This window comes from Misgurnus anguillicaudatus, chromosome 14, assembly GCF_027580225.2.
Source record: "Misgurnus anguillicaudatus chromosome 14, ASM2758022v2, whole genome shotgun sequence".
NCBI classification, from domain to species: domain Eukaryota; kingdom Metazoa; phylum Chordata; class Actinopteri; order Cypriniformes; family Cobitidae; genus Misgurnus; species Misgurnus anguillicaudatus.
In genome coordinates, this window is record NC_073350.2 from 32,054,463 (window position 1) to 32,159,056 (window position 104,594).

The following is a 104,594-nucleotide window of genomic DNA, read 5'->3' on the forward strand; positions in this document are numbered from 1 at the left end:
CAATATTTGCATTAGAATGTGAACTTCCTTGCTTTAAAAACAAACCACATTTGTGGGGTCCTAAAACTTTTGGTCTTGAAATCAAACTAGAACAGAAATATTATTTTCAATCAAATTAGCAAACATTACATTGTCTCCATTTTTTGCATTAACACAGTGACAACTCCAGGAATTGCATTTTTGGATAACCTGCCAGTTCTGCTGTGTATAAACCCTGGATGGGCTCCAGATTTGTGCTGGCAGGTCGATACACAACCGCAGACCATCCGACCTCTTCCTGTCTGACTTCACGCTGTCCTCACTCCCCATGGACTCTTGTTAACTTGCTAAGGCATGCTCACATCTGCTGAGTATTAACACAATGTGTTATTGCTTCCCCAGCAGAATTATTTTATCAGACAAAGAAAGTGTTTTTAAGCGGTGTGGGTGGATAGGACGTTTTTCTTTAGTAACTTCACAGTTTTTTTATCCGTGAGAAATGAGACATGCACAGAGGTTACAATATTAAGAGTCTAACAGGAGACAAGGCGAATATCTTCATGCTACTGTATATCACTTTTTTTGGCCTATACACCACAGTGGAGTACTTATGTTGATGTTTGTGGACAGATTAAAGAACTTTGAATGTATTGTATAACTATTACATTTTAAACCTTTTAAAACATATTCATATTCAAACCCCCACCCCTTTAATGAGCTTCACAGAAAAAGTTGCCAAACTACTTTGTGTTGTAAACAATTAAATATTCAGTATTTTGCATTACATCCAAAAAAGGAAAAACTGAACGTTTCTAGAAAAAAATATTTACCTGTACAAAACTCACCTTTATGATTCAAGGGTGTGGCTAAGTGATTGACAGGGCATTGGAAGGTGGCCCACATCCAAATAAACAGCATTCACCTGTTTATACAAACCGGTCCAATTTTTAGACAGCAGAGGACTCTGGGCCGGATCCACGCCAAAGTCAGCGGCTCCGGTGCAGATCTGGTCCAGATCCGGCCCGGAGATGTCTGCTGTCTGCGAAGTTGGAAGTATTGTTTATTACAAAAACACAAGTGATACACATGACACAAAATTAATCCTTTGGTTTTTGTTATAAAGCAGCATATTCGTGCTACAACACATCTTACAATATAAAAATAGCAAATTTACTATTGTTTTTAACGTAGCAGCTCCTAACTAATTTTGTAAAAGTGTAAATATGTACCTCAAAGCCTGAAAGCATGTCTACCCATGCAGCCAAAGGGAGACACCTCCTCTCACAGGCTTTAGAGGAGGCGCAGTAGGAGGCCTGCTGGGTTGCAGAGATGAATTTGGATATAGGAGAAGAACCCCACATCTCTGAGGGGCTCCTAAAGGAGAGCATGAATGTGGGGGCCGATCAAGCGTGCGGCGCAGATGTCTTTTGCACTTATTGGTAAACAGCAGTTGAAAAAGAAATTCCTTGGGATTGGCAAAAGCCTTATCACCTACAAGCAGACACGTCACCTGTCTTTGTCATTCAAATATAAAGATATTTGAAATGAATTTTCCTTTCGTATGTAGAAATCTATATGGGATGTCTTTTGAGCATGATTAGAGTGAGCAATGGTGACAGTAAAGTAGCATTTTTTGCAGAAAATTTTCAGCAGAAATCTAATAATAGCATAATATTTCAGAAGTCAAATAACCCTCAAAATATGCAGACAAAAAAAACAGATGTTGAACTAATGCAACAAAACACATCAAAATCAGGTTCCACAATGTCCAAAAAATGTTACTAGCGATACCCTTTCAAAAAGTACCACTTTGCAGCTAAAGAGTTCATATTAGTACAGTAAAAACAAAGATTTTTTTGATGCTGTTCATTTTTATACAATTCATTTTGATTTAACATGATTGATGCTCATCCAGTTTACTTATTTTAAACATGTTAGTTTAACAAATTTAGGCAGGAGATTTCCAGCTCTCAGCGTGCTTTGCATGGGACTAAATAATAAGAGCAAATGTAGAAATTAAGTGCTATATTAAGATAAAATAAGTAGGAGACATATTAATGTTTAGTGTTGTGTTGGTATTTAAACAAGTTTGTGTTTTGTTTGTGTTTTTTAGGTCGTCGCCATTGTGTTGAATAGTAGAGCATTTGTCCAGGAGGCGAACAGACTAACTGAAGATATTTGAATGTTGCTTGATCTGAAGGCATTAAAGTCCATGATCACTTTTGATTCTGACCTTTATGTCAATATGCATTGCTTGAAAAAAGTCAGAAAACTTTAACCACAGAGTGAATTAAACAAATTGTAAACTTTTTATTTGAAAATCTTGTTAGGTTTACATGATTCAGTCAAGTAACTAAGTAAAGCTTAGATTTTAATTTCATGTGGGACAATCATGTACCGTAGAACCACTGTATCCATCATTGAATCATGTTCAGCCAATAAGCAATTTACTGTACTGTTTTAACTAATTAACCATGGTTTTACTGTGGTAAAGTGTAGTAACCATGTTTTTTTGGTGTTTTGATTACTCTCAGCAAAACCATGGTTTACTACACTAACCATGGTTTAACTAAGGTTTTTAAAAACTATAGTTGTCAAAACCATGGGTATTTTGTGGTTACCATAGTTTTACTACAGTAACCATGTTTTTTTAACTGTATGGTTAATTTTCGCGAGGGAAGTTCAGGTGCAAGAAGGAGTCGCGTATTACAAGCACTCTCACACAAAATGCGCATGTTAATGTGATGATAACGCTAACTACATTGATGTGTTTTTCATGTGGTTAATTTTTTTTTTTTTTTTTCATTTTCATATATTCATATTATAAGAAGATTTATATTGAATAATATTTATTTTGATAACCTGAAATTTTCATTTTGTTTCAATATATTCATGTGTTCAATTTAAAACAAAAACAAATATGATATGTGACCCTGGACCACGAAATGAGTCGCACGGATTTGTACACACTGATCTCACGAAAAGTCATTTTATAGTCACGAAAAAGTACTTTAATTTATTCATTTAGTTGTTTCACTTGAGCACGAATGTCTTTTTCGTGTCACTCAAATTTCTGTTGCCTAAATAGTTTTTCGTGTCCGTGGCACAACTTTCTTTCTCGTGTCATTTTGTTTTCTCATTGTTTTTTTTCATATTTTCTTACCATTGTCGCTTGGGGTTAGAATCACTTTCTGTTACATTTTTAGACATCTTGACCCAAACCCCAAATCTAACCCCAACTCCAAGCGACAATGATTTATAAAACAATACATAGACATGAAAAACAAAGTCATGACACGAAAAACTATTTATAGAAATTTGTGCGAGTGACACGAAAAAGACATTCGTGCTCAAGGCACGAAAAGAAGTTGAACTATGACTATAGTCACTATGTGACTATAACACGAATTTCCGTGAGATCATGTTGGATTTGAAGCATTATCTAACAATACACAGAATGCATCAAAGTTTTTATGCCAAAAATCTTTAGGATATTACTTAAAGATCATATTACAGATATTTTGTACATTTCCTACTGTAAATATATCAAAAAATTATTTATAATTAGTAATATGTGGACAACGTTAAAGGTAATTTTCTCAATATTTAGATTTTTTGGCACCCACAGATTCCAGATTTTTAAATAGTTGTCGTATTCTGACAAACCATACATCAATGGAAAGCTTATTTATTCAGCTTATGACTGTGTGGGGGTCACATATGTGTAATATTTTACTACAACTTCACACAATGCATAAAACAAAGCCTCTAAGATTTATGAATCCATTCAAACTTATGGTTTGTGAGTGATATTCTTTCCAAATTGACTGTATGAAGCAATTTCTCTGTAAAGACATTTTGTTTATGCCACAGCATGAAAATTAAACTAATATTAGGATTCATTGACCTAAATTAAGATCCTGCTGGGTTCCCGATCACCAGCTCTGACAACATTGTAATGGTACAAAATTGCAATTTATTTTCCTATCTGGGGATATATATTGGCGATTCTCACGAAAACTTGGTTTTAAACATGTCAAGCATGAAAATGTAAAAATTGCTTAAATTTACTTTTTTTCCCACCAGACATTGAAAAATGGGAACATTAATTTAAAAACTTTTACTTATCATTTAACACTTTTTGTAACATAATTTAAAAAATTAGTCCTAAAAAATCTCATTACCGCAACAGTCAGAAAACATCAACACTGACATATTTTCAGAATGACATGACAAACCTGAAAGAACATAATTTGGAGATTCTGCACATGCATTTAAAATCAAAGTATTATGCTTCTATTAATTAAATTAACATTTAATAAGCATCTGTTGTGGTAATGATAATCAAAATGTCTTGTAAGCATTCTGACAAGACAATATTTCAAATTAACTGTAAAAAAATGATCTTACCTGGTAGCCATCTTGAAGTAACTGGTCCATGTGCTTGGTCACTCAAAATCAAACTTTATTAAAATTCTGTATGTGTGCTTAAACTGTTCTCAAAAAGTGTTGCGGAGGATGAGAACATCAGGCATGGACACGTCATTTTCCTAATTTTTCTTCATTATTATTATACATGAATATTCAGTAAATATTTTTTCTGTCATCTAAAGTAGTCTAGCAAAACATCCATTTATTTTTTTCTTAATATTTTTGTGTTAATTTGATTAAATTACAACACAACGCATGTTCAAACACAGCCGGACACATTGCGGTAATGAGAATTTCAGCAGAAAATGAGATAAAATTTACAATTATAAATTCTTATGTTGAAATCACACATTGTGCGAGGTAGAACACAGTATTGTGTTAATTCTGATGATTTTTAATGTTACTATATTACACATTTAAAGCTAAAATCATTAGTGCCGTGGTGTTTCAATGGTTTCGTGAGAATCACCCATATGCTTCTTGTGGGATACACTAGAAATAAACACATTGTAATATATTCATTAAAAAGTACACTGATAGATGCCCATGTCATAGTAGTTGATGCATTTAAACATTATAAGACACTTTAGATGTAGACCTATATCACTCCAGCAGCCATTTACTAGATTTATGCCTGTTTTTGAAGAGCACAACTTTAGTTCTCTACAAAACTGTCTTTGTGTTATCTCACTGAAAATCTGCCGTGCATCATCAGACGATCAGACGATCAAACAAGCCACGGTCGTATCCCCTTGCATCCCGCAAACAGAGGCGTGACCCCTTGAACCCGTCTGCTCATTCAGGGTCTGGACACTCCAGAGTGTGATTAGGTCACGACCCAGCAGGAAGGTCACAGTGAGTTAAGTGTCCTTCTTAAACGCTCTTATCTTTAATGAAGTGTGACTATCCTCTGCTGCCACTGTCTGGTCTGACCTCCCTCTCAGCTAAAGACATACGAAGAAGAGCGCAGAGCTCATCTAATCTTTACAATCCAAAAAAGAGCTTTTACATTCATAAATCCTTTTAATGATTTGTTTCTGCGCTCCTTCAGGACATATGTATATAAGGCCACTTAAACTCATCTGATCGTGTCTCATCACTATCAATCATTAGGGCCCGAGCACCGAGGAGCAGGCCAGAATGGCCTGCACCGAAAGGTGCGAAGCCCTATTGTTTTTGCTCGGATTTATTCTTTTTTTTTTTTTTTTTTTTTTTATTATTTTTATTTTTTTTAACACTTTTGGGCATTTTGGGTGCCTTAACATACTCGAAAACTCTTGAAATTTGGCACAGACGTCAGAGTCGTCCGTCATTGCGAACGGGCAAAGGCTGGAACACGGGCGTGGCACGGGGGCTCTGTAGCGCCCCCTGTAATGCAAAAACAAACAGGAGTGCGCAGATCGGGCAAACATGTACGCACATTTACGAAAGTTGGTACACATATAGATCTCATCGACACGAACAACTTTCGCCCTCTAACATTTTAGCTCCGCCCAACAGGAAGTCCGCCATTTTGGATTGTTTAAAAAATGCATGCCGTGAACTTTTGAATACTCCTCCTAGGGGATTCATGCAAATGACACCAAACGTGGTGATCATGATGTCAAGACATTGGACTTGCTAAATTGCGAAGGGATTTTTGATATCTCGAACCGTGTTGCCATGGCGAAGCGGCAAAGTCATGGTGAAATCAGAGAAACAGGAAGTGTCTAATATCTATGGCAAAAAATATCTTATTGTGATGACACACGGGGTGTTTGTTCGTCTGAAGATTCCGATCGCATCGATGCGCCTATTGTGACTCCCGGGTATAGCGCCACCACCAGGCGGCAGGAAGTGTGTCATTTACAAAGCTGGATTTTTTTGACAGTTCCAGGCAATGTTCTTTTAAGTACTCCTTCTAGAAAAATCATGCAATTGACACCAAAAGTGGTCAACATGATGCTGAGGCATAGTAGATGATAAATTGCGAAGGGATTTTTGATATCTCGAACGCTGTTCCCATGGCAACCTGTCAAACTTTACTTTCATTTTAAAGGCATATTTAAGCCTTACAGTTTCATGCAGTGAACTTTTAAATACTCCTTCTAGGATATTCATGCGATTGACACCAAAAGTGGTCAACATGATGCTGAGACATTGTAGATGATAAATTGCGAAGGGATTTTTGATATCTCGAATGTTGTTCCTATGGCAACGCGACAAATTTTACTTTCATTTTAAATGCTTATTTAAGCATTACAGTTGCATGCGATGTTTTTTTAAATACTCTTTCTAGGTAAATAATGTTATTGACACCAGAAGTGGTCAACATGATGCTGAGACATTGTAGATGCTAAATTGCGAAGGATTTTTGACATCTCGAACGCTGTTCCCATGGCAACACGTCAAACTTTACTTTTATTTCAGGCATATTTAAGGCTCTTGGCGTGCTTAGATTAAATTTAAATTTGGCACACACATCAGAGTTGTCGGCTGTTAAGTGTTGACAAAAAGGTCAGATAAAGGTGTGTCTATTTAGTGTCTCACTAGCGCCCCTGTTTGTCTAAAATGTGGGGTTTCTTTTACCTACAGTACCTAAATGGATCAGTAGCAACATGAAATAGTCCACTGATATTAACCCACTTGATGCCCTTGCCCACCGTGCATCGTTTTTTCGGAGGCACCGTGTAGCGGTAAAAAAACGTGCGAGGGCCCGCCATCGCTGCTTGCAGCTATATTTTTTATTATAATTGTAACATTTACAGATGTCAAACATGCATGCAAATTATTTCATAAAGACCATTTGTTCATCTCATTTTAAGATAAATGTAAGACTAAGATGGTATTGAGCCAAACAGTGATGCATAAACGTTAAGAAATAGATTGGCTGCTTGGATAACAATGTCGCTCTATACTATGTAGAAAAAGTGACGTGACTTTTAAATAATGCACATGTGATCACGTTATATGAAGAATGCTGTCATTTGATCTATATGTAGTATACATACTGTACTGTACACTGTATGTTATTCTTGCAGTTCTTCTACTGTAGTATTGCTGTAAACACTTGAAACGTCACTTACCATAAGCACACTTGACCAATAAATCTTTTTGATTCTGAAAAACACCTCCTCCTGCATTTTCATCTAGTGAGAAGAGCAGACCGTACTTTAATTCCTGTGAATTAAAAAAAAAGTTACAAACATTAACATACAGTGGGAAGAAAAAGTATGTGAACCCTTAGGAATGAAGCGTTTTTTTTACAGTGATATGCCATAAATTGTGATTATTTATTAGAATAATTATTTTATTGAAGGCTAATTTGTGTTAGAAATTGGCAAACTGGAGTCCAATTAATAAAACGCTGTGTTACAACTAACCCCTCAGCACTAACGATATGAAAACAGTTAACGTTAGTGTAATTCTTGCCATTGTTTTAAATAGGCTACACACGAATGATTACTGGCTGCCACAAAATAAATATGTCTGTCTTATCAAAAAATTGTGTCAAAATTTATTTTTGTTCATATCTTTAATATTGATTGAATAAGGTCACGTCAAAGATTAAAAGCATAATTAATGACTAAAATCAGACTTAGATTTTCATTATCTCAGAATTTAATTTTGAGACTTTAGTATGGTTTTACAGACTGGTGAAATATGAAAATAATTGTCATAATTGTGCTGCTTTTTCTCACATATTTAGACATTTGTATCTTTGGTTAGATGAGAAATGAATAGTGTAGATACCTGTCTATTATAGACAGATATATATACAATATCCACTTCAAGTATATAGACAAAATAGTATTGAAATATTTGCCTGCAAACTTAATAGCAAGCGTTACAATTAACCACACCTATGGAGTAATGTTTGCACTTTTGTCACGTTTGGTATAATTGTCCAAGAATGGTAAGTAATAGAAACAAACTTCAAATGGTCATTTGTAGCAGAGATGTGTGTGTGTGTGTGTGTGTGTGTGTGTGTGTGTGTGTGTGTGTGTGTGTGTGTGTGTGTGTGTGTGTGTGTGTGTGTGTGTGTGTGTGTGTGTGTTGCTTGTGTAAAATTATGTGTATAATTAATCAAACTCCAAAAAAAGTTATGATTGAGCCAAAACCAAAAAGCTTTAGGCTGTGCCTCGCTCTCCCCTATTCATTCGTCTAAGTTGAGGTAAGAACATAGTAAAATATTGACAAAACTGTGGTGTTTCCTTTAAGACTGCTGTCCCTAAGAAGCATCAGCTCTTATGAACAATATCTCACAAAAAAAGGAGCTCTCTTAAGATATACAATCGAGAGTTGTTGCAATCCAAAGGCTGAAAAGGGATACAAAACAATCCCAAAATGTTTAGACATCCACCAGTCAAAAGTTAGACAAATTGTCTATAAATGGAGACTGTTTAATACTGTAGCCACCCTTCTAAGTGGACACCCAGCCAAGATGACTTTTAAGCCACAACACAGAAAAGTAATACGAGTAACAGCTAAAGGCTTAAAGACATCATTTGAACTGGCACACATCTCTGTTCACGAGTCTACCATACGCAAGTCTTTGGACAGGCACACTGTTTATGACAGAACACCACAAAGGAAGGCGCTGCTCTCCCGAAAAATTGCTGTGAGCCTGAAGTTTGCAAAAGACCACCTTGACAAACCCCAGTGCTACTGAATATTTTATGGACTGTTGAAACAAAAGTTGAATTGTTCGGGAAAAATACTATGACACACCAACATCAAAACATCATCCCAACATTGAAGTATGGTGGAATGAACATCATGATTTGGGCAAGCTTAAGGGCCTGGACCACTTGCCATCATCAAGGGGAAAATGATTTTCCAAGTTTAACAAAATATCCTGGGTAATGTCAATGTGGCTGTCCGCCTGTTCAGTAGAAGTTAGTTAATGTAGGAGGACAATGACCTTAAGCACTGAAGTAAATCCACCACAGACTGGATTAAGAAAGACAAAATGTGCCATTTGGAGTGGCCTAGTCAAAGCCCAGACCTGAACATCATAGAAATGACCTCAAGAGAGCGGTTCACACCAGAAATCCTACAAATCTGCCTGAGTTGAAGCAGTTTTGTAAAGGGGAATGAGCACAAATCCATTCTGAATGATGTTCAGGTCTGATTCAGAACTACTGAAAGTGCTTGCTTGAAGTAATTGCTGCCAAATGATGTTCAACAAGCTATTAAATCCAAGTGTTCACTTACATTTTCCTCCAGTACTGTGAATGTTTAATGGATTTATTTCAGCTTATGCCAGTTAAACCATTTAGGGGTTCACATACTTTTTATTGCCACTGTATGCTTCAATATTGCTCCCAAATTTAAAAAAAATCATGAGATTTTTACAAGCCCTAATGACATGTGATAAACATGCTGGTATGTCTTTTAATCAGTTAAGACAATCCTCTTTCAACAGAATGAAGAAAACTCTGTTTACCGTGATAAAAGTTCATTTTGCATGCAGTCCAAATTAGTTTCAGTGAAATCCATCCACAAGCCCATGACAGATAAAACACATCATTTGATCCCTGACATGTGAGGCCACTCTTCATCCTAAATGAGAAGATGTTCAGACATATAACACATACAGGACTACAGATAAATCTTGGAGCATTTTACATATTTATGTATCATTTATGTGCACGTCCCTTGATTAAATAAATACATAAAATAACCAAAAAGTGGACATAGGTGTGCAATATCAACATAAAAATTGAACAACAACATTATTGCCAAGGAATTTATAGATATAAAAAAGTCTTCTATTTGTTAGCTGCTTGCAAAAACCACCAACCGACCATCATGTCCAAATCGTAGCACAGTAGCAAAATTGCAAAATTTGTTTAGGATTTCCTTAAATCAAAAGAATTACCCACAAAAAACAGCAAATCTATATGATATGACTCATATATGAGTTCATCACATCCTTAGCGTGATTAAAGTGGTAGAAAAAGAATATTAAAGGGATAGTTCACCCAAAAATGAAAATAATGTCATTAATGACTAACCCTCATGTCGTTCCAAACTCATAAGACCTCCGCTCATCTTCAGAACACAGTCCAAGATGTTCCAGACTTAGTCCAAGAGCTTGCTAACCCCTCATTGAAAATCTACGTACGGCACACTGTCCACGTCCAGAAAGGCAATAAAAACATCATCAGAGTGGTCCATGTGACATCGGTGGGTCGGTTTGAATGTGTTGAAGCATTGAAAATACATGTTGGTCCAAAAATAACAAAAATTACGACTTTATTCAGCACTGTCTTCTTTTCCGCGTCTGTTGTGAAGCACATACGTAAGACTAAAGTCACATGACTGCAGTGACGCGGATGACGTGTTATCTACTGTAAACAAACCCCGGGCGCACAAAAAAAATAAAACAAAAAACAGCTGGGGCGCACCAGATAACACGTCAGCCGTGTCACTGCAGTCACGTGACTTTAGTCTCACACATGAATAGGCAATGCTAAATAAAGTTGTAAATTTTGATATTTTTGGACCAAAATGTATTCTCGATGCCTCAACACACTCCAACTGACCCACCGATGTCACACGGAGCACCCCGATGATGTTTCTACTACCTTTCTGGACATGGACAGTATACCGTATTTAGATTTTTTAATGAAGGGTCAAACAAGCTCTCGGACTAAATATAAAACATCTTAAACTGTGTTCAGAAGAGGAACGTAGGTCTTACGAGTTTGGAACGACATGAGGGTTAGTCATTAATGACATTATTTTCATTTCCTGGTGAACTATCCCTTTAAATGGATATTTCATCCTCAGTCACCATCCACTCCTATAGTTAGGGTGACCAGATGAGATTGGCTGAAATTCGGGACGGGATGGGGGGGCAGACGTAACAAAGGGGGGGGGGGTTCATCCAATAATTGTTTTATTTATTAGTTTTATTTAATAATAAAAGAAAATGAATTTCAAACGGAATCAATCATATTAATATAAGTACATATGCATATAAATAAATTGATATAATACGTATAGTATTTTATACTTTATACAATAATAGTTCATACAATAATAGTTTTCTTTATTTTATAATACAAATAAGGAATTTCAAACTGAAGTTACTGAACTAATCATATTTATTAATATAAGTACATATGCGTATAAATTTATATAATACGTATAGAAGTATTTTTTTTAACAAAGTGCCTTGCCTGCCATTGACCAATCTGACTCCTTCACGCGACTGACTGTCACTGCCTGCACTTTCAACTGTCCTCGCGGTTGCTGCAAGTTTCGCTCTCTTAATCAACTCTATAAAACAAAAAGGTTCTATTGTCTTTGTGCATATAGATGAATAAGATACATTAATGGAAACAATACAACGTCAGCATATTTCGTGGAGGTTTTAACTGCTGCCAGCACAATGAGAGCCTACAGTATAAAAACAAGATGCTGCAGCCAATGAGCAGCCGGCGGCGGCTGGCTGGAGCCAATGAGCAGCCGGCGGCGGCTGGCTGGAGCCAATGGGCAGCCGGCGGTGGCTGGCTGCAGCCAATGGGCAGCCGGCGGGGGCTGGCTGCAGGATGACTTAACCTTTTCGCTCATGTTTTATCAGACAACTACTACTCAAGATTTTGCTTTAGTATAATTTTCGGGGAAATTAAAGCGGGATTCGGATTAAGATTTAGCTTCAGTATGATTTTCGGGACAATCAGAGCAGGATTCGGGATTCGGGACAGCAGCTTAGATTTCGGGACTGTCCCGAATTTTTCGGGACGTCTGGTCACCCTACCTATAGTAACCAAAAAAACCTTCAAGCCACATAATGAAACTCCACTTGACTTGTGTCATATATTTTAGGTGTCCTGAAGACATTTACTCCTTATACTTGTGGATATTACGGTTGTTTCAGTGACACAAATTATATTCAAGTAGACATCCTTATACAACAGTTCGGACACACTTAAAAAAAAATCTGTATTTGGGTTCTGAAGAATAAAGAAAGACACTGGTGGTTCAAACAACGACATGGGGGAAATCAAGTAAAGTAGTGACAACATTTTCACTTTTGAGTGAACTATGCCTTTAAGGTCCTGCTTGTTTTTTAAACAGGCCTTGTTTATAGGTGGGGAATTTTCTTTCATCTTAAAATGCCGAACAAGAGTGTCACACATGATTACAGCTGTAAAAGCTTGTCTTATAGTCCAGATGAGCATGAGATCTTCACAAGAGTATCAGGCACATGTGAAAATCAATGGGAGTTTTCAGCTTCTGATTTACCATACAAGATGCATTTGGCTTGCTGTGCATTACTAAACTCTTCATTGACTTTCTTAAAAATCTTTTGTTTATTGATTTCAATGTTGCAACATTTAACCCATTCCAAGTACAGTCTGAAATGAAAACTCAGGTAAATTGGGACACAATCATCTCTATGCCAAAATGTGTCTTTAGCTGAAATCACCCTATAGTATTTATAATACTAAAGTTAGTACTAAAGTTTTTTGGTAACACTATGGTATTCTTTGAACCACACCCCTGCTGAAAAGAAAAACAATAAAACCATTAAAATTCTAATGGTTTTATTTGGGAATTTTATTGGTTCTAATGGAATATGGCCCAAAACACACTACAGTGTATTGGTTTTTGTTGGTCTCTAATGGTATGTATTGGTTCTATGTATTGGTTCTAATGGTTCTATGTATTTGTTCTAATGGAATATGGCCCAAAACCCACTACAGTGTAGTGGTTTTAAGCTAATGGTTCCTATTGGTATTTTAATGGAAACCATTAGAATTTTCTGTAATGGTTTTATTGTTTTTTTTTCAACAGGGACATTATACTACCACCCTTGTGAAAAAGAATAACTGTGGTTTTACTAGAGTTACAACAAAAACACTATGTATAGTTAAACCACGTTTACCACACAATAACCATGATTAATTTTCGTAAGGGCACCAAAAATCTAAAGCTACTGTGAAACATCCAGAAAAGTACGCAACGTATTCTCTTTAAAACATTAAAACATTTCTTACAACCATGTCTCTCAATGCAAAACACAAACTAGTTCAAAGCCGCCACCTTGTGGCCAAAATCCATTATTTTAGGAAACGAAGGCTCTCAATCCGAAGGCTGCAGCGGAGGTCGCATATGCAGGCTGCATACGTCATCAAGCCTGGTTTATTTAAGTTAACTGAGCATTACATTCGCAAGTCATGAGCATATTACAACAATTTACGATTAACTAAGAATAATACTTAAACTTTATAATTGTTAATATTCTGAAATAAGACAGTCTTGGTGACGTATGTAGTCTTGAAATGCGCCCTCTGGAGGCTGCAGATTTCGGATGGAGAAATGGCCGATTTGTAGATCTCGTGGCGAACGCCTACCTCATAAATATTAATTACGCCGCTCTGATGGTTGGTTGGCTTCCTGCAACGTAGGCGCACGTTACGTACTTAATATTCATAACCGAATCCTTCAGCGTAGTTTTATTTTCTTTCATTTACTTATTTATTTATTTATATAATTACTTTATAATGTATGTTTATTTGGTTTTCAATTGTTGCGAGTTGTATATTTATCTATAACTCCTTGTAGAATTCTTTAATTTCCTTCAGCGTAGTAGATTTCGTACATGCGCTTCCGGTCGTGTTAGAGAAACATGGCTGCGCCCTTGCGAATGTCATGTTGTTGAATGCTTGTATTTAGTTGCGTCTGTTTGAGCCATATAAACACTTTAAGCGTACATTTTATACGATTATAGACGTGTCTACATGCAGTTTCCGGATTTATAAAGGTAACGTTACGTGCGATGTATTCACATAACGCGGTTCCATGCTCAAAAATGCTGTATTTATTATGTTTATAACGTTGTGTGCATTTTGTATAGCAAGCGAAACATGCTATTACACACTGTGTATTTTGTGGTACTAAACATTTTGTGTTTCATAACTAGCTTTACTTTCCTTGTCTACGGATATCCTGTGAATCATGGTCCACCTGTGTAAGTAGTGTGTTATCTTAATAAGTTAATGTTTAACTAAAGATTAATGTTTCATTTCGTTGTAATTCTTACACATGATTCTTTGTTTCTCTTTATAACAGCATCTTTACTGCTCAAAACATATCACGGTGGGCATGTGGTGATCCGCTTGGCGCTAGGGGGCGCCACCAACAGACCCTTCTACCGCATCGTGGCCGCCTATAATAAACGGGCGAGAGACAGTAAATATATAGAGCAGCTGGGGTCGTACGACCCTCTCCCTAACATATATAATGAAAAGCTTGTTGCCTTTAATTACGACAGAATCAAATACTGGATTGGCTGCGGTGCCCATCCCACCAAACCTGTGGCCAAACTTCTGGGTGAGTAAAGCCAAACTGTAACACAAGACTGCAATCAGATTTTTTTATATCTTTCACAATATTTTATTATTTAGACAACGTAAAGACAATTGCTGCATCCCAATTCACCTACTATACTTTCTATAGAATAGAGTTTGTGGGCGTGTACACCAAAGCGTTTAAACGCGGCTGAAAACGCCAGGCGGACACTGACTGTAGGCGCCTGCCAGCTTTTTCAGCTGAGCGCTTTGGATGCTATGTAGGGCTGTGACGATTAATCGCGTGTCCTGTTAAAAATATCTGTCTGAAATCGATTCTGAATCGCAAGGCTTCGATCCTGTGTTTCATGCGCAGCTTGTGCGTGTACTACGGCGTTGAGGTCAGTAATATCCGTTTCACACGGTGCGCACCAAGCAGACACATCGCCACACGGCTACAGCTATTCTTGTGTTATGGAAGTATTTTGTGCAATATGTTTATTTTTAAAAGCGCCTCCCGTGAAGATCTGTGTCTGTGGAAGGGGCATGATTTTGGTTGCACGAGCAAGGCACCGCTTCACTTCTATAACCTCCCCAGTTTTGTCGCTTTCCGTACGTTTTCTATTGACAATGAAGTAAACACTCGCGGCTGCCACATACCGTGTGAAACGGCCATAAGAAGTCGTTTATAACGTGCATTTAAAAAAGCAACAATTGTTAAACAAAATTACATAAAAAAATCTAATTACTCTTTATTATAATGAAAATACCCAAAACATTTTGAAGAACAGCAATATAAATATTCTTTTAGACATTTCCTGGAATAGAGGGTATGCACGTGACGTCACCTTTGGCAAAAGTGACTGCGGTTACGCCCACTGAGTGGCAAAAGATAGAGCGGCAGCATTTGTGTACAATGTGAAATCAGCGAAAACACCAGGAAATGCGTCTAAATTGCAAAAAGCTGTTGTGTGATAGACTGTACTAACAGGTTAACAAGAATTCAGAGCTATCGTTTTACAGACTGCGTAAATAGATCAAATAGAAAGAAGTAAATAGATCGTTCATGCCAACGTCCACAGACCACAGGTGGGTTGATAAGTTGCTAGGGTCACTATTAAGCAGAGGTTTTACTACTAAGTATTTGTATTTTATCCGTGTTTTTCTTTGTAAAACATACATTCCCAAGCATATTATTATAATTTTTACTCTATTACATACATTGCATAAATACAAGTTTTTGTTTTAAATTTAATATTTAAGTACATTAACATACTTTTACTCAAGTAAAAGTACACAATTTTAATGTAGTTGGGTATTAAATAAATTTTAAAGGCAATATTAAAGAATACACAGTATGATTCTATGGTTTTGAATTCTATAGTTTTTGAATGCCATAGTCACGTGGAAAAGTGACGTCAATGCATACCTTCTATAGTGTTGTTATCGTACTTCTTTTGTGGCACAAATGAGTTTCTGCACGAGAGCGCCCTCTGGCTTTTGGATGTCCTGGGATTTCACCGTAATTCGTTAAAATTCATACATTGAGAAAACACACATTTGCATGACTAATCGTTAAAGCCCTAATGCTATGATACTTTTGCTTTGTTTATTAGTCGTTGAACAATGCACTGATTGGTTGTTGTGATTTGTCCCGCCCCTCGTATACTGTGATAGGGCGGTCAAGTGAGAAGTGATGGTGAAACGCTCCGCTCATCAATAAGTTAAAAAAATTTCAGCGCTAATCTTGGACAAAACCCGCCAGCTCCTGGCGCTTCCATTGAACACATATGACTGCCACCAGCGTAAACGCCTTGATGTGCACTTGGTATGTCTCAAATCGTAGTATGTTGAAACGAGTATCTGTAAAGTACCCGGATGTTCTACTCGTCGTTTACGGTGAAAATACCAAGTGAAGATCCATGAACACTAATGGCAGATATTGCCTACGACCCCCTGTATAGACTTTCCCATAGCAAAAAAAGTACATACTTTTAGGGAATAGTGTAAGTAGATGTATTGGTATGCATCAAATATAGTCCCCTTTTATCCGTCTGTAGGTTATATACCTGAGATGAAATTAAAGCGAGAGTGCATATGAGACTGATTTATGTCTTGCTCTGAATAGGATTGGCTGGATTTTTCCCACTGCATCCAATGACAGTAACGGAAGCGGAGCGGAGACGGAACACAGCTTCTACAGAAGAAATAAAGACGGACATTGAAGATGCAGAAGAAAAGCAGGCAGAGCAGTGAAAACCCAAAGGACCCAAAACTAAAGGAGTTGTACTATAAAAGCAAAATAAAGTGTTTAAAGTTTTCTCACAATATTTCTCTGATTCTTAGTAGTGATGTCGTCACATTTTACTGTTGATGCACTAAGATTTTATTTCACTGAAATGTTTTGTACTATTATTTATAATTTATAAATTATTATAATTTGTTGAAAAGTACATTCAAAACATGTTGAAAAATCACATTTTAAATGTCGGCAGATCTTTTTCTTTATGTAAACTTTGTTACCCAGAGTACAAAACTCACCTTTCATTTAAACTGACTCCTATAATGATTAATCTGTTTAAAACCGCTTATCAGAAATAGTTGGAAACCTATGATAGACTCAGAAATTAATAAATGATCTAACAGGGGAACTTAAGTTGAAATACACTTCCTTATATATTTAATATCAGGCCAAACGGCCAGTCCCCATGAATGTTTGGACACAATTGTGCAACGCTTTATAGCTAGAAACTTTGACGTATCTACATGAGTACACTCATATTCTAGTAAACAATAAAATAAGCTATTTAATAGGTCAAAGGGCACATATTACTTGTTTTATCTTTCAGTAGTTAACACATGGGTAATAAACATGCAATGTAGATTTTAATAGTTGAATTAATATTCTATAAAAATACTGAGGTTGATCCAAAAGATTGTTCCAACATCATAATGATACATTTTGCCATATCTTGTTAGTGTTATTTATCTTATATTATTTTTACATAAGTAACATTAGCCTGGTTGCTTTAAAAGATTTGCGCAAAACTATGGCGGTATTATCTAAATGTCAATAAAAAATATTACGAAATGACAGAGTTTCCATTACCCAATGTTATGCGACTAGAATGTAATTTTGTCTTGCGATAAGTTAAAAACCATGCAGATGGGTGTGTTCAGTGCCGCACAGGCCGACATCAAAATATCTCAAAAGTTGTTCAAAAGCATACAGAGCATTCGACTAACGAAATTGCTGTCGCTGTATTTTAATATCATGCACTTGTCGGTTCTTGTGATGCCGCAAGTCGAACACACCACTGCCGTCTTGTCCTCCAACATCTTTAAAGAGTGACCATGAGTTTTATGCATGTGAGGTGACCTGTAAGCGCAGTTTCCATTGCAGTTTTGCGATATGTTCCTTTTTTTTAATTGCCTGAAAAACCACCTCACTCGTGCATAAAAAGCTTTTCTGGGATATTTTTGACATGTTTCCATTGGGCACATATGGTCAGCCAATCACAGAGGTTATGTTGCAAAAATTGTAAAAAAAAAAAAAATCATTGGTAGGGCACTGTAGTCACCAGTTAATAATTTACTAGTATTTTTATTCAAACAAGTATGCTTTCTTAAGTTAAAATGTCAAAAGTAAAAGTGGAACTGTTTAAATGAAGTTTTAATTTAACAGTTAGTCAAATAGGTGAGGCCAAAATCTTGAATTGATCATAACGTACTCAGACATAGATATTTGATTACACAAATACACCCATTTAAATAGTTCTTTTATGAGAGACAGAAAAGTTATTTATAGTTCAATGAAATGTGTCCATGGTGTATTGGATAGTTTTATTACCAGGGTGAAGCTACATGTTTTCCTTAAGCAGCAGTTAAGGTTTTAAGAGGACTTTATAAATGTAGGATATTTGCAACAGGTCAGTATTTTGACAAAAAATGCCTTTAAATGACTCCAGCTTGAATGAATTATTATGGAAAGCAAAATAAAATGAATTTGAGAATGAAATTTACACACACAAAAAACATCTAGGATTACTGCTGGAGATTGAAAAGCAGAAACGCAAACAGTCTACATGCATTTCTGTACTCTGTACACTGCAAAAAAATGATTTTCAAGAAAAAAATTCTTAGTATTTTTGTCTTGTTTTCAGTAAAAATCCAAAAAAATTCTTAAATTAAGATGCTTTTTCTTGATGAGTAAAACGACCCAAGAAAAAAAGTATTTTGTAGTATTTTGACCAAAAATATCAAATTTAAGTGATTTTGTGCATAAAACAAGCAAAAAAAATCTGCCAATGGGGTAACCAAAAAAATCTTGAACATTTTTCTAAAACACTAAATTCAAGAAATATTCAAAAAAACGTTTTATGCACAAAATCACTTAAATTAGATATTTTTGGTATAAAACTAGACTTATTTTCTTGGGTCATTTTCCTCATCAAGACAACACATCTTAATGTAATAATTTTGAGATATTTTTACTAAAAACAAGACAAAAATACTAAGAATTTAGAGGAACTATATTGTATGGCGTAATAGCACTTTTGGGAGTACTTCGACTCGGCGCAGTAACACCCTCCCTCTCCCATTATGAGAGGGAGAAGGGGAACGGACTTTTCAGGCGAGTCGAAGTACTCCCAAAAGTGCTATTACGCCATAAAATATAGTTCCTCTTTTAAATCCGCTTAGAAAAGCGCTACGTTTTATTTTGTACCACCAAACTTGCTCGTATAACTACTCGTCTTAAATAGGAAAAACGTTGATGTGTTTGGTCACTTCTAACTTTATCTCTAAATGGTACCATTGAATGAATGGGGCTAAGCTAAATGCTATCGAAGCGTCGCAGCGCGCTCCATCGCTTACGTGCACGCACACAGATGATAGAGGGATGTATCAACAATTCTTAATAACATAATATTGAAAATGAGTAGACTATTCCTTTAAAGAAAGACCACATATGCATCAGAGTTGCCAAGTCCACTTATAATATGCGACGTACGGCTTCTTTTTTGGCAAGTCGCGTTAAAAAATCATGTGTTTTTTGGGCTTATTTAAAAAATAAGGTTGCTTGTTAGAAAATCGTTTTTCTTTACATTTATGGTTGCCGTTTTCTCAATATCCAATGCATTGATTGACATCGTCTGCTCACGGCTAATATAAGTGCTGTGGCGTAATTCGTAAAAACATCCCACCGAATCCGCCCCCTTCTCCCCCTCTTTAGAGAAAAGTCACACTCACCGTGAAGGTAGCGTGCTCGCGAGAGCAAACTCAGCGAAACTGTAATTTAAACTAGCGGTAGCCTGTTATGATAGACAAGAGGAGCTGAGAAGATGATTGACAGGTAAGTTAAATATGTAATTTTTACAAGAGATGTATGAATATGTAATGTATAAAACAAGTAGTCATATGGTTCAAATTTATTTGATTAAAGGTAGGGTATCTAATTTTGAAAAATGCTAACGGTAGCCGACTATGAAATCACAATCCCACCCTCCATTCAAATTGCCATCCAAAGTCACGCCTCTTTCAAAACACATTAACACGCACAGATCAGACGTCCACATCACCAGTGACAAAACTTTGCAGTACAAAGTGAATAACATTACCAAAATAACCAACATAAACAACTTTTTACATAGGAATTACTTAAAGCACACTTTCGGTTGTGTAGACGTAGTAACTATATTGTTACACTAATCTGTAAACGAACACAAATTTCATAAACACAATGTTTCAATAAAGTAGAATATCTGAATCCATCTCAATACAAACATACCAAGTACCTAACTTACCAAAATAAACAGTGCAACGACTCTTTCAGACCCTTTGCCTCCTGCAGCTATTTCTCGTGGTAAAGCAGTAAAGTTACCGATGTTAATTTGGGTTTTTGTTCTTTGCTAATCCAGGCAGTTTTTGCTGTTGTTATTATAAAACATGTCTTTCGTTTTGTGGCTCCTGTACAGGTTGTCAATTCAGCAGAAAAGTTTGCCATTCTCCCTCTGTTTACAGACGGGAGGTGAGGGCACGTAAATGCGCCGATGACGTATGGTATCTGCGTGAACAAGCTGCGCGGTGGCATTCAAATTACGCTTACGGATGAGGGACAAAAAAGGCAACGTCCGATCGAACCGAAATCTATGATTGGTTGAACATTTTTTGGTCCTACACCCTTCACAGATGACATAAATATCTACAAATACATTTAGACAACTTAACATAGTGATTGCTATCAGGATGTGAGGATCACAGCCTCACAGGTGATCGGAGATATGGATAGTTAGAATTAGATTTTGCTAAATTTTTGCTAAAGGTTTCAGTTTAATATGTTGCAGGCTCATTTATTGGTTATAAAACATAAATTATAATGCTGAAACTAAATAATATTGGGCTTGTTTTTGAAGCTGCAGTTGATTAATTGTCTCACGAGAGTTGGTAACTGTGATATGCATCCATAAGGAATGAGGAAATATAAGTCAGAATCCCAATGCAGTTTTCACAATCTTCAATGTCACAAGATAAATGTGACAGATTGGCTCTACTCATTGTAATGTATTTCCATACCTTTGTTACTCATACTAGTACCAAAAAATATTACTTTGTATAAACATAAAGCAACGTAAAGGCTGTATGTTTGCCCAACAGAAGCTATGGTAACTCAGAATCACATTTCAGATCAAGGACTCATCACATCAAGTTGTCAAAGTTTATCATTCTTGCTTTGATAACATTGATCTGAAGCAACTTTTACGGTCCTGTCCATAACATAATTATGCTGTAAAATACGTCATAAATAAATAGTGCTGTTATGTGAGTGTGTATTGGCTCTCTGACATCTTGACATGACCTGAAAATAATGAGTCCTTTTACATCACTTTTGACTACAAAATAGTAGTGACTGGTTGAAAATGTCATTTAAATAACAGTGCATGCGTCGTGTATGATTGACATTTTGTAAGTAATATATTAAGAATGACGTAAAAGCTATTTTGAGATCGTAAACAGGTGTGGAAGACATGGCCATAGGTCAAGTGAATATATTATATCCAGAGTCACTGTTTTCCTGTGGTTGCCATATGAACAATAAACAAATGCCATATTTTAACTCCAAGTGATTATAAATGTGGAAACAGAAGCCTCTGATTGAATATATAATAAAAACAAATTGAATTACTAAATCTTTCAGATCTTTATAGTAATAAATATATTTTAGAGATAAACGAAAGTGTTTCTTTTCGTCTTGGATTTATTGGATTAGGTCAGGCCAAACATTACTTGTAAAGGGTGTAACAAGTGACGACTTGAGGTCATATAACTGTATCAGGTATTTCAAAACCTCACTCAACCCCAATCAGTGTGGTTTACTCAAGGCGTGAACTTAACTTTCTTTAACACAAAAATGTTCATACCTCATGACACTGACTGACAAGGAACATGCGCAGGTCTTCATCATCAGTCAAAACCCTGATGGCAGGTGCCTTCGAATGCTTATTTGAATTTTAAAAGACTGCAGATTTTTCTGAAGACAGGAAAACAACAGGATTTGTTACAAATATTTATATTTTCTCAATACAAATAACCATCTAGTGGAAAGAATCTCATTATGTATTTCTGGAAAAAAGAAACATTTCTGCTGGTGTATTTAACAGTCATGACTGTTGCAACACAGGAAGGTAAGATTTAATAGACCCTCAATTACAAATAAGTTTTAATAAAACACAATAAAATGTATTTATAAAAATAATTATTATGATGTTAACATATCGCTTACCACATCTGTATAATCTTACTAATACTGATTTATCTTGGATTGTGAAGCATATATGACTCTAAAAAATGTGTGTGGGGGGGGGGTGTTTAATATAGAATATGTTTAATATAGTTTACACAAATCCCAAAACAAAGACTTTTTACTTAAACTAGCTTAAATTGTACCTTCTATTTACACTTTTTTTATTTAGGCTAACTATCAAATGTTGTGTAAAAGAAAAATGTATTTATTATGCATGCACATATCTAATATGACCAGAGAAAATTGTTTAAAGATTGTCTTACCCATTCATTACCATAACCATTACATCAAAATGTATTCCAATATAGATTATTTAAAAAAACATTATATTACAAATAATATAGATTATACACCAAATTCAAAAACTATTTCACCCATCAACATTACGGAATAAACCTTTACCTCTGCGACCTTACCTTTATCAACCCTAGGAAACATAACTAGAGTTCGACAGATATGGGTTTTTTGATGGACAATGCTGATATGAAGAAAGCAATGTGGCCGATATAAGGCTGATATTTAAAATACATCATTATAGTAACTGAGAAACATACAAGCAATTAGTGAAATTAAATAAACATTGATTTTGCATATTTGTGAAATATTATTGTAATAAGGTAAAAATTGTAATATAGGTTAAATAATTACTGCTTATATATTAATAGCATAGCTTAGCATAATGCATTGAATCTGATTAGACCATTAGCATCGCACTAAAAAGTAACCAAAGAGTTTCGATATTTTTCCTATTTACAACTTGACTCTTCTGTAGTTACAACGTGTACTAAGACCGACGGAAAATTAAAAGTTGCGATTTTTTTAGGCAGATATGGCTAGGAACTATACTACATTCTGGCGTAATAATCAAGGACTTTGCTGCCACACCATGGCCCCAGCAGGCACTGCCTGAAAATAGTCCCCTTGGTAACTTTCAATAGCTGGGGACTACTTTCAGCTGCTGCGTAATATCACTACGTTTGCTGCCACCATGTTACATCAGCAAAGTCCTTGATTATTATGCCAGAATGAGAGTATAGTTCCTAGCCATATCTTAAGTTAAAAATATATTATTAGACCAAAAAAAGATTTGTGTCTGTTCATCTGTTTTTTCTTATTGCATAGCCTAAGTTATATATTTGCTTCGATAAAGGCATGTAGCATTAAATCAGAACAATGTCCCAACCAGAGAATCTAATAATAATAATAAAAAATAAAAATGTCCAAATATCAACCAATAAATCAGACTCTGCAATAGACTCACTAAACATAACTGCATCAAAATTAATGTCATCCGCAACAGGAATATCATCAACTACAGTAGAAGACCCAACAAGTGAGCTTATACAAACAACAAGTGTTTCTGAATTTTCACCATCATCTACCACAGAAGGAACGAGTACTTCAGAAGTTACCTCATCCACAACAGGAACATCATCAACTACAGTAGAAGACTCAATAAGTGAGTCGACACAAACCACAAGTGTTTCTGAATCAACACCATCACCTACCACAGAAGGATCGAGTACTTCAGAATTTACCTTATCCACAACAGGAATATCATCAACTACAGTAGAAGACTCAACAAGTGAGCAGACACAAACCACAAGTGTTTCTGAATCAACACCATCACCTACCACAGAAGTAATAAGTACTTCAGAAGTTACCTTATCCACAACAGGAATATCATCAACTACAGTAGAAGACTCAACAAGCGAGACGACACAAACCACAAGTGTTTCTGAATCAACACCATCACCTACCACAGAAGGAACGAGTACTTCAGAAGTTACCTTATCCACAACAGGAATATCATCAACTACAGTAGAAGACTCAACAAGTGAGTCTACACAAACCACAAGTGTTTCTGAATCAACACCATCACCTACCACAGAAGGAACGAGTACTTCAGAAGTTACGTCATCCACAACAGGAATATCATCAACTACAGTAGAAGACCCAACAAGTGAGCTTACACAAACAACAAGTGTTTCTGAATCAACACCATCACCTACCACAGAAGGAACGAGTACTTCAGAAGTTACGTCATCCACAACAGGAATATCAACAACTACAGTAGAAGACTCAATAAGTGAGTCGACACAAACCACAAGTGTTTCTGAATCTTCACCATCACCTACCACAGAAGTAATAAGTACTTCAGAAGTTACCTTATCCACAACAGGAATATCATCAACTACAGTAGAAGACTCAACAAGCGAGTCTACACAAACCACAAGTGTTTCTGAATCTTCATCATCACCTACCACAGAAGAAATGAGTACTTCTGAAGTTACCTTATCCACAACAGGAATATCATCAACTACAGTAGAAGACCCAACAAGCAAGCAGACACAAACCACAAGTGTTTCTGAATCTTCACACTCACCTACAACACACGTAATGAGTACTTCCGAAGATAGCTAATCCACAACAGGAAAATCATCAACTACAGTAGAAGACTCAACAAGTGAGCAGACACAAACCACAAGTGTTTCTGAATCAACACCATCACCTACCACAGAAGTAATAAGTACTTCAGAAGTTACCTTATCCACAACAGGAATATCATCAACTACAGCAGAAGACTCAACAAGTGACCAGACACAAACCACCAGTGTTTCTGAATCTTCACCATCACCTACCACAGAAGGATCGAGTACTTCAGAAGTTACCTTATCCACAACTGGAATATCATCAACTACAGTAGAAGACCCAACAAGCGAGACAACACAAACCACAAGTGTTTCTGAATCTTCACCATCACCTACCACAGAAGGATCGAGTACTTCAGAAGTTACCTCATCCACAACAGGAATATCATCAACTACAGTAGAAGACTCAACAAGCGAGACGACACAAACCACAAGTGTTTCTGAATCTTCACCATCACCTACCACAGAAGTAATAAGTACTTCAGAAGTTACCTTATCCACAACAGGAATATCATCAACTACAGTAGAAGACTCAACAAGCGAGTCTACACAAACCACAAGTGTTTCTGAATCTTCACCATCACCTACCACAGAAGTAATAAGTACTTCAGAAGTTACCTTATCCACAACAGGAATATCATCAACTACAGTAGAAGACTCAACAAGCGAGTCTACACAAACCACAAGTGTTTCTGAATCAACACCATCACCTACCACAGAAAGAACAAGTACTTCAGAAGTAACCTCATCCACAACAGGAATATCAACAACTACAGTAGAAGACTCAACAAGCAAGCAGACACAAACCACAAGTGTTTCTGAATCAACACTATCACCTACCACAGAAGAAACAAGTACTTCAGAAGTTACCTTATCCACAACAGGAATATCATCAACTACAGTAGAAGACTCAACAAGCGAGTCTACACAAACCACAAGTGTTTCTGAATCAACACCATCACCTACCACAGAAGGATCGAGTACTTCAGAAGTTACCTTATCCACAACAGGAATATCATCAACTACAGTAGAAGACTCAACAAGCGAGACGACACAAACCACAAGTGTTTCTGAATCAACACCATCACCTACCACAGAAGGATCGAGTACTTCAGAAGTTACCTCATCCACAACAGGAAAATCATCAACTACAGTAGAAGACTCAACAAGTGAGCAGACACAAACCACAAGTGTTTCTGAATCAACACCATCACCTACCACAGAAGTAATAAGTACTTCAGAAGTTACCTTATCCACAACAGGAATATCATTAACTACAGTAGAAGACTTAACAAGCGAGACGACACAAACCACAAGTGTTTCTGAATCAACACCATCACCTACCACAGAAGTAATAAGTACTTCAGAAGTTACCTTATCCACAACAGGAAAATCATCAACTACAGTAGAAGACTCAACAAGTGAGCAGACACAAACCACAAGTGTTTCTGAATCAACACCATCACTTACCACAGAAGGATCGAGTACTTCAGAAGTTACCTCATCCACAACAGGAATATCATCAACTACAGTAGAAGACCCAACAAGCGAGTCTACACAAACCACAAGTGTTTCTGAATCTTCACCATCACCTACCACAGAAGGAATGAGTACTTCAGAAGTTACCTTATCCACAACAGGAATATCATCAACTACAGTAGAAGACTCAACAAGCGAGTCTACACAAACCACAAGTGTTTCTGAATCAACACCATCACCTACCACAGAAGAAACAAGTACTTCAGAAGTTACCTCATCCACAACAGGAATATCATCAACTACAGTAGAAGACTCAACAAGTGACCAGACACAAACCACAAGTGTTTCTGAATCTTCACCATCACCTACCACAGAAGGATCGAGTACTTCAGAAGTTACCTCATCCACAACAGGAATATCATCAACTACAGTAGAAGACTCAACAAGTGACCAGACACAAACCACAAGTGTTTCTGAATCAACACCATCACCTACCACAGAAGGATCGAGTACTTCAGAAGTTACCTCATCCACAACAGGAATATCATCAACTACAGTAGAAGACTCAACAAGTGAGTCGACACAAACCACAAGTGTTTCTGAATCTTCACCATCACCTACCACAGAAGGAACGAGTACTTCAGAAGTTCCCCTATCCACAACAGGAATATCATCAACTACAGTAGAAGACTCAACAAGTGAGTCGACACAAACCACAAGTGTTTCTGAATCTTCACCATCACCTACCACAGAAGGAATGAGTACTTCAGAAGTTACCTTATCCACAACAGGAATATCATCAACTACAGTAGAAGACCCAACAAGCAAGCAGACACAAACCACAAGTGTTTCTGAATCTTCACCATCACCTACCACAGAAGGAATGAGTACTTCAGAAGTTACCTTATCCACAACAGGAATATCATCAACTACAGTAGAAGACTCAACAAGCGAGTCTACACAAACCACAAGTGTTTCTGAATCTTCACCATCACCTACCACAGAAGGAATGAGTACTTCAGAAGTTACCTTATCCACAACAGGAATATCATCAACTACAGTAGAAGACTCAACAAGCGAGACGACACAAACCACAAGTGTTTCTGAATCTTCACCATCACCTACCACAGAAGGATCGAGTACTTCAGAAGTTACCTTATCCACAACAGGAATATCATCAACTACAGTAGAAGACTCAACAAGTGAGCAGACACAAACCACAAGTGTTTCTGAATCTTCACCATCACCTACCACAGAAGGATCGAGTACTTCAGAAGTTACCTCATCCACAACAGGAATATCATCAACTACAGTAGAAGACTCAACAAGCGAGACGACACAAACCACAAGTGTTTCTGAATCTTCACCATCACCTACCACAGAAGTAATAAGTACTTCAGAAGTTACCTTATCCACAACAGGAATATCATCAACTACAGTAGAAGACTCAACAAGCGAGACGACACAAACCACAAGTGTTTCTGAATCTTCACCATCACCTACCACAGAAGGATCGAGTACTTCAGAAGTTACCTCATCCACAACAGGAATATCATCAACTACAGTAGAAGACTCAACAAGCGAGTCAACACAAACCACAAGTGTTTCTGAATCAACACCATCACCTACCACAGAAGGAACGAGTACTTCAGAAGTTACCTCATTCACAACAGTAATATCAACAACTACAGTAGAAGACTCAACAAGCAAGCAGACACAAACCACAAGTGTTTCTGAATCTTCACCATCACCTACCACAGAAGGAACGAGTACTTCAGAAGTTACCTTATCCACAACAGGAATATCATCAACTACAGTAGAAGGCTCAACAAGTGACCAGACACAAACCACAAGTGTTTCTGAATCTTCACCATCATCTACCACAGAAGGAATGAGTACTACAGAAGTTACCTCATCCACAACAGAAATATCAACAACTACAGTAGAAGACTCAATAAGTGAGTCGACACAAACAAGTGTTTCTGAATTTTCACCATCATCTACCACAGAAGGAATGAGTACTTCAGAAGTTACCTCATCCACAACAGAAATATCAACAACTACAGTAGAAGACTCAATAAGTGAGTCGACACAAACCACAAGTGTTTCTGAATCTTCACCATCACCTCGCACAGAAGGAATGAGCACTTCAGAAGTTACCTTATCCACGACAGGAATATCATCAACTACAGTAGAAGACTCAACAAGTGAGCAGACACAAACCACAAGTGTTTCTGAATCAACACCATCACCTACCACAGAAGGATCGAGTACTTCAGAAGTTACCTTATCCACAACAGGAATATCATCAACTACAGTAGAAGGCTCAACAAGTGACCAGACACAAACCACAAGTGTTTCTGAATCTTCACCATCACCTACCACAGAAGGAACGAGTACTTCAGAAGTTACCTTATCCACAACAGGAATATCATCAACTACAGTAGAAGACCCAACAAGTGAGTCGACACAAACCACAATTGCTTCAGACATTTCACCATCACCTACCACAGAAGGAATAAGTACTTCAGAAGTTACCTTATCCACAACAGGAATATCATCAACTACAGTAGAAGACTCAACAAGTGACCAGACACAAACCACAAGTGTTACTGAATCAACACCATCACCTACCACAGAAGGAAAGAGTACTTCAGAAGTTACCTTATCCACAACAGGAATATCATCAACTACAGTAGAAGACTCAATAAGTGAGTCGACACAAACCACAAGTGTTTCTGAATCAACACCATCACCTACCACAGAAGGATCGAGTACTTCAGAATTTACCTTATCCACAACAGAAACATCATCAACTACAGTAGAAGACTCAATAAGTGAGTCGACACAAACCACAAGTGTTTCTGAATCAACACCATCACCTACCAAAGAAGGAATGAGTACTTCAGAAGAAGTTACGTCATCCACAACAGGAATATCAACAACTACAGTAGAAGACTCAATAAGTGAGTCGACACAAACCACAAGTGTTTCTGAATCAACACCATCACCTACCACAGAAGGAATGAGTACTTCAGAAGTTACCTCATCCACAACAGGAATATCATCAACTACAGTAGAAGACTCAACAAGTGAGTCGACACAAACCACAAGTGTTTCTGAATCAACACCATCACCTACCACAAAAGGAACGAGTACTTTAGAAGTTACCTCATCCACAACAGGAATATTAACAACTACAGTAGAAGACTCAATAAGTGAGTCGACACAAACTACAAGTGTTTCTGGATCAACACCATCACCTACCACAGAAGGAACGAGTACTTCAGAAGTTACCTCATCCACAACAGGAATATCAAAAACTACTATAGAAGACTCAACAAGCGAGTCGACACAAACCACAAGTGTTTCTGAATCAACACCATCACCTACCACAGAAGGAATGAGTACTTCAGAAGTTACCTTATCCACAACAGGAATATCATCAACTACAGTAGAAGACTCAACAAGTGAGTCGACACAAACCACAAGTGTTTCTGAATCAACAACATCACCTACCACAGAAGGAATGTGTACTTCAGAAGTTACCTCATCCACAACTGGAATATCATCAACTACAGTAGAAGACTCAACAAGCGAGTCGACACAAACCACAAGTGTTTCTGAATCAACACCATCACCTACCACAGAAGAAACTAGTACTTCAGAAGTTACCTCATCTACAACAGGAATATCATCAACAACAGTAGAAGATTCAACAAGTGAGTCGACACAAACCACAAGTGTTTCTGAATCTTCACCATCACCTACCACAGAAGAAACTAGTACTTCAGAAGTTACCTCATCCACAACAGGAATATCATCAACTACAGTAGAAGACTCAACAAGTGACCAGACACAAACCACAAGTGTTTCTGAATCTTCACCATCACCTACCACAGAAGGAACGAGTACTTCAGAAGTTACCTTATCCACAACAGTAATATCATCAACTACAGTAGAAGACTCAACAAGTGAGTCGACACAAACCACAAGTGTTTCTGAATCTTCACCATCACCTACCACAGAAGGATCGAGTACTTCAGAAGTTACCTTATCCACAACAGGAATATCATCAACTACAGTAGAAGACTCAACAAGCGAGTCTACACAAACCACAAGTGTTTCTGAATCAACACCATCACCTACCACAGAAGGAATGAGTACTTCAGAAGTTACCTTATCCACAACAGGAATATCATCAACTACAATAGAAGACTCAATAAGTGACCAGACACAAACCACAAGTGTTTCTGAATCGACACCATCACCTACCACAGAAAAAACTAGTACTTCAGAAGTTACCTCATCCACAACAGGAATATCATCAACTACAGTAGAAGACTCAACAAGTGACCAGACACAAACCACAAGTGTTTCTGAATCTTCACCATCACCTACCACAGAAGAAACTAGTACTTCAGAAGTTACCTCATCCACAACAGGAATATCATCAACTACAGTAGAAGACTCAACAAGTGACCAGACACAAACCACAAGTGTTTCTGAATCTTCACCATCACCTACCACAGAAGAAACTAGTACTTCAGAAGTTACCTCATCCACAACAGGAATATCATCAACTACAGTAGAAGACTCAACAAGTGACCAGACACAAACCACAAGTGTTTCTGAATCTTCACCATCACCTACCACAGAAGAAACTAGTACTTCAGAAGTTACCTCATCCACAACAGGAATATCATCAACTACAGTAGAAGACTCAACAAGTGAGTCGACACAAACCACAAGTGTTTCTGAATCTTCACCATCACCTACCACAGAAGGAACGAGTACTTCAGAAGTTACCTCATCCACAACAGGAATATCATCAACTACAGTAGAAGACTCAACAAGTGACCAGACACAAACCACAAGTGTTTCTGAATCTTCACCATCACCTACCACAGAAGAAACTAGTACTTCAGAAGTTACCTCATCCACAACAGGAATATCATCAACTACAGTAGAAGACTCAACAAGCAAGCAGACACAAACCACAAGTGTTTCTGAATCTTCACCATCACCTACCACAGAAGGAAAGAGTACTTCAGAAGTTACCTCATCCACAACAGGAACATTATCAACTACAGTAGAAAACTCATCAAGCATGGAGACACAAACCACAGGCTCCTCTGAATCTTCACCATCATCTACGACAGAGGGAATAAGAACATCTAAAGTTACACTATTTACAGAAATATCAACTTTAATTTCAACAGTTCAAACGTGTGTATGTGACTGTAATGGTTCACCATGCTTCTTCAATCAGACAATTGGAAAATGTCAATGTCTGTGCAAACCCCCTACTTTCGGGGATAAATGCAATTTTGTAACTGGTTCTTCCCCAGCTGATTTATGTGAGTATTCATCATGTTATTATATGCAATTTGAATTCAAAAATTTAAATTTTGTTAAAATATTGAAATATTTCTAACATTTATACATATATATTTTAATCGCAGCTGGAAACACTCCCACAAGGAAGGCAAAGGTCTCTCTTAGACTTATGATGGACTTTCTTCCAGCGTATGGAAATGTAAATTCTCCTCAATACAAAAATCTAACTTCCATTTTAAAACGTGAGGTAAGTATTGTTACTTTTATTAAAAGAAAACTTTGTATGTTCTAAACACACACTTTAACTGTTTCAATGTTGTGTATTATTAAATATTTTTTTAAATGTCTCTGTATTTAATTTTATAACGTTGTCTAGAAGAGAAGATTCTTAATAGTTGTTTTATAAATTGTGAAAAGCCACCACTTTTTTAATTCCATGCATGCATCCAGTAACCTTATGACAAGAACTTAGATATTAAAGTCTCCTTTAATTCAATGTTTCCTTCATAAATGGATATATTAACACACCCCTACAAATTAGTTAGCCTGGTGTGCCACAGTGAAACATGCAATGTTATTGTGAAAAGCCTACTGTAAATCCTCACTTTTGTCCTTAAAATTCCCTGTGAACAGGACGTTGCAATCAACTTTATTTTTAAATTGTATAGTATTTTCAAGTGAAGGGTCATTTTACAGAAATGTAAGATTTATTTATTTTTTAAAACTTAAACCGCAATATTAGATTACCCTTTGAGTTTGTGTGTTTAAATAAATTACAGCTTAATTACAGACACAACTCTGGGGGACAACTGCTTTCATTACACATTTAATCATTTTATTCACAATTTTGGGTTTGTTTGCAATTTACATCATATATTTGATAGTTATGTCTACATCATTAGATTTTAAATTGTAGACCATTTTTGAGCTCAAAATAGAGCGCTTTCCCTCTACACGAGCACTGTGGTGCTTGGAATAAAAAAAAATAATAATGCCATATTGATGACTCAAGAATATATAATTGTTCAAGTAACATATTCTTTCACATTTCTTTTCTGTAAAGGCTAGGGACAGAAAAATTTACATTTCTATACAATGACCCTGAAACAGAAAATCACATGTGGGAAAATGAGGGGCGTGGCTTATGTTTTTTACTGTGAATCATCTGGATATATAAAGCAGGTGTTTCATTCAAAATGAAACTCATAAGTGATCGGTAGTAAATTTTCAGATTTTAATAAAAAAATAACAGATTTAAAAAAAATATATATATAATTAGGCTACCTACACAGGTAAATTGTTTATAATGAACACTGCAATATTCCATTAAATAATAAGAATTGTCTGTTTTGATTTCATAGGGGCTTTCACTCTTTCAGCGCCAGCGTTTATTTTTTTTATGGAGCCAGTCAGCACCAGCATTTATCATTATTTTCACAAAAATGTTTTATGCCTTATAGAAAATTTTCTACTTTAAATATATAAGCATACAATATACCAAATGAAAGAACAGACCCTCTGCTTAAAAAAAACTGTTTTGTCCTACCTTTATTACTTCTCTTTTTATCACCTCTCAAATATAGGTTTCTTTAAAAACACCAAATTTTGAGATAATTCCATTTTTGTGAAGGACTTTTGATAGAGATCAGATTTAGAGCGATCCTCAAAACATACACGGACATACAGCTGTTTGTCCTAGGGTGATTCTTCCGGGTTTATGATAGTGGATACTAGCAGTATTACGGATTGCCGGAAATACTCGTCATTGGCAGGGAAGCGTTTTTTCTTATTTGACGAGTTTTTCTGCTATTCCGGCTTTCCGCAATATCGTTATTATCAGTGAATTTGTAAATTACTTTTAGTATTTTGCTTCGCATCTAAATATGAAATAGGCTAATGTTGGTTGCGTGGCTACATGCAATATTTTAAATTTAAAATCACTGTAGGTTAAAGTATTATAAACAGTTTTCATAAATTCAATTGGTAACACTTTACAATAAGGTTGAATTTGTTTACATTAGTAAATTAATTAGCTAACTATACTTCTAGTATTTATTCATTGTAGTTTATGTTAATTTCAGCATATATTACTATATTGTTAAAATGAAAATGTGGAGCCTAACTGTTAACATTAATACACATAATGACCACAATGAATAACATAAATAACTGTATTAGCATTAACTAACATTACAAGGATAGTAAGTGCTAAAAAGCTATATTGATCATTGTTACTTCATGTTTGCAATTTAGGGCTGCAAAACAATTAATCGCAACTAATCGTTTGCAAAATAAAACTTTCTGTTTACATCATATATGTGTATACTGTGTATAATAATTATAAATATATCAACACACACAGATATAAGTACATTTTTATATTTATAAATAATTTATAGTATATACTTATAAATATTTGATATATAAATAGACTTTTTTTCTTAAAATTACATGCATGTGTGTGTATTTATATATACAGAATTGGCATTTATGTTTGCAAATACAACCTTATTGTAAAGTTACCACTAAATCTTACCTTAAAACTTACATCTGATGAATAAAATCCTTCCAAATTGTACTATTGAAAACTTTTATGCATTGCAATTTTACAAAAATGTTTTGTCTGCTATTTTCATTTATTTGTTTGTGTTTTTATTTATTATTTTGACAGATATCAATTCTCTGCATAAGAGCAGATGACCGAAACTTTAAAGATGTAAATATTACAAATATACGGTAAGATACTTTTCCAAAAAAACAACAACACTTCAGAAGCAAATCATATTATTACGGTAGGCACACTGTATGTATACATAATAATGCATTTTTTTCTCCAGGGAAGGAAGTGTTATTGCTGACAGTATTGCTGAATACAACTATCCCAACAATAACACACAAATTCAGTTTTTAAACAATGATCTGGAACGCACACTGAAAGACATCTTTAATCATTCAGAATCTTTTGAAAGTCTCTCTGCTGCTCTCGGCAATGTTTCCATTGAGAATCCAAATATTACCACGGAGACACCTGAAATATTTAGTAAGTAATCTTATAAAATGTTTATGTTTTTCACTGAAATATGAACATGATTATTTTCTATTTCAGATTAAATAAACTTTTTAAGTGAAGCTTCAGATGTTTTGTGTGATGTAATTAAAGCTCTTTAACATTTTTGTGTTTGTTGTGTGAGTAGATATTACAGATTTACAGGAATATGTGAATTGCACTGCGGGATTTGCAAACTTTACAGCGGAGCTTGAAGATGGTGAATGGGTATGTGTGGGACCGTGTGAAAAAGATCTGAATTACTGCAGTAAACGTGGTCAATGCTTAAATGGAATAAACGGATCACAATGCCAGTAAGTTCTGCAATGCACAAGAGTCAGTTCAGTTTAGTGATTGACATCATCACAGTTTCTCTCCTAAACTTTGTGTTATTGTCCAGGTGTGATCGATCAAACTTTGAGGAGTACTATGGAACCAACTGTGAGCTTTACCGCAGAGGAGCCGCTTTCTATGCTGCTCTGTTTGGGAGTTTAGCAGCTTTTATTGTGATTGTCATTGTTGTGGTTGTTGTGCTTCGGTTTAGAGCCAGCAGGTCAGTACAACTGCTTTTATTATTTATGTATTATTTCAATTATTTAAAGACCAAAAATCCTCAACTCATCAATCTCATTTCTGTTTGCTCACTAGCAACAACGTGTCATTCAAAAGAAAGTTGTCATTATTTGGTGACGTCTTCTTCGATTTTACATCACGAGGTATGTTTGCTTTTTGTTGCGTTGTTAAATGTGCATACATAACAACAACAACATAAAATACTGAACATTTTGACCCTTCTGTCACAGAACATGCAGCGGGGAGTACTTATAGACCTTTTCAAGAAAATGCACCTGTAGGGTAAGATGCAGTTAATGCAGATTTTTCATGGATTTAAATATTGTGAAAATCATATAAAAAAATCAAAGCCATACCTGAATCAGATTCAATTAATTAATTAGTCTAATTTTTCACTATTACTTGTTTAGTTTGGATATTTAATCACAATACTTTTTTTCTTCCACCACACATAGACCAGAGCAATATGATGTATGGATGTGAAGAGAGATGAAGAATATTTATCTGATGTTTTGGATAATGTCGACATTATAATCTCAGTGATGCATAATGCTTGCTTTTATTGAGCATTTTTTGAATTTCTGAAATTATTGTTTGGATTAAGCGAGCTCATCTACTAATTTTGCTATAGGTAAACAATAAAAAAACTGGACTTTTAGCTTATGACGACAGTAGATTAACATTTTGATAAACTCTGACTGTTAAATTTCTTTAAAAATAAAGAAATGTGCTACATGCAGGGGTGGGGTTTGACCTAAATTATTATTTTATTATTATTATCTTTTTATTTATTTACTTTCAGCTATTTTTAGATGTAGCTATAGTACATTAGCATGATATGTTTTTATTTTTGCAATGTTTGTATTTGTTGACAAATATTTATGTTTACATTGAAACATAATCTTGGAAATGTTTTTACATTGTAGAAAACTTTACATTGTTTTTGTCTTTTTTTCTTTTTTATTAAATTGGCTGTAAAAGTCATTTTAACTCATGATGACTTGCTGTAACTTATAAAAAAGTTAAAATTGCTTGAATGATATTATTGAGTTAAAATGTTTCCACTGATCACATAATGTTTTACAGTGTATGTACAGTACTAATATATTTTGCTTTACACAACTTGTTGCTACTAAATCATTTATTTGTTACAAAACAAAATAATTTTCTTGTCTTTATATGGAGTATAATATTAACATTTGTTCTTGTTTTCTTTTTTACTTGTATTATAAGTTATAAACAAATAGCTGTACTGAAACTACCATTAAACCTTTAAAATGTAAGCGGGGACTGGCTGTATTGATCTGTGTGATTTTCACAGTTATTGTAAGGCAAGAAGAACAGTTAAATGAAAACACTTGCAGTTACAGTCTATTGTGACTAGGGGGCACCAGTGATGCATTTATATTCATGTTAGTTCTCTCCTCATCATAGGTTTTTCATTACGTCATCACTTTTTTTGTGATGCTGCAAGTGGAACAGCACTTTTGTCTTGACCTTCAATATACCGAGGCATCTTTAAAGAATGATCATGAGTTTTACGCACGTCAGGTGACCTGTAAACGCATAATCATGGCTGTAGCATGGTACAAGTCCCCTTGGTAACTTTCAATAGTAGGGGACTATTTTGGGGGGTTGTGTAACATCATTCGCCTGCTGCTAATGAGCGCAATGCTAATGGTCTTATGCTAAAAGTGGTACCGCCAGACCCGGAGATTGGCTGAATGGATTCCAAAATGGTAAAAATCAAATGTTTGGGAGCTGGAAAAAGTGAAGTGTCCCTTTAAGTTAAAATGTCAAAATTTTAACCATTTGTACCATTTCTTCTGAGAGTGTAGGCTTAGATAGGATCACTTTGTCAGACTGACATTAATGCTCTTTGAAATTTGCGTCTTCAACAAAAAATAAAACATCGCTGACCAAACAAACCTTAAAGAAAGACCACACATGCATCCATAAGGAAACATAAATCAGAATGCTAATGTCACCTCATCCCCCCGTTTTCACAATCACTGATGGCACAAGATTAATGTGGCATATTGGCTTTACTCATTGTACTGTATATCCACACCTTAATTACTCATTCTAGTACATTAAAAAATATTACTGTATAAAAATAAAGCAACATAAATGCTGAATATTTTCCCCACAGAAGCTATGGTAACTTTGAATCACATTTCAGATCAAGGACTCATCACATCAAGTTGTGAAAGTTTATCATTCATGCTTTGATGACATGATCTGAAGCAATATTTACCAGCATGTCCATAACCGAATTACTGCTGTAAAAGTCCTCATAAATAAAAGTAAAAGCCGAACTGTTTAAATAAAGTTTTATAAAAATAATAAAGTCAAAATTGGTGAGGCCAAAGTCTTGAATTGACCATAACTTGGAAAGATATGGTTATTACACAAATACACCCATTTAAATAGTTCTTATATGAGAGTCGGAAAAGTTATTTATAGTTCAATGAAATGTGACCATGGTGTAGTTGATGATTTTATGACCAGGGTGAAGCTACATCTTTTCCTTTACCAGCAGTTCAGGTTTTAAGAGGACTTGAATCCGAATAAATAAATTTGCAACTGGTCAGTATTTTGACCAAAAAAAAAAACTTTAAATGAATCCAGCTTGAATGAAATATTATGGAAAGCAAAAGAAAATGAATAATCTTTTTACCTAAATTTGAGTATGGATTTGTAAAAAAAAATCTTACTGCTGAAGGGTGAAAAGCAGAAATATATTCTGGGTAGAGCTGTGTTTCCCAATCTTGGTCCTCGGGTACCCCTTCCAGAAAATTTTAGATGTCTCCTTTTTTAAGTCCAGAATGGTTAAAGGACAAGTTCGGTATTTTACACTTAAAGCCCTGTTTTCAAATTGTTTATGATGAAATAGAACGGTTTATGAAATAAAGCGATTCTTGTGTGAGCATATCAGTGAAATCCCCTGACCACTCGGTGAGTTTCACGTCTTTGTAAACGAAAGTTTAATGCATTTTAGGAAGGATTGTTCCAGTGCACCTCTACACACACTGCAGAGGTGGGAAGCGACAGAACAAACCCCCGAAAACTCTCGGGGCAACTGCACACGTCCAAATTTCAGTCAAAACCGCTCCATCTCATCACAAACAATCCGAAAACAGGGCCCCAAGTGCAAAACACCGAACTAGTCTTTTAACATGTTTCCCTAACAAAGTTGATGAGTTAAATCAGGTGTGTTAGATAAGGAGACATCTAAAACGTTCTGGTATGGGGTACTCAAGAACCAGGATTGGGAAATCATATCCATAAGGAATGAGGAAACATAAATCAGAATCCCAATGTTACCTCACCCCCCAGTTTTCACAATCACTGATGGCACAAGATTAATGTGCATCACGTGTCTTGTCAAAATAAATACCTGCTGCAGATGCGTCTAAAGGGTTTATGATAAAAGAGATGCACGCGTTTGCCAGATACTCGCATAATCTCATGCGTAATCAGAGTTTACGGTTAAGGAAGTGTCTTGCGTGTATTTTGTGAACGTGAGCGTCTCTTTCATCATAAACGGTTTTGACACATGTGCAGCAGGCACTTATTTTGACAAGACACGTGATGCACACAGGATCTCTCGAGGCTCAGAACACATTTTTAAAAAAGGAACCACACACATGACGGGCTACATACATGTTGTGACGAACTTCACATCGAGCGCCCTTAAAAAAAAGTCACCGGCCACCACTGCTTTGATGATATATGATCTGAAGCAATATTTACCAGCATGTCCATAACCGAATTACTGCTGTAAAAGCCCTCATAAATAAAAAGTGTTGTTGTGGAAGTTAAATGACCTGAAAAATACCCCGCTTCTGAAATTATAAAATTATGAGTGGTTGATAATGTCATTTAAATATTTGTGCACACCTCGTGTGCGGTTTTATAATGCAAAATATAGACCCATATTTTGCTATCAGCTAGTATGACTGACAACAAGTATATGATTTACCTTTTGTAAGTAATATATTAAGAATGACGTAAAAACTATTTTTTTGAGATTGTAATCAGGTGTGGAAGACATGGCCATAGGTCAAGTGAATATATTAATCTAGAGTCACTGTTTTCCTGTGGTTGCCATATGAATTTTAACTCCAAGTGATTACAAATGTGAGAACAAAAGCCCCAGATTAAATATATGACTTAAAATATAATAAAAACTAAATTAATTACTAAATCTTTTAAAACTTTATAGTAATAAATACATTTTAGAGGTAAACGAAAGTGTTTTTGTTCCTCTTGGATTTACTGGATTAGGTCAGATCAAACATTACTTAAGGGTGTAAAAAGTGACGACTGGGGGTCATATAACTGTATCCTCATCCCCAATCGGTGTGGCTTACTTAAGGCGTGAACTTTTCTTTCTTTAACACAAAAATTTCATACCTCATGACACTGACTGACATGCGCAGGTCTTTATCATCCTTCAGATGCTTATTTGAATTTTAAAAGACTGCAGATTTTTCTGAAGACAGCAAAACAACAGGATTTGTTTAGAATATTTGTTTTTTATACAAACAACAATCTAGTGGAAAGAATCTCATTATGTATTTCTGGAAAAAAGACACATTTCTGCTGGTGTATTTAACAGTCATGACTCTTGCAGCACAGGAAGGAAAGATTTAATAAACTCTTATTTTAGGGCTGCCCCCTAATAGTCGACCTATAATTAGTTGACCAGGAGAGGCTTGTTGGAATAAATTTTAATTAGTTGATTAGTCTCAGAAAAAAACACAGTCCTTGAATGACACAGATGCAAGGTGGAGTGATATTTTCTGGAGTGTAATTTTTTAACCAAAATCTTGAAGTGCATCCTCTGCAGGCAAACGTCATATGTATGTATTATTCTTTCAACCTCAAAAATATAGCTTATAATTTTTAAAATATAAGCAATATAGGATACAATGTTACCCATGTCCGCTAGCGCTAATTTAAACTATTTATGCGCTGTTAATGCATAGACAATATTTCGTTTGTTTGTGTTCTGAGAACAGTTTTTGTTAGACTTTAAAACCATAATTATTTCCACAATTTTTTCCTCCTTCAAGTTTTTCAATTTGCTGTAGGAAACTTATTTGTTTTAATATAATATATAGAAAATATTTATGTTGTGTTTTCAGCATGTGTATTGTTGATATTTTCTTTAAACCCTGCTGAAAAAAACAGCATAGACCAGCATAATTCCCATATTCCCCAATACATCCCATGCTGTTATGCTGGTTTTTCCAGCAGGGATTAAGTATTTCAATTTGCGGTACATTTATTAATTTGTTTCATTTTTTTAATTAAAAATATATCTTACACTTATAAAATCTATTTAAATGTTAGTTTTTAAGAAAAATTATATTAAAGACTTTTTGCATTCTTACCTCAGAGTTTTAATTTGATGGTAATGCTGTCGGTCTTCTTTTGAAGTGTTTAAATATGCTGCATATTTATTTATTCATTCATTTAAATCTAATTTATATATCCTAAATTTAAAAAATATATTTTCACATTTTGTTTAAAAGAAAAGACTGCTGTTTGTATTATTTTAGAAACAATGTCTCGGCCGACAGCTCTGTCTCAGAGATCTCATTTAATAAATGTTTTGCACATTATGAATATTAATCATGAAACATGGACAAGGAGAAACTGACTAGACGTTTAAAAGCTGAAAAATATAACGAGCAACAAGCAGTGGGGGCCGGTGACTTTTTTTTCGAGGGTGAATGATACAAAGTTTGTCACAACATGTATGTAGCCCGTTGTGTGTGGTAATGTCGTGTGTGTCGTAATTTTAAAATATGTGTTAAGCGCGTCGAGTGATCCTATGTGCATCACATGTCTTATCAAAATAAGTGCCAGCTGCAGATGCGTCTGAAGGGTTTATGATAAAACTAACTAAACTAATTTAACCAACTAAACTAACTAAACTTACTTAACCTAACTAAAGTAACTTAACCTAACTAAACTTATTTAACTAGCTTTACCTAACTTAACTAAACTAGCTAACTAAAATGAACTAACTAAACCAACTTAACTGAACTTAACTAACTAAATTAAGTAAACTAACTTAATTAAACTAAATAAATTAAGTAAACTAACTTAACTTAACTAAACTAAATACACCTAACTTAACTAACTGGACTGGCATAACCTAAACTATCTAAACTAACTGATCTAACTTAATCCAACCAAACCAGCTAACTAGTTACTTTACCTACCTTAACTTACTTAACTGACTACACTAAGTAAACTAACTAAACTAACTTAACCTAACTTAACTAAACCAACTTAACTTAACTAACTGAACTTAACTAAGTAAACTAAGTTATCTAAACGAACCTCACTAAACTAAACTAAACTAACTAAAGCAACTTAACATAATTAAACTATTTTAACTAATTCAACTAACTTTACCTATCTTAAAATAACTCAACTAAATTAACTAACTAGTTACTTTACCTACCTTAACTAAGTTAACTAACTACACTAAGAAAACTAATTTAACCAATAAAACTAACTAAAATAACTTAAACTAACTAAACTAACATATCCTACCTAACTTACTAAAGTAACTTAACTTAACATAACATAACCTAACTAAACCAATTTGACTATTTTAACTAACTGCCTAACTTAACTAACATAACTAAACTAACTTAACCTAGCTAAATTATTAAAACTAACTTTGCCTACCTTAACGAACATGACTAAACTAACTGAACCTAATTAACTCAACTAACTAAACCTAACTAAACTAACCTAACTAATTTAACTACCTTGACTAATTTAACTAACAAAACAAGCTAAACTAACTTAACCTAACTTAACTAAACTTAACTTAACTAAACCAACTTAACTAAACTAACTTATCTTAACTAAACTAACTAAACTAATTCAACTAACTATACCTAATTTAAAATAATTCAACTAACTTAACTAACTACACTAAGTAAACTAACTAAATTAACTTAACCTAACTTTATATAACCAAACTAACTTAACCTTAAGACCTTTTCCTAACTGAACTAATTAAACCAACTAAACTAACTTAACCTAACTAAAGTAACTTAACCTAACTAAATTAATTTAACTAGCTTTACCTAACTTAACTAAACTAGCTAACTAAAATGAACTAACTGAACCAACTAAATTAAGTAAACTAACTTAACTAAACTTAACTAAACTAAACTAACGCATCCTAACTAAACTAATACACCTAACTGAACTAACTAGTTTACTTTAACCTATCTTAACTAACTTAACTAACTACATTAAGTAAACTAACTAAAGTAACATGACCGAATGTAACATAACTAAACTAACTTAACCTTTAGACCTAGACCTAACAAAACTAAGTTAAACAACTAAACTAACTAAACTAACTCAACTCAACTAACTAAAGTAATTTAACCTAACAAAACTAATTTAACTAACTTTGCCTAACTTAACTAACATGACGAAACTCACTTAACCTAACTAAACTAAGTAAACTAACTTAATCTAACTAAACTAATTTAGCCTTTTTCACTAATGTTACCTAACTTAACTATGATAACTAAACTTACTAACTAAAATGAACTAAACCAACTAAACTAACTTAACATAACTTAGTACTAGGGGTGTAATGATTAATCCTGCAAATGTGCGTTTTTGAATTTGAATTAATTACGTTGAAATCCCAGCACATCCCAAAGCCAGGGGGCGCGCACTTGCAGAAACAGAAGTAGCATTACAAACGCTGTTCCAGGAAATGTCTACAGGAATATTTATATCACTGTTCTTAAAATAGTTTTAGGTATTTTCATGATAATAAAGAATATTTTGAATGATTTTGTTAAACAAGTGTTACTTTTTTAAATGCACGTTATAAACGTCTCCGACTCATAATGATTTTAGATTAATAAGGACTTCTTACTGACCAAAACGTGCATGTTCATGAAACGATGTTCATAATCGATTTCAGACAGGCAGTTTTAATGGGACACACAATTAATCGTTACAGCCCTACTTAGTACACTAACTTACCAGGACCAAGTAGGGGTGGGCGATAAACCGGTATGATAGTAATTACCGGTATTGAGTCACGCCATGATATGGATTTTGCAAAACCGTTGATACCGGGGTTACATATTTTAAATTCTATTTTTGCACTTATCAGGGTTCCCGCGGGGTGTTAAAAAAACTAACCTTCAGAAAGTTATATCTATGGCCTTAAAACGCCCAGATCTTCATCCTAGGACTTAAATTTAACTTTATGAATGTTATTTTTTTAAGACCCCGCAGGAGTTTACCCAAGTCTTAAAAGTCATACCTCCGTTCCCGAGATGCGCTGTCCACAGAAACGCAAAACGAAAAGCTCCGATCGCACTTCAATCCATTTTTAATCATCATTTTTTTAAGAGGATGCACATCATAATCCACGCAAATCTTGCCAAACACTATATTTCAGGTGTTGTGATCTGTACAGCGAGTTTGGCGAGAAACAAACCCGTGGCTTACCTAAGCATTAAGTTACCAGGTTCTGAAACAGGACCCAGAAGCGAACAAAATCAACACTGCTTTATTGAAAATCAACTTAAACAGTCGGGCTGTCGAGTCCCAAGGCACCAACAGCGCGTCAACAGTGTTATACATTTAGGAGGCTTATTTTTACCTCACTGCTTCAAAGTCGTTTAACGGTGTTACTCCCTTTTCACTCAGATCTGCTCTCTACTGTGCCCTGCACGCTCTCCAGGTAAGCGATAGGAGGACGGAAAGCAAGAAATTACCGTAATAAACCACAATTTGCCAAAAAGTGCAATTTATCTTCTTTTAGGAACCATTCCTTTTTGATAGCGCAAATGGTCGAGGAGTTACGGTTAAATGAATAGCGCGTTCCGAGTCCTTTAGCAGATAACGTAAACAAAATACCAAACACATTAAAACAGCCTTTAATGGTAAATTTCGTTTTCTTAATGCAGATTTATTAATTAGAGAGGCTATTAAACAATACAACGTATGAGTGGAGTGTTTTTGGCAATGTGAATCTGCTGGTTAATTAAACTAAATGCAATAAATACATTTATTAATATAACTAACTTGTATTAATAAACTGCATTCATTAATGCGGTCAGGGATTAATAATAATTTAAAGTGAGATGGCATCTCCCATCAGATGTTCATATTAACAACAAAAAGTAAATCTTGTTCTTTGTATATTTATAAATCAAACAGACACAATATATACACACAGCTTTAAAGTTGTTGGATGTAGCGTAAAACATTGTAATAAGGCACAAAGCCTACCAGCAAATGATCATACTAATTTCCATATTTTCATACTTCCCATATTAGTGACAATATGCATAAGAAGATGAGTCCACCCATCCACACAATGGCACTTTTAAAGGAAAAAATGGGGAAAGATAAAAACATGTCTATGTCCAATCCCTCACTTATTAGTAACATAAGGTTAAAAATACAAATTTTGTCCGTAATTTAACTAAGGTTTACTACAGTGTGACTCCAAAATGTTTTATGTCATATGGCAACATACCGTAATACCGTTATACCGGCTGTGAAAAATACCTTGATATTAATTTTTGCTCATACCGCCCACCCCTAGGACCAAGCCTTAGTTTAATTAGGAAATATAACTAGATTTAATGAACATGCCTTACTAAAAACATTACTGGTGTGCATTTCGAGGCAAAACAAAGGACTGATGTATTTTTAGATATGTCAGTGCAAGTTGTTTTCGGTTTGGACAGCTCTTACATTTATTTTAGTCTAGGACTAGTCTAATCCCTGTCTGGGAAACCGCCCAAGACTCTTTTTCACTTAAACTAGCTTAAATTTACACTTTTATAAATTTAGAGTAATCATTAAATGTTGTGTAAAATAAATAAACAAGAAAAATAAATGTATTATGCATGCACATATCAAATATGACCAGAGTATATTGTCTTACCAATGTTACCCTAAAATATACACTGTAAAAAAATTCTGTAGAAACTACAATGTAACTGCAGCTGGGTTGCCGGTAATGTACCGCAGATTCAAACCCATGCCATCCACTGGCAAGAGTTTGATCAAAATTAAATAAATTTTAAACATTAACACGTCTTTATCTTTACAGAACAAAACCATACAACAACAGCCTCATGCAAAGCATTCTGGGAACCAGAAATCATCATTAACCTTTTTCTGTTTTTTGCTTCAGATTTTGTTTCCCAGAATGTTTTGCTTGATGCTGTTTTTTTAGTTTTATTCTGTAAAGACAAAGACCCGCAAATGTTTAATGTTCATTCAACTTTGAACAAAATGTTGCCAGCAAAAAACACACATTTAAATCTACGGTAAGTTACCGGCAACCCAGCTGCAATTTCTACAGAATTTTTTTACAGTGTATTCCAGAACAGAATATTAAAAAAAAAACATTATATTACAAATAATATACATTATAAAACAAATACAAAAGCTATTTCACCCATCAACCCAACGGAATAAACCTTTACCTCTGCATCCTTACCTATATCTACCCTAGGAAACATATTTGCAACAAACTTCACATCATCAACAACAGGAATATCATCAACTACAGTAGAAGACTCAACAAGTGAGTCGACACAAACCACAAGTGTTTCTGAATCTTCACTATCACCTACCACGGAAAGAACGAGTACTTCAGAAGTAACCTCATCCACAACTGTAATATTATCAACTACAGTAGAAAACTCAACAAGCAAGCAGACACAAACCACAAGTGTTTCTGAATCTTCACCATCACCTACCACAGAAGGAACGAGTACTTCAGAAGTTACCTCATCCACAACAGGAATATCATTAATTACAGTAGAAGACTCAACAAGCAAGCAGACACAAACCACAAGCGTTTCTGAATCTTCACCATCACCTACCACAGAAGGAATAAGAACATCAAAAGTTACCGAATTTACAACAAAAATAACCTGTCAGGATTGTGACTGTAATGGGTCCCCATGCTTTTTCAATCCGACAACTGAAAAATGTCAATGTCAGTGCAAACCCCCTACTTTCGGGGATAAATGCAATTTTGTAACTGGTTCTTCCCCAGCTGATTTATGTGAGTATTCATCATGTAATTATATGCAATTAAAATTCAAAAGTTTTGAATTTGTTGTAATATTGAAATGCTTCTAACATTTATACATATATATTTTAATCGCAGCTGGAAACACTCCCACAAGAAAGGCAAAGATCTCTCTTAGACTTAAGATGGACTTTCTTCCAGCGTATGGAAATGTAAATTCTCCTCAATACAAAAATCTAGCTTTCATTTTAAAACGTGAGGTAAGTATTATTACTTTTCTTAAAAGAACCACATTTTTAATTTCATGCATGTATCCAGTAACATTATGATTACAACTTAGATATTAAAGTCTCCTTTAATTCAATGTTTCCTTCATAAATGGATATATTAACACACCCCTAAGAATTATTTAGCCTGGTGTGCCACAGTGAAACATGCAATGTTATTGTGAAAAGCCTACTGTAATTCCTCACTTTTGTCCTTAAAATTCCTTGTGAACAGGACGTTGCAATCGACTTTATTGTCATAATGTATAGTATTTTCAAGTGAAGGGACATTTTACAGAAATTTACATTTTTGGTATGACATAGAATGACCCTGAAATGACATGTGGGAAATAGGGTGCGTGTGTCATGTTTTTCACTGTGAATCAAAAAGCAAACACTCTTTAGTGTTACTTAAATCATTGTGATTTAACGCAGTGTATGCAATAGCTGCATACTGTAAACAGGTGCGCTTATTTCAAAAGTGAAAGTAATGTCTAACCAGTGAGAGAATTCTGTCACCGCAGCAACCCTAATAGGCCATTGAAATTTGGCTCCCTTTGTGATGTAAAAAGGGGATCTTATTATAATAATACCGCCCCTTAATCTGCACTATCCAATCACGGCACTGCTATTTATTGCAGAGATCACCTCATTTGAAAAGGACACACCTAAAAAAATTCACATTTTTGCTCAAACCTACAAACTGGCAATTTTAACGTGTTATAATAAATTATCTATATGATATTTTGAGCAAAAACTTATGTACTCAGGGGACACCAACACTTAATTTGACATTTTAATAAAGTATTATTAAATGTCCCCTTTAAAAAAATGACATAATCGTAAACATTCCCAGTGAGAAAATGCAGCCAAAAAATATAACACAACAATGGGTTTAATTTAAACTGCTCTTGGTCATTTTGAAACATAGATTTTCTCACCTGAAAATGTTGATTTTGCTGTTTCTTACAAGGTCTCATTCACGTTTGCACTCCATCAAACAGAGACTGAATGACTTTAGCTTTGTTAAACGTCGCTACTGGATATAGGCACTTAGGCAGTTTACACACAACAGTACCGTGTGAATGTGTATCTTTAGCATTTAAAAAATCCCAAATTGATTGCTAATGCTAATCCATAACAGACGATCTGCGTGAACGCGCTTCTTATGACGCGACGGAAGCCAAGAGACCCCCAAATTTAAAGTGTTTAAAACTATGAGCCAGATGACCTATAAAGTGTAAATTGATATCGGTAGCCTACAATATATTTAAATGTGTTTAATTTGTAAATTACTTTTAGTATTTTGTTTCGCACCTAAAACATGTATCTTGCTAATGTTAGTTATGTGTCTAAATGTGATATCTTAAATTTAAAATCACTGTAGGTTAAAGTATCATAAACAGTTTTCATAAATTAAATTGGTAACACTTTACAATAAGGTTGAATTTGTTTACATTAGTAAATTAATTAGCTAAGCTAACTATACTTCTACAGGATTTATTAATTGTAGTTCATGTTAATTTCAGCATGTATTATTATATTGTTAAAATGAAAATGTGTAGCCTAACTGTTAACATTAATACACATAATGACCACAATGAATAACATTAATAACTGTATTAGCATTAACTTATTAACAAATGTTAGTAAATGCTGAAATGCTTTATTGATCATTACTTCATGTTGGCAATTTAGGGCTGCAAAATGATTAATCGTGACTAATCGTTTGCAAAATAAAAGGTTTTGCTTACATCATGTAAACAAAACCTTTTATTTTGCAAACGATTAGTCTACTGTGTATAATAATTATGTATATATACACACAGATGCAAGTATATATTTAAGAAATATTTACATGTTTATATACATTTTTATAACATATACTTATAAATACTTAATATATAAATAGACCTTTTTACCCTAAAATTATGCATGCATGTGTGTATTTATATACAGTATACACACATATATGATGTAAACAAACTTTTATTTGGCAAACTATTTGTCACAATTAATTGTTTTGAATTTATGTTTATGCATTTATGTTTACAAATACAACCTTATTGTAAAGTTACCATTAAATCTTACCTTAAAACTGACATCTGATGAACAAAATCTTTCCAAATTTTACCATTGAAAAAAATGTATGCATTGCAATTTTACAAAAATGTTTTGTCTGCTCTTTTAATTTATTTGTTTTTGTGTTTATTTATTATTTTGACAGGTTTCAATTCTCTGCAGAAGAGCAGATGACCGAAACTTCAAAGATGTAAATATTACAAATCTACGGTAAGATACTTTTCCCAAAAAAAAACCAACACTTCACAAGCAAATCATATTTTTACGGTAGGCCTACTGTATGTATACATAGTAATGCATTTTTTCCTCCAGGCCAGGAAGTGTTATTGCTGACAGTATTGCTGAATACAACTATCCCAACAATAACACACAAATTCAGTTTTTAAACAAAGATCTGGAACGCACACTGGAAAGCATCTTTCATGATTCAGAATCTTTTAGAAATCTCTCTGCTGCTCTCGGCAGTGTTTCCATTGAAAATCCAAATATTACCACGGAGACACCTGAAATATTTAGTAAGTAATCTTATAAAATGTCTGTTTTTCACTGAAATTAAATATGAACATAATTATTTTCTATTTCAGTTTCAATTAAACTTTTTAAGTGAAGCTTCAGATGTTTTGTATGATGTAATTAAAGCTCTTTTTGTGTTTTTTGTGTGAGTAGATATTACAGGTTTACAGGAATATGTGAGGTGCACTGAGGGATTTGCAAACTTTACAGCGGAGCTTGTAGATGATGAATGGGTATGTGTGGGACCGTGTGAAAAAGATCCGAATTACTGCAGTAAACGTGGTCAATGCTTCAATGAGATAAATGGATCACAATGCCAGTAAGTTCTGCAATGCATAAGAGTCAGTTCAGTTTAGTGATTGACATCATCACAGTTTCTCTCCTAAACTTTGTGTAATTGTCCAGGTGTGATCGATCAAACTTTGAGGAGTACTATGGAACCAACTGTGAGCTTTACCGCAGAGGAGCCGCTTTCTATGCTGCTCTGTTTGGGAGTTTAGCAGCTTTTATTGTGATTGTCATTGTAATTGTTGTGGTTGTGCTTCGGTTTAGATCCAGCAGGTCAGTACAACTGATTTTATTATTTATGTATTATTTCAATGTTCAAAGACCAAAAATCATCAACTAATCTCATTTATATTTGCTTACTAGCAGCAAGACATCATTCTAAAGAAGGTTGTCATTATTTGGTGCCATCAATTTTACATCACAAGGTATGTTTGCTAAATGTTGTTAAATGTGCATGTCAGAAATGACCAGACAACAACATTAAATATTGAACATTTTGATTATTCTGTCGCAGAAGATGCAGCGAAGGTAATATGCAGATTTTTCATGGATTTAAACTTTGGGAAAATCAAATAAAAATCAAAGCCGTACCTGAATCAGATTAAATTATTTGGTTTAATACCATATCTGTAAATTTTCACTATGACTTAGTTTGGTTATTTAATCACAATACTTTTTTTCTTCTCCAGAGCAATATGATTTATGGATGGGAAGAGAGATGAAGAATATTTACCTGATGTTTTGGAGATTGTCGACATTATAATCTTAAAGATGCATTATGCTTGATTTCATTGAAAATTTTTTGAATTTCTAAAATGATTGTTTGGATTAAGTGAACTTATCCCCCAATTTTGCTATAGGTAAACAATATGATGGCAGTCTAATAGATTAAAATGTTTATAAATTCTCACTGTTAAACTTTAAAAAAATAAAAAATAAGGAATACATTTGTTGACCAATATTTATGTTTACATTGAAACATAATCTTGCAAAATCATGTTTTTACATTGTAGAAAAGTTTTATCAAATATGCTTTTAAAGTAATTTTAACTTACTACTTTCATTGATGACTTGCTGTAACTTATAAAAAAAGTTAAAATTGCTTGAATGATATTATTGAGTTAAAAAATACAGGTTGCCATAAATTACTGATCACAGTACTAATATATTTTAATATATAAACTTGTTGCTACTAAATCATTTATTTGTTACAACACAAAATAATTTTCTTGTCTTTATATGGAGTATAATATTAGCATATGTTTTTGATTTCTTTTTTACTTGTATTATAATTTATAAGCTGTACTGAAAATCCCATTAAACCTTTAAAATTTAAACAGAGTCTAAATTGATCATCCGTGTGATTTTCACAGTTATTGTAAGGCAAGAAGGACAGTTTTTATAATAGTTTAATAAGAACTCTTGCAGTAACAGTCTATTGTGACTAGGGGGCGCCAGCGATCCATTTATATTCATGTTAGTCCTCTCCTCATCATAGGTTTCTCATTACGTCATCACTTTTGTTGTAGGTAATATACATGAAAAAAACTGTAAACGTGTATTTTATTATATATTACCATATGTATTGTGTTGATTTGTAGTGTGGCGTAATTAAAAATGCTTTGTTGTTTTACACAAATTTTCCAATAAATTATATTTCTTTAAAACACTCCACATACATGCACTTATTACAGACTAATATATATCCAGCTTACCTGACGTATTCTGAGGATAAAGGGTCTTGCTCAACCAGTGGTGATCATTCATTGATCAACCATTGTGGGTTTTGAACCTGAAACCTTTTAGTTATCAGCTCTGATCTGTAACTATATGTCATGATTATTGTGTGCACATGTTTAATTTACTCTCAATGGGCCACACCTGTTAAGCTTGTGGTTGCAGAAGATAAAAAAGACGTGGACGGTAATAGATGCTTGTTTGTTGTTTATATGACCTTATTAGACTGATTTGTGTGCATTGTAAATAAACCAGCTTTGCAGATGCCAAAGCCTTGGGTAAAACTATACAAATCACAATAAACAACCCTATTGCAATTTAATAATGTAAAACTACCCATAAATAGTGGTGATGAATTAATTGTTTATTTATTTAATATAGGTTTATCAGGAAAGACAACATGGTTTGTTAGGCCATCACCAACCCTGCATTTTTTAAATGATGAATGAAACATTAGTTTAATGAATTGATGATTCATAAAATAAATAATGCTCTTTATAAAATGGCAAAAAGCAAAGTTTTCTTTTAAAGGTAGGGTTAGGGTGTGGGTTAGGGTTAGTCTATAGTAATTATAAGTGGTTTAATAAAGAACAATAGTAGCCTATGGTATGTCCTCATTTAGCTAGCAAAGTAAACGTGTGTGTGTGTCCATAAGGTTGACAGGTGGATCTTTATTTGCTTTACATTTCATGGCCATCCAAACTGAAAACACATACACTTAAAAATAAATAAAGGTGCTTGAAAAGTTCACAGCAATGCCGTAGAAGAACAATTTTTGGTTCCTCAAGTCAAAAGTTCTTTAAAGAATCATTTCTTTCTTACTTTTTATAATCTATAACCTTTAAAAGTTACTTTATACAACAATTTAGACAAAAAATAAGTTTTTATATGGCATCGTGAAGCAGGTTTATTTTTACTGTGTATTTGGACTTCAATGCATCCGACTCTACCATCTTCATTTTTTTCCCTTTTGTCTTTCGATTGGCCTGCGATTAATCAGGAAGTTTATCTTGAAGAGTTGCATTACTGGTTTGCAGTCATTTCACAGACTCAGGTGAGGAAGATATCTCGAAAATGACTATTCGGTGTCACTACTATTACTTTAGGACGTATTTTATAAATGCAAGACCAAAATTAAACACAAAAATAAAAATAAAACTCTGTAAATGAGTACTGAGAGTTTAAAAAAATATTTAGTTTATCTCTGGCACTATTCAATGTGTCTTTTAGCTTATATTTAATGAAAAGTAACCAAGTAGTCTTCATACAGTAGCACAAAAACATTTGTGACCCATTCTGTGAAATCCAGTCTCATAATCTAATAATGTTTGATTTCAATCTTTGATTGACATGATCTTCCTCAGTCATTATTGAATATATCAATGTTACATTTTCTATATAAATGTATATATTTTATATCTAGGATGATTTTATGTAGAAAATGCCAAGTCACAAACACTGACTTAAGCTGGGTTTTCACAGGCAGGGTCACATTTGTCCCTCATTGACTTATTTCTTGAAATAAAATAACAATTTAGCCAAATTGAAAACAGGTTGACCACAAAATATTTAAAAACATACAATTTATGCACGTCACTATAGTTTCTATTATTTAATGGTTAATAACGTGTTTTCAGGATATGCAGAGCTTCATATTTCAGTTTTAATCTAAGCGAGTCTTGTAATAAAGAGACCAGAGAAACAGCATTTTCTCCAGTCGGCAAGGCAGAAAATACCTGCGCGTAACTCTCAGAAGTGTCTGATAGAGGTGTCCCTAACCCTGTTCTGAGAAAAGCATCCCTCACCTGCGAACCAATCCATCACTTATATAATGGCAACTGCGGAACTGATCCGAGATCTGTTTGAAGGCGCTAAACTACAGTTCACCTTCCTCCTGTCTGGAGCAAGGCCAAAAGTAATGAGGCAGAGCACAGGGGCGTGGATGTGATAAAACAGGCAAAACAGCTATATCTTTGTGTCCCGGAGAGATAGGACATACAATACGACAGAACATCAGATAAGGACCAAGTTGATTCATAAATAAGTCGATTTATTTTTTATTACTTTAGAGGATACAATACAACTAAGCATTATCAGTTTTGGGTAAGAGGACAATGTTAAATACTTTTACACATCACAACATACTGTTTTCTCAGTGCACTTCGCTTTATAGATTTAGATATACGTATACCACAGCAGAGATGTCGATTACTTCTTGGACTTGCCTTCATTTATTCCAGTTAAGACATAGTGATAGATTAAATAAAAAAACACAATGTAAACATTTCCTGATACACAAACTGGTAATATAAAAGTAAAATAAAACAGGGCATCAGTTGAATTTCAATCCCTTCGTGAGGTGGAGAGTTAAACTTGACCTCGAATCTTCAAAACAGCATGTTTTTATTCCCTCTGTCATCATAATTGCATGGCACTTGCTACATTAACTTATCACGATGGTTCTGGAAACAATACAGACTAATAAAACATCTCATTCACCAGCTGCCAGCAGCCAAAGTCTCTGGTGCCCACACCCACTGTAATCACGTCTAACAGGAATGCACGTACAGTAACAAGGAGATCAGCGCGCGCGGCGGGTGAGCTCGGCCGACGCGTGGACTTTACTCCACGCTGCGCTTAAAATCGGTCAAAGATTCGCGTTGGTTGAGGAAGTGTTATAAACAGACCGTTTCCAATAGAAAAGCATTTCCTTGTACGGTTACATATGGTTATTATTATATTTGTTAAATCGTTGCAAAAACAACTAGAGGGGAGGTAGTACTTGAAAAAAAATCCTATTCCAGACAATGGCTCACAGCTTCACGTGGAGACAGCAGTAAAAAAACGAAGACAGAAACACATTCACAGGTTTTAAAAGTCGCCTTTTGTGCAACAAAGAACTGGACTGGAAATACTCCACTCGTTCAGAAAGAAAAACTTTCAAATGCCGTCTTAAGCAGCTTACAGAAGCTTAAAAAGCAATGCCAAAAATTGGGCAATGTAACACATTCAGCTCTCCTGTATCACAGGAACAGAAAAGCAATACTTAGGCTGTTCCTATGTAACACACGCTCACAACTAACTACAAGATGTACAGACGGGCCACAAAGCAAAAGCGACAAACAAACAAACACAAACACAAAAGCTGGCACGGGCAGAAGAACAGCTAAACAGTGTGCATGTGTCAAATTTCATGCAATATGCATGCAGGTGGAATACCCTTCATTTAGGCCTCAAAAGATGCCGTTTTATACTTCATATAAGGTAGACAACACAAAATGTACAAAATCATTACTGACCCTAAGTCCCTACGATGAGACAAATGTGCTCTGAGACATAAAATGTCATTTACAACACTCAAAAACACTGAAACTATGAAGGTACCAGACCAGCTAATACCCAACAACTGCACCACGTTATTTCAACACTTACATTTCACGTAAAAATGAAATATATATATAAAAAAATAAATTCCGAGCTCGTTCCGAGAGCCTCGAATTGTCAGAACTTTTTCCATTTCGAGAGCAAAAAAAGAAATCCCAGTAACTGTATGTAACTCGCTCTCGTGTACGGAGCTATAATGCCTGCGATAAAGCAGCGAAAAGTCTTCGAGGAATGGTTCCCTCGTACGTCAAGCGTTTGTAATTTCATACCAAGTCTATCTGGTGCGTCGTTTTCCTTTTGCTTTGACAGTCCCAGTCCGAACTCGAATCCGAGACGTCGGCGCCTCGACCCGCAGAGATGTCCGTTAAATACTTCTCGTGTTTGTCCAGGTACGCGGGCCGTTGCGGCAAAAGGAAGTAATGCGTCGTACTGGCTATCCGTCCGTTCTCTATCACGGGTAAAATGCACGGCGAGCCTTCGCTGTTCTGTCGCTGCAGACTGACGTATTGAGGGTTCGGTGCAAAGCTTTGGGTGGGGGGCATGATCCCGTTGAGGTACACCGGAAGGCTCTTTGGGCTGGGAGTACGGGAATTACCCCCAGATAGAGGTTCTCTAGGAGGGACTTTAGGAGGTCTGTCCTCGTCGCTGTGGGCCCCCGACGGGACTTCGGCTGACCAGCGGCGGTAGTCTTTAACCGGTCGTGGGGGAATTGGGACTCGGGGAGGAACCTCCGGTTTATCCAGGACTTGCGTGTGGCGATGGTGAGTGGCAAGACGGAGGGGGTGGTGTTTGTTTAAACAGCCAGGGGGGCCAGAATTCGAGCGCCGCAGCTTCTTTTGCGTACGTTCCTGCTGTCGGAGACAGTTTTGCTGTTGAGGGTTATGATGTTCCCTTTGTTGCGTTTCTCGCTCCTGTCTCAGCTTCTGCGGATGCACTTGCGTATGTACTTGTGGGTGCACCTGCGGATGCACTTGTGGGTGCACCTGAGAATGCACTTGTGGGTGCACCTGAGAATGCACTTGTGGGTGCACCTGCGTATGCACTTGTGGGTGCACCTGCGTATGCACTTGCGGGTGCACCTGCGTATGCACTTGTGGGTGCACCTGCGTATGCACTTGCGGGTGCACCTGCGTATGCACTTGCGGGTGCACCTGCGTATGCACTTGCGGGTGCACCTGCGGCTTTGGATGCACCTGCAGCTGCTGCTTCTGCTGAGGTATTGGACCTTCGTAGTAGGCATAGTTAATCTGTCCACAATCCCTTAAACTCCGTCTACTGAGCATTCCGTAGCGAAACGGAGAGTGTTTGGAGCAAGTTTCGGAAACAAGGCAGCTATTGTCATCTCCGTTGAAGAACTCAACCTCACTGTCCGTAGCGTGATCTGGTGAAAGTTCAGCCGAGCCAGGAATGGGGGGAAGAGGTTTGGCGACTCGGCTAGGCGTTTGAGGAGGGCTGTTGCGGTCGGACACCGTAAGACGTTGAAAGCAGGGAACCACTTGGTCATCCTCAACAGGGCTAGACGTAGACAAGGTGAGCTGGGTCGGTCTGGACTTCTTTGGGAGCACGGGTTGAACTACAGGGCTGTTTGGGGATTTAAGACGAGCTCGTTCTGAGAACAGAAACAGGACACTTTTAGTGAAATGAACATGTTTTTGATTAATTAAGCAAATAACCTCACTGTCATCAGTAATAACATTTTACGTATTATTACTATGTTTTCTACTCCAGTTTGCAAATAAGGAAATCCTAGGTAGACTTCCTGAAAAGTGTAAACATTGTGGTGGCCTCACCTTCTTGTGTTTTTTCAGCTTGAGTATTGCGAGTTAAGAGTCGATCTAGTTTGTACAACCACTGCCCTTACTCACCATAACAATTTATATTTTACTACAATGTAACTGTTTGTTGATGCTAGTTTTACACGCTTAAGCTTTAGGTTTATTCATCTTATAGTATTAATAAAATTTGCATACATATTTTCCTATACAAGTACATCTGACAGGTTTAAACAAAGGTAAATAAAAAAACAACCGCTATTCTCACCTGAGAAAGATGGGACTTGTTGCTGGGACTGAAGGTTATAATCCTTAGATGAGTCGAGGGTGAAGTACAAGCTGAAGATTCAAAACAGAAAAGCCAATGAGTGTTTTCAGTCAGACTGCTTCATGCATCCATCATTTACATAGGACAAAACTAGTAACCAGTTCAAACTAGTTCCTGTTTATCCATTTAATAATGCTGTGGATCTTCAGGGTCTTATCAAACAAAACCATTTCAGCTTTGGGAACAGGTGTAAAACACATTCGTGTTACGGTGCTGCACTCACTTGTGTAGGTATTTCCCGGCCATGCTATGCCAATGGCTGGCCCGCAGGAAAAGGCTTTGTGCGGGTAAACAGATCTCCTGGGCAGTCAAGCCTGCAGTGGACATGCTACAGCTGCAGTCGATTCGCATTCAGGCCAGGAAATTCTCCTCCCGCCAAACTGGCAGCTGCTGGCCTTTACCTAAAACACAGCAATGAGAAGACAAGAGTGTGAATCTCTGGAGATGAGCTTTAAAGTAGGAAAGAAAAATCATCGAGAAGTCATCAAAAAACACTTTGGGCCAAGTCTGCTTAAAAATACCCTTCACATGCATGTTTTAAAAGATATCTCAGATATTTAAAGGTGCAGTGTGTAAGTTTTAGCGGCATCTAGTGGTGAGTTTGCGAATTGCAACCAACGGCGTAGTCCACTGCTCACCCCTTGCTTTTGAAACACATAGAGAAGCTACGGTAGCCGCCACCGGACAAACATGTCATCGTCGGAGACAACTTAGTAAAAAAAATTGTCCGTTAAGGGCTTCAGTAGAAAAACGGCGGCACAAAATGGCGACTTCCATGTAAGGGGACCCTCTTTGTATGTAGATAAAAAGTTCTCGTTCTAAGGTAATAAACACATAACGGTTCTTTATGAAGGGTCTTTGTACACCCCTGATAATGTAGTTTTGTATATTATTTAGCATTTCTGTCAAGAGATCCTTCTAAAAATTACACATTGCACCTTTAAAGTCAGCTACACACATTCATTTTATAAAATTAACTCAAACTGTATATTAACAATTCACCCATGTGCGTCCGTTTTTGACTCTTCATAAAAAAATAAGTTAAAACACAACTCCATTACGTCTCCTGAGCGATAAAACAGCGTCCTCGGATATAGGGGTGGGTAATATGACCAAAATCTTATATCACGATAGGATTCATTTTTTATCATGATAACAATGTTATAGTAGAGTTTCCTTTTTCTTTTAAAAGGTTTTTATTTTAGTAAAATCTTTAATGCCATTAAATGTTCATAATTCTCACACACACACAAAAAAAGTATATACGTATAAAAAAGAAGACAAAAAACAAAGAAACAACACTTAAGCTCACTGAATATACACATTAGGGGTGGGCGATAAACCGGTGGGTATGATAAACCGGAAGACATGTATCATCCGGTAAGGATTTTGGACTATCATCTCTATCAAGGCCATGCACCCCTGTCACCACGTAACCTTGATATAAAGGACAGTCCGGTTGACAAATGTCCTCCGGTTTATCATACCCACCGGTTCATCGACAACCCCCTACTTTATATTAAAAGTAAAGATGCACCGATATATCAGCCCATAATAGGCATCAGCAGATAAAAGCTATTTTTTCCACTATCAGACATCGACCGATTGTTTAAAAATGATCAGGCCAGATTATATCCTGGAAATCAAAATGGCCATGCTTATTTTGAATTGGGTGACAAGGACAACAGAATTGCAATTTGTACAGGCTACATTTTTCAAGTTTGCACAACATGATTATTTGAAATGACATTGATATCTATTGGTAATTTTTTAATCGGTGCATTCCTCATGCAGTAATAGTTTTCGGTGTTGTATTGAGACATTTTCTCTGGGTGTTTATCAACCTGTGTGCTGTGGGTTATAACCATATCATATCTACTAACTACACCTCCTTCCTCTTTATTTGCAATGCAGTCAGGTACTGCGCACATGTGCACGAGACTCCGGTGGTGCTCTTGCAAAAATAAGATTGAGGAACGCTCTGCTTTCCAGCAGTGGTATGACAAGCGCTCAGTTTGACACCACTAAACTACACGTATACCCCAAAGCCTGAGGACACAAGCGAAAATGATGCAAGCTTCTTGTTATTTCATCTGGAAGAAAGCAATTCTTAAGTGCAGGATGTACAGTATACAAGCTTAGATGAGAATATTCACTTAAAGCCTTTATAGTTTTTGTAAACACTATCTGACCAGAGGAAGTAATCGAATATTAAATGATAGCTTATAAGCAAATAAATCTTGAATTTCCAGCCTCAAGAACACAAGTTTGAAACATTATGATTAAAGGAAATTGCTTAAGCATTTGGTGCAACACTAGAGAGTAGACGTTTGTAAAACCAGATTTACACCCCTGAGAACTTAAAGAGCGATGGAGCTGGAGGCAAGGTTCAACCTGGTGTTTGCTTACAAACACATATCACACTCACGCGCTATCATGTTGCAACATTACGACCGCTAGTGATACAAACAACGCACGTACCCTATGACAGCAATTAGGATTTTTATAGACAGTTTTGCAGGGCTATAAATTGTGTACATGCTGCAAAACATTTCTGCAGGATTGAGTGTGGTATGCATTAACCGTATCATACATTGCACAGATGATCAGTAGAATATATTTTACATAATGACTAATCAGAGTTAATCAATTAATCAATTGCCTACCGCAATGCAATTTTATAACAGTTACGTGATGTGTCCGGGTGGACGTGCGTTTCTACTGACCGTCCTACCCTGATCTGGTTAAATGCAAGCAGTCATGCATCCTGAAGGCTTTGGACCTTGGAAACAGTCACTATGAGCACACAATGCAACCTGATCTGTCATACAGAACCTCACGGGATAAGAGCTTCCTCTCACAACAGGTGCAAGATGGACAGACTTCCTAGTGTCCAACGAAGACATTTCTCAATGCATTTTGATAACAATGTTAATGTGTTGCAAAGATGCATACAAAACATCCCAAATGTGTTCAATCTGGTATAAACAAGTTTAAAATATTTTTTTTTACAAGCATAAGAAGGGTTTGAAGAACATCTAGATAACATTTCAATCCCAACATGCATTGTAAACTAAACAAAATTCAGACACGCAGATAAATAATACCCAATTTAATAATATAATTTTCATGAAAATTAAGCATATTTTCCCTTCAAAAATCACATTTTAACTGAAATTTAAATATTATATTATGTTTAATGTTATTGAGAAAAAGATGTTTGCATTAAAGTATTTTAAAGAACATTTAAGGTAAATTCTGCTTAGTTGTCAGCAAAGGAAACAACACTTAAGGATCCAAAAATATCTTCATGCAAAGCTTTATATCTTTATATTATGGAATTGGGGATAAATGTGACCTAGATATTTTCTTGACAGAGACTACCCATAAGAAATACTTATAATACTGAACGATTCTGATGTGGCTTTCAGCAGCAGTGACTCTTGGACACATCGCATCATATCACTCCTCAGTCCAAAGAGGGGAGGTACATTTCTTAAAAAAACTGTAAAGCCATTGTACAGGCCCTTAAATTACGAAACATCTGCTTCTTGACAATGTACTGACAAGCACTGATATGACATTGTTAGAAGGTATGAAGGAGAGACAGGCGCGCGTTCACACCCCGCTCGTGTCACCTCTGCCGCGGTTTCCCAGCAACCAGACCCGATCTACCTGTCCGCTTCCGCAACCTGGCGGGATGAGTCACTAATATCACACCTGACGAAATACACCTACTAGGTTTTGATCTTCTATGAAATAAACCCCGATGTTCTCGAGATGAAGCAATATACATGTCAACGTCACATATTATGACACTGCCATGCGTGATTATAATCATGAACATTATGTGGGCTTGAAATGTAAAACTCATGTTGAAAGCAGACTTGATTATGTTTCAGATAATTAACGCGTAAAATAACAAAACGCAAAAGAGCGCAGATGTCTCTTTAAACGCGCCGACGTTGCACTATTATAGTTTGTTACAATGTTACAGTTGTACAGAATGACACTGCTACATTGTTACATTTCTTTTAAAGGAGTCTGCGTTTCCCTCCTAATTGAACTGACACACACACATACGCGCTCGCGCGCACACACTCCTTATCGGATGTCCTGTCACAGAATGTGATAACATCGTTACACACGTCACTGTCTCATCTCTCATACACACACTCGCGCGCGCACACACACACACACTCGCGCGCACACACATATTGTGAAGAATACATTAAAACTCACCTTACTCTCCTGGTTACAAGTGAAGTGCTGCACACTCTCGCGTCCGGGTTTAAAAGTTCATTCTGCTGTAATGTTCCGATCCGTCCCGTTTAAAAGCTTCGGTTTAACTCTCTTTTTGCTCTATGTTTGAGCGAGGACATTCATTTCTGCGCTTGAGGAGGTTCGTTAACAAACGAGTCCTCTGTCTGGGCTGCGCTTTAAAAGCGCTCTGAGCATTGCGCAAGCCCCGCCCCTTCACATCGGAGTTAAAGTGACAGTGTGCCCTTTTCTGCTGTCCTGTATCTGCAATCTCTTATTTATATTTTTATATGATCGTGGTTGAATAGAAATAAACTTCTGTTTTGAGTTGAAAAGCAGACAAAGGCTATTAAACAATAGGAAAGTTATACATATTAGCATTAAAAGTAACAATAATCCTGTGCATTGAGAATTAAATAACCTGCAGGGTTTTGGCAGTAAGATCGATTTTTATCCACACTTTAACTTATTGTAAACAGTAAAATACAATACATAGAATTCTGCTTCGTATAGACTGTTTAGCAGGAATAAAAACATTGCTGTAGTTATGCAGCTGTTTGCCAGTAACTTACTGTAGATTTATGTTATTTACTGGCAACAGTTTGTTCAAAGTGAAATGAAATATTAACATCAACAAGTATTTGTCTTTATAGAATAAAACTATATAATAATAACCTCGTGCAAAGCATTCTAGGAACCAGAAATCCTCATCAACCTTGAAGGAACATATCTGTTTTTTTCCTTCAGATTTTGGTTCCCAAAATGCATTGCATGATGCTATTATTTTTTTGTTTTATTCTGTAAAGATAAAGACTTGTTCATGTTTAATGTTCATTTAACTTCGAACAACACTGTAAAAAAATCAGTAGAAATTACAGTGTTACTCGCAGCTGGTTGCCGGTAATTTACCATAGATTTAAATTGATGTTATTTGCTGGCAAAATTTTTTTTCAAAGTTAAATAAACATTAAACTTTAAGTCTTTGTCTTTACAGAATACAACTAAAATAACAGCATCAAGCAAAGTATTCTGGTAAACAAAATCTGAAGCAAAAAACAGAGAAAGGTTAATGATGATTTCTGGTACCCAGAATGCTTTGCATGAGGCTGTTACTGTATAGTTTTATTCTGCAAAGATAAAGAATTGTTAATATTTAAAATTTATTTATCTTTGAACAAACTCTTGCCAGTAAATAACATAAATTTAAATCTACAGTAAGTTACCGGCAACCAGCTGTAATTTCTATGGATTTTTTTACAGTGAACCTGTTACCAGTAAGAACATAAATATAAATTTACAGTAAGTTACTGGCAAATTGCTGCCAGTAATAATGTAATATCTACAGATTATTTTGACAGTGAACATAAACAATCGGCTTTTGTGGACTAAACGCATCTTCTGGTAGACTTCCACATATCAATAACAAGTCCTTTTACAGTACTTTTATTTCTGATAACAAGTGGAACAAATTAATTATTTTCGTTCATATATCTGCATATCAACTGTTACACTGAGCTAGCGTTACTGTGTAAAATTAATGCATACAATGTTAACTACAGTTCCTTGAATTCTTGCCTGGCTGCCGGACAGTTGTGAACCATTTTCGTCGTCTTCTTTTGTCTTTAGCAAATCAAAACATTTTATTTTCAACAGTTTAGCCACTAGCCAAACCTATAAATAAATAAATGCAGAATGGAAGTTCACTTCGGTTTAGGTGCGACAACGCGCATGTGTCCAATGAAACCGTCTATATAACTGCAGACATTCTGCTCCAGTACAGTAACAGTAAGGAAGTGCATTTAGACTCAGCAAATGGCCAAAACCAGGATTAGTTACCTAAAACTAGAGAGGTTCTTGGCATGAAGGTCCAAAAGGGAAGCATGATTTGAACAGACAGACAAGACCATACAAGGCTAAAGAACATAAGTGAGAAATACAAAGACAGACAGCCTTTACATACTGAATGTACAGCATAAGGGCCCCAGTGAATCCACACAGACATCTGGTGGCTCCAGACCTGATAAGAACGCATGCACAGCAAACACTGTGATGTTTTATTATTACATTACATTTACAAGCCTGTCGCGATGGAGCCCATATTATCTGCTAGATGGATGTGGGTGATGTTGCTTTATTATGGGCTGTGGGGTTGATAATGTCACATATCATATATACTGTAATCTATCTGATTTGGTCTTATCCAGATGCCCACGTGCTTTTAAGATAAATAGATGCCATCCCTAGGTCTCTACGTGTTTAACAGAAAGTTTGCATTAAGTGTGAGAAACTGTGAAGTATGGTAAAAAAATAGGTTTGGTTTGTGGACAGAAGGGAAAAACAATGCTTAATGCATAACTAATGAAAATGGCAAAAAAAAAAACACAACTGTATTGTGTTACTATAAGCTAAATACTAAGTTTATGTTTACTAAGTTTAAAATTTCTTAGATCCAGATTCATTTTCTTGGTAAGCAAAACGACCTAAAAAGAATAAATCTAGTTTTTAGACAAAAAAAATCAAATTTAAGTGAATTTGTGCCTAAAACAAGCAAAATAAATAAATTAATTAATTAATTAAAAATCTGCCAATGGGGTAAGAAAAAAAATGAATTAAACACTTAATTCAAGAAAAATCTAGAAAAACTTTCTTAACCCATTGGCCTTTATTTTGCTTCTTTTAGGCACAAATTCAGTTAAATTTGATATTTTTTGTCTTAAAACTAGACTTATTTTCCTCTCATTTTGCTCATCAAGAAAATACATCTTGATTTAAGAATCTTTAGATATTTGTACTAAAAATAATACAAACATTTTAAGTAAGAATGTCATTTTTTGCAATGTACACTGCAAAAATGATTTTCAAGAAAAAAGTTCTTAGTATTTTTGTCTTGTTTTCAGTAAAAAATATCTACAAATTCTTAAATTAAGATGCTTTTTCTTGATGAGAAAAACGTCCCAAGAAAATAAGTCTAGTTTTTAGACCAAAAATATCAAATTTAAGGGATTTTGTGCATAAATAAGCAAAAATCTGCTAATGTGGTAAGCAAAAAAATCTTGAACATTTTTCATAAACACTTAATTCAGAATTTTTTTTTCATATTTTTTGCTTGTTTTATGCACAAAATCACTTACATTTGATATTTTTGGTCTAAAAACTAGACTTATTTTCTTGGGTCGTTTTGCTCATCAAACATCTTAATTTAAAAATTATTATATATTTTTACTGAAAACAAGACAAAAATACTAAGAATTGTTTTCTTGAAAATCACACTGTAAAAAATTTGCTGTAATTTTGCAGCTGGTTGCCAGTAACTTACTGTAGAAGATAAAGTCTAAAAATGTTTCATGTTCATTTTACTTTGAGCAAAATGTTGCCAGTAAATAACATAAATGTAAAATCTACAGTAAGTTACTGGCAGCTAGTTGCCAGTAATACTGTAATTTCTACAGAAATTTTTTACATTGCATTTTTTGCAGTGTATAGCCTAATTTTCATTTAAATGCAAAGAGTGATAAATATGCATGCCTACAAATGCAAAAAACATATATAATGCTACAGCACATAGTATCATGCACTAAGATATGTTTGTGCCACAATGTTTTGTGTAGTGTGAATTATTGGCTAGATTAACATTATTATGTAAATGTATTTACCCTTAAAACTGTAGCAAGCATGTCTGGCACGGCGGTAGCCATGAAAATCATTGTATTGGTCTTAATTTAAACTCAGCTATATTTAAACTGTTTTATTTGAATCACCAATAAACCAGTGTGTGCACATTGTGTTGTGTACAGCTATGCTCCCCAAACAAAAAGCAGAACATTGCGCTCAATCGTTCAATTGTTGGACCTTTTGTCCAACCAGCTGCATTGTGTCGTTTGAATGAACCAACAAACCGCTATATAAAAGACTTAGATACGAAATGTTACATAAATGCAGCAGCACACTCCGTGTCACAATACGATTGTAACTTACTGTGGGTGAAGCTCTGTATAAGGTCAAGCACAATGCCCCACAAAAAAAAAAAAACTATACAAACAGAGCAGGAATGCAACGGGAACAAAATGTGCCTGTGTTACAGTGTTGCGAATCTCCGTTTGGCCGTGGCCCCCCGTACCCGACTGGCTTATCACCTGATATCTGGCCGTGGATGAGCCCACACGCTTCAATCCCCTTTAATGATTTCAAAAACATTCCACTCATTCCAGTGGGCCAGTTGTGGCCAGCACAAAAACACACGAACTGTTGATCTCTGATCTGCTGCCGGAAGAAAGGTAAACCTGCATGCATGAACTTATAAGCTGCGTGCACTTGCTAAATTTGTGAGTTCTGACCAGAAGTGTGTAGGGTGGTTTGTGCGTAAATGTGTGCATTGACAAAAATCCAACACATTTTGCATTTGTTTATACATCAGTTCAGCCGCTTTTGTGTTTGCATGACAAATTACGTATTCGCAGCATGCATTGTTACTCCAACAAGGGTCGAGTTTCTGTATCTAACTTTGTTTTCTGTGCAACTAACTTTGCAATCAGACAAAACTAAACTGATCTGAGCTCAGATTGCTTTGTGTTGATAGAAACACGGCCATGAACTTTCCTCTATTGGCAGATCCCTCCCAATCTCCGCCTCTCTTACACACACAAACACACACACACACACATGAACACACACAGAGATTCAACACTGTTGGTATGATGTCATTGCATACATAGGAAATGCCTTATAAAGTCAGTCAGATGTGCACCTTTAAATAAGAAAGGGTCACTTAACCTGGAAACGAATAACATCACATTAAAAAAGTCTGCTCTTTAATAAAATCTGTGAAAAATCACTGATAAGAGCTCATAATATGTCAATAGTTTCTCGCAGAGAGCATTGAGATGAATGGAGAAGAAATGGACACCGTCCAGAGTCTCCAATAATTTTATGTGTCTCTTCTTGAGGTCAAGAAGAGATCTTTAAATCACAAGTTACAAATGAGAAATAAATGAGCATGTTGTATGTTAACAATTTCGTCATTTGTTTAATTCGTTTGTGTAAGCAATTTTAGGAGAAACATCTGACATGTACATTATTCAAACCATCCCCATATTTATAGATTTACTGATCTGCTGATTTCTTAAGCACAGATCCACACAAAATGTTCCCTGTTCTGAGACATGCTGATGTATTTTCATTGGGGAAAGGATATGCCAGTAACAAGGGAAAGATGTGAATCATCATTCCCGAAGGTTACCGGGTTACGGACCTGCACCTGTTGATGTAATCTCACTAATCGCACATTCCCAACAAGATCAAAGTTCAGCCTGGTGATAAGGAGAAAAGCCAACGACTGCAGCTCCTCATGTGAAATGACAATAAAAGCATGCAAGCTTGTTTTTAGTGTGCTAAATGTTTTGCATGGCCAGGTCAGTGAATTCTAGCCATCAGGAGTGTTTGCTAAGGCAAGTAGCAACTAAATTAGAAATTAAAATACACATGAAGGAGGGCAACCACATAGAAATGGCCTATAAACCACAGATTAACCACACATAGCAACCACAATGAAAGCATTGGAAAATCTTCAAACACCCCAGCGTCATGGCAGTTGGTTAGACACAGACAAGCATCACACATATTTTCTTTACTGATAAATAAAAATTACCCCATAATTTACTCACCTTAATGTTATTCAACAAGGTGTATATGACTTTACCAGTATCCAAAACCACATAGTGTGACAGTACGTACTAAATTAGATTAAGATACCTAGTCTATAGAGTATAAACGTGGGTAGTGTAAATAAAATTCGGACATACTACATGCGCCATATTAATGCATCACCTGACATGGATGATGTTAAACAAGTGCATTTTAACCTGATAAGGAACACTGTGCCATACACGGTACACCCCCTCCCTTGCACGTGAGGCTGCATTACGTCATTGTAACTTTGAAGCATTAAATCTTCAAAATATACGGTCATGCGGCACATCGTTGTAACGCTTATTTTCGGGATTCCATTAAGCGCACACACAAAGCATAATATGATTTTTAGCAGTAATAAAACTGTAATCTAGTTGTTAGTTACCTGAACCGGGCGGCGCCGATTTAGGATATTTACTTACCTTCAAAATCTTCCCTTTATCCGCTTCAGAGAAATTGTCCAAAACAAATTGTTCATAAATCCCCAAAAGTCCAAGGAAATTGAATATCCAAGCCTTTTAATCCAAAACGATTTGTTAATCTTACAATCTTGACGTTTCTGACCGAATTACGATATAAATAGTGTATACAATTAGTTCACAAACGGACATTCGTTCGAATCTCACTTTTCATTCACGATTTATAATGAATATATTCGGATGTCACGTTTATTGTGCAACGTCTGAGGAACAAATACGCCCCCTTGTGGAATTTCAGCCGTTCCATAAGAGGCTACCCACAGGGAGCAACTGTTGTCTTTATTCATTTACAATTGAATAGTCATGTCGCCACTTTCCGATATTTTGGAATATAAAACGCCTTTCCTTTTTTACTTTTCACATTCTGTTTTTCCAATACTGAGAATTTAGACATACTACTCACCTTGCATGTTGTTTTTCACCTAATATATGGTATGGAAGTAAACAATTTCAGATGCAGGGTTTGTTTCTTCAGCCATCACATTAAGTATTATACCACAAGGCTGTTGAATGCTTTATAGACCCTTTTACAGCCCACGTGATCAAATAGCCTGCGCGCGCATTTTGGCAACAGAAGTGGCATTGTTCCCCAGTGGTTCTAACTTGTTAGCAACACAGAAAGTTTATTAAAACGGTTTCCAAGCATCAAAATGTCTGGTTGTTGCGTTTGGTTGATAAGTCAATTTTTTAATATAACTTTGTCTGTCTTACCAATGTCTGTATGTAACCATGGTATAAGCAGAATAATTGACTTCAGTCTTTTGAATTATTGACGATGGGCCATTGAATTATTCGAAAATAATGCACACCCAAGGTGGTAATGCGAAGCCGCATTATTTTGCATTATACTACGGGTCCATTGAATGCTTGAATCTGATTGGCTGATGAACGTTCTGAGGTGTGCAATTATTTTCTGGGAAATGCGGGCGAACGTAGTTCCAGGCAGCTCTCTTGACCGCATTACAATTCCATATCACTTTGCATAGTTAACTGTAATAAAGGACTAACAAAAACAAAATGACAGACGATTTTCCGAGGCAATAACAGCGCTGTTGTTTAGAGACGCACAGAGGTAGCCTCGTTCACACAATCTCTCTCTCTCTCTCTCTCGCTTGCCCTCTCTCTCTTGCTCACTCTCTCTTTTTCCTTCTTTCTCTTACTGTGTCTCGGTCTCTCTCTTTTTTAATAACTTCATTAATAACTGCATTAGAATGCTATCAACGGCTCAAGCCTCCATTGCCAGCTTTAAAATGTTGTTTTGGAACACGCAAAGAGCAGTTGGATGAGTCATGGAAGAAATAGTCCTACTCAAGTCCTACTTAAATACAAAAACTAGACGAATCCCTTTAAAGTTATCATGTGATTGATGTCTTGAGGTGTGGTAACCCTAGTATCCGCTTCACGTGGTGGCCGCATCACCACCTCGGGTGTGCATTATTTTTCTAATAATTCAACGGCCCGTCATCAATTATTCCTTACTTATAATACATAGTTTGGCATTATTTTCAAATAATTCAAAGGACCGTACCATCAATTATTCCACTTATACCACTGTTGCCACAGACATTGCTAGGACATTGCTCTGGGTGTTTTTTAAAGACATTTGACAGGTCAGGTGTGTGTTTATCGGAAAATAATGCATCACTGTGGAACATTTCTCAACCAATCAGAATAAAGCATTCAATAGCCCTGTGGTATAACTGAAAATAATGCATAACGGCATTTTTCAAATAATTCAATAGCCTGTCGTTATTTATTCCTTACATATCCTTTCTTTTCCTAAATGTGTTTACAGTACATTCAAATGCAACATATCGATTGCTAAATACGCTGAAAATACATATTGTCACAAATGTATTGTAAATATGTATATGACGTAGTGTAAAGTGTATTTTAAAAATGTCTGTAAATTTTGCTTCTTGTCTGTAAAATTTGGATTATTTTGTCTTATTAAAAAAATTAAACTATAAAATGCCATTACGAAACTAGGAAGAGCCATTATATAACTATGTGTAAAAATGTGATCGGCAGAAGAAAGTCCAGGATAGTTGAAGATGAGTACTGTAAATTAGGGGCTGTTTTAATTTTTTGGTCAACTATTACTTTAAGAGAATGTGAAAATGTAATAATTGACAGTACCTAAAGGGGCGAATATTTGCATATATAGTTATATATTTTTTCGGACGCTTTTGCGAACATGGGCAGGAAGTGCTTCGTCAAAAAGTGATTTGGCTTTGTCCACTTTTGCTTTTCAGTAGAAAGAAAGGTTACCCCATGACATACCGGTTTTCTACTGGTCACATTTCGCCAAGTTACACAAATTCGCAGTGAAATATCTTCGCACAAGCTTGTGTTTTCCGTCTGATGCATTTAATGGAAAAGTGTAGTGCGACCGCCCCTTAACATCGACTACTGCAAGACTCAGCATATGCATAGTATCTGTCAGTAACAAACTTGAAGAAGCTGCAAACTTTGTTTTATTTAAACGAGAGCAAATATCTGTTTGATTTTGTACGAATGAATATGTAAACTAAAGGTGTTGAAAAAGCTCTGCTCTAACATGTGGGATGGTTTACACCGTCTATATCTGTAACAAACGTTCACTCATTATAGTTTTGGCTTTATTACGATAAGAACCCTGCACCAGCTGCACTGATTTATAATTATTTAGCCAATATCAGTGATTCATTACATTGTAAATCAGACACATGCTCTTGCACAACACGCAAACTCTTTTGAAACTCGGCACATGCGTTTATGATCAGCTAGCTTGCCATTGCTCATGTAAATGTAAACGTTTCCATATTACAACACCAAGCTTTTTGTCCACCCACGACAAATCCTTTTGACTTGCAAGTAATGGGGTGGTTTCAAGGAAATTATCTTTGTTAAGACACGCGCATTTCTAGCCGGGGGCATGCAGCGTGGGTTTGTTTATTTATTTGTGATAATGTGTTAAAGTGACTCAGGGTCAATAGTAAAGAGCTGAGGCTGTGATCGTCCCTGTGAAGGTGCGTTTGGTTGTGTGAAAACTGCATTGTGTTAAGGATAAGAAGGGGCTTAAAAGTGCATTTATTTTTCTTTCTCAATTTCTCACCTCGCCACAGACGTACAGTACTTGCATAATACTTATCCATTGCTTTGTCTGAAACCGTTCACTCCTTCAATATTCCCTGACATTTCAGTCCATTATATGGTGAAAAAGTGAACCAAAATGAGTGAGAGCTGACGCAGAGATTTGTCATAAACCCTAATGTGGCTTTATGGATTGTACTGTAAAATGTACTTTTTTACTGTTTGTCACATTTGTCATGTTTATTGTATTAGTTGATAACTGTTGACTATTATGTTTCAATAAAAATATGTATTATATTTTCAGTGAAAGGTATCACATTTAATTTGATTCGTTTTAAAAAGTAGAAAATCACAAGAACTAATAAAAGTGTATAAACGTAAATATGTGATGCTTATTTTCAGTATCCTTCAGCTGATTCCAGTTACGTGTTCGTCTACCATTGCATCGATTGTGCTCTCAAAGTCAGAGTGCATTGTGGGTAAAAACCACAGACTGTAAAAAAAGATGGATGCAGTGTCCGTGACGTCACCCATTGGTTTCTGAAGATCATTTTTGAAGCTTAAAATAGGCGTTGCATGCCATTGCCATTTTGACCGCGTGTTTTTCGGACATATATAATAAAATGAATATAATTTAAACGGAGGAGTTACAAAAAAATTCACCTCCCTCACAGTTGTCATGAAGGGCAAACTTAGCTATACAGACCAAAAACTATTTTTGTACCAGGCTGAAAACATATTATTTTCTACTGTAAAGTTGGCCATTTTAACGTGGGGGTCTACGGGAATTGACTCCCTTTTGGAGCTTGCCTCTAGCGGCCAGTCGATAAATTGCAGTTTAAGTCACTTCCGTATTGGCTTCATCAGAGAGATTGGAAGGTTGCCCCTCTGTAAAAACCAGTGAACGAATGTAGGGAATGAAAATTTCAGACACCACTACCAAATGGTACACGCCAAATATAGTGGAGACAGCGAGTTTCGGACACAGCCCATACAGTTGTTCATTTAATTTAGTGACACAGATGTGAACTATATTTTGCCAAAGGATGCAACAGTTCACTGTCACTGTTCTAGTGTGTTGCCTGTGGTTGTCAGGGTGTTGTTATGCTCTTGCTAAGGTATTCTGGATTGTTGCCTGGGCCTTGCTAGGATGCATAAGTAATAGTACTAGTAGCAGTTGCCTGGGCAGTTGCTAGGATGCATAAGTAATAGTACTAGTAGTATTTGCCCTGAGGGTAAACACTATGTAATACAAAAATAGTGTGCTAGCATCTTTTATATGCTAGTGCATCTTTGGTGAATGTTTAATTCAAGACAATAAGCTACATACTGTACATACTGTATTTCTTCAGGACTATGGTGCTACATACAGACACTGTACTTTTCACAATGCGCATTGTTACAAAGAAGCACAAAAACTTGATATAGGAAAAAATGTATGATATAGAGATTAATTATACAGGTGTTTTTGTTTGGTATAATGACTCGATATGAGAAGAGAAACAGTAGCTCAGTGGGTAGCACTGTTGCCTCACGGCAGAAGGTTGCCGGTTTGAGCCCTGGTTAGGTCAGGTGGCCAAACTGTATGGAGTTTGCATGTTGTCCCTGTGTCAGCGTGGGTTTACTCCAAGAACTCTCCCACAGGCCAAAAACATGCCTGTTTACAACTTCAACAGGGGTTTTCAAACTGGGGTCCAGGGGGTTGGGGGACCCCAGAAAATTTTAGAGAAAAAGACATAAAAGTATGAAAATCTGACTTTTCCTAGCCTGATCTCATAGATATGTACACTAGATGTCGCATTGGAACGAATGCGTCAAACAGAGCTGCCATCTTGAAACGGGGGAGCCCTGCATCAGCGTCATTGTAGGTAATGATGTAACGGAAATAAAATCACCATGAATCGTCATGAATGCAATTTCTAGGTTTTCTTTTGATTCGTCCCAACAGTCAGACATGTATTTAGCAATGAGTCCAAAAAAAATTAAAGTTTTGATATTTTGAAAATCTACTTTTTCTTACTATAATGCATGGTGCTAGTAGCCCTAACATCCAAAAGTCCGGCATCGTCCATGAATTTGAAATACAGGCGGAGATAGCAGCGTTACCTAGCTACTTCCTATGACAAGACCCCTGTTCCAAGATGGCGGTGGTTTTGACACATACTTAGAACCCCAAGGCGACATCTAGTGTACATATCCATGGCCTGATCTCACAAAATACGTGAAATAGTCACGCATTATTTTGCTCAGTTTTGCGTGACATATTTCCACCATTTTACGTGCCCCTCCCACGACTTTCTTTTCCATGACAGTTTCACGTATTGGTTACTCAACTGTTTTTCCTATTTTCTTACAATTGTCGCTTCGGTTTAGGGTTAGAACAACTTTCTGTTACATAAAATGACATCCTAACCCAAACCCAACTCTAACCCTAATGTCAGGCGACAATGGTTTAAAAAGCATACGAAAAAATAATATAAACCAATATTTTAAATGACATCCTAACACAAACAGCAAATCTTACCCCAAACTGAAGCAACAATTGTTTAAAAATAGGAAAAACAGTTGAGTAACTAATACGTGAAACTATCACGGAAAAGAAAGTCGTGGAAATATGTGACAATGTTACGCAAAACTGAGCAAAATAATGCGTGACTATTTCACAGAAATAGTTGCTTTTAAGGATTAAAATAATCCAGATAATTTACTCTAATTAAAACTGTTACGTGTTGGGGTCCATTTAAGTCCATTATAATTAAAAAAATCCTGGAATGTTTTCCTCAAAAAACATAATTTCTTCTCGACTGAACAAAGAAAGACATTTTGGATGACATGGTGGTGAGTAAATTATCTGGATTTTTTTTTAAGAAAATGGACTAATCCTTTAAGTGCTATAATTGGGTCCCCGGTGCTCCTATCAACCTACAAAATGTGAAAAAGATCAACCAGGTAACTTAGTTTTGGTAGACCATTCTCTGCAAGCATGGAAAAAAATAGGTTATTAAAAATAAGGGATCTTATTAAAATAATACCACCCTTGATCTGCACTATACAACCACGGCACTGCCACAGAGAAAGAGAGAAAGAAAATAATTGACAGCACAATTGAGTTTCAATTTCAACAAATCACCATTATGGTGATCAGTGTTTACATTTCATCATCTCATTTGCATGTTAAAGGACACACCCAAAAATGCCACATTTTTGCTCACACCTACAAAGTTGCAATTTTAACATGTTATAATAAATTATGTGTGGGATATTTTGAACTTAAAACTTCACATATGTACTCTGGGGACACCAAAGATTTATTTGACATTTTTTAAAAGTCTTGTGAAATGCCCCCTTTAAGTTTTTTTTTTTTGTTTTGTTTATTTAGTTTTAAAATTAGGTTTATCTCTCATTACCACATATATAAAATAGATATTATCAATAATCATAGATTATACTGCATTTGCTTTGTATCTTTCTAGTGTGTTTTCTTACTTCAATCCCCTTTTTCCCACTTTGGGGTATGTAAGGCAGCAATCCTTGTAAAGCTGCTATTAAAAATATTTAGTTATAAGTTGCTGCAATACAAATAAATTTGACTTTAAGTGTAGCCAATTATATTTGTTATATATAAAAAATATGTAACTTGATATAATTTAGGGAAGAGTTCCTCTACAAAAGGTTAATCATATTCGGGGTCCTTGGCATCACCCTGTCCTAGAACATACTGTAGCTGGCATCGAAAGGGTTAAACTTTAGCATCCTGGCATGAGGGCGACGAATATTCCAGGTTTTCTCTGTGTTTCCTGCGGTGGTTTACAGAAGCCAAGGTCATGACTTCATTCATAGAGCAATCATTTTGAGAAATTTGAGAGCTGACAGATGAGGGAGTCACTTCTGCTCTCCTAGTTTCCTGTTCCAGAGGGCTTTAGGGACACACAGATGAATAACAAAGACACAACTTACCCATACATACATACATACATACATACATACATACATGTACTGCTAATAAAGATTTCAGATGTGCGGCCTGGAGGGAAAAGGCCGGCGTTGGTTCAGCAGAAGACATTTGACTGCAGCAAACAAGCGCCTACTTACACCGGAAGAGCCGTCTGACTGACATGACCAGCAATGAATCACTTATTGTTTTGTGTGTTAAGTTTTGTTTAGGGGTGCGTTACCAGCGGTATAGTAAATCGCAATAATAGACAGTGATGAATTATTAATGACGTAAGGGAGATTTTGCAGAAAAACAGAGACATGTAAGCCTAAAGAAGCATATTCACGTAAGTTGCATGCCAGTGAAATTCATGCATACTAGATTGAGAACGTTTCATGCAATATCATTTCAACTATAGACCCGGCTATGAGTAACTCACTTCTAGCCAAAATAAACTTGTATTTGGTTACATGCCAAAATAACTTGTGAGATGTTTGATATTCCATCATGTAAGGAAAGTCAACAGTGGTTACAAGGTGTTTGCTTTCATTTACTTGTTTATTTTATTTCATTTAATCTTTGCTTAGCCCAAAATTTTTGCCTAGACATCTGGGGTGTGTTTGGATGGCTATTGGACGTCTTTAAAATGCAAAATTGCTTGCTGGAATTCATCAGGTGATTAGACAACCAATAGGGACAGTCTACTAATGTAAACTACTTCGAAACTTAAGGTGAGTCTTCGTGTCAAGTGCACCTATGTCCATCATTCACTGGCTGTACATGAAAGCAGCGTTTTACCCTTGACATTTTTTGGAAATGTGTCACTTGAAATGTAACCTTATAAGGAGTTCGACCAATAGTCACAACACAATGTAGACAATAGAGGCGTGACTCGGTGGTGATGCAATCGACTTAACAAGTGCAACATACTAATATGGTATTGTTCAAGATGTGTAAGAGTTAAAACCAAACTAACCCAGACTAGAAACTGATCCAGTGGTGATATGTACAGTATATGCAAGTCAATGAGATGTTGATGGTTAATTTTGAATTGGCTACACACTGTAAAAAGTAAATGTTGGGTCAAAAAACTTACCAAATGAAGTAAGTTTTTTAAGTAGAGCAGCTTTCACTTTTTAAAATGCATAACAGACCTTGCATATAACAGCCCAGTCACACAAAATTACGTACCTATAGTCACGTAATTTTTTGATGGTGATGCAATCGACTTACCAAGTGCAACATACTAATATGGTATTGTTCAAGACGTGCATATGAAAGAGTTAAAACCAAACTAACACAGACTAGAAACTGATCCACTGGTGATATGTACAATATATGCAAGTCAATAAGATGTTTATGATTGAGAATTGGCTACACGCTGTAAAAAGTAAAATTTGGAGTAAAAAAAATACTTCAATTGGTAAATATTTTTAACTTAAAGTTTACACTTAAAGTGAGAAAATTTAAGTTAAACAAACTTTACTTAGCAAATGAAGTAAGGTTTTTAAGTAGAGCAGCTTTCACGTTTTACAGTGCATATAACAGACCTTGCATATAACAGCCCAGTCATACAAAATTACGTACCTAATAGTCACGTAATTTTTTTGATGGTTGATGCAATCGACTTACCAAGTGCAACATACTAATATGGTATTGTTCAAGACGTGCATATGAAAGAGTTAAAACCAAACTAACACAGACTAGAAACTGATCAACTGGTCATATGTACAATATATGCAAGTCAATAAGATGTTTATGATTGAGAATTGGCTACACGCTGTAAAAAGTTAATTTTGGAGTAAAAAAAATACTTCAATTGGTAAATATTTTTAACTTAAAGTTTACACTTAAAGTGAGAAAATTTAAGTTAAACAAACTTTACTTAGCAAATGAAGTAAGGTTTTTAGGTAGAGCAGCTTTCACGTTTTACAGTGCATATAACAGACCTTGCATATAACAGCCCAGTCATACAAAATTACGTACCTAATAGTCACGTAATTTTTTTGATGGTTGATGCAATCGACTTACCAAGTGCAACATACTAATATGGTATTGTTCAAGACGTGCATATGAAAGAGTTAAAACCAAACTAACACAGACTAGAAACTGATCAACTGGTCATATGTACAATATATGCAAGTCAATAAGATGTTTATGATTGAGAATTGGCTACACGCTGTAAAAAGTTAATTTTGGAGTAAAAAAAATACTTCAATTGGTAAATATTTTTAACTTAAAGTTTGCACTTAAAGTGAGAAAATTTAAGTTAAACAAACTTTACTTAGCAAATGAAGTAAGGTTTTAAGGTAGAGCAGCTTTCACGTTTTACAGTGCATATAACAGACCTTGCATATAACAGCCCAGTCACACGAAATTACGTACCAATAGTCACGTAATTTTTTGATGGTGATGCAATCAACTTACCAAGTGCAACATACTAATATGGTATTGTTCAAGACGTGCATATGAAAGAGTTAAAACCAAACTAACACAGACTAGAAACTGATCAACTGGTCATATGTACAGTATATGCAAGTCAATGAGATGTTTATGATTGAGAATTGTCTACACGCTGTAAAAAGTAAATGTTGGATCAAAAAAAAAAAAATACAGTGCATAACAGATGTTGCATATAACAGCCCAGTCACACGAAATTACGTATCTATAGTCACGTAATTTTTTTATTCTTTTTCGTGATACTGTCATGAATTTGCGCGTTTTTTCATGATCGTATCACAAATTTCTGTTTATGTGTCATTGGTCACTCAACTGTTTTGTCCTATTTTCTTACCATTGTCACTTCAGTTAAGGGTTAGATTTACATAAAATGACATCCTTACCCAAACCCAACTCTAACCCTAATGCCAGGTGACAATGGTTTAAAAATCAGATATCAATATAAAAAAATTATTCAGAAAAAATGGTATAAACCAAAACTTAATGGATAAGTCAATTTTCTTAAAAAAATCCAGATAATTTACTCACCACCATGTCATCCAAAATGTTGATGTCTTTCTTTGTTCAATCGAGAAAAAATTATGTTTTTTGAGGAAAACATTCCAGGATTTTTTTCATTATAATGGACTTTAATGGACCCCAACACTTAACAGTTTTAACACAGTTTAAAATTTCAGTTTCAAAGGACTCTAAACGATTCCAAACGAGGCATAAGGGTCTTATAAAAAATATGCACTTTTAAACCACAACTTCTCTTCTTCCTCTGGCTGTGTGACGAGCCAAAGCGACTTCACATAATTGCGTAATGACGTCGAAAAGTCACGTGTTACATAATATGAAACGCACATTTGCGGACCATTTTAAACAATAAACTGACACAAAGACATTAATTAGATAAGATAAGACCCTTATGCCTCGTTTGTGATCGTTTAGAGTCCTTTGAAGCTGCAATTTTAAACTGCATTTAAACTGTCAAGTATTGGGGTCCAAATCCTGGAATGTTTTCCTCAAAAAACATAATTTCATCTCGACTGAACAAAGAAAGACATCAACATTTTGGATGACATGGTGGTGATTTAATTATCTAGATTTTTTTTCAAGAAAATGGACTAATACTGTGACATCCTTATGCAAACACCAATTCTAACCCTAAACCGAAGCGACAATGGTTTGAAAAGAAAGTGGAAAAAGCAGTTGAGTAACCAATACGTGACAATGACACATAAACAGAAATTCGTGATACAATCACGAAAAAACATGGAAATTCGTGACAGCATCACGATAAAGAACCAAAAAATTACGTGACTAGGTACATAATTTCACGAGACTGGATAGCATATAACCCTACAGGTTGATAGTCGAGTCTCTTAAAAAACCAACTCAGGAACACAGATTAATTCCCAACACATTCACCCACATTTGTAAAAATTTGTAAAAGTTAATGAGGCCCTGTACCAAGCCTGGAGCAGAACATCATCACTTTTTCCATCTTCTAACACAGGATGTCCATGTGAAAGCATATAAACTAGGCTAAATGATATGCTCAATGAGACCTCATGTATGCACAGTCTTGAATACAGCGTTATCATGAGGACAGCTTGAAGTTAAAAGCAGAACTGTACTTACTGAACTACTGAACGAGCACCTACAAAAGCCTTTGTGTTTCTTTAGATAGCCACCTTTAAACAGAGAACTATGTCAGCGTTGTCACACCCACCTTCGAAAAGAGTTCGAAATCAGTTACGTATAAGCTCGGCTACCGTAAGATGCAAAAATCACAAAAAGTGATATGTTATATAAAATAAAAACAATGTCTGTGAAGAGTAATGGATCAACGTGTATTTCAATACACAATAATCTTTTGAAGACATTTAAGAAAGCAATACTGGCATGTATCGTCTGGGAACAAGGCTTTTTCTTTCAGAGTTAATGGCATGTGACAATGGTCTTACTCAAACACAATGCGGTTTTGCACATTCTTTGCCATTCAAAAGAGAAACTGAGGCAATACAGTTACTGTTTTACTAACTCTATTAAAAAAACTCTATCGTGCAGCGCATGAACAGTGCTTCTGGGTTACAGGGATAACTGCCTATAGTAATTGCGTCATCTCTTATGTAACATATCCCTAATATCTGTTAGAAAAGCAGATGTGCAATGCAACTACTCTCTTCTGAATGAATGAGACATGCACAAAACTTCAGAGATATTATTTATGATCTGGTTCTCTCATAACACAAACTTTGTGCAATTACTCATTTGACTAGCTAAGCAACCCTATTTGCCATAATATACAGAACCAATGGTTAATACATTTTTTTAGACTAAGTGTCTGTTTGTCTCAAAGATCATCCAGCATTGTAAAGTGCTTTAAAGGATTAGTCCATTTTCTTAAAAAAATCCAGACAATTTACTCACCACCATATCATCCAAAATTCCGATGTCCTTCCTTGTTCAGTCGAGAAGAAACTATGTTTTTTGAGGAAAACATTCCAGGATTTTTCTCATTTAATGGACCCCAAAACCTAACACAGTTTTAATGCAGTTCAAAATAGCAGTTTCAAAGGACTCTAAACGATCCCAAAAAAGGCACAAGGGTCTTATCTAGCGAAACAATTGTCACTTCTGACAAGAAAAATTTAACTACAACTTCTCGTCTATCTCCGGTCCCGTGATGCGCCAGCGCGACCCCACGCAATACGTCATGACGTCAAGAGGTCACAGATGACGTTTGCGAAACTACGCCCCACGTTTACAAGTGTGGAGAAAGAGGACCGTTCCAACGTCATTGTATGTGGAATGATACTAATTAATGTCTTTGTGTCAGTTTATTGTTTAAAATGGTCCACAAATGTGCGTTTCATATATGTAACACGTGACCTTTATACGTCACTACACAATTACGTGAGGTCGCGCTGGCACGTCACAGAACCGGAGATAGACGAGAAGTTGTGCTTTAAAAGTGCATATTTTTTATGCCTCGTTTGGGATCGTTTAGAGTCCTTTGAAACTGCAATTTTAAACTGCATTAAAACTGTTAAGTGTTGGGGTCCATTAAAGTCCATTAAAATTAGAAAAATCCTGTAATGTTTTCCTCAAAAAAACATAATTTCTTCTCGACTGAACAAAAAAAGACATCAACATTTTGGATGAAATGGTAGTGAGTAAATTATCTGGATTTTTTTAAGAAAATGGACTCATCCTTTCATGTGGACTCTTTTCATTTCAGAGAGTTCTCAACGTTTCATCATTTTGATCAGGAGTGAGCATTGTTGAATTGAATTTGAGGTGGCAAATTTAACTTTTCTTAGAAGTCAGAAATTAATCAAGCTTAACATTTAACCATCAAATCGTATTCGACTTTTAAGGACTGCAAAAGGATATAATAATGTGTTTTTAACCATAAACCACGCAAACACATTGTATTATAACAAATACACAAAATAATGTTGGTTTTTAGCAATATTAGGTGTACTTCAAATTAATGAAATAAATGTAATTGGGCATCTAAATGAAAAATAATAAAGAACTTTACTATTCTTTCTGATTTCTTGTAAAACAGTCAATTTAAAAATGTATGGATAATAACAATAACCTGTAAAAAAATTGCTGTAGTTATGCAGCTGTTTGCCAGTAACTTACTGTAAATATATATTTATGTTATTAACTGGCAACAGTTTGTTCAAAGTTAAATGAACATTAAACATTAACAAGTCTTTCCAGAATAAAACCTTAAATAACAGCCTCATGCAAAGCATTCTGTTGTCAGTAAATAACATACATTTAAATCTACAGTAAGTTACCGGCAAACAGCTGCCAGTAATAATTATATTTTATATTTTTTAAATTATATAATTCTTTATTTTGGTAATCACCCACCTTACAATACACACTGACTAACTGTTTACAGTCACTATTTGTATTGTCCAGAAGGCACTCATGACTCTGACCTGCTGTTGTTGTGTATTTGTTAAATCTTATTCAAAAATTGAAATCGTTCAAGCATAATGCAAACTAAATGTTACAATTTTCTAAAGAAAATGAGCAATGCAAGTGTACTAAATGATTGCTAAGGTGGCTGTAGGACGTTGCTAGGTTCAGAATCCTGCAGCTGAAGTCTCATTCATCCAAAAAACAAACAGGGGGTCGGTGTGACCTCACACTTTACTCTTTTTGGCAGAGTAAACTAAACAGCATGCGGCTCTGTGAACGCACACACACAAACATTTAACAAGCTATTTAGCTTTTGCCTTTTTAAAGGTAAAACTGCTACCAAAAACAAGACATTATTTACTTTCTCGATTGTTTTCAAGATTTGGTCATATTTAACTTATTTCTGGGTGAGAAAATAAAATCCTGTGAAATTTCTATGTATTTGAGTTGGCTAATTCGTATGAATTTAAACAAAATAAATCGCACGATTTTTAGAAAGTAACAATAACGTCACCCCTAAACCCAACACCACATGGGTGTGAGTAAATCATTCATAAACATACAAATGTGGTCGTATAAATTACTACGAATTGGCCACCTCATAAAAAAAATGTTTTTGGGTACGTAAAATACATACGTACCATCAGAATTTACATATAGGTCGCAAACATTGTGCCCATGAATCCCGCACGTAAAATTGAATGGATCTGTTTGCCTTCTTTCTTTTTTAAAAGAGCTGAAGCTTGTATGTACTCTTATACTCCTCATTTCTCAGCTGGTTTATTTTTATGATAAAACAAAGAGAGACTCTCTGTCTGTACTTCATGACAAAACCCTGCATGCTAATTAACTCTCCTACATTCTAATTATAGAAAGGCAAAATCACTGCTGCGGTACATATGATAACATCTGGATATCTGAGGATGCTTGCCGGTCATGGAGGGCTGTTTGTTCTTTCAATTCCATTCAATTCAAGTTATTTATATAGCTTCTTTTTAAAATGTTGCATTGTCTCAAAACAGTTTTACATTGAAAAATATAGTAAAACAGAGTACAATGTGATTCCGGTACATATCGCTAAATCTTTCGTCCACTAGAAGCACTACAGTTGCTTGTTTTTTTGCCGTGTTCTTGCCTGTTTATACAAGGTTACAAAGCAGACCAGTGGTGGCTCGTGACTTTTTTTCTGAGGAGGCATGAATGCGAAATCGCCAAAACATCGTCATGTGTGTGGATCGTCAGAAGGCGCAATGATATTACGCAGCCGCCAAAAATAGTCCCCTTAGTATCTTTCAATAGCTGGGGACTATTTTTGGGCGCTGCGTAATATCATTGCACCTTCTGTAGCCATGTTACTGCAGCAAAGTTCTTGATTATTACGCCAGAATGAGAGTATAGTTCATAGCCATATCTGTCTAGAAAATCGAAACTTTTCATTTTCTGTTGGTTTTAGTACACAATGTAACTACAGAAGAGTCAAGTTTTAAATAGGAAAAATATCAAAACTCTTTGGTTATTTTTTAGCGCGACACTAATGGTCTAATCAGATTCAATGGATTATGCTAAGCTATGCTAAAAGTGCTAGCGCCAGACCCGGAGATCAGCTGAATGGATTCCAAAATGGTAAAAATCAAATGTTTAACTCTAGGGGAGCTGGAAAATTAGCATATTTTTAAAAAAAGTGGAGTGTTGCTTTAATGACAGAATTGATCGTGTTTGCCCGAGGTCTGTTAAGAACTAGTTGTTTACAGGAAGCATAGTGCCGACTTACAAAAGGGATGGTTTTAAATAATCAAAATACATCTGTATGTTTTAAATTAAAATTTAACCGCAAAGACAATGTAAGTCGCTTTGCAAACAAAAGATTATAAACGTCCTAAACGGCATTCATTTACTGAATGGTTTTAATTTGTGTCTGCTTTGCCACCTTCATGCAATTTACAATTTCTTAAATTTAAGTGAATTTGTGCTTAAAACAATAATCAAGTGTCTAAGAAAAAAAATGTAAATACAATGCTTGTTTTAAATACAAATTCACTCAAATTTAATGTGGTTTTTTTGTCTGAAACTACACTGCAAAAAAAATAATTTCAAGAAAAAAATTCTTAGTATACTTGTCTTGTTTTCAGTAAAAATATCTAAAAATTCTTAAATTAAAATGCATTTTCTTGATGAGCAAATCGACCCAAGAAAATTAGTATAGTTTTTAGACCAAAAATATCAAATTTAAGTGATTTTGTGCATAAAACAAGCAAAAAAATCTGACAATGGGCTAAATTCAAGAAGAAATTGGCAGGTTTTATTCACAAAATCACTTAAATTTGATATTTTTGGTCTAAAAACTAGACTTATTTTCTTGGGTTGTTTGCTCATCAAGCAAAAGCATTGTAATTTAAGAATTTTTAAATATTTTTACTGAAAACAAGACAAAAATACTAAGACATTTTTTTCTTGAAAATAATTTTTTGCAGTGTAGACTTATTTTCTAAGGTAAATTATCTCATCAAGAAATTTTTATTTAAGAATTTTTAAATATTTTTACTGAAAACAAGACAAAAATATTAAGAAAGTCATTTTTTGCAGTGTATGTATGGCGAATGAGCCTGGGTTGAAAATTCCAGCGGTATCATAAAAAGTACAGTGCATACTGAACAAAAAGGTGAAATGGTTAAGTCTTTAAAATGAAGAATGGACTATTAAAATACAAGTTATATTAACAAAACATATAAAACCATAAGCTAAGCTAATGTTCTTGCCATTATAATTGGGTACGAATGTAAATGCGTGAGCGTGTACACATCTAAACACATAAATGCTTTTGACACATGGAGTGGGCGGGTTGTGGAAGGGGTGAGTTAAAAGTGCCATGTGTGCCTCCTTCATCTTGACATTTCAACCAAAATACTGACACCTCATCATTCCAAATCACAGAGAACCGGAGGTGAGCACCAGCTCTCCCCCGCAGGAGCGCACGGGTCACGGACCTCCTCACCCCTCATATGAACATCAAAACATCTGTTTAACACTAACAGATGTTGTGTGAGGAGGTTGTGGATCTTAAAATACAGACTAGCCTCAGTTCAGTCTGTTTAAGATTGAAAATACATATGCACAACAACATCAAGACTGATCATGTGTCTCTGGGTCTTTGGTGCTGCACATACACACACAAACACACAAAAGGATTCTTTGTTTGTAGCTAGATCTGTCATACCTCGCTTAACAAGAACAAAAGCAGGTCCTATTTATCATCAAACACTTCCGATGAAGGAAGTTGCCGACACTGTTTACATTACTGTCCAGAGACATCCTTCTCTAACACATATAAGCGTGTCTGTCATTTATATAATTATACTGTAGATGAAAAGTGTGGCTTGTATTCATGCACGACGACACTGATAATCTGACGTTTTAATGCTGTCATGTGTCTAACACCTGACAGGCTGTACAAATACACACGGTTTTATTTGGTTATTTATTTTTGTCCCGTGAGCTCTCATAATTGTTAAACAAATTCTCCTGTTGGGACTGCAGGACGTTTCTCCTCAATAAACTTTGGAGCAAGTGCGCTGACTGGGTGTTCCTCTGTTTTCATTACATTTTATACTATGGTTAGCCAAAGGAGTGACTGCAGTCCAAAAACAACATGTGTGGGAAGCCATGAATAAAAGTATAAAAGATGATTTCAGAGAAAAAGTGTCTAGACATTGTAAAGGACAGGGACTATTCGAAAAGCAGACTATAAAGATGATTACAGATTATACTAAGAAGACGTGCACGAGTAATAATTAAATAGTTCTTGGTTCTTTAAAAGCCTCTTTGCTTGCTCTCTTTTGTTCTTATTCTCTATTCACCACTGTTTAACATGAAAGTTCAAATAAGTTCTTTACATTTGCTTTAATGTCAGTGAGTACAGACTGTCCTAGCAGAATATGATACAAAGCGTTAGAAACATTCAAGGGCTTGCATGGTCACCGAGCGCCGTGATGGCACATTTGGAAATCTGTTGGGAAATTATGACATGAAATCTTATTTAAAGTTCAAATAAATAAGAGGATTTTAATAAAAAATGAAATAAAATACCACACACAAAAAAATTAGCATTGGGTCAAAATGGGATAAACCCAACCCGTTGGGTTGTAATTTAAAGAGCACCTATTTAATCGCTAAAAACAACGTTATTTTGTGTATTTGGTATAATACAATGTGTTCGCGTGGTTTATGGTTCAAAAAACACATTATTTTTCACACACCGTACATTTTTGTAGCTCCAGATTTCCATGTCTTCCTGAAACGCACTGATTTTGTACAAAACTGTCCCTGATTGGCCAGCTAATCTGTACGTTGTGATTGGTCTGAATACCTCTGATGTCAACCAGAAATGTGATGCTCCTTACCATGCTTGAAAGATTCGGTTGCTAACAGGAGTTAACTTAAAGGCTGTGAGTCCAAGCGGGAGGAATTATGATAATGTCGGTCTTCTCTACATCACCAATCACAAGAAGTAAACTTTTGCCTACAATCCGTAGCTGTGTCCGAAACCTCATACTGTGACAGTATGTACTGAACAGTGGCGGCAGGTGACTTCTTTTTTGAGGGTGCTCAATGCGAAGTTCGTCACAACATGTATGTAGCCCGTCAAGTGTGTGGTTCGTAATTTCAAAATATGTGTTCGGCGCGTCGAGTGATCCTATGTGCATCACGTGTCGTCAAAATAGGTGCCTGCTGCAGACGCGTCTAAAGGGTTTATGATAAAAGAGACGCTCGCGTTTGCCAGGTACTCGCATAATCTCATGCGTAATCAGAGTTTACTGTTAAGGTAGTGTCTTGCGTGTATTCTGTGAACGTGAGCGTCTCTTTTATCATAAACGGTTTTGACGCGTGTGCAGCAGGCACTTATTTTGACAAAACACGTGATGCACATGGTTCACATGACGAAACAAACACATAATTTGAAAAACGCAAGCAACACAGGAGGAATTTGCGCCCCTTTGATGAGCAGTCACAAGCCGCCACTGGTACTGAATGAGATGATGTACCTACTTACTGACCATTAACACAGTAGGTACTGAATAGTATGAATCCTGGTAGTATGAATGAGATTCGCACGTACAACATCCACCATGTTCATACATCATGTGACATAGTTCTTCATCACGTTATGTGATGTCATACATGTGCGAATACAGCCGCATCGCCGCTTTCACCATTTCCTAATATGACGACGCCTCTTCTTCTTTGTTGGATAACTCCTCTCCAGGGGCATAGTAAAGTGTCCGTCATATGCACACTTCAAAATCTAACCGGAAGTAGTAGGTCATCCGGGTACTTTTCCCCTACTATTTTTGGAATACTATGACTCGAACATACTACTCGTCTTGCCTACTGCTTTTCACCTACCATATAGTATGGAAGTAGGTGGTTTCGGACGCAACAAGTGTGTTTGTTGTAGTCCAAGAAAAGAGATTTACGTTGGAGACAATAATTTGCATCATCGTTTACTTTTGGGTTTGTACTTTTTGCATATCGTTAACATTTACTAATACACTCTTACACACCAAAGGAAATTTAAAAACGGAAATGTTAAAATGCTGATTGTTGGGTCAAATATAAAAATTTTCTAGGTTCATTTCACTAAAAGGTTCATTTTGTCTTTTTGACCCAAAGTTGGGTTGAAAAAACCCAAAATTTTTTAAAGTGCCAAAATGATGCTCCAAAGACATTTAACGGTACATTCACACAGGGCGTCAATGTTAATGCTTGACGGAGGGTGTGTCTGAAGCGTGGCCCTGACACAATTGTCAAAGTGATAACAGCCAATCACAGTGGCTGCAACACATACTACTATGTTCTTAACATAATTGGCTGGCTCGGCACAGGTTATTTAAATAAGGCGATCTTATTGGCGCTTAAAAAGTTGAGAAATATTCAACTTCTGAAGTGAGCAACACCAGTGACGTGATGCCGACGGATCCACAATTCAGTTCAGCAATGCAATCACCCATTCAAAGTAAATGGGAAACGTTAACGCATCAATGTACCGGAAGAGTCTCAAATCAAGCTTTGTTTTAACATCAAATGTCATAAGTCATTGAGACACTGAGATCTCATCTGAATCTTTAAGTAAAACACACTAAAAAATGGTGGGTTATTTTCCATCCAGCGTTGGGTCAAAAAGGGTTGGGCCCAGTTGTTGGGCTAAATTAACCCAGAAAATGTTGATGTCTGACCAACAATGGGTTAAAACAACCCAGCATTCTGTTTTGCTCTTTCAAGTCATCTTTAGGATTCATATAGGAGTACCAAAATGACATCTTATTTCTGATTGAAGCGCAATGTGTTCACACATTTCTTCTGTGTCCCAGCACTCATACCAAACACTGCCCTGATAACATTGACAGTCACTGAGAACTGCCCACTACCCAAACTAAAGGGATCTCCATACAGGACTATCTCTTCAGTTCCTGTATCAGTGCAGGAAGACCCCTGACATGGCTACAGTCCTCACTGACCTTCCTTTGCTTCCCTAGAGGAAGGGAAAACTGGTCACACTGATGGCGTCAATGGAAAAGAGTGGACTTGTAAGTGTGGGAAAAGTGGAGGTTGGTGCGAACGGGATAAAGTAGATCTCATGAGTGTTGACAGGGTGGTCAATCTTACGCCATTGTTTTTGTAGTGACTTACATGAACTCACTTGGCATCGGATAATGAAGAGCAACAAGACTGGCAGGTTCATGTGAAATCATTTCCTCAACCTAGGTTTCCAACGTCAATGCAGGGCAGGCATGACATTTTTATTGAAGCACTATAGTAGGGTGCGGAAATAAAAATGTATTTCTTTTTCTCCTTTTCAAGAAAGGCCATTTAAGTTCTTTTAGATTAAACAATGATATATAAGCTTCTTTAAAAGTCAGATTAATCTGTTTATAGCTCATTTTCATGAAAGGAGTTATTTGAAATCTTAAAGACGTATTCATCAATCAAAAAACATTTTTTTTTAAACAAGGCCTTCAAGACTTTACAAAACAGGGCAAATTAGCATAAAAGCGCAATTTAAAAAAAGGGCTGATAGAAATTTCTGTGAGTGATTTACCAACAAAGGGCATGTTAAGGAAGACAGGCGCAAAAATGTCATTTCTATAATGACCAACGCAATTTAAAGAGCACCTATTTTCTGATTAACGATTTTACACATCCTTTAATGTGTAAGTGTGTATTAGTACGTTAACGATATGCAAAGGTTAAAATCCCAAAGTAAACGATGATGCGAGTTATTGTCTCCAACGTAAATCTCTTTTGTTGGACTGTAACGAACACAAGGATTTACTTCCTTTTCCTGCTGATTTTTATGTGACGGTCATTATTATAATCCCTCCCGCTTCTGACTTACAGCCTGTAAGTAGTCGATGTTTTCATATTTAAAGAATTTACTACTGATTATTTAAACAATAACTCATATTAGAGGGCCAATCAGAGGACACTGCGCTTTTCAGAACGATGAGCTTTGTACAAAATCAGTGCGTTTCAGGAAGGCAGGGCATAAAGAAACAACAATAATGTATAGCATGTAAATGTAAATAATGTGTTTTTTTTAAACAATAAACATGCAAATTTGTATTATACCTAATACACAAAATAACGTTATTAAATTAAGCAAAATTAATAATTTGGGTGTTAAATAATGGCGCAAATACGAGTAAATTGACGAGCGCAAAACCCAGTAAATCATGTGTCTGAAAGGAAAACTCCTACAAATCCATAATGCAGGGTCGCTAGGTTTTCGCGCAGAACTGGGCTACTTTAACAATGTTGCCGCGGGTTGTTTTTCATTTCCACGGGTTAAAGCGACACACAATGTGATATTAAGTTCTGTGAAAGCTAATTTTAGCTTAAGATATTTACCAGAGGACCCAGAAATGTAATTGGGCTATTTTGGGTTAGTTTAAAAGGTGACATAGAATGATTGAACTTATTTATCCTTGTTCTGAGATGTGACATGTAGACAACAAAATTTTGGTTGGTCTGTAATGCCTTAGAAGCTTCCTAAAAACCTCTCTCAGAAAGCTATATTAGGGTGGGGGATTTTAGACGCATGGTTTTGCACCTATTTGGCGTCCATACGGGCTTAACTGGCAACCTCATTATGAAATGCAAGCACTTGACGCTGATTGGCTGCCTTTGCTGCCACTCAAAAAAATTTAAACTTAGTCGTCTTCAGAACACGGACAAACCAAAATTCTACAGATAGAAGAGGACACCTCAGAACGCGACTCAACATTTCGCCTTGAACTTCGCGAACACTGCTGCAATTTACTTCCAGTTGGAGGTGAGAGGCCAGATGTATGCAAATTATTTTAAAGGGGAGGGAATTGAACGTGAGTAGGGGGAAGTGAGATGCATTTTACGTTATATGTATCCGTTGTTCAGATTGGGCCATTTTCTGGCGGCCATTTCTAAAGGAGGAATTTTTATGAAACGGGGATGTTCAGAATATCTAGCACTTTTCATATGTTTGTGAATGCGGGTAGACTACCGTTATTCAACGAACTGTGGGTTCACACCAGACGCGAGTTCAGCGATTTGCGCGAGTAGATTACATACAAAATCAATGCAAAGACGCGATCAGATGCATCCTCGCATGAGGCAATGCGAATGACGCGATATGACGGCGCGAATGATGCGATATGAATGACGCAATATGAATGACGTGATATAATGGCGCGTTTGCGTAAACACAAGCTATTCGCCTCAAACGCGTCTTTGCCCAAGTTGAAAATATTCAACTTGAGAAAAATTTGTATGGCACAAAGTTAAATCCCGCGAGTAATCTAGAGCGAGTAACGCGATGCCTCGCGTTTGCTGTGTACGTAGTATAAGACAAGGTAAAAACGTTTTTTTATTCTCTGTCACCTTTAAGTAGCAATTGGCTGGGTTTTGCTGTAAAAACCTGGCATCCCTAACATAATGCAATAAGGTCAGTCGCAAAAACAACTATGGCCATGACTTTTCAGCGCAAATTTTTCACTGCGTGTCTTTAGTAAATTCTCACAGTAGTTCAAGATTTTATTTGTCACACACATAGTTTTGTGAATCTGGCCAACTTTACAGACTCTACAGCAAAAATTAGGAAAAAAATACTGACTGAATGAGAAGATAAAATCTATTAATAATCCAAAGGAAAGTAGAAATGAAACAAAAAATAACCAAAAGATAAAATATATGTACAACCAACAGAAGATTTGAATATGGTGACAGGAGTGAAGCACATTGTTAAGGAGTCTGGCGGCCTAAGGGAAGAAACAGAGTCTCTTTGTTTTAGCCAAAACTTGAGTAGCCATTAATCAAATCAATCAGCTTTGAAATTTATCATAACAATAATTTTTAGCGTTAAAGCATTTGCACTGGCTTACGCTGTTAGTAAATCTTACCCTTACTTTCATTGGTAATTTTGCTTCTCAAGTAAATATAACTCAATTTAATTTTTAGATATTTATGCTACAAAACAATACCAAAAACATACAAGTAAAACATAAATGTTTGCAGTGCAGGACTTAAATCTCATTCTTCATCTGTCAGATGTTATGATGAATCTCAAAGCTGATTGGTTTGATTAATGGCTACTAAATTAGGTCACTTTTGGGCGTTGTTAGCATACGATCGTCAAAAGGAGTATAAATTGCGTGACAGCTGAGTGACATTTGAATCATATAGGTTAAGATTACATCAACATGTGCGTTACGGCAAACTGACCAAACAAAAAACGTCCCACCTGGTGCCAACATGTCTAATGGTGCCGACTTCATTTATGTTGACCCAATGCGCTCAGCCCACAGGACTTGTGTGGGATGTATTTTCCTGTGAACCAGCTTCATTCTCATGACTCACACACTTTACCGTGGTCAGTGTAGGTGTCTCTTTACCCTCCGTCTCTACGGCAACCGTGACTTCAATTCATGCCAGACTGTCCCGCGTGAATCACCGAAGAAGATGGTGCCACAAAGAATAAACATCAGTTTAAAGTGTTTGCTAATATTGTTCTCATAAGCGTAACTGTTTGCCTTACGTGAACTGATAACACTCATGTTTCTGGATCTGGAAGCATTGTTCTTACATTTTCCCACTTTTTCTTTTCCATCTCGATTTATCTCATATTGTATCAGTTAATCATAAGTGCGAAACTTTATCCAAACAAAGCATCACAAATAAATATATTTATGTGTGACCCAGTCTGTGAAACTTTAAATTGACACGTTAAATTATAAGACTTGAGGATATCACAAAAAGGATCACTGTCTTTATACTAAGTTGGAGAATTGACATTTTAAACCCTTTTAAAGTTGCAAACAAATCATGAATAAACAAACTACTTTTTCAGATCAGAAGGTTTTTAGATTATTTGAAACAAATTCAATGTAATGTGTCCAAAAGTCTGACTACATTTTATTGGAACAAAACCATTTAACATAAAGGCAAAGGTCCTGTTGTTAACTTCTAACTTGTTTCACCGTACTGTAGCTCTGTTAAAAACTGATCTGTGAACTGTACTGTCGTTCACTGTGTAAACTGAACAATGGCCGTATTATTGGCAGTTCTGGGTTCTACGCTGAATCCGGCACAATGTGCGTTTGTTATGAAGGTTCTGTCTTTGAGGCTCATCTACACATTCATATTATTTAACACAGTCTGGTCCAATCTCAGAAAGCAGCAAACACATTCACAGTGTGACTCACAATGAATTCAAGGTATATATGAAGAGTTTGGTTTTAAAATGCAATAAATCCATTTTTACTAATTTGGGTTTTCTATACCAAGAAAGTGACACAATGAAAATAATTTTTTTCTGTTACAAACTTTCACATAGCATCTTTAGGTTATAATAACATTATAATAATTTAAATCCATACTTTGATTTTCAAAGATTTATTATAAAAACTGATTATTTTTTTCACAAAATGCTATAAATCTATTCAATCAATGTATAAATGTGCATTCATCTTTGCCATGTTATATTCATTTAATTGACTAGTGGTATACACTGATTAAAAAATAAACATTAATGGCATTTATCAACACATTTATTTTATCATATTAAGAACACTGTCATTGCTGTTGTTATTCTTGGGACGTCATCGCTGAACTTTTTTTGACAGCAATCAGCTGTAAAATGTTTTGGTCCTGCTTGATTTTCGTTGGCTTCGAGTAAAATAATGGAAAGTTTTTCTTAAGATCCGCTGGAGTCAATGTGTTAGCATGACAGAAGCTTGATGCCGTCGGGATAACAAGCAACAGCCGGCATTTTTCCTTCGCCCGAGTGCCTCTTACGTAAATTATTAGATTTTGATGGCTCACGTTTCTTCCCCACCACAGAAAACCACCACAGGTTTATCAATGCCATCAAAAGTATTATTTTGTTTTTGTTTGTTTGTTGATCACAAAGTAGATGAGAAAACTAGGATTGCGTGTGTACGCCACCATTGTTGTTTACAATGCGTGGAATGGGGCGCTGTGATTTGTTGAGCGGATTTATTGCATTCTGCAAAGGAGGAGGACTGCCGTTTGTCGCGGTTTGGAAAAAAGGGAGAAAAGATGACAGAATAACATGACGGATATCAGATTTTGCGTAAAATTAAGGATTTACTTTTTAATACTGACCAGATACAATACCGATTTTGGTGGTAACTCATTTTTTATTTTAAATGGGGTTTATTGCGTTTTGGAACCAAATTCTTCATATAAAGGTATATATTGTATTAGCATGTGTGTTCCCAATACTACACACTCTTAAAATGAATGTGTTAAATTAACACATCTTGTGTCTAGTTAAGCACAACACATCTAGTGTGTTGTCCTTAACTTAACACATCTCTGTGTTATTTTTGGAATAACACACTTTGTGTTGTTTTAACACATCTTGTGTTGTCCATTTCATTCATTTAATCTCACATTCTACACGAAATGACACACGATGTGTTAAAATAACACATAATGTCTTAAATAGTTTAACACAAAACAATGTGTTAAAATTAACACATCCTTTCTTAGAGTGCAGGAGCATGAGAGCACATAAAGTGCATCTAAAATGTTTTCTTGTAAATAAGCATTTTTTGCATCCTGCCAACAAAATTGTATTTCTAAATGGCGGATCTGAAGCGAAAGTATTTAATGAATGTATAATACTTGTTTTGACGGAGGTGGTGTTTAGCGGCTCCTCAAATGTTCCCTGAAATACACTGAAGACGTACATTTGATACAGCGCATGGTCTCATTCCCTGTTTGGAAAGTTCTGGTCCTATTCACTGTACATTTGTTACAGCGATCATGCATGTAAGACCCTCCTGTCCATGTGTGTTATCTTTAAAGAAACACATTATTGCACAATATCGGGTTTCTTACATCTGTCTTATGAATGTTTACATTGATTCATAACCCAGAGTCTCTGTTTTTCCTTACTATCCTGGTTATGTTTACCTTTCCTCTGTCACTGAATATTCCCAAGACATTCATGTCAGATTCCTCCTACTTACATTTCTGATAAAACCCAGCGCCGAGTTGCATTCACAAGCAGAGGCTGCAATGAATATGCCATGGCTGTTTTTTATAGCGGCCGTTTTCCGTGATCCAATTTTTCAAACTAAAGTTAGTGTGTAATGTTGCTATTAGAGCATGAATAATGGCTGCAAAATTATGAAGCTCAAAGTTCAATGACAAGCCATATATTATCTTTAAAGGAATACGCAGACTTTTTGGGATTTTAGCTTATTCACCGTATCCCCCAGAGTTAGATAAGTCCATACATACCCTTTTAATCTCCGTGCATCCTGTAACTCTGTCTGACGCACACAACGCTAGACTAGCTTAGCACAAAGACTGAAAGTAAATGGCTCCAGCTAGCATACTGCTCCCGTAGTGACAAAATAATGGCAAAAATATCCTATTCATGTGTTGTAAAAGATGGCTGCGTCTCATGACCTTGTTATTTGTACATGCTGTGACTGTACAAATTACAACATATACATAGGAAAATGTTAGCGTTATTTGTCACTTATTGGGAGCAGTATGCTAGCTTGAGCCATTTACTTCCAGTCTTTGTGCAAAGCTAGGCTAGCGGTAGGTGCGTTAGACAGTTACGGGACGCACGGAGATGAAAAGGGTATGTATGGACTTATCTAACTCTGGGGGATACGGTGAATAAGCTAACGTCCCAAAAAGTCGGAGTGTTCCTTTAACAGAACTCGCTTTTCAAGGACTACAGAGAACGGCCCGTTTGGACTACAGCCCTCTACTTCCTGGATATATAAGAGTTTTTGACTAAACTCCGCCCACAGAAATACGCCAGTCAGCAGCTAAGCTCAAAGGCTCTGACTAAGCTGTAAACAGCGGTATAGAGATAGAGTAAATTTTGCGAAAAATACTGCGTTTTTTACACACAAAACACGAGCACATGTTAAATTGCGCACCGTAAACACAATCAAAGCCTCAAAAACACAGGAAAAATGACCGCTTTAAGTAAATACTAAAATTAATGGGGTTTTTGATTCAGCCAACAACAAGATTTGATGAGAAAGTTGACATTAAAAATAAAACAACTTAGGAGTGCTATTTTCTATTTTTTAAAGCTATACATTTTACTGCTATAAACATATTACCACTATTATAGTCTACAAATTCAGATATTGAGAATATTTTTTCTTACACTGAAAAAAATGGATTGAAAACAGAACCTACATTAACACTTGCACACGAAACACATATACTATATGTCTGTTTTCCTATTTGCCTGAGGGTGGGTCAGCTGGGGGCTGCCTGACAGCGCTAACAGACAAATAACAGACCTGCTTATGAATGATAGTGAACAGGGACCAGGGGGGTTTCTCCAGAAAACCACTGCTAATTGGTTGGGCAGCGAGATATGGAATCGGTTAGACTTAGTGGTTGGTCTAGCCTGCAGCCAAATAGCATCTGTGTCCTTTTAGGGAAACTAAACATTTGATTTAATTGATAAATGGCTTGCCAAATGAGAAATCATGACTCATGTTAAATCTCCAGGGTCAATTTAAAAGCATTAAGGCCCTAGCTGTAGTTTACTATATGCACTGTTATATACATCTGACCACGAGCAGATTCATTTCTAAAGAAACTTACAGTAAATAATTTTTTACGCTCATTATGTAAGAGAAAACCAAAATCTGAGACAAAAGCCGCTGCTTTAATAAAAAACTTCCATTTATCCAAAAAGTGGATAAATTGATCCTATCGTGCATTTACTGTCTTAGACATTAAAGCACACATGCTTCCTTTTGCACTATTGTACTAAATTAACATCAATGGGTGCACTTTTAATCTTTGTACAGCGCATTCATTCCTATGGCTCCAAACAAAGGTTTTATTTTGTCTTTAAATAGGGAAAACATGGAAGTGTTTGGTGGCTTCTAAATTCATCCCAGTTTGGAGCCATAGGAATGAATGGGGCTAGGCTAAATGCTAACACATTCACAAGGTGCTGTACAAAGATTAAAAGTGCACGCATTTGGAAAAGAAAGGTATGTATTCATTTGTCTAAGTTGAGGTAAGAACATAATAAAATATTGAAAAGCAGTGGTGTTTTCCTTTATTAATGTTTCCTTTATTAAGATCTGTGTTTTTCTGTCTAATGTGTTACCAACCCCTCATACCTGTAAGCTCCCATTATACGATATGTTCAGAAATGTGCTATCCATTCTTAAGAAAGCTGCTAGTGTGGACAACCCAACTGTGAATTCTGGCTCTACTGTTTCATCGACGTGCAAAACCCACGCACTGTTTGTTGTACCTGTTACTATAGGGATGTTGTCATCCATTAGAGGCTGAACTCAATAGCACAGGCTGAGCTGAGATAATAGTCTTGGAAGAGTTTGTGTCTGCTGAATTCTTCACATGCTTTGAATTGTTCAGCCGCTCAATGAGCCCAGCCTTACTCATTGACCCCTTTTCCTGTGTATCAGAGGAAACGGCATGACTCAGATGGTTCGCTTTATCCCTCATCACGGTCAGTGAACCACAGTCATATAATGTGCAGATGTTGCTTTGTTAACCTGATTCCCAACTGCTTTCAAGGGAAAGCCTCTTGAAATGTGATATCCCAGTTGGGCGACGTATTGGCTGGTCTTGGGAGCAAAGTCCCAATATGGATTTTCTCATGCGTTTAAAAAGTTATTTACCTGGCAACCTCACAGGCCTTTACTATAAATTAATGAAATGAGATCTTTTAATAGTGTATTCCTGAGCAGGAAAATCTGGGCTATACGGCACTCCTGCAAAAGACATATCTAAATAGTTGTGTTTTATCCAATCTAAAAGATAAAAGACTAATTCTTCCTGATTCGTTTATGGCCCATTGGCACCAGTCTGACTGTCCCAGGTACAGAGACCTATAGCTTTAACAAGCCTGGTGTAACTACCCAGGAGATAATCCTAAATCTAGAGGATCTTTTATCACTGCAAGATATGATACCGTCAGGACCCAAAACAGTTCCTTGTGGCACCCCTTTCTTAATTAGGATGTGTTATGATGACAACATACAAAAAGAAAACTCTGAAATCAAATGCTTTGGGCGTCTACAACTGCATGTGTTTTATAGAACTCAAATGGCACGCTAACAAGACACATAAACCTGAAGACTCGGAAGCTAAGGGCAATTCTAGAGGCTCGTCCTTTTTGCACTTGCAGAACCAGCTTTGTCGGATATGTCTGTGTCTTTTCCCCTGTCGCTGTGGGTGAGGTTTGACTGAATCTTGGCTGTTGTTGCAAAAAGGATTTTTGTAGCAGGAAACATTTATTTTATTACCAGACAACTTTACTTGGTGAGCTCATCCACAAAATGACAAATATTAATAAAAGATGTCTATTGCAGTACACCTGGTCTAATATACTGCATCTGCGGTGACCTATTTGAACTCACGCATACGCCGCATGCAGTCGAGATCATTCACCCGTCTGCACTATAAATCATGGTGACCTGATCGGTGGCTAATTTATTACCAAGTTTATTAGCGTAAAAACTTAATGTTCCTGTTTAAGTTTGCGCTTCGATGAGTTTTCTTCCTTTAACATTTGCGGAGCTGTTAATATTTAGCTATTGCCATTTGCGTGCACCCAGCCTCCACTTTGCAAGCACTTTATCTGTAAATGTGTGTGTGTGTGTGTGTGTGTATGTGTGTGTGTTTGCGTGCATGCACGTCTCTCTCTGGATGGGTGTGTTTGCATGTGCTTTCTGTGCACATGTGTATGTGCTTTTATACACTATACCTGTGTGCGAAAAGATTATAAGTTTTTAATCCAGATTAAAGAGGTCATGATCTTAACATGAGTGTGAATGTAACTAAAAGTGAAAAAGTTAGAAAGAGAGCGAGTGAGAGAGAGAAAGATAGAGAGAGAGAAAAAAAGAAAAAGAAATGGTCAAACTGGAAAGTCAAGACTTATGAAAGCAAGAAAAAAATGTGTGACTGCAAGGATTTGATGAGAAATGAACAGGACGTACCCATCATGCAATCTAAAACAGTCTGTGTCACCTCTCAGATAGTAACATTATGTTAAACAATTATTATTCAAAAGACGGCTGGTTACTGTGTTTTTCGTCTATTAGCCGTCTGCCGTCCAGCCTTAGTGTGGACGTCTCCGGGCAGACTTCATGTGTCAAAAGGTCACATTCCTAAAACCTCATAGCATTCTTCCACGGGGATGTGTTGTGTATGTGTGTGTACAGCAGGGTTGTATGTTCAATTGATGTGCGACTGTGCGTGTTGCGTGAATGTGTGCGAATGTCAACACGTGTTAAAAGTGCAGCTTTTTGCGAACAGCATTCCTGCAGAGAAGCAAAAGCAAATCTTCTGCATGTACTCACAGCTCATACGCTGCAGTTCAGATGAATCGCACGCAACGGTTCTAGTTTTCTTTGCACATTACACAGACTAATCCTAGTTAAACTCGCTCATGTGAACACTTGATTTACAGTCTAGCTGTGTCAAAAGTGTCTTTACCAGGGCTCTCAAACCTATTGACTACTTTACGTACTTTACCTTTATGATTAACACATTTTCAAAAAAACTCGAAACGCTCAAATTATTTAGCCCTTATTTTACATAACTAAGCAAAACTTAATATATTTACTGCACTGTAAAAAATGCTCTCCCAGCGCTGGGTCAAAAAGGGGGCAAACCCAGACATTGGGTTAAATTGTTTATATGTGACCCAACAATGGGTTACAACAACCCATCTTTTGGTTAACCCAGCATAGGTTAAATTACAACCCTGGCTTTGTTCCTTTTTGACCCAATGCTGGGTTGAAAATAACCCAGCATTTTTGTAAGTGTATAGACATTTCCAGGACATTTTAAGATGTTGTAAATTCATGCCTTTTGCAGGCCTGATATTTTTTGCAGTTCATATTTTTAGGTTGTCCAAGACAGTGGGAGCCCAGCCTTACAAATAAAACAATATATTTTGCATACATACTCATATCTAGTGCTGGAAAAAGATTAATCGCGATTAATCGCATACAAAATAAAAGTGATTTTTTTGCATAATATATGAGTGTTTGCTGTGTGTAATTATTAAGTATATTTAAATACACACACACACGCATGCGCGCGCGCGCACACACACATTCATGTATGTATTTAAGAGACATTTGCATGTGTATATATATATTTATTTCTATTTTAATATATTCTATATGATATATAAAAAAAATAATGATATAAATAAAACAAATTAAATTAATATATGTATTTGTGTGTGGTTAAATATACATAATAATTACACACAGTACACACACATTTATACTGCACAAAAATCACTTTTATTTTGTATGTGATTAATCACGATTAATCTTTTCCCAGCACTACTGGGCTTTGTCTGTTCAATCAAATCTCGGATGGCCAATATGACATCACATATCATATTTAAAGAGCACCTATTATGCAAAATCCACTTTTACAAGGTGTTTGGACATAATGTGTGTAAAACACAACCCCCCTACGATTAAAAAAATCCACCCTCTCCTTGTTTTTTAATCCCCATTAAACCAAAGCAGTTCATTAGACATGCTGTTTTGATTCTCTTATCAATGTGAGGTCACATTGCTAAAGCTCCGCCCACTTACAGTCCTGCATTACCATAGTTTCCACCCTCAGCGAGTTGTACTCTGTCCACTAGATACTAGGGGTGACCCCGAATAGTCGAAGATTCGATGCATCGATAGGAGAAGCCTGATTCGACTACCAATCTCACAGTCGAATCGTCGCAGATGTGTTATGAAATGAGGATTCTTTAATTTTGGCCATGTGGGTGCACACATTATCTGATTTCACATATAACAGCTTTCTCCCAATAGAATCTCGACCTTCTGTTGATAGACCCGCCCCACACATACGCAACCCGGCATTTTATTTGATTTGATTGGCTATAAGTGTGTTTTGGTAGACGGCCCGTCTAATTTTCCAAAGCGTTTTTCAAACATCGTGGACTCCGCCTTTAACTGACAGTGTTTACTGTCTGTCTGTAAGGAAGTGAGGAGCTGTAGCTCATTTGCATTTAAAGGTACAGACATTAAAAGAGCTTGTTTTTGCTCCCACCCAAATAGGGGCATTTTGGACATGCTATAATAAATAATCTGTGGGGTATTTTGAGCTGAAATGTCAGACACATTCTGGGCACACTTCCATCATGTAAAAAGGCCATAATAGGTGCCCTTTAAATATTAATTTCACATTCTGACAATCCCCAAAGTAGCCTATAGATAAATATGTCATTTATTCATATCTTATGCATTTGTCACAGAGGTGCAGCCATCATGCAATCTTAAATTACAATGTGACAAGGAGGAGCTGCCTAATTTCTTCAATGCAGAGATAAAGGGTTTCCCTGACGAACAGCAGATGAGCCAGTTCTGATTTTTACAGGTAAAGCACAGAGCCCACCTGTAAAGAACGACCCAGACACAAGCATGCGAACACATGGAAGCATAGCAAAGCGAGCTCGCTGGCAAACTGTACGCTGCTATGAACGACATTCAGAGACGCGAGGGTGTGGTGCATTAGTACAGCTTGTCTCTCTTTCAATGGGCCACTTGGGCAATGCTTATGTCATTTCCAGTCTTCGCCACCCTCGAAAAAATAAACAATGACAAAACAGACGGGTTGATTTTAAGATAAACATAATGGGGAGGGTGATAGACCTTACGTGCCACTTGATGACTCACACATAGACGGTGCTCAAATTCAGCACACTATTAAAGATTTACTGTAAATCTAATCGAAAGCAATAACTAACTTCTATTAAGACGAGGACTTTGTGTGAATCTACACATGCTGACAGACAAACTGAATCAGCAGTCACATTCCACTGGAGTCAAGCAGTCGTTTTGCCCACTACTCTGATACATAACCACTTACTGTTAGAACCACAAAGCATTTCAATGTACATTTGGTCACTGACATATGTACACATGACAAATAAAACTTGAAACAAACATCACTGTTACTCTTATGTTACTATTTCTTATAGTCCCTCCACATAGTAAGCATTTACAGATTAAAACTACTCAAATTTTTTTAAAGAAGGCATTAAAATCCTACTTGTAAACTAGTAATGTCTACTATAGCTATGTTTCCATCCCCTATTTTTATGCATTTTGAGATATCTTGATGGAAAGACTTGATGGAAATGCCAAGATGCCCTGAAAAAAATTCTTATCTGATTAGAAAACATGCGCCTAAACTACGATGGAAACATGAAACACGATGTCGCATGAAAAAAGTTGTCACTTTGTGCGATGGACGGCATAACTGGACTAACCTGTGGGCCGATCTCATTGCACAGCATGTAAAATGAATAAAAAGTTGTCGAAAGCCTGAAGTGTACTGTAGTATGTTTTTTTTATGTGTATGCGAGCGTATATGCACGATCGAACGCACAGCCTTGCAAAGCATTTTTTTTCACTTGTACGTGTACACAGACGTTCAACGCAAATGCATTGCATTCCTGTACATGCATCTGCAACTTACGTGTACAAAGTACCTACCACCTACGCATGGTTACAAAAAAACAGCGGTGCACGTACAATGAACGTACGCTTGCGTAAAAAAAAGTGGTTTGGTAAAATTTCCTTCCAAAACTGTCTTACTTGACGGCATTATGAAATAGTAGGAATCTACCTCTATATACACAATACACAAAATAATTGTACAGTGGCTTCCCTCGTATTTATTTTCGATAATTACCGCCAGTTTTTAGCAAGTGACTATTTTGTTCCCTTTAACTCACTGGATGGAAATAATGCTTTATTCACAAATATTTTATTAAACATTCATTGTGGGCATTCTGTAAAGTGGGGGGTCATATTAAACTTTGATCATGCAAATTGTTTTTAGACGTTACTGCAAATTATGGACAGGGAGTAGGGTTGGGAATTTAATTTCAATTCCAATTTTGGAATGGGATCCATAAGAAAAAAATCAAATCCTTGTTACAAAATAAAAATTTCGATTCCACTTAACGATTCCAGATGGCGCTGTCACATAATTTTACGTCATCTGCCAAGACCACAAAATAAATATTTTAAGATTTATAAAGCCTTGACTGTTATTGCTTTCCACCTCTTTGGAATTGAAACAATCAATCAGCAGGAATTTGAATCAACATGCGGAATCGAATTTGGAATCGGAATCGATACATTTCAAACGATGCCCAACCCTAGCAGGGAGTGCTTTGTTAATATAAGTTCTTTGGCTTTATTTTTGCTTTTCAGTGACGAAGTAAGGTCACACAGTAACTTTATGATTTTCTACTGATCACATTTTTTTTGCGGGTCAGAGTTCACCAGACTTGAAAAATACACAGCGAATATCTTCGCACAAGCTTGCGTTTTCGGTCTGACGTATACGCATGCGCAGTGTTGGGGGTAACGCATTACAAGTAACGTGCATTACGTAATAATATTACTTTTCTGAAGTAACGAGTAAAGTAACGCATTACTTTATAAATGCACACATTAATATTTGAGTTACTTTTTTAAAAAGTAGTGCAAGTTACTTTTCAGTTTAATTAAATCAATTTAAGCAAAATATATAATTTACTGAATTAAACTAAACATAGTCACGTAGATTTACGCATAATATGCGTGTGCACCCGAGCGGGAAAAGTTTGAGTCAGAAACAGAGATGGCAGGCCAGAACTCAACATTTTTGCGATGGAAAATGCAATTTCTGAATGCAAAACTTCTCAGTCATAAAAACATCTGCAATGCATGAAAGAGATCAAGCTTCAGCCAAGTAAGAAAAAGTAACGCAAAAGTAACTTAAGCATTACTTTCCATGAAAAGTAACTAAGTAACGCAATTAGTTACTTTTTTGGGGAGTAACTTAATATTGTAATGCATTACTTTTAAAAGTAACTATCCCCAACACTGCACATACGTATAAATGTGAGCCAATGGAACGAAAAGTTTAGTGTGACCGCCCCTTAATATGCAACTTTGGATGGAAACACACCTTATGTTGGCTTTGAAGGCAAAATTCTTCCTCATGTGTAAGTTCATCTGCTAGATGAATAAATGTAAATTTGTCTATTTTTTATGTCTTAGTTTGGCCCAAGAGAAAAAACAACACATAAAACAGCTGTATAAACAAAGAAACTAAAATCTAATGCTTTGTGCAGGACCAAAACATTCACGCAATTCTCGATTAACCACTAATCCGGACGCTATGACATAAAGTTGTTTTGTGGTAAAAACACATTTATCCGGTAACCGGTAAATAATAGAGCATCTGTTGCTGCAGACCGTTTGTGAATGACAGACATTGTTTGACATTGTTTACTTCGGACTAATGGAAATCCTCATACGGGCTATTATGGTGTTCCTCGGTTCTGTTAATGACCCTAGTGGGGATTCCAAATCCAGATCGGAATTCCTTCCCCAACACTGTGTCATAGGAAATGTCCAACACTAACATGTCTTGTCATCATTTCTGCTGGGAAAGCCGTCCCCTCAAGATGTAAGCCCCCCTCCAATTACCTTTAAACCGGGATTAGAGGGATGCAATTGCGGTGCACTAAGGAATGGAATTCGCATGAGTCACATCCATGCATGCTAGTGTCAGGATGTGCGAGAAGTGACGCAGACATTTGTAGTTTACTAACGTTAATGTGCAAAGGAAACCGAGACCTAGAAGTGCATCTCAGGACAAGCGGCTTCCCGTAAGTTTTCCAGTCCGATTAATAACAGACTGGTGGTAATATCAAACATATGCATGCATGAATTTGCCCAAAAAGGCCAAGACACTTTGTTTAACATTGTTGATCTGACTACAGCTACTTATTCACTTCTTTAACTGAAAAAATATGCTATTGTTTTATACTTATTGATGTTTCTTTTAATCTCAAAACACAATACAAGTATAATGCATCCAGCATATGTTTTAAATCAAAGTACAGAACTTAGCTATACAGATTTCCTTAGACAGATCAGACTATCATCTTTGATCATTCATAGACGACAAGCTTTCTTGGCACGCTATAAATCAAGTTGTCCCCTTGCGACATATATCAAAGACACAGACTGTTTATTCATTGACTCTCAGTTGTAGTATTTATAAGAGCGGTTTCTAAATCACGGTTGTGTTAGTTTAAAAATCTGCTCTATTCATCACAAAAGCATGCAGATATACCCTCACATAAACAACGAATGCTGTGTCAACGTAATGACAAACCCCAATACGATGTTAATTAGATCACACTGTGATGAACCACAAATGACGTCATTGTGATTTTTCATTAACCTTTTATTGTAAGGAGCGCATACTTTCTGTCCCCTACAACCGCAACTTTTCCGCTTTCCTGAGCGCGTGTGTGCGTTTAGTATGTGTGTGTGTGTGTGTGTGTTTAATGTCTGTCTGTCTCCTTGACATTGCTCGGGGCAGTGGGCGTGGCTTTGGCAGAGGTGTGATTAACTCTGACTGACTCAGGTACAGGTGTTTTGAAAGTAGAGGGACGCACCTGTAACATCCTCCTGCTTATTTTAGCTTCAGAGTGCCAGTCAGCTTATTCCTTCACACGCAAACCTCTAACGTGACCTAAACACACACATATACGCACTAATGAATAGGGGAGGACAATATGAATATGAATAAAATATGACCGATAAATTTATCTCATTGTTATGGTATGCAAACCCGAAGATTATTTATTACGAATGAATGAATAATTATGACATCACAGCTTAACATTATGCAACAATTAAGTTGAGAAAATGAGAATACAGTAATATTATAAGATATATAATATTGTAATTATGATTGCTTGAGCCAAACGTAATCGTAAAATGTCCTCATTTGGTAGAGCATTGCGTTAGCAGAGCAAAGGTCAGGGGTTCGAATCCCAGGGAACACATATGGGTGATTCTCGCGAAATAAGACTTGTGAGGTGTTATGAAACATTTAGATAAAAACAAGTAAATGCAAAGTAAGATTATTAAAATAAGAAACATACAGTTACAAACATCTACTCACGTACTATTTTGCACATGATTTCAAATGACATCGTACAAACCAATTTTTTTTCACATTTAAGGGAGAAATTTTCATTACCGCAACTGGATTTGGGTTCTTTGACATGGAAATATTTATAATTAAAAAATCTAAAAAATAAAAAGCTTCAGTGCATGTAAAGAAACATGTGGTATTTGGTGATCATTGGTAAATGTGGGACAATAATAAAGAACATAAATGTGTCCAAGACCAATTTTCTCATCCTCCGCAACAATTTTCAATCATTGTTTAAGCCCTCAAGGAACTAACATTTTCAAAATAAAATTGTTGGGACATAATTGACTGTGACACTCCAGATGGCTACCAGGTAAGCAGTTCTTATTTTTTCTCTCTAGATAAAAGTTGAAATTTTGTTTGTCATAGTACCTAGACAACTT

General features: G+C 36.1%; 4 protein-coding genes across 6 annotated transcripts; 3 read left to right on the forward strand and 1 right to left on the reverse strand.

The window, feature by feature from the left end:
- Window positions 1–14,028: 14,028 nt before the first annotated feature.
- mrps16 (mitochondrial ribosomal protein S16) lies at window positions 14,029–17,024 on the forward strand. Its single transcript, XM_055184965.2, has 4 exons — window positions 14,029–14,170; window positions 14,330–14,377; window positions 14,479–14,739; window positions 16,825–17,024. The coding sequence occupies exons 2-4, from the start codon at window positions 14,365–14,367 to the stop codon at window positions 16,950–16,952; spliced, it is 402 nt and encodes a 133-aa protein (XP_055040940.2). The 5' UTR covers window positions 14,029–14,170; window positions 14,330–14,364; the 3' UTR covers window positions 16,953–17,024.
- A 7,873-nt stretch (window positions 17,025–24,897) lies between these two features.
- Window positions 24,898–36,591, forward strand: LOC129428125 (uncharacterized). Its single transcript, XM_073876435.1, has 10 exons — window positions 24,898–24,901; window positions 25,058–31,768; window positions 31,874–31,995; window positions 34,420–34,484; window positions 34,586–34,788; window positions 34,943–35,108; window positions 35,195–35,347; window positions 35,443–35,510; window positions 35,598–35,649; window positions 35,823–36,591. The coding sequence occupies exons 1-10, from the start codon at window positions 24,898–24,900 to the stop codon at window positions 35,848–35,850; spliced, it is 7,572 nt and encodes a 2,523-aa protein (XP_073732536.1). The 3' UTR covers window positions 35,851–36,591.
- Window positions 36,592–39,758: 3,167 nt separating this feature from the next.
- Window positions 39,759–50,457, forward strand: LOC141369515 (uncharacterized). The gene is made up of 8 exons (XM_073876348.1): window positions 39,759–40,013; window positions 45,912–46,471; window positions 46,577–46,698; window positions 48,932–48,996; window positions 49,099–49,301; window positions 49,453–49,618; window positions 49,705–49,860; window positions 49,951–50,457. The coding sequence occupies exons 1-8, from the start codon at window positions 39,946–39,948 to the stop codon at window positions 49,967–49,969; spliced, it is 1,359 nt and encodes a 452-aa protein (XP_073732449.1). The 5' UTR covers window positions 39,759–39,945; the 3' UTR covers window positions 49,970–50,457.
- A 2,896-nt stretch (window positions 50,458–53,353) lies between these two features.
- Window positions 53,354–103,749, reverse strand: errfi1a (ERBB receptor feedback inhibitor 1a). 3 transcript variants are annotated; one of them, XM_073876347.1, is made up of 5 exons: window positions 61,051–61,233; window positions 57,032–57,209; window positions 56,749–56,819; window positions 55,740–56,317; window positions 53,354–55,667 (listed from the first exon to the last, which is right to left on the reverse strand). In XM_073876347.1, exons 2-5 carry the CDS (start codon window positions 57,157–57,159, stop codon window positions 54,972–54,974), a joined length of 1,473 nt encoding a protein of 490 aa, XP_073732448.1. In that variant the 5' UTR covers window positions 57,160–57,209; window positions 61,051–61,233; the 3' UTR covers window positions 53,354–54,971. The 3 variants fall into 3 exon arrangements, with proteins under 3 accessions (XP_073732448.1, XP_073732447.1, XP_055041003.2); XM_073876346.1 differs by lacking the exon at window positions 61,051–61,233 and adding an exon at window positions 103,667–103,749 and having other exon boundaries at window positions 53,354–56,317; XM_055185028.2 differs by having other exon boundaries at window positions 53,354–56,317.
- Between the last annotated feature and the right edge of the window lie 845 nt (window positions 103,750–104,594).

What these genes read in the sequence shown, in the direction of transcription:
- mrps16 (XM_055184965.2), top strand. An exon ending in ACCTGTGGCCAAACTTCTGG is followed by an intron (nt 14,740 to 16,824) that starts GTGAGTAAAGCC and finishes TGCTCTGAATAG; the next exon opens with GATTGGCTGGATTTTTCCCA.
- LOC129428125 (XM_073876435.1), top strand. An exon ending in GTAAATATTACAAATATACG is followed by an intron (nt 34,485 to 34,585) that starts GTAAGATACTTT and finishes TTTTTTCTCCAG; the next exon opens with GGAAGGAAGTGTTATTGCTG. An exon ending in CTTCGATTTTACATCACGAG is followed by an intron (nt 35,511 to 35,597) that starts GTATGTTTGCTT and finishes CTTCTGTCACAG; the next exon opens with AACATGCAGCGGGGAGTACT.
- LOC141369515 (XM_073876348.1), top strand. Translation starts at nt 39,946, where the DNA reads ATGTATTTCTGGAAAAAAGACACATTTCTGCTGGTGTATTTAACAGTC. An exon ending in CTTTCATTTTAAAACGTGAG is followed by an intron (nt 46,699 to 48,931) that starts GTAAGTATTATT and finishes TTATTTTGACAG; the next exon opens with GTTTCAATTCTCTGCAGAAG. An exon ending in GGAGACACCTGAAATATTTA is followed by an intron (nt 49,302 to 49,452) that starts GTAAGTAATCTT and finishes TTGTGTGAGTAG; the next exon opens with ATATTACAGGTTTACAGGAA.
- errfi1a (XM_073876346.1), bottom strand. Translation starts at nt 57,159, where the DNA reads ATGCGAATCGACTGCAGCTGTAGCATGTCCACTGCAGGCTTGACTGCC. An exon ending in GCCGGGAAATACCTACACAA is followed by an intron (nt 56,820 to 57,031) that starts GTGAGTGCAGCA and finishes TTGAATCTTCAG; the next exon opens with CTTGTACTTCACCCTCGACT. An exon ending in ACAAGTCCCATCTTTCTCAG is followed by an intron (nt 56,318 to 56,748) that starts GTGAGAATAGCG and finishes TTCTGTTCTCAG; the next exon opens with AACGAGCTCGTCTTAAATCC.